General features: G+C 43.2%; 3 protein-coding genes across 4 annotated transcripts; all 3 read left to right on the top strand.

The window, feature by feature from the left end:
- Positions 1-15,922: 15,922 nt before the first annotated feature.
- SMG1 (SMG1 nonsense mediated mRNA decay associated PI3K related kinase) lies at positions 15,923-75,305 on the top strand. Its single transcript, XM_082291931.1, has 63 exons — positions 15,923-16,211; positions 24,974-25,137; positions 28,092-28,247; positions 30,801-30,937; positions 33,190-33,248; positions 33,951-34,164; positions 34,921-35,046; positions 35,141-35,213; positions 35,897-35,994; positions 37,476-37,649; positions 38,610-38,834; positions 38,946-39,047; positions 39,485-39,754; positions 40,292-40,422; positions 41,137-41,298; positions 41,773-41,891; positions 42,363-42,450; positions 42,532-42,633; positions 43,236-43,376; positions 43,671-43,870; positions 44,107-44,303; positions 45,006-45,173; positions 45,948-46,102; positions 47,170-47,315; positions 47,981-48,182; positions 49,104-49,213; positions 49,599-49,746; positions 50,121-50,280; positions 50,927-51,047; positions 51,688-51,936; positions 52,229-52,513; positions 53,490-53,634; positions 53,908-54,046; positions 54,338-54,568; positions 54,662-54,839; positions 55,447-55,608; positions 55,901-56,118; positions 56,310-56,464; positions 57,380-57,602; positions 58,600-58,846; positions 59,405-59,634; positions 60,189-60,437; positions 60,820-60,958; positions 61,046-61,155; positions 61,767-61,985; positions 62,415-62,605; positions 63,253-63,425; positions 63,805-64,084; positions 64,803-65,075; positions 65,204-65,438; positions 65,755-65,981; positions 67,133-67,283; positions 67,376-67,565; positions 67,791-68,260; positions 69,240-69,377; positions 70,204-70,356; positions 70,690-70,869; positions 71,087-71,314; positions 71,739-71,950; positions 72,154-72,260; positions 72,969-73,148; positions 73,286-73,392; positions 74,054-75,305. The coding sequence occupies exons 1-63, from the start codon at positions 16,123-16,125 to the stop codon at positions 74,129-74,131; spliced, it is 10,989 nt and encodes a 3,662-aa protein (XP_082148057.1). The 5' UTR covers positions 15,923-16,122; the 3' UTR covers positions 74,132-75,305.
- Positions 75,306-80,504: 5,199 nt separating this feature from the next.
- On the top strand, positions 80,505-86,930 carry ARL6IP1 (ARL6 interacting reticulophagy regulator 1). Of its 2 annotated transcripts, none has more exons than XM_082292049.1 (6): positions 80,505-80,570; positions 82,071-82,204; positions 83,844-83,960; positions 84,810-84,927; positions 85,573-85,657; positions 85,883-86,930. In XM_082292049.1, the coding sequence occupies exons 1-6, from the start codon at positions 80,535-80,537 to the stop codon at positions 85,999-86,001; spliced, it is 609 nt and encodes a 202-aa protein (XP_082148175.1). In that variant the 5' UTR covers positions 80,505-80,534; the 3' UTR covers positions 86,002-86,930. The 2 variants fall into 2 exon arrangements, with proteins under 2 accessions (XP_082148175.1, XP_082148174.1); XM_082292048.1 differs by having other exon boundaries at positions 83,844-83,963.
- Positions 86,931-87,600: 670 nt separating this feature from the next.
- On the top strand, positions 87,601-91,967 carry RPS15A (ribosomal protein S15a). Its single transcript, XM_082292163.1, has 5 exons — positions 87,601-87,661; positions 88,757-88,894; positions 89,049-89,128; positions 90,567-90,652; positions 91,832-91,967. Exons 2-5 carry the CDS (start codon positions 88,762-88,764, stop codon positions 91,923-91,925), a joined length of 393 nt encoding a protein of 130 aa, XP_082148289.1. The 5' UTR covers positions 87,601-87,661; positions 88,757-88,761; the 3' UTR covers positions 91,926-91,967.
- The last annotated feature ends 39,618 nt before the right edge of the window (positions 91,968-131,585 follow it).

Raw genomic sequence — 131,585 nt, 5'->3', positions numbered from 1 at the left:
CTTTAAGATTAAATGGCAATTTCTGAGCTACTGGAAGCAAAGCATTTCAGGAAAACCATTCCCTTAAAGCATGCTCAAGTGATGGAGCTTTCCCCTCTCACTTTGTCCTCTTTACCTGATGTACAGTAAAGGACGTGGAGCCAGTTGCTGAGCTGTTTTCCCAAACAGCCCTGGGAAAGATGATGTAGCAGACAGCAGCACCAATGACTGGAGAGTCCTGTCCAAAGCAGCGGAACGCAGGTGCATGTTTCTGCCATGGTCCCCAAAAGATGATGGAGAATGCAGTGCTGTGATGTCTGTGCCCCCAATCCTCGGCAATTCCAGCCTTGTTTTCAGTGTCTGGCACGTGTCCTGGCTGAATCAACCCAGCATGCACCCGACTGCCTGCACAGGCATGCCCCGAGGTGATGCTGGAAAGGTAATTCCTTGCCTTTTTGCTCCTGCTTGTCACATTAGCACTTGTGCCCGATTCCATTCTTTTCAGACATGGATTGTGCAGTGCTAAATCGTGCAGGTGAAGCCCTCCCTCCACCCTTGTGAGACAGTGAGAGAACAGCTTTGTGTGCTCTCCTTCAATACTGCTCAAACCGTGAACCTGCACATTTCCAACCCAACCCTTGCTGGGCCTTTTGATGTGTTTAACGAAAGACTTTCAAATTCCAGATGCCTCTTGCTCTGCCAGCTGCCGCCAGCTGCTGCTGACCTGGGCTTTGCTGCAGCTGGGTCCAGGCCTTGGGGGCTTCTCCTATATTGTAAAAGCAATTTGAAATAAGGTTTACATTATTTAGGACATGGCTTTATCCTATTACTTGTTTGCTTAAGGCTCTTTACTTTGGCAAGCATGTCAGGAGTGGGAAAGGAAATGAGTGTCACCATTTGTCACACATTTAGTAATGTTGCATATAGAAAGGTAAATGCCAAGTGTACATATGCCATTTTATAAATAAATGCTGGCAAGGAAAGGCGATTTCTACCCAATTATGTGCCCTTTTGGATGTAAATGTTATGTATGTGTGGTAATATTTGGCCATCTGCTGCTGACAGTAAAAATTGCACAGGCATGGCAGGAGGGAGCCCCTTCACACTGGCTCCTGCAGAAGCTGTAGCCAGGAGGGGGACCCGGGGGATCCCAACACCCAGAGAGGTTCTGGGATCTGCTCCACATGGTGGGAGGGGCCTGACAGCCTCATCTGGACTTCCTGACATCTAAAGAAACCTAAATCCAGGTTGGAGCTCACCATCTTGGTCTGTAATAGTATCTGTGGGTGGCAACCTGCAGCTGATCCTGCTGGCCCGTGGCAAGCTCTCCCAGGCTGCTGGGAAAGTTTGTGTCTTTCAGTGGCTGGAGGTGTTTGTAGGAATGCATTTGCCTGATGTGTGTGACCTGCAGGGTCATGGACCGCACCCGGGAACAAAGCCAGGGTACAATATCTGGGTGAGAGAAGAAAAGGAGAGGTGTGAGGAGAAAGAAGGGGAGATGAACAAAACCACAGTGTGGAAAAGGTCTAAATTAAAAGGAGGTGGTAAAGCTGGTATTGTGCTTTACAAAAACAGTTCTGTAAGGGGATGTGATTTTGCAGCCTGCCCAAAGGAAGGCACTCAGGTGAGCTCTGACAATATCTGAGTGTCTGATGCTCCTCCCATCACAGGGAGCTCTCAGAAGCTCATCCCTGGAACCCCGCAGCAGGTACTGAGGTGGTGTTTTAGGTGATGAAAATAGAGGACATGGCTTTTAAACCCACACAAACATAGTGAGTCAGGGAAGGTTTCTAGAAGAGAGATAAAAAAATAGCACAGCCATTTTCTTTCAATCTTTCCTAAACATGTTCATTACATCTCTTCCTGCTCAATTCACCCTGAATTTTCTCAGCACAGCCAGAGTTCTGCCCAGCAAGCCCATCCTCAGCAGAAGCAGCAGAGTTGTTGATCAGTATCCACCTGTATCAACCCTGAGTCTCCAGTGTGGGCTGTGAGCTGGGAGGACACGTCCCACAGTTAGAGTTAGAATTGGGTAGGAGGTGACAAATGCATTGCAGGGATGCTGAATCAGTGTAGTTCAATAGCAGTGGGGTGCCCAGGCTGGCCAGTGCTGAGAGCCTCCAGCATGCAGAGCAGTCCTCAGGGTGTGCTTGCTGCTGCTCTGGTCTTCCTGGGGGAGAAGGGGAAATTCTCATGTGTCAAAAGTCATCACCTGAACCCCTCAGTCCCTGCTTCAGCCCTGGGTCATTCTACTGCTGCAATGGATTTGTGTCAGGTGGGGACTCCGACTGCATCAGTAAAAAACATGTATATTTTTTATCTTCACCTGTCATCACTTTGAAAATCACTTCTATATGTGACAGGCAATGTATTGCTTCACTTCTGCTCATTCGCTTTCCAGCTCAGTTTTTAATTTCACATTTCTCAATGTCTCACCAGAAACCATTCAAGTTTGTGCTCTCTCTGTGACAGGGAGCATCCTCACACTCGACAGTTTTGGATACATTTTGGACAAGAGATATCTGCCACAAAGCTTACAGCTCGGCATTTTATAAAGACCTAAACAATTTGCAAAATCTGGGTCCAACTGTTGTTTCAAACAAATGCAGCCCAGACTGTATTGTAGAGCTCGAGCACAGTGTTGTCGCTGTTTTGTTGCAGCACTATGTTTTTGTTTCAGTTTAGAGTGAAAAATAAACCTGCCATATACTGCAGGAATTGGTGGAGATGTCCTAGAGAAGAGCAAGGTACTTATGTTAGAGGTATGGGGGCAAACTCCTTGTTACAGGGCCCTACAGGGGAGAGCCCTCCTTTGACCAAAAATCCTGTGCAATTCCTTCACCCTGCTAAGTGAAAAGCTTTGTGCTCTCTCTCTCTTACCGCAGTCCTTAATTGTAAGTGAAAATCTTTCCACACATGGCTGAGATCTGTCTGTGGCCTACAATAGCAATTGTATTCCAATTTCCGCTCTTGTTTGATAGTTTAATAATATCCTGAATAGCACTTAATGCTACTGTTACTCTTGCCACATCTGGTACAGAATGAATATAGATCCCGTACAAAGCTGGATATTCATGAACAGTTTCTTATATGCTGAGTTTGTTGTTGATATGTTTAGGGTTCCTCTTTCAGATCTGTTTTCACTAAAGATAAAAAAAAGCTCTGAGAAGCAAAGGCAGGAGAAAAGGCAGTTTCACATTAGTGTTCTTGATGTACACCCTCTTGCCCTGCTTACCTGTAGCTCAGCTGAAGCCAATTGAGATATAGAGCCCCTGCCCCTGTGTCAGGCTGGGCCATTTTTCCCTTTATGCATGGAATCCCCTAACTTCAAGGAGAATATTTGACCTCTAAGGGGCCTGAGGATGGTAGAGGTGCACTCCGTGTGTTTGTCTTGGGGAATTGCTGAGCTGTATTTCGGGCTGTTATTCCCTGCTCCAGAACTGGCTGTGTTGCAGCAACAGCAAAAGATACCCCAGGACAGTGAGCTGCAAGGCTGCACCAAAGCAGACACAGAGTCATTTCTTGCTGCAAGACACAAGTGGAATATCTCTGTGGTATTACTCACACAATGTGAGCAAGATCTATGCCTGGACTTCTGAAGACTGTCAGCATTGCCCACATGGATAAAAGGCATTAAGGAAATCTCCCTTGTTTTTCTGATGTGTTGTCTTTTCTTGGCCTGACCCGTGTGCAGGGCTGTGCTCTCACACCAAATGTGCTCTGAGCCCTCCTCAGGCACTGTGGATTTAATTGGCTTCCCAGGCAGACACCTCGCACCATGGTCTGTCTTGTTGGCAGCCTTGAAGATATTTTGCCATTGTTCTTTTTCACTTGGCACTCAAGTGTCTGCACACAGTGTCCAGAGTAGCCAGGTCCAAGTCACTGATGACATCATGGTCTCTGGAAGAAAAACTTCCTCAGGGAGCAGGGGCAGTGTGTGCAGCTTTGGGCTAAGTACAATAAAACCCCACTGTTTTGTGTAGAAAACAAAAAATATGTTCAGAAAGATCACGGGGAGTAATAACACTGGCTGCTAGCAGAGAATGTGCTGGGTGAGCCCAAAGTCAGCGTGGCCGTACTTCATTCTGTCCCAGCAATTACATGTGTAGGATGAGCCCAGCTCTCAGCAAATTCATCCTTGTGCCTTGGTGGCCCTTTCCCTCTCACAAGGGCAAACTGTGGTCCAGAAGGACCTGCCAGGATTGAGAGGCAGCTGACCCAAAGGAAGGGAGGGCTCCTCAGCAACCCTCCTGTCTGGAGAACCTGTCACTTCAGGACTAGAGCCTGCCGAACCCCAGGAACTGACTGTAGTTTCCCTTTTCCTTCTTTTTCTTTCTTTACTTTTTTTTAAGCTGACTGCTGGCAGCAAACTGTGAAGACCTCTGTGCTGACATTGCTGCAGGAGAATTCACAGGCTTTTCCTGGTTTCCAGGGAATATTGCAAACTCCAAGGCAGGGAAGTGTCAGCAAGGAGGGAGGGAGGAGGAACACGGCCAGAGCTATTCGATGGTCCTGGGAGATTTGCAACCATCAGCTAATAAATGCAGTAGGATAACAATGGAATTAATTTTAAATCACCTAAACAATCAAAGAGCAATTACTTCATTTAATTATAAGCAAGATGAGGAAAACAATAGGATTTCATTTCAATAATACTTCTACCAACTCAGCTATGATTTTAATTTAATTTAAAGTGACAGAACTTCCTGCATTGCAATACTATGCCTGAAAATACCATGCTTTACCTTCAGCACTGAGTCAATAAACCATGGTATGGACTTTGCTTAATATTCAGCACCTGACTGAAAAAGAAAACAGGGCCCTACACTTTCTTTTAAAATTACAGTCCCAAGTCTGTGCAGCAGTATCTGTTATGAGTGCCAAAGTTCACTGGGAGAAGCTGGCACTAAACTGAATGATGACCTGCTTGTTTGGGTATTACTTGTTAAGAATATTTTTTTAGATGCCCCCAAGTACTGTAGTTCCTCTACAGAGCACACAGGTATCTCAGGCTCTCAGCCCTGAAGGGGCTGAGCACTCAGCAAGATGTGAGGGGAATCTTCCAGTAGTCCCAGGCTGGAGTAACATAAAATCTGGGCAAAGAGAAAGAGACATGAGAGCAAAAGTAACAGCTGGATTTGATGACTGCTGGTGAGCAGCACATCTGGAGAAGTTTTGGCTTGCTGTCTCCTGGTTTTTGGCCTTTTTAGTTGCAGTTTTTTTGATTTTGGGTTTTTCTGCTGGTATTTTTAGCATTTTTCCAGTTTGGTAGCATTTAATTTTGTTGCTATAATAACTGCTGCAGAAATCGTCATGAGAGAATTTATTCTGTCTTTGTGAGTATGTTGCACTGCATGAAATAAAGAAGGCCTGAGGCAAGCTATTGAAGAACAAGGAAAAGACAAAATATTGACTCAACAATTCAGTGAGCATCATCTGCCCACTGTGCTGAGCAAGGCATGGGTTCTATAAGAAAAATCTCCTTGATCAAGTTATTAAAGAATATCCTGAAAGGCAAAGAGACAGGAGGACTGGAGACAGCTGCATGGCCTAGAGTAAGACAGATAATTTTTGAATACCTGACTTCACAGCATACGAATATATAAAATTCATACGTGATTCATATAGGCAGGTAAAGGAACTGATACACCTAGACATATATTTCTAACTCATGTAAATCAGTGTTAGTGGTTTAATTTTTTCTTGTCTTGGTGCTTGTTGCTTTTATTAAGAGCAGCCCCTTCTGATGTCCCGAGTCACTTCAGAGAGAAGGACATGAGCATCCAGCTTTAGCTCCTCCAGGCAGCTCTCAGTCCCATGCCTGGGTTGTTGTCAAGGAGACATATCTCTGGCACACATCTTCTCTGTGGTTTCTCCTCTTAGTATGCTTTTCCATTGCTATGGAGACTATCACAAACTCATTTAGCAACTCCCAGTGCCCCACGAGGAATATGTATTTCATAACTCACTCCTCAGAACAGGGAGTGCTGTTTAATTTTTGGTGTCCCACCTTCAAGTCCAGCCTGGGAATGCCAGGGACTGTCTGTGCTGAGCCCTCATGAGCTGACTCAGCACGGCTCTAAGGGCAGGGCTACACAAAGGTGTCTCCAATGGGGATGGTTTGGCAGCTGAGACAAGCATTGTGTGTGGGTGGTAGCCAAGCGCATGCCCTGGCTACTTGACATGGCTCTCCACGTCCAAACCTCTCTTATTCTCTGGGTCTTCAGCTGGCATTCTGCTGAGTTCTTAACCCAGGTAAAACCAAGAAAAAAATGCCTAACTCCAGTTGTGCATAGGAGAGGGAAACAGAACCACTCTGCTGGCCTCTGTTGCAGGGCAGGAGAGAGGGAACAGTGCAGCAGGGCTAGCAGGGTGCAGGGAAGCAGTGACAGGGAGGATCCGCAGCTTGGTTTCATCAGCTGCAAGGGCTGTCAGCCTCCTGAAGCTGCAGATGGGCTGCACCCCCAGGGCAGCACCCGAGTTTGTGTCAGTGAAGCCGTGGCACTCTGGCTCCCAGAGAGCTGTGGGGAAGCTGCACTGGAGACAGCAGCAGCCCAGCAGGAGAAGTGGCAGCAGCAGCCTGGAGGAACCCAGGTGTGTGCACTCAAACCACTTTGGCCAGCACAGAAGAGCAGGCTTTACTGAGAAAACCAAGACATAAGAGCAGTTATCTCTTGGGATTTACAACAGCTGCTGCACAGGAAAGCAGGCACTGCTGGGCTGAAGGGCCTGCAGCAGTGGGTTTGAGCACACCAGAGCATCTTCCTTCTGAGACACAAGGGAGAAGAATCCTTGCAAAATGGTCCAACAGGGGCTTAATAGCATGGGAAGACCCTTTCTAAAGTAGATGCAAGTAAGAAGGCAAAAATAAATAGGGCAGCCTATAAAATAATCAAGTCCCATGTTCAAGGTGGGAATTATAGCTCTGTGGGTCATGCTGAGATGGCAGCTGAGGCTGCAGTTCCCAGCTCCCTGCCCCGTTTCCCCACTCCAGTGCACAATCTGACATATTAGCATAATCCTCAATTCCAGTTTGCATTAATATGTCAGCCTATGCCCTGCAGTACCTCAGGAGCACATGTACTGTCATTTGGCTACTGGGGCAGAAGGCCACAGCAGGGCTCTGAGACGGTGACAGTGACTCTGTTACCTTCCCTGTGTAAGGCAGAGTCCATCTGTACCCAGAAATCTGTAAGTAGGCAGACACTCTCCAAATCTCCCTGTTAGTGCTACACAGAGCCATAAATATTCAACAGGTACTAGGAACAGGTGAACCCAGCTAATAGAATGTAAATATATAAATAAAATGAAGTAATTAATCAATTCAGTCACTTTACAAAAATGTACGAATTTACATATTTTACTAAGGCTCGTGATTTCTAATGAAGTAGGGTTTGGGAAACCCAAAAGATTCACACATACCCTGTCACTTATGCAAATCACTCTCTATTCACTGATTTATAAAATCAATTGGCTGCACGTGAAATTGCTTTAAAGTGCTGATGTGCATCTCCCTGACATGTATTGGGCTGTTTCCATGTGCTGCACTGTGGCTGGCTCAGCACAGCCCAGAGCTGGGCTGGTGTAGGATGTGCAGCCCGAAATCCCCCTCTGCATTACGGAGCCAGCACGCTGCAGCCAACACACTCACAGGCAGCGGAGAAGGGAAAGAGGAGGGAAATGCATTAGAAATCTACCCTGAGCAGTTCATTTCAGTGTCTCAGCAGTGATGGGCTGCTTTGGAATTTGCTTCAGTGCCATTTTTAATCTTGTGAAGTTCAAAAGGTATAGGATACATTTCACTCAGACTTTTGTTTTCAACTTGGATCCCAGATTTGAAGGAAGTTGATTATGTTGATCCAGGTAGTATCCATAGAAATGCATGTATGTACACACCACACATGGGATTGCATTCCACAGGGGTAGCTATGCCCAAACAGTTCCATGTGCAGCTCTGGTTCATGTGGCTACATTTCTCAGAGTCACTTTTTTGTCCCATCATGGGTTTTCTTCTGGGTGTTTAAAGGCTTGGCTTGTTCTTCAGCTGTGTGTTGGTGCAAGCTTACGGCCAGGATTTATGGATTTTGCAAACATGTCATTAAGGGGTTGGTGGACTGGGTCTGCATGCTTGGAGCTAAATTCCATTTATCTGGAGAGTAGGTGTTTAACTAATGGCACATCAGACATGGAATAAATGCAGGGCAGCTTCTAGTGTCAGTGTTTTACAAAAACATCTGAATGAATGAGCTGAGAGAACAAAACATCGACTGTTTTTATATTCAGTGAACAGAAATAACAAGAAAAAGCACCATGATGAAGCACTATCTTTGTGCATTAGTGATTATTGCAAGGTTAATTTTATTCATTCTGAATGATCGCCATATCTCTAAGACTGCAGAACAGTTAAGTTCAAGGAACTGAAAGAACCAAATAATTGCAAACCATATGTTGAAAACAACCTAATTAATATCTCAAATAAGAATTTAAAGGAACTTATGTGAAAGAAAACAGCAAGTTTATGTAACATTTCTAGCTGAAGGAAAGGCTGATCATGTTTGTTAACAGGGCTGTAATGCTCTGTGTGCGCTGGCTGCACAAGCTGTGGGTAAGGAGGGCGGTGGTGCTACAGGGAACTGGGAAAAAGCGTAGCATAAATGTGGTCTAGGAAAATAATGAGAAAGAGAAGGAGAGAGATGTGCTCTGTTTAAAGCCTGATTGTGCTTCAGATGATGAAGCTCTCTTCTATAGCAGAATTATTAGACAACATTATGCTATGTTATGCTTCAGGATGCCAACCTGATCAAGGTCTGACTATTCTAAACATAAGGAAAAATGTAATTTCTGCCTAGAAAGCTTTAAGATATACAGCAGTTTATACAATAACATGTTTTTGTGTGAGAAATCACAAGTACTGGGGACTATGGAGTATGACAAAAATTGAAAGAACATGTCAATAGGGCTTGATGAGATCTGCTGTCTTTCTTTTGTTTATTTCTCAGTAAAGCTTTGGAGTTTTCTCTGTAAGCATGCAAAAATTGAATTAAGAGAACTTTATGAGGGCTGAAAGAAGCAAAACTTGAAGATTGGAGAAAAAGTCAGAAATGAGGTTGACTGGGAGTAATGTGGGCTCTTCATGCACAAAGCCATATGCTATTTTTTCACCCTGGCCTGGAGATGACTCAAAGCTGCTTTTGAAGGAAGCTGTGGTTTGTAAGGCTGTCGTTAGAGAAGCTGTAAATTGTAGTGCTTTATACAGGGCACTACGGGAAGATGATTTGGTGGTTACAATGCATGTGTGTTATTTGGGAAATCAGATTCTCTTTTACATGATGCTAGACAGATCTCCCACACCAAGCTTTTCATAGGCTCAAATGAATACTGAGTCCTTGCACTCAATGTATCTGGCAGTAAAAGGCAATCTATCCTCCTTTGATTCAGACTGAATAGTGTCATTATTCAGACATGGACACGGCCTTTCTCACAAAAATAACATGCAATAACAACTATGCAGGTGAGATTTCAACCAAGTAGTGCCTGGGGCCTCGATCCCCCCTGTGGAGACTTTGAAGCCTCCTGGGTTTGCTCTAGATAGTGCCAGTGACCGCTGTCACAGGGATGCCCATCCTCTGCAGCGTCCTGGTTGCAGAAGAACCAGAGAAACTGCTGTTTCTCCCTGTGTTTACTCCAGCTTTATCCACATGTCACAAGTCTATCCAACTCGATTTATTTTCTGCTGATGAGTGTTTTCCCCTCCTGTTAGCACATTATCACACGAACATCCAGAGATGCGAAAGATTTTGTGTTTTTAGCGGGTCTCTTATGAAAGCAGAGATGACATGGTCCCTTGGTCAGCAGATGAGTCATGAGTCCTCTAGGAATTACTTTTGGTCCCATTGCCAGCTTTGTGGTTGGACACCCCAACTTGTGAGTTTCCACAAAAATGACCTTCAGAAGGGCTGTGAGAAAACCTGAGTGGCACTTGAGAAATGTGTGCAGAACCGACAGATAATCTGGTTGTACATCACACTTAATATTAGTCCCATGGAACACTGTCTGGGGCAGAGCACTAAACTCTCAGAGATATGGACCTGCTGCTTAAATCATTCTTTCTGGACTCATGGCTCCTCTCTTTCGTGCTCTGATACTATGTTTTTTCTCATAAAGGGTGGTTATTGAGCTATCTCACGAAGTATGACTCAAGTGACATCTCTACTGATCTCATCAAAGTCTTTTCCAGAGGCTTCAAGGAAAGATGGAGAGATAAGGACTTGGTAATGTTGAGATCTGGAACACATTAAAAAACAGGTAGGAAAATAAGCCTAGAAAAAGCAATTAAAATTAGAGAAGATTAAAGGATAAATACCTTGGGGGAGTTTACTGTATGTTTCACTTGTATTTGTACCGTACCTCTTAGACCAATTTTTCTTTTCATTTTCATAGCACTCCACTATCAGCATAAGCACCAAACTGAGCTAAATTAACAAGTTGGATTCATTACACCATTCAAACAAATTTCCCTGGGCTTATTATGCCTTAAAGGCTTGATAGTTTCCTGGAAGCCTCTTTCAAATTACCCTTTCATCAAACATGACATAAACTTGGGTCTGCAGAGCATGAAAATTTATGTGTGAGAGCAGTTATTTTAACAGGTGGAAATTCTCAGATTCACCAGAAAGATGAAGCATCAAATACATCATTAATTTTTTAAAAGGGCTTCAGAGTATAATAGTCTTGTACTGTCGGCATCCACAGTGAGAGATAACTGCTTCTTGCTGCAACTCTGCCTTTCTCTGCAGTGCAGTACAGCGCACGCCAGCTCTGCTCCAGCTCTGTGCAGCATTTCATAATGTGCAATTGCTCCTGAGTCCCGATTCAGCTTTTTCCTCTTGCAGGATGCAGTGCTTCTCAGGCTTCTGCCCAGGCTCTCAGGAATAATGCAAGCAGCACAAATCTCCTCACAGCTGCCTGAACAGCCAGCTCTTGCAGCAACATGAACTGATGTGCAGCCACGCTGCCCGGCTTGCAGGTGACAGAACATCTCGGGCAGGACGTGGGGCACGGCACTGTCTCACTGGGCAGAGGAGAGGGAGCTGCTGCTCATGGAGCACCTTTCAGTCAGCGTGAGTAAAAGCACACTTGATTCTCAGCCAGCACTGTCTACACATCAGACATTCAGCTGTTCCATGAAGTTTGATTTTTGGAGACGATTTTTTTGTAACTGAGTTGTTACCATGCTGTCAATTTAACTACGTAACACACTGCAGGCAGACTATGACTTTCCTCTAAGGAGTTCTGTGTGGATTCCAAAACTCAGAAAAGGATTGCTGCAGTTCCCACTCTCCTGAAACCAGCGTGGAAACTACTGCTTTGGGCTATCTCACCATTTTTACCTTGGCTGAAATTTAACAGATATAATATGACTGCTTGTCATAAAAAAAAAATACTCTCCTACTATTTTGCCTTGGACTTTCAGGGCCAAAATATTTAAAGGCCTGAAACTTTGGTTTGGGTTATGTATTTGTCAGGTCGAAGTTACTGCAACAACTACTTGTTTAGAAACTTGTCACTTAAATGGAAGTGCTTGGTTTGTACGTTATGTATGACTGTTGCTGGTAATATGTAAATGATGTCTAGGACATTTAAGGAAGCATGCTCTTAATAAACAGAAAAACATACTGTTAATAAACAGAATGTGAAGAAACAGCTTGTACACACAAACAAGGACTAATGTATCCCACGATGCAATAAATCTATGACAGGATGATGTCTGTGACAGGAACTCAGATATTTACTCAAATACTGTACATAATGCTACTTACCTAGGAGATGTAAAATGCCTGAAAAGATGTAATAATCATAAGGAAATGCAGGAGAGCAAAGATGCAAGTTCTAAGAAATTTAATGTCTTTTATTTGTTGCACTGTTGTAGAGGAATACTGTTCAGGAAAAGATATCCTCTAAAAGACCTTGAGGAAATGGAGCAGATGGTGGCATGTGCTATCCCACTTAAATTCAAAGTGGCTATATAAATACCCAGAAAAAATAAATAATGTTTTCCTTAGTCTTTTATGCAAAGAAAAGAAGGTAAAAGATGATTTCTGGTAACATTCAAATTGGAATTCCAAAACCTTTTTACGCTAAAATCATTTTCAACACAAAACTGGTGGTGAACTAATGATTCAATATGCAGTTATCATGATTATTTGTACGTTGGATTTCTGTATTAATACTCCTCATAGGATAAGGAAAAATTCCAGTTTGGGATGAGACAAGGTAGGCATCAACAGGGGCTGCAGCATTTGATAGACAGTATCAGAGAGATGATGGACAGGTATGGTAGAGTAGGATAGACTGCTGGGCAGTCTGGCCTCCCCAGCTCCTTGTAGCTGCCCACGTTTTTCATGAAGAGCAGGGTGGGAGTCCCGGGGATCTCCTGCGCGCGCCGGCGGCTGTGCCTGCGCCGCCAGCACAGCGTGTTCCGGACACCCCGCGCTCCCCACGCCCGCACAGATGGGCCACACGTCACACGTGCTTTGAGGCTGCTATGCCCAGAAATTAGTCTGTGGGGCCATTCGACTGAAAATTTGGTTGGTTATTGATAGAAACTGGATTCTGCCATCAAAACAGTAGAATTGGCAGATACAAGGAGTAACTCTTCTAAGAATCCTTTATGATTTTTAAGAGGCATCCATGTGAAATAGACTACAGGATCTTGGTGACTGGTACTTCTCTGCTCTAGTTAAATAATGTTTTGCTCCTTGGCTTCTGTCCTATTTCCACAAGAGGAAATAGCATCTCTTTCCCTCTCATGGTTGGTGATTGTTTTTCTCTCAATCTGTAGCTTTGTTATGGATCAGAGGGAGCCAAGGGCCAGGAGTGACTTGCAGTCCTCAGCACATGCTGGTTTCCCCAGACATACTGCGTAGTAAGGAAATAAATTAGCGAGGGGTAAAAGACACAATATGGTGCTTACCACCCTATTTCAGCACATTAAATATATACAATCCACACTCCATTCCACTAAAAATAACATTCAGATTAATGCAGCTTTCTTTGATATATTAAATTGAGGAATCATTAGCATGAATTACAAAGCAGGAAAAGTATGGTTCATAGTGTCTGTCACTCCAGAGTTGTGTATTAGGATGGATGTGGGAAGTTTGATGGAGTGGACTGAGCATACACCCAGGAGTGAGACAGGGCACGTATCTCCACAAGTGTCATTGACTCTTTCTGAAATTTAAGGCAGATCTTTTAAGTACATATATTTCTATTTTGAGAGGGTCCAGATTTAAACGCTTTATTTTTTAGCAAGACTTAAGAATGTACAGCTCCAACTGATGTCTGTGCTGGCTACCCAGTACCCAAGTTCCAAACTTGAGGACTGAAATTTAGAAGGCAGTTTTGAAAATCCTGGCCTCAGCTTCCCTGGGCTTCTTAATGGCTAGTGTGATATCTGAATAGCCTTATCCATCTTTGGCTGATTGAAATCTGCTACTGAGAAAATGCTATAGGAATAATTAATACTCTATCTCACAAATCTTGATGAGCTTTAACTCATATCTTTAATACCATTCAAATTTCACAGTATAATTGTCCTTGTAGAAACAAATCTAGAATATCTTTTATTTTGGCAGCTATATAAGATTTTACAGTTTTAAGGCTGTGCACAACAACAGTTTAGAAAGCTGAGCATCACTGATCCACTTTACAAATGGAGACAACTGCACTCTGAAGAGGGATCTGCAGTAGACCACACAGACTGCAGCAAATTCACCACTAGAATACAGGATTTCTGATACAAAATTTACTCCACTGAATCAGTGGCTCTTAAACTCTTGGTGTATGCAGGCAGCTGTTGGTCGTAGTATCCAGGTTGCTTTCCTGCCTCCCCTTGCTAAATTAATCTGAAGTGTAGTTAAAAATACATTGCTACTATTGCCTTGTGCTTGGAGTGATTCATGCTGTTACCACTGGCATGCTACTCAGTAATGAAACAAAGAGAATCACCTGCTGCATCTGCCCCACCACTGGGGCACAGGATCTGCTTGGCTTAATTGGGAAGGGTCAGCAAATTTGCAGCAGGTATTGTTGCTATACTTACAGAAAATAATTTTGTGGCATATTGTATAATTCTGGATGTCCATCTCAATTATAAAGGATGGAAAAAAAAATCTGTCATGGCTCATGGAATTGATTGGTTTTGCAAAACTAATTCACTTAAGATACACAAATGTACGTCAGTTGAAACTCAAGACTGATGGGCACGGGGTCATTCCATGAAAGTGGCATTTTATTGTGATGAAACCTTGTGATATATTTTTTTTTTTCTTTTTGTCCTGAAATTGATTTTAAAATCTCCATGTCTTGCAGGCATTGCTTACTGACTGCAAGCCAATAGGACTGTATCAGCAGGATGAGGGCTGCCCAGCGGAGTCCAAGGGAGGCGGCAGTATGCCATCTGTCTGAGTGAAGTCTCCAACAGAACCGTGGCATATTAGGAGGATTTCTAATATGGAAATAGGCACAGGAGAATTTCAGAAGACTCCTCAGGTCTTGCAGTGGTCTCAAGAGTCGCACATCGCAGTTAAAAAAAGATTTTGACCTCCTCACTTCTCTTTGCTGAATATCTGACCAAAGTGTTATGGTTTTTCATAACTAAGGAATATTCTGCTGTCAGGAATTGGACTTATCAAATCAGATAATGTAAGTTTTGAGGTCTTGCAGGAGAAACAAAAATATGCCAGAGACAGTGTACACACCTGTTTTGGGGAAATGTCCTTAGAATATCTACCAAATGGAGGAAACTTTTTTTCTCTGAGATTTGTCTGCCTTCCTGGTAACAGACAGGCTTTACCCACACTGGGCACCAAATGCCCTTCCAGCAGCTGCAGAGACAGCTTTACATGGAAACGTATCCAGGCTTAGAAAGACACTATTTTGTTTTTGAAATGCATTTTAGAAGCTTCCTGTGAAGAAGACAGAGAAGCCTTAGGGGTTCAGTTAGTGTTTAATGTGAGCCTGGTCAGCTTTCTGCTGATGGCTGCTGAACATCAGACCCCCCGTCGCTCATACACGGGCGACGTGTCCTAGTGGGGAGAAGCGTGGGGATGGGGTCTGATCCATTCGGAGGAACACAGCTCCCTGCAAGCTCCAGCGAGGCGTGGGGCAGCACAGACCCGTGCAGAGGGACCTGGCAGCAGGGCAGAGCTCCCCCCTCCAGCCCCGCTCAGGTCCTGTCAGCCCCGGCTCCTCCCGGGGCTCAAGGGCCTCAGGCTCCCCTCAGGCCGCGGGGTCTGGGATCCTCTGCTCCCCTCACCGCTGGGGACTGGGAGCCGCCGCCTCCCGCCACGTCCCGGGCACGCCGGGGCTCCTCGGGGTGCCCTCGGGGCCCGAGACACCCTTATCCTCAGGATGGGGCGACACAGTCTTAAGCTCTGCCCAGGGAGTGTTTAGGTTGGGTGTTGGGTAGACGTTCACAGGAAGGATTAGCCATTGAAATGGGCAGCTCAGGGAGGTGGTGGAGTCACCGTCCCCGGAGATGTTTAAGGACAGACTGGACGTGGCACTCGGTGCCATGGTACAGTTGACGTGGTGATGTTCGCACAGAGGTTGGACTCGATGATCTCAGAGGTCTTTTCCAACCTCAGTGATTCCGTGATCCCTTCACGCTGGCGGCGTTGGGATGCCCCGGCTGCCCTCCCTCGCAGCTGAGAGGCTGTCACCGACGCACCGCAGGGCCTGAGACCCCTCTCACCGCCCAGGGCAGTGCCGGCGCCAGCCACCCGCTCCCGGGGCAGGCGTGAGTGCGGAGCAGCGGGGACCCCCGGGCAGGGATCCCGTCCGGCGGCCCCGAGGGCGGAGCTGCCGCCCCCGCGCCCCGTGCCCGCCCTCCCGGCGTGCCCCGCGGAGGGGCGGGCGGCTCATGTCCGCCATCCCGGCGTGCTGCGCGCCCGGGCAGCAGCCGGAGCAGCCGCGGCCGCCGCGTCCCCTCCCTGCGCTGTGAGACAGCAGCACCGCCTGCGGAGCGCGAGTGAGGAGCCGCCGCCCGCGCCTCTTCCCCCGCGTCCTCCTGCTCCTCCGCTGCTCCTCCGCCCTGTCCCGCGCCGCTGCCCGGCCGGCCATGCCGTCTCGGGCAAGGTAATGAGCCGCAGAGCCCCGGGGTCTCGGCTGAGCGGCACCGGCAGCAGGCAGCACTACCACCCGCGGGGCTGGAATGACTGGCAACCCAGGTGGGCAGGGCTGGGGCCGGGGGCGCGGGGTCGGGGCTGCGAGAGCGGGGCTGGGCGGCTCGGCCGGGCCCCACCGCCGGGCCTGGGGGAGCGGGGCGGCGGCGGAGCCACTTCCTGGCGGCCGGGCCTAGCGCGGGAGGGCGGGCGGGCCCAGCGGCGGGACGGGGCCGCGGCTGCCGGCGGCGGGAGGCGGGACGGGGACGGGTCTGCCAGCGCTCGGCGGGGTGGGAGCGCGCCGTCCTCCCCCGGAGCCCCCGCTCCGTGGCCTGTAACGTGTGCGGCCGGTGGCCGGTGTGTGGCTGCGGGCAGCGCGTCCCTCCCTGGCGGCCGTAGGGTGGGCCGGGGGCTGCGGTGGCGGGGGAGCGGGGGTGGGCTCGGGTCCCGTATTTTCAGCCTGTTTTTGGGCTGGAACGCAGCCAGGAAAGCACTGAGGCTGCAGGAGTACTCGTAGTCTTTTGGCTACTTTTTTTTTTGAGGGTTGGCAACGTACTACATGGGTTTATTTTGTTTTGTTTTTTAATCTGGGGAGAATAGTTGATCTGTATAAGCTCTCGCCCCAGCCTACTTAAAATGTGTTGTAAGGCTTTAGGTGTGTTTACACCTGGCACTTTTAAGTAAAATTCAAAGCCTGTTTGCTTCTTTAGTTAGATATAGAGTGTATTTCAGGGCTTAATTATTTCTAATGTATGTCGTGCCAATGTATTTGCTCTACTGCTCAGCCTTGCTGTTTTAAGAGTCAAAATTGTAATGTAGAAATACTGAGTAAATTTGGTGTTTCTTATTTTTTTTAAACATGTGGATTTGAGGGTTTTTTTAGTGTTTTTGGAAGTTTAACACAACATGGGATTCTACTTACAGAGTTTCCAGTAGAGAACAGAGTGGCATGTGACAGATGATGGTTCTAGTCTCATGCAGTTTGGACTAGAAAAATTGGGTGGATGTGAAGGTAGATCCTAAGAAACACAAATGTCTCTTCAGCATTTACTGTGAAAGAAGTTTTCCTTTTGCTTGAACAGCTAGCAACACAGCCTCTAGGGCCAGTGCTAGAGGCTGTTCAATTCTTAATGGTGTGTGGGGCATGGTTATTTAAATTCTAATTTCTTCTGCAGTTGAAATACTTGGTCAATTTACTATCTTTTCCTCACTTAAGAGCTTATGAACCTCATTGGTGACATTTTCTTAGAGCATCTAGATTTCTTTGGGAGAGCATTAAGAAGACTGGTCTCTTACTCCTTACTGACTACTTCGCTTCAGATTTCTGGCCTGCAGTCTGTAGTTCTGGGCCTCAACTCTTGACCTTTTCACCTGGAAGAAATTGGATTTGTCTTTGCAGTGAATGATTTCTATAAATGCATTCTGGTTGAATATATGAATTTTTCCTTAGTTCTGTACAGTATAAATATATCTTATGAGGGTTAGGAAGCTGATTTTATCCCATGTAGTATTGCCTGCAATAGTCTCTGTAGTGTTAGGGGTGACAGTAAGAGTGTAGCTGCAGAAATGCTTTCCCTGGTGATGAGGCTGGTTTAAGAAGTTACCTCCACATGTGTTCCCTGTGCTGTAGTCTGGTGCCTCCTTAGCTCTCAAGTGCAGCTGCTGTAATCTGGGCTGCTAAAATAATTATCCATAAAGCCCCAGAAGAACCAAAGCTCTGAGAGCATCAGAGAAAGTGTGGCAGCCTAACGGAGCCTCAGCATGCACAGGGACTTGTTCTGTTTCCATCACACTGTGTGATCAAGAGCTTCTGCTAAAAGATAGCCAACACCTCTACACCTATTCTGTCACTTTTCAGAATTTAACTTTATCCTTTCCTTTAAATATTACTTTTTTTAATGACTGGGGGGGGGGATACCAGGAATCAGAAGTGTTCACACAGTCCCAAACACAGCACATTTTCATCTATGTGCAATACTCAATTTTTTTACATCTCAAAAAGATTGGTGATGCGAAACCTGAGTCTACACAACAAATTTAAGGACAGTGCAGAGATGAAATCAGTCTTCGTTGATTTGGTGTTAACTAATTTTTAAAAGTGATTCACATGCATGGTTGAAAGATCTGTTATGTAAAACTGACAGTCTGTGTTTCTTTCATAATTTGAAATATGATCTTGGACAAACCCCACAACACAAACATACCCACGTATTCTTTCCTTTCCTTTTCTGCTGACTGTTTGTTTCATTTACTTCAGGTGATATTGCTGGTAAATGCTGTCTTGCAGGGCGTGGAAGAGGTGAAGGACGTGACCAAAGTAGTGAAAGCTGTAGTAATTGTAGTTGTTTCAAGTTCCTAAAGGCAAAAAAAGGAACTGCTCATACATGGGTGTATCATCAGATGGATTGTGTTTTTAAATGCACATTTTTGTGTGTGTAAAAATGACTAGATTCATTTGCATTAGTAGGTCCAGATTCCTCTCAGTTTTTAGTAATGCTAATCAGCATTGGGGCCTGTGGTAAAAACGGTGTGAAACTGAAAGTTGGAGCACAGATTGTTTTGTTTTTTTTTTTTTTTTAGGGAAAAGTAGTTTTTAATTGAAATTAGAAATTTTTTGTGTGTGTGTGAATGCAGTCATACATCAGGTGCACGTGGACTGGTTTTCCAACAATGTATGTACAGATAGAGCTGTCTGTGTGTTACAGAGGAAGTAGTTGTCCTGATGTATAGGGGCGTATTAGTTTGTGCTCTGCTGTGTACCAGACTCAATAGCAACACAAAAACTTTGTAGATAGATGTTGGATGTGTGTGACAGAGAACAGTGAAGGGTTTTTTGAGAAGGCTTGATAAGATCTTGTTCCCCCTCCTAACCTTTGCATCTGTCTAAACCTTTGCTTCTTTCTTTTCTTTTCTTGTTGTTTAACAGATCTCACTGCATTTTCCCTGTTGCAGCTTTTGGGGCAAAAAATAAAATCATTTCAGTGTGCAGGCCTTGTGTGTGAGCAGAGTTAATTTGTTAGAGTCCTAAGGGCTAATTGTGTACTGAAACAAGCAGTACTGCCCTTTGGGAGGAAATGCAGGAGTGTGAGTGCAGGGTAGCAGGTTAGCAAGTGCAGGGTGCACCATGACATTCTTAGGTGAAAGCGTGAAAAGGAAGATAAGATTTTAATTAACAGGGCCTCTCTGTCTCTCCTACCGTAAATGTAGGTTAGCAGGGGAGGATGTGAAAAAGTGTAAAACAAGATCTTTCACATCTGAGCAAATTTCCAGAAGTGTCCTATTAGGTTTTAGAACTGAAATCATGAAAATGGTGTGTGTGCTTCTACAATGTAAATCAGTGTTACGAGTTCCTAATTTCTGTTAGCATGGTGCTTGCCAAACCAAGTTACTGCCTGGTCCTCGTGGGTCTAGACTTGATGAGAAAAGACAGTAAAATATGGTCTCCTTCCGGGTAGCTTGCAGCCTAAGCAGGAGAGCATACTGGCTGGAAGTTTGTAACTGAGGACAAGTATCCTGTCTTTAATTACAGACAGGTTCGGAGATATTGGCAGGGAGAAAAGAATCCCATAGACCAAATGGCCCAGGAAAGTGCTGTTCAGAACAGTGTTTTCACGTGGCTGTGAAGGGCAGAGGCATGTCTTTTACAAAAAGCAAGCACTCACAGTGGAAATTGTCTGATCGTAATTCTGGGTCCACGCAGTGAGTGACAAACAGGTGATAGTAGTGGCTGCTGTGTAGGAGGAAAGTTGAGCCAGAGACTCTGTTTCTTCTGTGCTTGCATGTACAACAAGGTACCTGTAAAACGTTTGTTAGAAATAGGCTGAAACCTTAGTTTGCACAGGTGAGGGATCAGAAAGTTGGGAACACAGAGGTGTTTGAGGATGTTGCTGTGATTATCTAAGAATGGGTGTAGAGTCATGTAGAATGAAAGGGGGTAAGACTCGGTCTCTTCAGGGGTAGTTGAGAGAGGAGAGAGCAAAGACTGAGATAGGGAGGGAGAGAGAAAGGTAGTGATGTTGAAGGCAGCTTGAAGAATGAGATGCAGGATCAGTTGTGAGGTGCCATTGTGAAAACATCAATGGAAACCTTGAGAAGAGATTCAATGGAGATTCAGCATGTGGGAGATGCTGAACAGGAATGGGTTCAGTTCTGGACTTGCAGCCATAATTCCTTTCACATCTGTGTTAAATATGCTGATACAGTTGGGAAGGTGTGAGATCAAAGAGGTTTTCTGGTTTTTGGTAAAATGGAGGAGCTGAAATTTGTAATGTAAAAACCTTTGTTTTTAATGTGAAGACAGGAGAATGAGATGTGAGAAAGATGAAAGAAGATGAAAGTATGTCAGTGGGAAGGAGAAGAAACTTGGAGTGCAGATAGTTTTCCATGCAAGAACAGCCATACTAAATCAGACCAAGGATTTAACTAGCATAATATCCTGTACCCCAAAATGTCTATTGGAATATACCTATGGAAAAGGAAGAGGATGTGTATATGGGGCACCTTTCCCTGACATTCCTCTGATGCCCATTGTGTAACAGAATGAAGTTGGTGAGCTACTGTCTAAGAAGGGAGTGATGCAGAATCAAGAGGTGATTTGAAATGCGACTGTGATGGCAGGTTGATGTCCAGCAGTGGAAATTGCAGAATTGCAGTAGGAAAATGGTTAATTAGTTATTTCATGAGTAGAAAATATGGCCAGTTGTATCCTCTCAACACAGGAGTAGAAGCAGAAGTAGGCTTTGGGGTGGGCTCAGCCAGGCTCTGGCTTGGCAGGGTGGACCAAAGTGATGAAAAGTCCATGGCAAAAGGAGGCTCTGCATGCCAGTGGCAGAGCAGTCAGAAACTTTGTGGGAAGCTGTTGAGTGGATACAGTGACTCTTCTAAGTTTTAAATATTTTACTGATAAAGAATTTAAGTAATGAAGTATTTATCTGCATTACAGCAAATAAACTTGTCAAATAGAGCAAATAAGCAAGTAAAATCAACTGACTTGAACAATAATAGAGTTCACACAGTAGAGTTGTCTCAGACGAAATCTTTCACGTAGGTCCCCTACTTGGAAATAAAATCAAATAGAACAATTAAGTCATTTTTGTCTCCAAATAATGTCCATATGTCAGGGTTGTTCTGAAAAAGCTACACATAACAGTGTATACCAGATTGTAGCAAGTTTCTTGGATAAAAATTCTTAAGGTTTCTGTATAACTGTAGGAACAATATATTTTTGATTGATCTGTTTTCCTTTTTTTCCTTGGTGAAGATTTTCTTTTTTCAACTAGTTGCTCTCAGCCATGCTCTCTTCAGTGAGACAAATTGGCAAGTCAAATCATACTGCTACTTTTGATGGAACGAGATAATAGACTTATTTTTGAAAAGTCTTAAGTTTCCTTTTCTGTGCCAATGGAAAAAAAATAAGCAGCTTTTTTGCAGAGGGAGGGCACACTAGTGGCCATTTCTACTTATTTAGGTGGGTGAACTATTTTCTTTTTCTGATGGACAAAGGCAGGTTTAAAATCACCCTGCAGAAAACTGAATGCAGTCTCTTCTGTTTAAATGATATTGCTAAAATAGTGTCTGCAGCCAGCTGGTGGTGATGGGTGATCTTCCACCAGAACCAGACACAGATGAAAACACTCACGTGAGCTCTTGAAGTACTTTGCTTAGTCTCCATCAGTGAACTTTTCAGGTGGAAGTAAAACAGTATAGTCTCTCATGAAGTGCCAGATAAGCTTTGGAAGCTACAGTATAAGGTAATCACAGTCATGTTCATCCTTGCGATTTTCCATTTCAACTTTGTTTAATATAACATTTGTATTTTTATTTTTGCTTATCTGTTGCTAACAGTGTACACTGAGACTCTATTAATATATGATGTTTGTTAGGTCTGTGGCAATGTCAGTGTATGTAACTTAGATTTGTTGTTACATAGGATAATGCTGAGGTCTGTTGTGTAACTTGCATCTGCTTGGTGCAGTGCAATTTAAGTGGAAATACCCATATGTGAGCAGGAACAGTGCCCTCCTGAAATGCAGGCGTGAGCTGAGGTAGCCAGCAGTACTGTTCTGCCCATTGCCTGGTGGAATGGCTGGAGTGAGGTGGGAAAAGTAACTACTTTGGCAAGTATCTGAACACGGAGTGCCTGCCTTTGAGACCTGAGGGGCTGTCTTTCAAAATCATAACCGCATTCCCGACATGAAAAATGGCATCTTTCAGAAATGGATTTGGAAATTCATTGTCTCTGCCTGTGCATGCAGTGTGCACAGCAGTGCCCTGTGTCACCCTGGTGTCTGGGTTCCTGGGTCAGGGAGCACAGGGGCAGGTGACAGGTACTGGGGTCACAGCCTCAGGAGGAGCTTGAGGAGCCCATGCCACAAGTTCCCAGGGCAGTGTTGCAGGAGCCTACAATACAGCTCTGGAGTTCCCTTCTCACCTGAGAGGTGCTGTGTGTCACTGGGCAGCTGGGAATGCACAGGTCCATCAGGTCCTGGGCTCTTCCTCTGCTGTGAATCTCCTTGCAAGCTCCTTCCTGTTTGAAATGCTCTTTCCAAGCAATAAGGATCATAGCAGTCAGTTGGGTCACAGAATATCAGCATCTTTCTGGGATGTTTTTTTTCTCTGCCTCATAAAGATAGCCAGGAGTTTCTATCCTATCTAAGCTACATGTTTATTATAGCGGGAACAATGTTTTCAGTGGACATCATTGTCTCCTAAATTGATATACAGGAGAACAATTACGTATTTTTTACTAAAATTGGACTCACCTTTTATTTGGCGATAAAGTGTAGCCCTTCAGTTGATTGGGATGTGCAGAGCAGTGTTAAAAATTGTACATTTAATCAGCTTTTCTTCAGACGTAGGAATTTCAGCCTTAATGGTTGACAGTTGGAAATGATTCAGTTTACAGTGCATTGCCATAAAAAAAGCAATGCCCTTTGGGAAGGTAAACGTAAGAAGCCATCAGTACTTAAATTTGCCAACTGAAAATTTGTCAGCCTGTTTCATTGAAAGGCTAAAGTAACTGCTCAAAGTGAACTGGGAGGTTTTAGGGCAGAGAGAAGATCTGGGGTCTCTGTATCTGTCTGGAAATTTGCACATGGTTTGGGCACATTTAAATTTCATATTGTGTGAAGATACAGTGCAGAACTTCTTGTTCAGCATAGCTTAGGTGAATGATGATGGCCCAATTGTATAAAGACTTTTACAATCCTAGTTAACTGTCATTAATAAGACTTTTACTAAGGCTTTGCCTCTAGAGTAGCATAGCCTATTTTATAAATAGTCCAGGCAAGTGCCCAACAAAGCAGTAGATGTGGTGGCACAGTGAGTACTGAATGAGGAAAAGTGTCTTACTGTGTATGTCTAAAAATGAACTTGCTTACAGTGCAAAAGGGAATAATACCTGCCAAGCAAATCTGATATCAACTTGCACTGTGAGAACAGGGCAAAAGTACAATTTTCTTCTTGTTCCAAATTGATAATATAATGTCTTTTTAACATTCTCAGGAGAACAAAATGCATGTCTTTTAATTCCAGTTGGTTTTGCAAGTATCAGTGCTCATGGTATTCCTCTTCCAGTTGTACTGAGGCCAAGCTGTGTTGGACAGTAGCAAGCCTTTAGAACTGCTTAAGTAACAACTGCTTATCAAAAAGTTTACCTGTGTTTTTCCCTTTTGGCCTTGAGATGTATCTGACTCCCTTTTCCCTGAATTTGTCTACCATTTCTAATCGCAGTGTTCTCTTGAAAAGGAAGAATGAAAGACTTTTTCTCAAGAACATGTGGTGTTTATCCTTACACAAATTGTAGTTAATTTACAGGAATGATCTGTCCTGCTTTTTTGTTAAAGAATCAAATGAGCTACCCAAAGCTTTAAGTAAAAATAGTTGATCTTTAGAGTTTGCTTAGGGAAAGCTTGCTGTAAATAATGTGAATAGTCTAATTCCAAATACACTTGAGCAAAATTCTGCTGATTCTCCCTTTGGATATTTTTGGATATTTGGGTATTGCTTTGTTTTAATATCAACCCCCCATCATTGCTTGTAAGAATGCATTTAAAGTGATTGGTTGAGTTTACATTCTGAAGTCCTGTGTTTTAAAAAATTGTACCACTTAGTATGTCCAGGGAGAAGAGCTGGTTTCATACTTTTAATCTTTTTCCTTAAGATTTTATTCTGGGCTATATCAGTTTTCTGATATGAGAGTGGTTTAAACCTAATGCAGATTTTTTTTTTTTTTAACTTGTGTTTTATATGCAGACATTTATTCTAAAGGATCACAGCTCTTAATTTACCTTCAGTTTTTTCATGGTCAAACCTGTTTCCTTGCTTTGCAGTTTTTATTTTGTAAAAACGTAATATGTGATTTTTGTGCTGATGATCAGTTACATGCTTCCATCTAAGAGGGTTTATGTTGCTCAGTAAGACCTGTGGCATATTATGTAAATGTGGATTAGTGATGACTTTCACAAATGGCAGGCACTGTATCATACAGCTGTGGTGCATACCTAGACCTAGTTGTATTTTATTTGTTACCCTGGGAAATAATTTTTTCCTGGTATAGACATCCAACTGAAAAGAGGCTTGAGAGCATCCTAAGAAAAGGTGCTGGCATATCAGAATGCGTTTCCTTTGCACGTTGCTCTGGTAATTAGTCAGTTCCAATCCCAGTGTGAATTTAAGGTCACTTTTTAAGCAGCAGGTTAGACATACAACTTTTTTGACACAGGGAAATACATTTGGGATTGTCATTTAAATATGTTGTATTTGTAAGTGAATGTGAATCCCACTCCTGTTATATCCCTACATAAAAAAAAATATTTTTCTCTTTGTAGAACTGACAGTGCATCAGCTGACCAGGACAATTTAAAATACTCTTCATCCAGAGATCGGGGCAGTTCTGCCTCCTATGGATTACAACCCTCAAATTCAGCTGTGGTGTCTCGGCAAAGACACGATGATATCAGAGTCCACACTGACATACAGAATGAAGAAAAAGGTACACAGATTGCTGTTTCATGTATGAATTGTGAGGGGACATTCAGGGAAAGGCAGTAAACTGCAAATGGTGGAGAAATTTTTGTTGTGGTTTTTCTCTTCTTTCCCCCAAAACAAGGCAGCGAACTGTCTCATTGCCACAGTATCACTGTTTTGGGAGATTTGTCAGGGCGCAGAGAAATGTTGTGGTTGATGTGAATACTGAGAAAAATATGCAGTTGCATTAGGAGAAGAATGCAAGAGAAGACTTGGTGGGTTAACAGAATAAGCACGCTTTTCTGAAGAACGACATTCTGGATGTGTCTGGTCTTCAGGCTGCAGTTTCTTCCAGAATAGTCTCCAGTACTTCTGGTATTGGATGAAACAGGCTACTATGCTGATCTATTGCCTATTGTAGCTTTACTGCACCAAACTGGAATCTTTGTTTAGTAATCAGATCCATATTTGTATCATTAATGACAGTTTCTACTTTCATGTACCTCAGTCTTACTTCATATAAATCATGTGATGTGTGTTTCATACATTTTTACTGGTTTTGGTTTTTTTTAATTTTTAGGATGGAAATACTATCTCTAGAAAATAGCTAAACATTCAGAATCATGTCTTTTTTGTATTTGACAAAGAAATCTATATTCTGACTTCTTTCTTTCTTTAATTGCCAAATACAGATGTCAAACACAAGGATTTCTTACTTGCGGAGTCACTTTTTAGACTCTGTAAATCTTCAGGCAGGCCAGACTCAAAAAAAAATCACACAGGAATAGTAGTGTGGGAGTTTTTGTTCAGGAACCTAAAAAGTATTTGAACTCCCCCTACTTCTCTGCCCTGTAACTGACTGTAAATAATTGCTGTATCTTGGGGGAAGTTACAGCTGCGTGCAAATTAATTTTCTTATAAGTAGAAGGTAGTGTTAGTAGGTGGCAGAAGCATGAAGCGTGTTTATCTGCATAGTCTGAGAACCTTAAGATTTGTTTAACTTCAGTAGAGAAACTGCTTAGGAAGTTGAGTGTATTTGTATGCCAACATGGAATGTGTACTGTGTTTAACACAGACTGGCACAGTAGGTTGTTCTTAAAACTTGAAGCATGCTAGTATTTAATATACTGGCAGCCTAGTGAAATAGTAAGTTTTGGACAAATTCAGAAAGGTAGTTTGTGAAGTCGCTTCCATTTGAGAAGAAAAATGTACCTGGCTCTCCCTCCAGTACTGTATCTTGCAGGGCATGTCTCTGCTAGCTCAGCACTTGGTGCTACTTTGTTCAGGTGTGACTTGAAAAGAGGTGATTAGTATATTCTGACTATAAAACCAAGTTCCAGGTATCTCTAGTTCATTTTTATTACTGGAGAAATTTGTAAGCTTACGGATGCAGAATAGTTTCTTTGTTTACTAAGATTTTTCAATTCATCTGTTGGAGTCTGCCAGCAGGGAATTTTCATTTGAGGTTTTCTGTCCTGGCTCCCATACACCCCCTACTCACCTCCCCCCAGTTTCTGGTGCTGATAATAAAAATTACTTCCAAATTGATAATTTCTGGAAGTTTTTCAGGTTTGAAAACCTCCAAGGATGTGACTCTTATGTTCAGGTTCAAATGCACTAATTGCTATTAGAAGTTGCTTCCTTCATAGGATAATGTTGGTTTGTTCTGACAAAGTAATGTCAAGGTGGCATGCCTGCTAGTTTGTTTAAAAACTGAGCTGTAAAAAATAATGTTGTAAATCTAAATGGACACAAACTATATTTACTGTAATTGTTGTTAACTAATTACAAGTGAGACTTTGCACAGAGTTTTCTGCAATGGTGGGGTAGCCCCATCTGTATAGAAATGCACAGATGTATACCAGTAGTTCACATCTGCTTTTGATCAAAAGTTTCACCTTAAAGAAACATTCCTCACATCTACTAAGGTCCAGGTTCACCTCAAGGTTTGAACTTAATTTTTTATCAATCCTTTAGTCTCAGTAGGCAGCCTCTTATGGGGAGCCACCTCTCCTTTTCCCCAGACTTTGTTATACATTGCAGCAGGTGGAGTTGTGGAAGTATCTTTTCTGAAAGAAATCTTGCATATTTTTTGTTGTTCTGGGTTTAATTTTATTAGTTGATTCTTCCCTGTCTTGGTTAGGGAAGGCACTTCAGAAATCTGCCTTGGAAGTGAGCTCTAATACATTGAGTGAAGTATTGGGCAGGCTCAGGGGACAGTTTCACTTCTCTACAGTATTGAGGGGAACAACCTGCCTCTCAAAGTGGTGTGTCAGACTGGAAAAATTTCTAGTCTCAGAATTTGAGTATGCTTGTTCTTGTGCATCTAGGAGTAAGATCAATTTAATTACTCAAAATGATGGTTTTATTTTCATTTTATATTGTTACCAAAGATGTATCTCAAGTGGAAGAATGTAGGATTGAGTTTAATTAAGGATGATACCAGTATTAGTGCATGGAAATATTGACCTTTGTATATTTAGGGAGGGCTGTTCAATCTGTGCATAACGGATATTTATTTTTTCAAAAATTTTCCCTTTTTCTTTTTTGCCATTTTACTCAGTCTGTGGTGGATTTATAGCAAAAACAGAATGGAGATTTCATGTGCATAAAGGAGCAAGTAAGTGAATGTATCTAGCCACGTGTACTAGCAGTTTGACCTTGTATTTTGCAAAGCCTTTCATGTCAAAGTAATAATAAGAAAACATTAAATGCAACAAAATTGACATTAAACTTCATGGCAGTAGTGTTTTCTTCATGTCCTTCAAAAGTAAGATGGATGAAATTCTAAATCTGTGACCTGGAAACTTACAGGGTGTAACAAAACATTGATGCATGTGGAAGTGAAACAGGAAGCTAAAGGAGCTGGTAGAGTATAGGGCTGCTAATTTGCATATGAATGGAATAACTCACAGCTCACCACCCTGCTGAATGTATGGTCTGAGAGCCTGTTTTAATGTCACGTTGGTTTGTCCACAGGTGGCTACAGTGTCAATGGAGGATCTGGGGAAAATACTTATGGTCGGAAGTCGTTGGGGCAAGAGCTGAGAGTTAACAATGTGACCAATCCTGATTTTACCAGTGTTCCGCATGGGAATCGTGCTTTAGCCACAAAAGACATGAGGAAATCACAGGGTAAGGACACTGCCCATTTTCAGGAAGAGGGTATCTCTTTTGGCAACCTTTCTTGTGTTCAGAATATGAAAAGAAGTTCACTATGATTAGGCAATCTATATGGATTTTATTTTCTGTGATATGTAATTAGACGGTGTTGATGGAAACTGTCACCTTATTTTACTGTTCCTTGTGTTGAGGCTTCCTCCATAGTTTGGCAGATCTCTCAACTATCTGGCTTAGGCTGTCAGTCTTTTCAATTTCCTTTAAATGGATTTTGAACCCTTACTTAGGTTAGCCAGATTTGACAAAGACATCTCTAAGAAAGAGAATTTGCTTTAGATTTGTTGCAAATTGATGCCTGAGTAAAAAGTTGTTCATTAACGAGCCCCAGTGTGGGAAGAGCAGCTCAGCCGTTACCTGTTCTCCCTGGGCTGCAGGTCAGGCAGTGTCACATCCTGCCAGCTGATTACTCAGTCACTGCTGTCCTCCTGAGCCTGCCACTACTCGTGCTCCCTCTTGCTCAGCTGAGAGGTAGAGGCCAGGGAGGAACTGGAAGCATCCTAAGAATTTGGGTGAGGTCTTGGGAGATGAAGCAAGAACAAATTTGGAACTTCAAGAGGGTGCAGGAATGCTGGACTTGTGTTTTTGAGGAAGAAGGCTTCACTCTTCCCACTAGTTCAGGTTGAGTCATAGTTTAAAAAAAACAAAAAAGAGTAATTCCAAGCATTTTTGAATGAAAATAGAAACTTCATGACTAAGCACTGTCACTTATTGCATCACTTAGGATAAGTAGTAGTTGAGCCACTGGTAAAAACTGCCTGCTTTATGGCAGGCACATTATAAACATGAGGACATGCTGTTTCTTCTCAAGGATTAATATTTCGAAGGAGACTTGAGAGTGTTCAGTGTGCTTTGCCGGTGGAAGAATTGAGGTGTAAGTGGTGACATGACTGTTTTGAAAATGTGGTTTTAGGAATGGATTAAACACAGACTTTATAACCCCATTCTGGTGTCTTGATATAAAAACTATGTAGTCCTTTTAGTGTCTTTTTATGTCTGTGTAGAGGAAATAGAAAACTCTTTAAATAAAAAAAACTTTCTGCCAGTACTAAATGACAGTAAATTCAGACTGTTCTCCTGGGTATGTGAGCATCTCTTTAATCCTTAAAAGGTTGGGATATATAATTTTGGATGACTGAAGTTACTGCCTATGGCTTGTATGTTCTCTCTCCTTGAGATACCAGATTTCAAGGGTTTCTCCTTTTGAACTTGGCTGTCTTTGATTGTTGTAGGTTTCAGCAAGTCATTTTGGTTTTTCATATCTTCTTTAAAATACAGTGGGATTGTGTTGCAACAAGATTTTGGTTCTAAATTCTTTGATTTTGTTTGTTAGTATATTCATTAAACAATTTCAAAGATTGTCTTCTGTGAGTGCGTTAGCACGTGGCTGAGACCTTGCTGAATTTTCACAAAGTGGATGTCACAGATATTTGTTAACTAGTGCTTTGGTTAGTGTAGCTTCAGTCGTGTTCTTGGTTAGTGTTTTTCGGTTCTGTTTTTTTTTTTTAAGGTTGTGATTGTGACTTGACAACTAGCTGACACTCTTGGGGAGTAATGCCAGTGCAGATTAGCTATTAACTGAATAAAGACAAAGCTGCTTTAGTCACATCAGATGACTGATGTTGAGCAGAGCAAAAAGCTGTCTGTAGCTGTCTCAGATTTTCTCATTAAAGTCATGTTGACTAAGAAAACCTCATCATGTTCCGTGAATCCTCTAATTTGAACCACCATGAAGCATCTAATGTTAAATTTATTGAAAGAAATTTTGTTTCCTTTTTCGAAATGAGGGAAATTAATTATTTGTATGAATGAGTAGGTAACTGGTCCCTAAATCAGGTAAACTGCATTGTGACCTTCTCTGGTACCGAGTGCTGTTGGCCAAGTTTAATGAGGTGTTTTCTTAGGAAGATGTTGATTCTCCCCCATTATGGTCTGCTTAAGTGAACAGCCAAGTCCATCTTCACGCTGGGGGCTTATGTTCCTCAATAAAGGAAGAGCAGATCTACTTTCCTTTTCAAAGTACAGCCCTACTACCTATCAGAGAGAAAATCTTGTTTCTTTGTAGTTGCTTGAACTTAAATCTGGCTCTTTGCTTCAGGAAGCAGCTTGTTTTTTCCACAAGGTTTTCTTGAAATATTATTTGTTGAATTATTTTTGTTTATTCAATCAGAAGTCTGATTTAACCTTACCTCACACCCTTTTTTTTAGTTCCATTTATGTGGAAGAGAACTAAGTCCAGGGTTTTGTGTAGAGGTAGAACAGTTCTGCTTAGTTCTGAATGAGTTCTACATAGGAACTGGGCTGTCCATGGGAAGAAATGAAATATTTTGGTAGCTAAATTAGATTTTTGCATAAAACTTTCTTTTAATGAAAGTTTAAAACCAATCAGGATTTATCTTTATTTTTTTTCTCAAGTTACTGTTATGACTTACTGATTTCACACGTACACATATTGGACAATACAGGTACTGTTGATCAATGCTGTAGGAAAAAAATAATTACATTTTTCAGAGCGACCGTTGTCTTATTCTGACGAGTCTCGACTGTCAAATCTTCTTCGGAGGATTACTCGGGAAGACGACAGAGACCGAAGACTGGCTACTGTAAAGCAACTGAAAGAATTCATTCAACAACCAGAAAACAAACTGGTCAGTAATTCTTCCTTTTCCATAGCATTGGGGTATTTCTTGTTTTATAAAACTGTCTTTTTCAAATCTGAGTGTTGGGATATGTCTGCAAGGATTATCTTGTGTTCGAGGAATTTCATTCCACAAGAAAGGAGAGTGTATTCCTGGGTTGTCTGTCTTGTTTCTGTACTTCAGGAAATATTTTATTATGGTGTATTGCCTTAGACCAAGCTACGGAATGCCTGAACTGTAGGAATTAACATGGCATGTGTGTGGCTTTCTTTGACTGGTCTTAGGAATAGCCTTTGGATCCCTCAGCAAGGAAACAGAGGGAAAAGGAAGTAAAGTGGTGTTGTCTTGTTCAGGAACTGTTTCTGTATTTTAAATTAAAAATATGCAGGTATTTAGTCTTGTGAACAGCTCACCTTAGAGCTACTCAGCTTTCTAACTAAACATCTCTGTATGTGGATTTCCTTTCATGGGAAGGGAACTAAGTAAGACTTTGTTTTCATGACATCTTTAGGATTTTTGATGATTTGTTGAAGTCTCTAATGTCCTCAAGTGTTTTTTAAGGATTTGGGGATGGGAAGTATCCCACTGTGGGTATGCGTTTTTAATATTACATATTTTGAAATGAAATATTGTAGAGCATTTTCTCTGACACATCTCCCCCACTGTTTTGGAGAGCTTCAGAGTTCTCCAAGTACTAAAAAGCAGGAAGTGATGGTTTAATATCCTGCCACTCATTTGCAAGCAGTGCTCTGATACTTTAGCTTTGGAATCGGTGTCAGTCCTTATTTATAAAAAATTGGTCCATTTTCTCATTGTATTTTAATTAACCAGGGATAATTGTGCTGTTTTGCAAAGGACATGAGACTTGAATATGGGGGGTATTCCAGTCTGTGCACCCAGGTGTAAGCAGCCCCTGTGCAAGCCTACTTAATTCTTCAGCTTTCCTCTTGTTACTGTGAGGGTTTAGGAAGTAAATGCTTCCCACAGTTATGCTGTGGTTATTTTTTTCAGTTACTTCCATTATTCTCCATGAGGTTTTCCCCATTTTTAAATTTTATTTTGTAACTGCATTTTATTTAAGTTTATTGGCATCTCAGAACATACTGAAATTTCCATTCTAATGTCTAACTCAGTGGTGACAAGCTTTGTGAGTGGTCAGAATATTAAGTCTGTCACTGAGAAACTTTTGGTTAAGCTTCTCTGAGCTCACTAATGAGAATAAGATCAGATGTCAAGTGATACCAAGGCCAAAACTTTATAGTGGACAGTGTTTTACCTAGCAGTAGTTCCTGCAGTTGTTGACACTACTAAGTGTAGTTTAACTGAGTTCTTTTCAACTTCAGGGTTGAAATACGAGTTCAAAGTAAAGTAGTAGAAGTTAGTAGTCATTTGTCATCTAGTGGTGTCCTGCTTTAGCTTGTAAAATATATAGATGCCTTTTCCTTTTTAGCCTCTTTCACCGATACCAGACACATTTTTAAAATGCCCTTCTGAGTTCTGAGGGGTCAAGCCTGTGGATCTCTGTCCCCTCACCCTCAAAAGCATCACATTGCTCAAAACTTACAACAAAAACTGAGTACCATCCACTGTAAAGATGAATGTCTTTCTGAAGAAAAGAGAACAAACCTTTTTATTAACTTGTCAAGAAAACTTCCTGTTAATGTATTATACAGTTGCAGCTAATGTATGATTTTTCAAACAACTCACTAACGTGGTGGGGGTTGGTGCATATTAGGAAAACAAGTCTTTCTGGTTATGTTTACTGAGAAGCACTGCTTCATCAGTAATGCTTCATCCCCAAAATTGTATTCCATTTCACTGAGAAATGCAGGCTTGCCTAGGTAGAAGCTTTAATTCTTCAGATTATGTGTTCCATTAAATTTTCTGGTGATACAATTAATTTTTTAGTATTAAGATTTGGCCTTCAGTAGATGCTACTCATGAACTGTATGATGAGTCTTCCATCCTGATGTAATGTTATCAGCAAGAGCTAAACTTAGAACAGACCTTGATAGCAGGCTGCCAGTATTTTCATGGCTGTAAATAAATAAAATATAAATAAACTGTAAATAAATATCAAATATAACATCTAGGATAATATTGCAGTATTGCTTAATATAGTTCATGCTAGTCTTCAGTGGCCATGGAAAGGCAAGGGGAACTGGCAGTGTTGTGTTTATTGTGGGTGTAAACAGGACCTATTGTGGAAACAGTATTGGGCAATTATTATGCTTGTGCCTTTTATGTATCATGTATTACAGGTACTAGTTAAACAACTGGATAATATCCTGACTGCCATTCATGATGTACTCAATGAAAGGTAAGCAGGAAGAATGCTGTAAAGGGGAAAAATATTGGCAGCATTAGGTTTGAAACAGAGGGGGGGAAAGGTTGAAAGAAGTTAATTTACTAATTTTGCATGGGTGTCCCATTTCAGGAACAGAATGAAATTAGGGGACAATAAAGATTTTTAGGCATATCAACAATACTGTTGGACTGTCCAGAGTACAGTTCCCTTGGAGAGAATGTGAAGGCACCAGTGTGGCTTTGATGTAGGTGGTGTGGAGTCTGTCTGTGGTGCATTCAGTCAGCTGGTGTAGCTGTGCACTGCTGTGTGGTGGTAGCTTCCAAAATGAAGGTTTTTTACATGCTGATTCATTTACATCCAATTGGGAGTGTATGTAGAGGATGCTCAGGTTTGTCTGGGCTTTTAGGTGCTTAAGTCAGTGTTATTACCCAGAGTCAGCTGCATATTAAGAACCATTCCTATTGGATAGTGTGTTGCAAGTAGAGCAGCACATTTGTTCCGTACTTTTATTCAAGCTGACTTACTCCATAGAAATAATATTTCTTAGAACTTTATTTTAGCTTCGCCACTGCTGCCATTAAGTAGGAGAGAAGCAGCTTCATTTCTGCATATATTTTCTTTTGCTTTAGAAAATGCAGTATTTTGTTCATGCTTCTGTTCTGCTGTCATGGCTTGAGATACCAAGTTGGTTTTTTTTCTCTCCGAAAATTGCAGTAGCAAATTGCTTCAAGAATTGAGACAGGAAGGAGCTTGCTGTCTTGGCCTTCTTTGTGCTTCTCTGAGCTACGAGGCTGAGAAGATCTTTAAATGGATTTTCAGCAAATTCAGTTCATCCACAAAAGATGAAGTTAAACTACTTTATTTGTGTGCAACCTACAAAGCACTGGAGACTGTAGGAGAAAAGAAAGCATTTTCATCTTTAATGCAGGTAAGACTACAAGTTAAAACAGGATTATTAATGATTTTCTCAGTGCAATGCTTGAATGAACTTTTTAAAATGGAATGATCAAAAAGTGATGCTATATTGACATAATAAGTAAATACCATTAAAACTGGATTATGACTTTCTGACTGAATGAGGTTCTTTGATTGTGGTTACACTAGAAAAGAATGACAAGTCTTTGGAGGCTAATACATGTTTTGATGCAACTTTCTAGTATTTATAGCAGATCCAAGAAGAATCTTGTTGAGACCAAAAAGAGAACTGAAGTGGAATGGTACACAAAACCCAACCTTTTTGTTGTTTTGTGCTGCCTCCTATTTACGGTCTTGAACGTGAATTGTGGGTAGATCTGAGAAGGGAGTAGGATGTGTGCAGACAAGATGTCCCCGTGTTCAAGTTCTAGGGTCTCTTATTTTGGGTGTAGAACAGCAATGCCAGGTCTGTGCTTCAATTTAATAGTTACTTTGCAGAGCCAGAAAGCTTCAGCAGGAGAAATAGGACTTAAAACAACAGTTGTTCTGTGGCTAAAGAACTAAAGAAGAGTGTTCCCTGGCTCTGCCATGTTTCAAGCAAATGCCCCCTTGAAGTGATTCTTTTTGTACAGTATATGTGATGCTTTTTACATTTTGTTTCTGAAGGAAGAGCAGAGTTTTGTTGTTTGAATCAAACTAGTTTGTTACGATGAGTCCTCTCACGTGTTTAATGAAGTGAAATGTCTGGTGGCTTTGCTTTACTTTTCAGCTTGTAATGACCAGCCTGCAGTCCATCCTAGAAAATGTTGATACCCCAGAGTTACTGTGCAAGTGTGTCAAGTGCATCCTTTTGGTGTCTCGATGCTACCCACACATTTTCAGCACCAATTTTAGGGTAAGCTTTCTTTGTCCTCTGTGTTTTCTTTCTTGAGTAGAAGTGTTGGTGCAGCAAATTGGGTAATTACTCTGTTTTCACATTTGCTTTCCAGGACACAGTGGACATACTGGTTGGGTGGCACATAGATCACACTCAGAAACCTTCTTTGACGCAACAGGTCTCTGGTAAGTTTGGCCAGAGGAGCTCATGGAGAGTCTCAGAGTCTGCTCTGGCTTGCAGATGTTGTGGGTTTACTTACACAAGTTTGGTTCCACTGATGTGGAAGTTGACATAAAACCAAATTGAGTTTCTGGCTATGTAGCAAGAGACTTTGTTGCTAACTTTTTAGTAAATTTGCATTTGCCATTTTGTGATAATTCTGGGAAAATGGGATGCTTTATTCAGGGTACATTTAAGCACCAATTGTTCTGTGCAATTTTATAACACTTAAATAAATTTATAGGTCTTAGTATATCCTCTGTGAAAGGATACATTTTTTCCTGAGTACTTTAAGAAAATCTTTGTGGTAAAGATACTGTACTGGCATTTAAAAAATGGGGAAAGTTTTTCCTATAGCTTTATCAGTTTCCTTGGGAGTTATTCACAGCAAGTCTATTATGTTTCTTGTGTCATAGTCGTAGATTCTATCATTAGTGTTTAACTGCTGAGGGGCAGAACTGAACCTTAAAAGGATTTTTGCAGAAGGACAGAAGAGGGAGTTACAATTTATATTTATTTTAAAAACATCTAGTGTTAGTATTTCCATGTGGATGACCTCCTCTTAGCAACTTTTCCTTCAGCAATATGCAACTAAAATGTAATGATTTTTATGTTACCCTGTATTAATTGGCTTGGTATTTTTATACAGGATGGCTGCAGAGCTTGGAGCCCTTTTGGGTGGCTGATCTTACTTTTTCTACCACGCTCTTGGGTCAGTTTTTGGAAGATATGGAAGCTTATGCTGAGGTAAACAAGACTTTATGGTGTATACCAGAGTTATGGTTTTCTTAATAAATCCACAGCTGTTATTTTTATGGCTCTATTACATTTGTAGAAAGTAAAATTATATGGCTTTCCTGGGGAAAAGAGGACCAAATTATGGAGTATACTTCAGTCATGTATAATGACCAACTGCACAAATACCAACTATTTAATTAGTATCACAACCAGGCCTTCAGCTGTTATTGATGGAGAATATCATGTTGTAATAAAATTATAAACAATTGACCAAACAGGAATGAGTGCCTTCATTTTTAAAGAGCTGATGTGAAGACAATTCATGGTCTTTCCTTGGTGTTTTCTTTAATTGTTCAGCCTCAGGGTGTTTCAGAACTAGTAACTGTTGGGGGTAGAGAAGAAATCCTAATGCTTCACAAGACTAATGATAAATCTGTCTTTTTTAAAATAAAGCAGCAGATTATATTGTGCAGGAGATAATGCAGCAGGATCTGATGGAAAACTAGATTATATTCATTTAACATACCTCATTTTGACTTTATAACCTTTGTTTTAATTAACAGGGCATAGAGCTTGTCTGGTGCTCTTATTAAAGGAAGAGCTTTGGGATGGGGGGGGGGAGTGCTGTCTTTTAAGGTCTATGTGCTCATATGAATACATACTTATAGGGAGATTATACTATGTTGTGTATGTTAATGTGCACGTCCTGTAGGTAAAATTGCACTTGGAGCATAATTTGTGTCACTCAAGGCAGAATCAATAATTTGGTCAGTGTCCTTCTCCGTGCACCAGAGCTTCTGCTGGGGCAGCTTTAGGATTCACAGTGCAGTCAATCACTGCTTATCAGGTTGCTGCTGCTCTGGTCAATGTGTGTATTCTTAGTCACAGAAGAGTTTTAAGATAACGTGTGCTAACATGGAGGAGGTGCTTCCAGTCAGTGTTTCTTATCTCACAGTGGGCTAGACCAAGGCTACAGCTAAACTAATGAGATCAGCACTTCTGGGAATGTTCCCAGGCACTGGTGCCAGCTGGCATGGAGCACTCTGTTAGTAAACTCTGTCTCCAGATCAACACAGTTTGCACGAGTGGTGGGAGTGGCCAGTCAAACATCTCAACTCCAGTTGGGGAATGGGAAATTTTTGGAAGAGTGGTACAAGTGTGCAGACAGCCGTTGTAACAGTGAACAATACAGATGGTCATGTTCCAGAGGCCAGGAGCTTCATAAGCCTCTGGTTTAATTTACAAGCTATAGTCTGAGTACGTTGTTTCGGTGGCTAAACTCATTGCTACCCTGTGACTTCTCGTTGTCACTGTGTGCCTGTATCCCACCTTGGTGTGCGTGTAGTTGAGGTACTGGGTAAATGTCTGTAATTGGATTGTACAGTTTCATGTCTGGAAAAGAGGTGAAGTATTTTCAGTCCCATATTTTGATGTTTTACCCTTGTGTAAGTTAATGATGTGTGCTGATACATTAACCTCATGTGCTGCAGGACCTCAGCCATGTGGCTTCTGGGGAATCTGTAGATGAGGATATTCCTCCTCCCTCGGTGTCGCTGCCTAAACTGGCTGCACTTCTTCGGGTGTTCAGTACTGTGGTGAGGAGCATTGGGGAGCGCTTCAGCCCCATCAGAGGACCACCAATTACAGAAGCTTATGTAACTGATGTAAGAACTCAATTTTCTCTGTTGCTCACCTGATTTATCACCATACAGCAATGCCATTCACTGAGTTTATTTAGGTTTTATGAATGTGACATGAATATATGTATTCTCAACTTTGATTAAATCTATTTTTTTTGAAGAAATGTGCTGCAATAATTTTATTAAAGTATAGATTGTGATAGTGACACTTGGGAATTGTATCAGAAACTAACTTTTTTAGGCATTTTAAGTTCATGTGGCTAAGTTTGCTTGTTATCTTTGAAACCATGTTACTGTTTATTCAGATAACTATGCTGCTATAGAAACCTGAATTCTAGTTAGGAGTTTGGTTTTATAAAATGGGATGGTTTTTATTCCTGTTGAAATTGTATCTATTAAATCTTAGCAAATTTCCCTAGCTCTGTAGGATGGTGTAAACTCAGAATAAATACTATATGATATGCTAAGTAGCTGCTATAGTTCTGTACCTGGTGAGGATATAAGATAAAAATATCTACAGTCAAAGTCTTGTGGTTGCTGGATGACCTGCACAACTGGAATTGATGTCCTTGCAGAATTTTGTGAGGGACACAACTTCTTGGATAAGTAAGTGTGTGGATTTCCCAGTTGAAGACAAGACAATTATGTAACTTCTGCCTTAATCTGTGGAGGATTCTTGTGAGGAAAGCTGAAGAAAACTAGTCTGTCTTTTGCAGGGGGAGTTCTGTTGACATTAGTTGGAACTGAACAGAAATTGTGAGCAATGAACTTAGGTTTTGTAGGTCTCGACCTGAACTGGAAGCCAAGCAGTTGAAAGTTTGTTTTTTTGTTTTTTCTTACACTTCTGAAATGTAATGCCAGGATTATTCAGAATTTGATCGAGCTGCAGTGGGTGATGGGACAGGATATCAAATGGATGTGAATACAATTAAATAGCATTTCTTTTTAATGGAGTTTAACTCAGTTGTGTTTTTAATTTTGCAGGTTCTGTACAGAGTAATGAGATGTGTGACTGCAGCAAACCAAGTGTTCTTTTCTGAAGCTGTGCTTACAGCTGCCAATGAGTGTGTTGGGGTTTTACTTGGCAGCCTGGATCCCAGTATGACCATACACTGCGACATGGTCATCACCTATGGATTAGATCAAATGGAAAATTGTCAGACTTGTGGCACTGACTATGTCATTTCGGTCCTCAATCTGTTGACACTGGTTTGTACATGTCTTTATTATTGTGGGGGACTAGAAAAACAGTATTTTGATTAGTCTTTAAGAATTAGTAAAAGTTCAGGTAAAGATACTTATTTTGGTTTTTATCCCCAGATTGTTGAACAAATAAATACAAAACTACCATCATCATTTGTAGAGAAATTATTTATACCAGAGTCTAAACTACTTGTTCTTCGTTATCATAAGGAGAAAGAGGTAAGAGTAAGTAACTGCTACAGGTGTATTCCAACAGCCTTCATGCACTTCCTAGAATAGATTAAGCTGTAAAACTTAGCTCATCTTAAATATGTTTTTTTAGTCTAACTGAATATCTGAAACTTCTGAAAAGGCAGATATACCTACTTCTTCGTTTTAGTATTTAGATTTGATAAGAAATTGGTAAGTTTGCCATCATTTCACGTAGAGAAGTCCTTATTTCATCTGGCTCTGATACTCAGTGTGTTAGGTGGATGATCTAGAAAATAAAATAATTAGTAGATTCTCTAAGTAAGAGGTACAGAAAACTGAGGATAGGTATGTGTATCAGACTGAGTTTTTCATAGATAAAGAAGAGTAATTTTAAATTCTTTGTTGCTGATTAGTATATTTTATGATTTGTTCTAATCAATTATTGCTGTAATTATGCTCTCAAGGTTGTTGCAGCAGCCCTTGCTGTATACCAAGCTGTATTGAGCCTGAAGAACATTCCTGTTCTGGAGACTGCTTACAGGTTGATTCTAGGAGAAATGACCTGTGCTTTAAATAGTCTTCTCCATAGTTTACATCTTCCTGAGGCCTGTTCTGAAATCCAGCATGACTCTTTCAAGAAGCTTATATCCAATGTGGATAATGCCAAGTTTGTTGTTATATTTGACCTCAGTGCTCTAAGTACTATTGGAAATGCTAAAAACTCATTAATTGGGGTGAGTAAAAACTCTACAGACAGTTCCTTCAATAAGTGTAACAAATACTTTATTATTAAAATTAATGTATTACTCCAGTAGGGCACAGATGTATGACTAAAATGATCATATTTGTCTCTGAACTTCCTAAGTTTTAGAAAAACTTCCAGTATTAAAACTTAGGGGAAACAATGGGTGGATTGTATCTCTGTTTGGTGCAGAATGAAAAGCAGTTTCTAGGGAAGAGCATCTCATCAGGGTTATTAATGGTTTAATGCTAAGATCATCATAGTAATTGCTTTTGAAAATCAAGGCAGGTGAAAGCTGTAGTGTATCCTTTGGTGGTTTATTTGCCATATGAGAACATTTTCCAGATCCTTCCATATAAAAACATGAACTGCTTTTAACAGACTTCTAAAAAATAGCAAAGAAAATAATAGAGTTCAATTATTTCCTGTGGGGAAAAAGCAAAATACATTAGTTAATGGTATGACAATTACAGTTAAAAGTAGATCCTCCTTTTTATGTTTCTGTGCTTGTGTTGCAATTGTTTTATAGATGTGGGCCCTTTCACCGACTGTGTTTGCACTGCTGAGTAAAAACCTGATGATTGTTCATGGTGACATAGCAGTTCACTTTCCTGCTGTCCAGTACGCAGTGCTCTATACATTGTACTCACACTGCTCCAGGTATGAGGTTTAATAATTCACCAGGATTTTAAGAGCACTGGGATGGACTGATCTGAGTAGAATATATTGTTGGAGGGATGAATTAAAATAGGTTGATACAATCAAGCTTTTGCCCAAACTTCCCTGATCACTTTTTACTTTTGTTAATTACAGGGAAACTGTATCTCAGCCAGGAAAGCATATCCTGGCTTAAGTTGGCCTTTTATTCAAAGGCAGGTTAGAAATCCTGTGTTTGAATAGAGGTAACTGAGGGAGAACTCCATTGAAAGTAAATGAGGAAAGATTATTTACTATTTTGCTTACTGAGAGATCTAGGAGAGGTAATGAGATGTAAACAACAGATGTAAATGCATTTCAGACCTTATTAATAGAAACTGTTGTCAAAGTAAGGGAATATACCAGTTTAACTGTTACTCTTTCACTCTTAGTTGTGGTGATTTCTCACTAAGCATTGGATACCAGACACAGCTGAGAACAGGTTCCTGGCCTGCATGGACTGATGGCAGATTGTAGCTTTGTTCTTTTAGGCTAGGGATCAAAATATTTGGATTTCGACATGGTGTGGTTTGTGTGTGTATGTGTTCGTTTAACTTTTGCTGCTGATTGCTGTTGTTTTCTCTCCTCATGTGAGCTGTAGGGGAGTATCCCTAATCTTAGGGATTAGGGATACTGTAAAACTGTAGTTTTACAGTTTGTTTTTCCTTGCCTTTTCAGGCATGACCATTTCATATCCAGTAGCCTCAGTTCTTCCTCTCCCTCTCTATTTGATGGAGCAGTTATAAGTACTGTAACCACAGCAACAAAAAAACATTTCTCAATCATACTGAACCTTTTGGGGCTACTGCTTAAGAAGGATAACCTTACTCAAGATACCAGGTAAGGAAAATTTTCTTAGAAATTGGGATTTTTTTTTTTTTTGTTCAGTAGAATACATTAATTCAGAAGCCAGGGTAATTTGAATATGTGAAACCTGGGGTAAATTTAACCAGTCAAATATTTTGGGTTTTTTTAAACATTATTAATGAAATTGTGGAAAAAAAGTAGCTGCTCATTTTTATACATGAAAACTAGAAAAGTTTAAACCATCCTAAGATCTATCCAGCAGAAGCAGAGCTATCAGACTTTACTGAAAGAAAGGGTTTGCTCACTGAAAGTACCCTTTTGCAATAGTTGCCATCCTGTATTACCAAAATGCTGTGAAAGGCGGGGACATTTTTAAAGTTAAGAAATACCTTGTTTAAAAAGTATGAGCTGTGGTATAATACTGATGTGCAGCGTGAAGTAGGCTAAGGTCTATTAGAAAGTACCTTTCTGTAACTGTGGAGAGTGACTAACTCTTGGTTTTTGAAGGAAACTGCTTACAACGTGGGCTCTGGAAGTGGCTCTTCTGATGAAGAAGTCAGAAACATATGCACCGTTATTTTCTCTCCCGTCTTTTCATAAGTTTTGCAAAGGACTTTTAGCAAACAGTAAGATATTGTGTATTTTTGCTTAACTGTCTTTTACATTTCAAAATTAAATACATAAATGGCCTTGTCCCACTGGTAGTAGCAACTGTACTTGTTGCATTTACTTTAAGGATGTTTCAAGGTTGTATTGTGCAAGAACTTACGCTCTTTTTATGTTTGGGGTTTTTTGTTTGTTTGTTTTTGTTTTTGTTTTTTTTTTTAAGTGGACCCCTGCGTCTTACTTAAACAATTAATTTTCTTAAAATAAAATGCAATCTTAAGAGATTTGACACATCAGTGACATTTTTGGTAGATCAATGTCCCAGTCACAAATCATTACTTTATGAAAACCACTGGACAGTTCCATGATGTGATGTGATGTTTCAATTTCAAAACCTGTAAATAATACGGGGGCAAATGCAGAGTAGTGCAGAAGTTACCCAATTCCACCAAGAATAACTTTTTTTTTCTCCTTCCAACACCTTAATTCAGCACTTCTGGAAGATGTGAACATTTGTCTTCAAGCATGTAGTAGCCTCCATGCCCTGTCTTCCTCCCTTCCAGATGACCTTTTACAAAGGTACTTGAACAGAGTTGTGTGTAATATTTGAATTTTGCTGATAATGGAGATGGTAACACCTCCTTCCTTTTGGTGTTGCAGGTGTGTTGATGTGTGTCGTGTTCAACTAGTCCATAGTGGTGCTCGTGTGAGACAAGCTTTTGGAAAACTTCTGAAGTCAATTCCTTTAGATGTTGTGTTGAGGTAAGTCACTCAGATCAACTTCAGTGTAAATAATGTTTCAGTTTCTTCAGTGACACTTAACCTGAAAAGTAATGCCATTGGAAAGTCATCATACTGTCTTAGTTCAAAATCAAAAAGTGTGAGCTTACAGTGGTAGTTCTGGGTTGATGGTTGGGCTTGATGATCTTAAAGGTCTCATCCAGCCCTGGTGATTCTGTGATTCTAAGTGTCTTGTTATCTCTCCTGTGCTTTCACAGGTCTAAGAACAGTATGTAGAACACAAAGTAATTAACAAATTTGATAAGCTATGCATGACTTCTTGAAGCAAATACTGAATACCTGTGAAGGTCCGTGTTATCCAGAGCTTCAGCAATATCATGTGCTACAACTTGAGCAATATTATGTCCTATAATTTGTCTTGAAGACCTGAATTCTGAAAGCACTTGGTATTAATACCAAAGTGTATATTTAGTTCTAGTCACTACATATATATATATATATATATATATATATATATATATATATATATAGTGTGTGTGTGTAACTCTCTTACACAACTTTTTTTTGATTTATTTAAGTACATTGTAGCATGGGTTGTTTTCCCTCTCCCCTTCTTCCTGCAGTAACCGTACCCACACTGAAATACAGGAAATTTCTTTGGCTATAAGAAGTCACATGAGCAAAGCTCCAAGTAATACATTCCACCCCCAGGATTTCTCTGATGTCATTAGTTTTATTTTGTATGGGAATCTCCACCGAACTGGGTAAGAACTTCTTGTAGAACTGAAATCTGTGAAAGTTTGACTGTCTAGTAAACAAGTCCGAGTTACATTTAGTTTAAAATACCTTATTATCATTACAAACTACATTGCTTTATTTTAAATATTTTTTTGTATTTATAAATATTTATAAATGTCTTAAAGACATACCTTTTGGCATATTTTCCTGTGCACATTGCTGCTTGGAAATTAATTTTGTGAGAGATTTGTTTGTGAGCAATCAGGAGGTGAAGTGTGTACAGTATAAACTTGTGTTAATGCGCTGATGTTTTCTTGCAGGAAGGATAATTGGTTAGAAAGGTTATTCTATAGCTGTCAGAGACTAGATAAGAGAGATCAGCCAACCATCCCTCGGAACCTGTTGAAGACTGATGCTGTCCTGTGGCAATGGGCTGTCTGGGAAGCAGCTCAGTTCACTGTTCTCTCAAAGCTACGAACTCCTCTGGGGAGAGCCCAAGATACATTTCAAACAATTGAAGGTAAAGTAAAAAATACACTTTATTTTAATGAGATTTTTTGGTAAGGTTGTGAAGCCAAGGTCTTCATGGCCAAGGCAAGGAGCACTATGGCTTTATTTTTCAGTGCTTATAAATTCTAAGTATAATTACTGTTAGCTTGTGGTAGATTTTGAGAGATAGCATTGCTATCCCTCAACCCATTTCAGTACAATACCATCTGGTAACTTTTTTCCCCTGTGTTTTGGTAAAATGTGTAGGTATTATTAGGAGCCTTGCAGCGCACACGTTAAACCCTGATCAAGATGTTAGCCAGTGGACTACTGCAGACAACGATGAAGGACACAGTAGCAACCAGCTTAGGCTTGTTCTCCTTCTGCAGTATTTGGAGAACTTGGAAAAACTGATGTACAATGCATATGAAGGATGTGCCAACGCCCTTACCTCTCCACCCAAGGTTCGTCTGCCTTACAGTGCTGATGTTGCTTGGAGCAGTCTGTTGAATGAACAGTGTTTTCAGGGTTGTGCAGTTCTTAGCCAGAGTTTCAGAAAAACTTCTCAAACTAAGTTTGAGACTGTTAAAAAAAACTTGGACTTTGGCTTATTCCTAAGAACATTGTGTGTTCCTACAGAACATGTTAAACCAGGCTTTGTTTCTGGAGTACCAGCTTGTATACTGGTACAAACCCAGCAAGCCTGTAGTATCTCTGATTTGTAGCAGTCATTTATTTGTAGATTGTCAGCAATCCTGTTAAAAAGTAACACAGTTATTTGAGGGTTTAAATTGCTTTTTGAGGAATGTAGTAATTATTTATAAGCAACATACCCTTTTGTGTAGTTCCAAGTGCAAAACATTCTTTGCTCTTGAAATAAGCTGTATAATTACCAGACTTTAATGTGACACTGGTACATAATTTATAGACAGTTCCTATTAAGACTTCTTGCTTGCCAGTGTACCTGGCCAGTTGCATGCTTTGTGTGATTTCAGACCATTTACATTGAATAAAATTAAAGATGCAGAATTTTATCTGTTTCTTCATCTCTCAGTTGAAAATTGGAGAAAAGAAACCTTCCTGCCTATGATAAAAGTATCAGTCAGTTAACTATTTTGGTTTGTACAGAAGAATGTTGTTGTGAAATTTCTTTTCTGTCCCTGAAGGTTATCAGGACGTTCTTTTACACCAATCGTCAGACATGCCAGGATTGGCTGACACGGATTAGACTTTCCATCATGAGGGTTGGGTTGCTGGCTGGCCAGCCTGCTGTGACAGTCAGGCATGGATTTGATTTGCTCACAGAAATGAAAACTAATAATAGCATCTCTCAGGTACTCTTTTCAAACTCTGTAGACTATTGCAAAAATATTTACCATGATATTCTAGAATAACTAAGCTAAGACAATCAGTAGTTATTAAACCAACTGGTTGTAAAAGAATGAGTTATTTAAAGCCACATTTTTAATTTGTATGATTTTGTTGTGGTTGTAGGATGCACTGTAGATGTGTGGTCAAATACTACACAGGAATGAGTGCTATAGTTCATTCACAGTTTCAATTGAGCAGTTTCTGATTTAGTGGAAACCTTGTGAAACTGGTGTTGCATTAGTATGAGGCCATCCCAAGCTCGTGGCAGTGTGATGTCTTTGCTTACCTGTGGGTATGAGGAGAAGCAGGGTTGTGTCATGGGGGGATCCTTCCTCTAACTAGCAGATAAATACGGGGGTGGGATGGGTGGATAAAGTAGTTAAAGCCTTCTAGAAAAGGATGAATATTTCTTCAGTACAAACTTGATTTGCTTAAATGTTTTGCCAAAGGAGGTTTGATAGATATTTGTTGCTTCATGATCCTCAATGAATGTCCATGTAGGTGTAAACCACCACAAAGTGATTGCTAACCATTCATGTTCAGGCTGTGGATTCACAGCACATACTCTTCCCTTGGCACCTCTGCTTTTCCAAAAGCAGCGCAGTGGATGGATGTGAGGAGCACTTGTGGATGCATATAATGAAATACTGCTGCACCATTTCTGAGTATTTACCCACAGATGTGTGGCTCCTGCAATGGATGAGTTTTGCTAAATAACACTTTTGGTTTGCATTTAGGGAAATGAATTGGAAGTGACAATTATGATGCTGGTAGAAGCATTATGTGAGCTTCACTGTCCTGAAGCTATTCAGGGTATTGCTGTCTGGTCTTCTGCTGTGGTTGGGAAGTCTCTCTCCTGGATCAATTCCGTAGCTCAGCAAGCAGAAGGGCGGTGAGTTTTTGTGAATTATTGGATGCTACAAACTTGGGACATTTTTTCTTTCTGTGGAAAATTCTGAGTCTTTCAAATTGTGGCACAAGTCAAGGCTGCTGATGTAATTTGTGTCAATTATAGTCCGTGTATCTTTTCAGAGATACCTGATGCATCTAGCACTTTCAGGTGTTTTAGCTGTTAGTTTTAATTAAACTACCAGGATTTGAATATAAATTGTGTTCTTAAATTGCTTTTGTTAGTTTATCCTACACAGTAATGTTGGGTTTTTTGTATTGTATTTAATTTTCCATTGCAAAATGTTACTAATTTAAATATTTTCTAGTGAAGTTTGTGATCACTGTGTGGTCTGATTACCTGACTCAGTTTGCCAAGAGAGGAATATGCTTTGCAGTTTTCGTTCACATTTGAAAAAGTGGCTTCTCTGTCTATTGCAGTAGAATCTTTGCATACAGATACAAATAAGTGGGTCATCATTACAGATGGGGTGTGCCTTGACTGTGTGGTCTCCTTAAAGGAATGCATCCTTTCTTCTGTATGGAATGAAGAAGGGCACCTTTCATTAATTACCTTCCATGTGAAAATCCCCAAACAAACAAAAAAGATGTTTTAAATTTATAACTTTTTCTCATTTTTGTAAAGTTCCTTAAAATCACATGCAGTTTTGTAGTAGGTGAGAAGTTTCTCAGCAATGTCAAGGTTCAAGTGTGAATTATTGCCCTAGATGGAGTTTTGCAATTCTCTAATCAATGATATATATTTAATCACTATTCAGCTCTACTCATTCAGGTTAAAGTTGTGACAGTCAAGTATAAAACTCATTTATTTCCTTGTGTCTCTACTTGATTTGAAGTTGACATTAAAACTTGTATGGACAAGCTTTTATCCTATGCTATAACCTGGAAATTCAGCCAGTAAACTCGTATCCTGTCTTAACCCCTTTCTTTTGCTGAAGGTGATATGAGCTTTTTGAGTATGGGGGTAAAATAATGCTCAGAATCTAGTCTATTTACAAAAACCCCAGCCTGGTTCTTTAAGACTCTGACTGGAATATGAAACTGTTCTAGGTTTGAAAAAGCGACTGCGGAATACCAGGAGCACCTCTGCTCCATGACTGGAGTGGATTGCTGTATAACAGGCTTTGACAAGACTGTTCTGAAGTTGGCCAATTCAAGCAGTGTGAATAATGCCAGCCCAAAGCATTCCTTGAATGGTCAGTGTTTGTTTTCTTTTTAAGAGAAATGCAATCTTGTAAATGTGTGTGCATAAAATGAGAACATTGAATGATGCACAGGCGGTAATGGCTAACTCTGAAATCTGGAAACCTGTTTCTGTCTGCTGTTAAACTGAACACTTAGTGCTCTTGAAACCAATATTATGTGTACATAGGAGGGTTTGCAGTACTGAGGTCTAGCTGAATGACACTAAAGGTAATAGGTAAAATATTCTGTAACTTAGTAATTTAAATCTAGTTTATTTTAGATCATCATAACGTAAACCTTCGTGTTTGTGACATAATTGTATCATAAGTGCACTAGTTACTCAGAGGTTTTTAACTGCTAAGACTTGGTTGCAGCATTCTGTTTCATCTTTGAAAATGAACCTTCTTTGTTCCTAATTTAGTTGTTCTGTTTTTCTGTTTTGATGCTACTTTACAGATATGAACCAAATTTTTTCAAAACCTCTTTTGAAAAGGTTCTTTTTTCCCGTAGAAAGTGTGTCAGTGGAAGAATACTGTAAAAGTTGTGTAACTATTTGATTTTTTTAAAATTAAGAGTTTTTCTTGCAAAAGACATAGAAGTAATGTTTGAGTAATAGAACTGCTTTTTAAAATATATATTTATGTGTGTGTTTATATAAATTTTTTTCATTTCACAGGAGAAACTAGAAAAACTGTTCTGACTAAGCCAAGTGACTCTTCTCCTGAAGTGATAAACTACCTGGGTAACAAGGCATGTGAATGTTACATTTCCATTGCGGACTGGGCTGCTGTTCAGGAGTGGCAAAACATGGTCCATGAACTGAAGAAAAGCAATAGTAATACCTCAATCAACCTGAAAGCAGATTTTAACTACATAAAGTAAGGGTACAATTAATTTATTCAACAGCACCTTAGAGTTCATTATTTTGCAACTGAAATATTAAAGTTTTAGTGGATTTTAAAAATTGGGTGTTGGTTTCTAAATAGAGGCATGCAAAGAAAGAAGGGTGTGTTCTTGGGAGGGTGAAAACTTGGCCATGACACTTAGAGATGAGTGAAGAGGCAACATCCTTCTAAATAGCTGCTGTACCTTGAGGCTGCTTAGTATTCAAGAAAAAAATCCTTCATTGAAGAAAAAAGATCCCAAATTTATTCTGCTGCACTCAGCAGAAGATACATCCTTTTGCACAACTTAAATAAAATGTATTTCAGTGGTACAGGTCTTAAACATATCTTATTTTATTAATTTAATGTAAAAAGTATAGGAAAGAAGTGGTCTTGGCTGCTTAATTTTTTATTTTTATTTCTTTTTAGAAAGGAATTTAGAATTGTAGCTTGTGCATTTATTTCCTGACCTTTGATATTTTTCTGGTTCATGAAAATATACTTGTGACATTGAAAGCCCTTCAAAGTTTAAGGATCCTTTGTTTGACAACCTGATTGCTTTCCATTCCTGCATGATTGTAGCAAACATAGTAAAATCCTTTTGGCTGAAATTTCTTGATTTGAAAATAAAAGCACAGAAGGTAGCAGTGGAGTAAAATCTTGCAGGTCTGAGAAGGTGACTGTTTCTGTCAGAGAAAGGGGCTTTTCTTTCACTCTGATGCTGGATTCTTTCATTTGGTGCAGAACTAGTGCCTTCTATTGTACGTATAATGGAGATTTCTGCTTAGAATTTATCATAAGTGCTCTGTAGGACTTGGAGTTAGTCTTGAGTCTTTTCTTTTTGCTGTATAATACACTTAGCAACTGGAGTGAAGTAAGAAATGTGAAAGTAAAACTGTAAACATTGAATTGCAGATCTTTGAGCAGCTTTGAGTCTGGACAACTTACTGAGTGCACTGAACAACTAGAATTATTACCAGGAGAAAATATCAACCTGCTTGCAGGGGGATCCAAAGAAAAAATAGGTATAAATGCATAAATTAACATTTACTTCAGATGCAAAAGTAAATATTTCTTCATGTATCTGTCTCTGTAAATGACAGACTGAAACTTCTGAATGCAGTTTGCTGTGTTCAGTGGACTGACCATAAACTTTATGAATCAAGCTTCAAAATGATTGGCAGTGGTCATCCTAAATGTTGATGCAAGTGTGTTTTCTGGAGTTAATGTAACTGTTTATAAATAATCTGTGATGAATTTCTGATATGAATACATACATAAATATAATGCATATTTCTTTAAAAGGGTTTTATTCCAAACTTCCTTACTGTCAAAAATGAATTCTCAGATGGTGAAACTTGATAAAATTTGGCAGTTCTAGTTGATTTAAATTGTTTAATCTCCATGTAGACATGAAGAAGCTCCTTCCTAATATGCTAAGTCCTGATCCCAGAGAACTTCAAAAAGCAGTTGAAGTACAGCTTTTGAGAAGTTCAGTATGTCTGGCAACAGCTGTAAACCACATAGAACAGGAGCAAAAGTGGCAGTCAATATCTGAGTAAGTTGAAATGTGCTATGAATTAATGTAATACACTGTGAAAACCTCTTCTAGTTTGTTAAACATAACTGTGTAAAGCTTCAGCATCCATGGTAGTTTGCTGCCAGTTCTAGCTGTTGTGAGTTATAAGCTTACTCAAGAAAAATGAGACGATGTTTGACTTGGAGTTTATATAGTTTATAAAGTACATGAGTTGATAAAGTACTTCTGCGTGTCAGTTCAATAATAAAGTACTGTAATGTAACTTGTATGATGTTGCAACACCTCATCTTTTTCAAGATACTGAATTTGGTTTTTCTTCAGTAACTTTGATATGACTATTTACTCTTAAAGTCTAGCTAAGAAAAATTACTGTCCTGATCCTTTTATTTCAGAAATCTTATTAAGTACTTAAAGCAGACATCCCGCATCGCTATTGGGCCTTTGCGACTGTCCACGCTCACCGTGTCTCAGTCTTTACCAGTGTTGAGCACTCTGCAGTTGTATTGTTCTTCTGCTCTGGAAAACACTGTGTGCAACAGGCTCACATCAGAGGTAATTCTGTGTGTTTAAAACCTAAATTGGGATCATGTCTTTTTCCATGTCATGTCATGGAATATTGAATATTAAACATACATTAATTGTTTTGATTCTTAATCATACTGTGAAAAGACCTCATTTAGTTTTCTAATGTGCCTTGACCCAAGTTGTTACAAGTTTACATCTCAGTTGGACTCTTTCTGTAGTTATAAAGCATCTCTTTCAATTACACTTGGAATATTTTTGAAGTGTTATTGGTAGTTGCCTTTTAGAGTGTGGGTAATTCTTCTCTGAATACGTTGTAACACTTATTCCTACAACGCATGCAATTTACTTTCCAGGCAACTTAAAAATATTCTAATTTAAAAATCACTTCAGCAATTAAAAACCAAGTGTCAACTTCAACCACTAGAACAGGAATGTTCTAGATCTAATTTCTAGTCACATTGTTCAGAAAACAATTCTGCTTGATTCTGAGCAATTCTTAGTGTTATCGTCTCAAAATCAAGCATAAAACGTATTTCTCTTAGTTAATGATAAAGTGTTGCTACTAATGCAAATAAGAATGTTTGCTCTAAAATGGTCTTTGGTTTTAATTAATGAAAATGCATTGTAGTAAAGTTCTCTTATCACAACCCTGCAATTTCTGTGCCTCTTCCAGGACTGTCTTGTACCTCTCTTCAATGAAGCTTTGAGGTCATGCAAGCAGCACGATGTAAGGCCATGGATGCATGCACTGAGGTACACGGTGTACCAGAATCAGCTGATGGAAAAGCTTAAAGGTGTGTAAGCCCTCATTATGGTGTTATGAAAAGTAAATACAGAATTTGAACTTCAGTCTTCTGCTGAAAGCAGCAGTTGTCTTTTTCTATTTTTTAGATGGGAGTACTTTTTAAAAGCCAAGTTTTTTCCTTCAGGTGTCTTGCTTTACTACTCATTGTCTTGATTACTGCTGTGATGTAGACAGTGTCAAAAAGAAAAACAACATTCTGAAGTGTTTAATAGTTGTATACTTCTCTCCTAATAACCCCTTACTTGCTCATCACTTCATATTTAACTGCTTTCACTTTTGAACGCTTCAACATTATGAATAATGGGTCTTCAAAAACAGTCATGAAAGCCATTTAAATGTGCAGGATGGTAAGAAGTAGTGGGACAAAAAAGTTCTGTCAGGGGACAAGTAGGTTTATTAGCTAAGAGGAATGGTATAGTGCAAAAAAATCTTTTGCCCAGCAGATAATCTATGGATATAATTTTTGTTTGAGATGGGGTATATAAATATTCCAGACAGAAATGGAGCAATCTAAATTTCTGAACAACTTTTTACTGGTGGCCATGTGCAGAATACCTTGGGCAGAAATTCTGTGTGTGTCAGATAATGGTTTAATACTTTTGTTTATAATGTCTTGCTCCCTTCCTTAGAACCAACAGTCCCAATTAAAAGCCATCTTATGGAACTGGGCTTAACAGCAGCTAAGTTTGCACGGAAGCGAGGAAACATCGCCCTGGCTACACGACTGCTCGCCCAGTGCAGTGAAGTTCAGCTGGGGAAAACCACCACTGCACAGGACTTAGTCCAGCACTTTAAAAAATTGTCTGCACCAGGTCAGATAGATGAAAAATGGGGTCCTGAACTGGATATTGAGAAAACAAAGTTATTATACACAGCAGGTGGGTGTTATGTTGTAGTGTCTTGAGCTTTTTTTCCTCATAACCAGGCTAATTCCCCTCACCTTGGAGAAGTCACAACAGGGCAGTATCATTAGGAACTGATTTCATCCCATTAGCTGTTGTCTGTCTGAAAGTGTTTTCACAAGTTTTTTCATGCTTGTCCTTTTTAACTTCAAAAGAGAATTTTCTGTGTAAAAATATATTGCTACAAACTCTTGAGTGTGCTGAATTTCAGAATTGTTTTTAAATAATGTTAACAGTGTACTGAAGATCTGCTTTTCATGATGTGCAGGTCAGTCAACACATGCCATGGAAATGCTGAGTTCTTGTGCCATATCTTTCTGCAAGTCTGCCAAAGCCGAATATGCAGTTGCTAAATCTATTCTCACACTGGCTAAATGGATTCAAGCAGAATGGAAAGAGATCTCAGGACAGTTGAAACAAGTATACAGAGCTCGACAGCAGCAGAATCACACTGGTCTGTCTACCTTGTCTAAAAACATATATAATTTGATTGATCTGCCAGCTGTTAACGCACTAGAAGATGAATACCCTAGGATTGAAAGTGAATCTACAGGTAGATTTGTTCTCATTCTTTCTTAAAATTAGCTACTGATAATTACACTGAGGGATAACACCAGCTGTACTGATAAAGACTAAACGCTCCATCACTCATATATTTGTTTTCCTAATACATGTGTCAAGGGTATTTTGTACAATGGGTAACTATACACAGTTAAAAAACCCAAAGACCTTAATAATATTTCATGTTTCTGTCACATTTTTCTTGTTCAAGTAATGGTGGCCTGATGAAACTGGGATGTGTTTATTTTGTATTGAGGATATCAGCTATTGTTCTGTGTGTTTGCTTTCAGCTTGTGTGTTTGCTGAAGTTTGAATTGGATCTTTCAGGTTTAAGCATGGACAGGATTTGTGTTACTAAGGTCCCCATAAGCGTGAAAAGTACTTTAGATTTTTTCTTTAAACTATGCTTAATCTGAACACTTCTGTTGTTGCTGCAGAATGTGTTCAGTCCTAATTGCCAGCAGACTTTTCTTTAAATGTTAAGATAAATTGTGTCTTTAAACATGGATTTCATAAATAACTTAGTTCCTGTCATGCAGAGTCAGAATTATTTTAGAGCTGTTGGTGAATGTTGAACAGTAGGTGCTTTCTGACTAGATGGCAAAGAAAAGAAATACATACACAAATAAACACAGTCACAGTGCCCTGGGTACTTCATAGAATTCTGCTCTGTGGAGCATTGAGCTCCTTTGGAGATCATGAATTCCTTGCCTCAGTTCCACCTTTCTGTGAAAGAGGAAAGAATTGTAGAGTATCAGCAGTGGTTGTTGGCAAATGGAAACTGGGCTTTATTTTGAAGCAGTGTCAGAACTCAAAAATAATGGCATTTTGGAAAATTTTGCACTGTTAGGTACTAATTTTACTAAAAAAATACTATATACCCATTATTTTTGGTGTTATTTTCTGTGTTAAGAAGTCAGAAGTGGTTTTATGTTGTAACACGTGTTACTCTGTTTCTCCCATCACAGTAAACATTGGAGTTGGAGAACCAGACTTCATCTTGGGCCAGCTGTATCACTTGTCTTCAGTACAGGCACCTGAAGTAGCCAAGTCTTGGGCAGCCCTGGCTAGCTGGGCTTATAGATGGGGCCGCAAAGTAGTTGATAATGCCAGGTAAATTCAGCTTGGTGCTTGAATTTATACAGCACAGTTGGTTTTCTTAAGATAAACCTTAGCTATGTACTTAGGATTACTGTTGTTTGTAGTCTGAAGTTGCATGTGAGCAGAGAAATGAATATTTTCTTGATTACTTGCCCTCTGTAAAACAAAGCTAGTTTAATTCTGAGATAAAGATGATTTCTTCCTTCAGAAAGTTTAATATATAGACTTTCAGTAGCTCTACAAATACTGATGTAATGGGGATCAATAATTCCTTAAATGTTACAGTCAGGGAGAAGGTGTTCGGCTGCTTCCCCGGGAGAAATCTGAGGTTCAGAGCTTGCTTCCAGACAACATTGCAGAGGAGGATAAAGAGAAAATCTATGGGATTCTTGGGCAGGCAGTGTGTCGGCCCGCTGGGATTCAAGTAAGTGTAGATTTGCTCGCTTAAAAAAAGTGTTGAGCTTCAGCATGAAGCTTATTTTCCTCTTCTTGCAATTCATGTTAACTCTTGCAAGTGTCTTAAAGTTAAATTCAGACAGTGCAAGAAACCATCTTTTACCCAAGGGGTCACACACCTGTTGGGTGAACTATGGTAATGTGATCAAGTAATGCAGTTGCATGAGTTGCTAGACAAAAACTGACTTAGGAACTAAGATTGCTTATAGAAATTGTTGGAGGACTTAATCAAATCTGCTTTCCCTTTATTTGCATTTAGGATGAAGATATAACTCTACAAATCACTGAAAATGAGGACAATGAAGAAGATGATATGGTGGATGTGATATGGCGCCAGTTATTAACAAGTTGTCCCTGGCTTTCAGATCTTGATGAAAATGCAACAGAAGGATTAATTAAAGTCTGGAGGAAAGTTGTAGACAGAATCTTCAGTCTCTATAAACTGTCCTGCAGTGCATACTTCACTTTCCTCAAACTCAATGCTGGTCAGGTTAGTGTTCATGTTGATGTGGAAACCATTCAACAAACTTTTCTAAATGATTATATGAACTGTATACTTAGGGGAGTATTTCTTGGTTTCAAGGTTCCACTTGATGAAGAAGATCCCAGACTGCACTTAAGAAACACCTCTGAGCAAAGCACTGATGATGTAATTGTGATGGCAACCCTGAGACTGTTACGATTGCTTGTGAAACATGCTGGAGAACTTAGACAGTATCTAGAGCATGGGCTAGAAACTACACCTACTGCTCCTTGGAGAGGTAAATACATGTTATCTACTTGTTAAAATTGATTTTGAGGCATTTTCTCTAAATGCAGAAAGCTGTTAATTGCACTTTGATAAAATTTCTATTTAATCATGGTGGAACAAGACTGTCTTTTACTAAATGATGTCGTTAAAGTCTGCCATACACTCTGATTGTGAAGTAGGTAAGTAGCACAGATTTTGATCCCCTCCTTCCCCCACTTGAAGACATGGGAGGGAGAAAGGAGATGTGGTTTATGAAGTATTGCATCGTATGACCACTTTAAAAAACAAACAGGGAGGGTTTTTTCTAGCTATAGTTGAGAAAGATGTGTAACTAAAGCCACAAGTTTCAGAAGTACTTGTTAGTCACTACCCTGCAGGTTCTGGTTGTTCAGGGACTTTCCCTAAAAGGTTATGGAGCTAGTGTGGGAGGGAAAGAAGAGGAGGCCACCTATTGTAAAATCGCACTTTCTTTTGGACTTTTTTGTAAATTAGTAAATTTGTACTTCTTTGGTTGATGTTCTCCCTATGCACAAAAAGCCATGCTTTTAAATATAAAATTCTACCTCATTTGAAGTGGAATGAAGTGAATCAGCACATTCCTTTTCCTCTTTGTGCAGGTATCATACCCCAGCTTTTCTCCCGCCTCAATCACCCAGAAGTGTACGTTCGTCAGAGCATCTGCAACTTACTGTGTCGGGTTGCTCAGGATTCTCCTCATCTCATCCTCTATCCTGCCATAGTGGGGACCATTTCACTTAGCAGTGAGTCCCAGACCTCAGGTGCGGAGAAAAGAAAAAGTGTTCAAATAAACTTAAGCTAATATATTGTTATATACTGGATAAAATGTCACTGAGGTGGTTTTTTGTTTTCTCAGTAACTCTGATACTTTGTGTCTTAAGAATATTTTTATTATGGCACCTCACTGATACCCTTAATCTGACTTACCAGACTTTGCAATTTTGCATATTTTTTGTATATTTCACTAGTACTTAATGGGGACCTCATTCTAAGTAAACCATGAAGTGATACATCTTCCTATACCTACTATTTTATCATCTATTTTTAATTTAGGAAACAAGCTGCCTTCTGCCATCCCTACTTTGCTAGGTAATATTCAAGGAGAAGAACTGTTGGGTGGTGAATGTGATGGAGGGAGCACCCCAGCTTCCCAGGAAAGTAGTAAAGATGATACCAAAGCTGGATTAAATGAAGATCAAGCAATGATGCAAGACTGCTACAGCAAAATTGTGGAGAAGCTCTCTGCTGCAAATCCAACAATGGTATTGCAGGTAAATAATCCAAATGTGTGGGACTTGGGTACTTGAACTACAAATACGTAATTTGTCTATCTTGGGTGTTGGCCTACTGAAAGTTTGGTGTGTCCTTGCTGTTAGGCTGTCATCTGTTTTCAACCTGTTCATCTGCAAAAAAAAGTCTGAATACTAGTTCCTGTAAAAGAAGTGCATCTTACTTTACACAGGTTCAGATGCTCGTGGCTGAGCTGCGCCGAGTTACAGTTCTCTGGGATGAGCTTTGGCTGGGAGTTTTACTGCAGCAGCACATGTACGTCCTCAGACGGATTCAACAACTGGAAGATGAGGTCAAGAGGGTCCAAAACAACAACACTTTACGGAAGTATGTCTTTGTTATGATGGTCACTTGTATTACTCAAAAATGTTTGTTCTTGGGGAAGCGCGCAGTCAAACGGATCAATGGTGCTGTTGCTCCTGAATTCAAACTGTCCCAGCTGCTGCTTTTTAAGCCTGGGGCCTTATTTCAGGAACATTTTGCATGTAGTACTGCAATCAAATGAGAGAGACAGTCTACCTGCGAGTCCATGGTGTGATTTCTTTAGTAATAACGTGTTAGAACCCAATGTATATTAAGTTGTGGATGATGAAATCCTATAGTTCTTGATTTGCAAGTCAGATGAAATGAGTATAAGCATGTTGAAGGGTGTAATCTATTTAAAGATAACTGTAAATGCAGGTATTTGGAGCAAACAGAATGTCTTTGTCTGCTTTTAGTTTTCAGTGTTGATCAAGTCTGTCTTTTTGCCTCACCTGGGTTCTCCTGTGAATGGAACAGTGGAAAAGCAGATCCATTCACTGGGCACCTGGCTAAACTTAAGAATGTCTCTTGTATTCTGTAGTCAGGGCTGACATGGAATGGGAGAACAGAATGATCTGAATCTCTCTCCCCCTTCTTTATAGTGTGGTGCATCCTCAAGAAGTAGTAGTAAAAAGGTCCTTAATTAAAGGAAATCAGTTGCTTGAAGTAATTTCTTCTCAGAGCTTCTAATCAGGGTTTCTGGTGGTGAGCAATGCATTTCAAATGGTTTTTTTTTTAAAAAAAAGTATGGTTCAGAGGAGCATGTATTCAATGTGGAACAAAATACTCTTCATTTTAATATGATCATAACTGAAGACCTCATTTTAGAGAAGTAATAATTTTTGTGAGTTCTTCAATGTCTCATTTGTTGTTTAATGCTCTGATTATGAGAACTTGGTTTTATGGCATTAAGAGGAACTTGTGTGTTTTTTGTAACAGAGAGGAGAAAATAGCAATCATGCGTGAAAAGCACACAGCTCTGATGAAGCCCATTGTGTTTGCTTTGGAACATGTGAGGAGCATCACTGCAGCTCCTGCAGAAACTCCTCATGAGAAATGGTTTCAGGATAACTATGGAGATGCAATTGAAAATGCACTAGAGAAACTTAAGAATCCTTTGAATCCTGCTAAACCTGGAAGCAGCTGGCTCCCATTTAAAGAGGTATTACATGCAAGATGAAGAGTACAATGTAGAGACACTGGCTGTTCTTGCTGCACCATGTACTTGACCCTCTCCTTTTCTTGCTGTTCTCTTGCCGTATCAAAATTGCAGCCTGAAACTTTGTCTGCTCAGCAGTCAGCACAGGCACCCTGGGCACTAAAGCACTGTAATTTTTGACTCTAGCCAGTCTTATTGATTGTCTGTTATTGCATTTCTATCCTTCAAAATTATTTTAGGTTTTTCAAATCTTGCATCTTCTGCTGTCTGGGATGCTGTCAGCTTTGGGAGCAGAGGGCTTTATTTCTTTCAAATACTGTCTTTCTGAAACTCTTGAGTTCAGTGGATTTAAATTTTAACAAGATGATTCTCTGTTTATCTAAGTGTAGTTCTTGGCCTGTGCAGCAACCTTCAGATGATCAACCCTTCCCAGGGGTATTTTGTCAATTATGTCATCTTCTCTTAGTTTTTTGTGAGTCTGTAGAGAAACAAAACACTCACTCGACTATCCAGAGCCACCCTGGTGTTTTTAAAAGTCTTGCTAGACAGAACCAAGGCTTTACATGCAAATAGACCTTTTTTCCTTGTACTTCCTCTTCTGCTTTGCAGAACAAACAAGTGTTCAGATACATAAACAGGAGGTTGCTGAATGCTGCTGCCTTTAACCACAGCTCAAATATTCATAAATACAGGAGCAAACTTCTTGAGGAGCATGATTTGTTGTGACTTTGGTGCTTATCAGTGCACAGGGTATATTTGCTGCATAAAGGATGTTGTTTAGTTTTTGTAATCTTCATCCTAAACTGTATCTGGATTAGCAGCATGGCGAGGGTGAGAGGGAGTTTAGGAAAAATCTTTGTTTTCTGGAAAATGACCACCATTAAGTCCAGCTTGATGGTGTTTTTGTTTCTTAATGCTAACTTAATGCTTAATGCTAACTTAATGCTAACTGACGTTAAGGTGAACGTCAGCCTAAAAGAAAAAAATCTCTTTGGCATAGGTAATGCTAAGTTTGCAGCAAAGAGCACAGAAACGGGCCAGTTACATCCTACGCCTTGAAGAAATCAGTCCTTGGTTGGCTGCCATGATGAACACTGAAATTGCACTTCCTGGAGAGGTGTCCACCAGGGACACAGTCACCATCCACAGTGTGGGCAGCACCATCACCATCCTGCCCACCAAAACCAAACCTAAAAAGCTGCTTTTCCTGGGTTCAGATGGGAAGAACTATCCCTACCTGTTCAAAGGTAAGTAACTGCGTTTTTCTCATATCAGGTACTGTCTCTTGTTAAAAATTAGTGTATTAAAGCTAGGAAGGTTGCACAGTGCAACTTTAGTTTTACTTGTGTGACTGATAAGAGAGAGGAGTTTGAAGCATTTGCTCTCTTCCCTACCTCCCACTTCACCATACGTTTTTCAGGAATTTTGCCTTGTGAAAGTGTAAGTCAAATCCCTTCTTTGCAAGGCTTTCATCAGAAGCAATGCTCTGCTTGCATATTGATAAGATTAGTTGGATGCAATTTTCTGGAAGCTTAAGGTAGCCCCTAAAAGAGAATTTTAGAGACTTCTTGCTTTCCCTGAAAGGGAAAGAAACTATTCTGTGTACTGCTCACACAGCAAGCTGGCATAAACTTGTAGGTAAATGCCATGTCAACACTTTGGTTTAGGCTGAACAACTCATCCTTAATCTACATATTATAAAGATATTCATAGTCTGAAATGTAGGTTTTAAAAAATGCCGAATTTTGGGCTTTAAGAGAATTTTTTTTCATCTAGAAGCTAAATTTTAAACAAATTTACCGCAGGTTTGGAGGACTTGCATCTGGATGAAAGAATCATGCAGTTCTTGTCCATTGTGAACACCATGTTTGCTACGATTAACCGGCAAGAGACGCCGCGGTTCCACGCCAGGCACTACTCGGTGACACCCCTGGGAACGAGGTCAGGCCTCATCCAGTGGGTGGATGGAGCCACGCCTTTGTTTGGGCTTTACAAGCGCTGGCAGCAGCGGGAGGCTGCCTTACAGGCACAAAAGGTACCGCCTCTGTTCTGGGCTAAGCACAGCAAGTCACAACAGAAATACTTACTTTGATTTGCTTTGTAATTCGAAGTCGCGTAGTCTTACAAGGATTGTGTTTTGTTCGTAGTGATGCAGGAAGGTTCTGTGTTTTCATGTGTCTTGGGACTTCACCAGAAGTCAGTGAAATTGTATATTTGTTATTTATATATAATTACAGCATGTAACATAAAAATGCTGTTCTGGCATGATAATTGAAGAGAACTGCTTTTTACAATAGAATCAACCTTGGTTGAAATTACTTTAGTTCCATATCTTGTTTACTTGTTCTCATTTCATTCTACATACAGTTTTTGCAGTTATATTTGAGATCTACTTTGAGAGTAAAATTAGGCCAAAACAATGTGTTTTCAGTTTATTTAGACCTTAACTACTGAATTTTGAAGCATTCTCTGAGCTGCAGAAGTCATGCTCAGTAGAGGTGTTGATTTCATATTTTGTTCTCACCAACACTGAATATGGAATATGTTTCTGTGGTAATACATCCACGCTAACATTTTTATCTCTTCTAGGCTCAGGACTCTTACCAGACCCCTCAGAATCCTGGAATAGTTCCTAGACCCAGTGAACTTTACTACAGTAAAATTGGACCTGCTTTAAAGGCAGTCGGGCTTAGTCTTGACGTGTCACGTCGTGACTGGCCCTTGAATGTCATGAGGGCTGTTCTGGAAGAACTGATGGAAGCAACTCCCCCGAATCTCCTCGCTAAGGAGCTCTGGTCATCCTGTACCACACCAGATGAGTGGTGGAGAGTTACACAGGTGAGTTGTAACTACTGTATTTTACATATTAGAGGCTGTGGTTTTAATGGGATGAGGGGCAACAAATGCCTGAGGTGTGATACTTGTGAGTTTGGAGAGCTAGTGCTGCTGTGAGTTTGATGAAATGTTGGCAGTTGTGCCATCTGGAATTAAAACATGGGTATAGACCAGATAAGTGTACATTATTATACTAGAATTATCAGCCTGAAAAATGAGAACTCTTGTAAGATGCCATCGAACAACAAATAGAAAACTGCTTGGAATAAGTTGGGCTTGATTTGTTTTACACTTACACTTAAAATAATGTTTTAAGATGGTAGTCAGTCCAATGTGTTGGCAGAGGATTCCCACAAATAATTTTTTCCTGAAACTCTCTTTTAAGTCGTATGCAAGATCCACTGCAGTTATGTCCATGGTTGGCTACATCATTGGTCTTGGAGACAGACATCTGGATAATGTTCTTATAGATATGACTACAGGAGAAGTTGTCCACATAGATTATAATGTTTGCTTTGAAAAAGGTAATTTAAAAAATGCTCTATGTTATTCAAATAAAAGGTTTCCTTAATTGGTAATTAAAAGAAACAACTTAATTTTTTATCTTAAAGGAAAGAGCCTCAGGGTCCCAGAGAAGGTTCCGTTCCGGATGACGCACAACATCGAAACGGCGCTGGGAGTGACAGGAGTGGAAGGAGTGTTCAGGCTCTCTTGTGAACAGGTATGGTAGGAGATGTGAAAACTGAGGGCCTCCACTGGCCAAATACTGTCTTAGAACTTTTCTGTTCTACATTCTGCTGCTGGTTTATAGAGCTGTCACCTTTCTGCTGTGATTTTAATTGGACTTACTTTAGCTATATCCTATGGTATGTGTTCAAGAAACCTGAGGTTGTCTGATAAATGCACGTGCAAGTAGGGTTACGACTAAAATTTAGGATGGAAGGGGGACTTTCAGTTCTAGATTAAAATGTTATGTTTTTCCTGAATTTTTTCTGACATTTTGCTTGCCCTCTTCCTTTATCATCCTGTATAAACACAACAGATATGTCTTTAAAAAGAAAAATGCTCTGAAGAAGGGAGATTTTTCCTCCTCAAGTGTGTGTGACTCATGCATAGAGTTTATGTGGAAGGCTAGAATGCAGTCTTGACTTTGATGTTCCTACAGGCTTAGCTACATTTGTACCCACTGTGGTGTTCTTCCTGTCGCTGTAGTGGTTAGGGACACATTATGGATTTCTGTACCTACTCAAGTACAGTATTTTGCATCTAAGTTCCCACTATTCTACAAGGATAATGCAGAATCAGAATGAGTCTGTTTAAAATACGATGCAGGTCCTTCACATTATGCGGCGTGGGAGAGAGACTTTGCTTACCCTGCTGGAAGCTTTTGTTTATGATCCACTGGTGGACTGGACAGCTGGAGGCGAGGCAGGATTTGCTGGAGCTGTCTATGGTGGTGGTGGCCAGCAGGCTGAAAACAAACAGAGCAAAAGGGAAATGGAAAGGGATATTACACGGAGTCTCTTTTCCTCGAGGGTGGCTGAGATAAAGGTGAGTTTACTACAGTAATTTTCATTTTTTTAACCAAAGTAGGCTCTGTGCTTTCATTTCGTTTATTTGCATTTTGGGGATGGGAGAAGATATGGTCATTATATTAGCAATAGTTCACGAATTCTATTGTGATAAATTGAGTTTGTATGAAGGGAAGTGTTTATATTGAACTTGCAAGTATTTTGTTTCCAGTTTCTGCATGCTTAATTCTAAAACATGTTTTAGTGCCTTGCTTGAATTTGGGCTAGGAGAATAAAAATAGATGTTTAGAGAGCAGTCTAAATAAAGAATGTTAAAATTTGGCACTTGTAGCACTGGAAGCAGTGCTAGATGAATGGCATTGTAGAAGGGTTAAGTTCTGCCATATGTTACTTTGTATTACCAGTTTGAATAAAGTCCAGTTTGTTAACATCTGTGCCTTGATTGCAGGTTAACTGGTTTAAGAACAGAGATGAAATGCTTGCTGTGCTGCCAAAACTGGACAGTAGTTTGGAGGAGTATCTGAACCTGCAGGAGCAGTTAACAGATGTAGAAAAGTTGCAAGGAAAACTACTGGAAGAGATAGAATTTCTGGAAGGTGCAGAAGGAGTGGATCATCCCTCCCACACGCTTCAGCACAGGTACAGAGGAGCCAGGAATTCTGTCAGGAGTCCCACAGTAGAATACAGATGGTGTTTTAGTAATGTACTTTTGGGATAAATGTTAGAAATCTGTATATGAGTGAATAGCTGGGTAGAAGCTATTCTTGCAGTAAGCAGGTCATTCCTTGTACAGAAGAACTACTAAAACCTTTTCCTACTGAATGATCCTGTTTATGTCCTGCATCTCATACTCCATCAATATAACCTGTGCTAGTCCCAGTTCCACACTTGACCCTCAAGGCAAGAGAGGGAATGTTCTGAATGTGATGTCCCATCGTAATAATCCACATAAGGGAACTATTGATAAATAGCACAAAGATCTTTTCATATCAATTTCTAATTCTTCAAGTCATTTTTGAAGGCTATATGAAATTGATCAAGTATTTCAGAATTGCTTGAATGTGCACAGGCATTAATTTTATTGTAGGAAAACAGAATTAATTAATAATGCAACATTGTTAGTTTTGTGTAATTGGTGAGAACATGTTCATTTCCTGGCTAACACAGTTGTATTGTTCAGTATGGTTCTGCAGTCTATAGCATGAAGTATTAATATATTAAGTCTATAGTATTAAGTATTTCTTTTCTTGTAGTACTTACTTGATTCTGTGGCTTCAATAATTCAGGTATTCTGAGCACACACAGTTGCAGTCTCAACAAAGAGCTGTCCAGGAAGCCATCCAGGTGAAGCTGAATGAGTTTGAGCAGTGGATAACACATTACCAAACTGCCTTCAGTAATTTAGAGGCAACGCAACTTGCAAGTCTGCTCCAAGAAATTAGCACACAAATGGACCTAGGTACAAAATAGTATTTCTGGGGGTGGTTTTAATGGTTTGAAAATAACTTGAGTTTAATATCAGGAGGCATTATGAGTATCCTCTAATTTAAGTTTCTGATCTGTATGTAATAAATTAAAAGAAAGGGGCTTCTTTGAAGGGTGATTTAGAGCATTTGAAGGTTTCAGTGCCAAGCTGTCTGAAGGAACTTGTCTGTCTTATCCTATCTGGGCATGATATTCTCTTACCTTGCTCTCAAAATTCCCAGTATGAATTCTCTATGCTTTCTTTATCACAAGTAAAAGTATATTTTTGAAAAGGTGTTAATGCTCAGTTTTTGTATGATATAAAATGTGTCTGCTTCAGAGATGTCTTTATTTTTAACCTTCTTTCTTGAAAGGTCCTCCAAGTTATGTCCCAGCAACAGCATTTCTGCAAAATGCAGGCCAGGCCCATCTAATCAGTCAGTGTGAACAACTGGAAGGAGAAGTTGGTGCTCTTCTGCAGCAGAGAAGATCCGTGTTACGTGGCTGCCTGGAACAATTGCACAACTATGCAACAGTAGCTCTGCAGTATCCAAAAGCTGTGTTTCAGAAGCACCGAATAGAGCAGTGGAAAACCTGGATGGAAGAACTCATTTGTAACATGACAATAGAGCGTTGTCAGGATGTCTTTAGGAAGTAAGTTGACAGAACAACGAATTGTTCAAAGAATGTAATTTTCGAGCTACTACCCTGATTTTATCATTAAAATACATACTTTTGCAAGGACTTATCAAATTATAAAGCAAATCAAGATTAAGTTGTAATTCTGTAAATTTGGAGTAATTATAAGAAACTCCTTTAAGAATACCGTTCCAGAGTTTCATCTGTGTACTTCTACATGAAAATCAAGTAACACTGCCCTGAAATGAACAAATGAAGAATTCCTGTTTGTGACTTCAGGGTAATGATATTTCAGGTTTTAGAAACTTCTAGTATTTAAAAATCAATTAAGGAAAGATTTTATTTTTTAATCTAGATTTTCAAGCAGTTTCTGATTCTTTTTTTCTTCTAAAGTCAGGCTGTTTCAGCATTATTATGGCTTGTCTTAGATTATATTTAAGATGATCTACATTGTATTCAAACATTTACTCTGAAACCTGTTTTCTTCCTTTTTGTCTTGTATTCATTCTTTGCCTCAAGGACAACTGTCGAAGTCCTTGCAAATAGGTGTGAAATACGGTGCATTCCAGGACTTTATAAAAGCAACTTTAGGGTAGTCATCAACTGCTTGTTTATAAGAATTAGGTGATACAGGAATGGCTCAAACACTGGTATTTTTCCTACCTACAGAGCAGAATGCAATCTTTTACCACCTGAGAAGGGAACATTTAGTCAGTGTACTTTTTCTTTCCAGGTATGAAATGCAGTACGCTCCTCAGCCGCCTCCGAGCATGTGTCAGTTCATAACGGCCACGGAGATGACCCTGCAGCGCTATGCAGCCGATATCAACAGCAGGCTCATCAGGCAGGTGGAGAGGCTGAAGCAGGAGGCAGTCACTGTGCCCGTGTGCGAGGAGCAGCTCAAGGAGATCGAGCGCTGCATCAAAGTGTTCCTGCACGAGAATGGCGAGGAGGGCTCGCTGAGCTTGGCCAGCGTCATCATCTCCGCTCTGTGCGCGCTGACGAGGTGAGTTCCCTCCTGGGAGATTCCACCTGAGCTCCTGCTGGAGACCACGTCACAGGAATAGTCAAGGGAGGGAATTGTGTCGAGAGTGCAACAGCAGGCATGTTGTCTAAGTGTCTCAATTCATCTAGGCGAAACCTGATGATGGAAGGCGCAGCGTCGAGCGCTGGAGAGCAGCTGGTTGATTTGACTTCCAGAGATGGAGCCTGGTTCCTGGAGGAGCTTTGCAGCATGAGTGGGAATGTCACGTGCCTTGTGCAGCTGCTGAAGCAGTGTCATCTTGTACCGCAGGACTTAGATATTCCAAACCCCATGGAAGCATCAGAAGCTGTCCACTTAGCCAATGGAGTATATATCTCACTTCAGGTGATTCTTCTATGTTACTTTTTGCCCCCATCCATCAAGGCTTCAGCTAAGTCATTCTTAATAGATTCTTCCTTAGCAGGCTAAATGTTTGTTTATGATGCTGCTGAGATTTTTTCGTAAGTCTTGCTCCTTGACTGCTGATTTCTTCAAAGTTAATTAAACAGTAGACTCTGGACTCTTGGCTGACCACCACGATGTTATATTTTAGATAATGTGTGCTGCATGGTGGTGTAGTACTAAAATGACAAAAGATGTTGCATGTGATATTTTTTGAGAGGGAGAAATTTCTTATTTTTTCATGCTTACTTCCCAACAGGAATTGAACTCAAACTTCCGACAGATCATTTTCCCTGAAGCACTTAGGTGCTTAATGAAAGGAGAGTATACTTTAGAGAGTATGCTCCATGAACTGGATAATCTTATAGAGCAAACAACTGATGGAGTGCCTTTGCAAACGTTGGTTGAATCTCTCCAAGCCTACTTAAGAAATGCTGCTATGGGTATAGAGGAGGAGACACATACTCATTACATTGATGTTGCAAGGTAAATCACCTATTTTTTTCAGTTCTGGTGTGAGAGAGTGAAGACTGAAGAACATTAGTTTGTCTAAAATTATTTTTTGTTTGATATATAGGCTTTTCTTGCCCAAGAACACCCTTAAGCAGAGTGCAGGGTCTAAAGTGTACACTTTTTTCCTGTCTGCGTGTTTGTGTGTTTATCCACACGCATACACAGAAATATGGAGCTGTGGCAACTTACATCTGCCTAAAGCTGACTTTTGGTAGTCAACTTTTTCCAAAATACGCAGTTGTGATTTTATATTTGAAGTTAAAGGATGCTAAAAATAGGAACTAGTTCATTAGTTTGTGGGAGGAACCTGTGAAAGGGAGAGCTTGTAACCATGGCACTCTTCATCAGGAGGTTTAATGAGCAGCTTTTGCTTAATGAGTCAGTGACTTGATTAAAAAACCAAAATGAAACAAAACCCTAACCAAACAGACAGACTTGTGCATCTTGTAGTGTGGGACTATCTTTCTGGATAAGTGCTTGGTACACAATTAAGCCAATTCAAAATCTTCAGGTGACGTTTCCCTTGGGCCAGTTGTGGTGGCTAAATGAGTGGTACAGGGAAGGCTGCTGTACCTGTTGAAAACAATTTACTTTTTTTCTCTTAGTTTAGTTTTCCTCCTGGTTTGCCCATTGGCAAGCCTGCTCAGCTGGTTAGTTGAAGGTCAAAAGTCACATATGGGAAGGAGGGGATAAAAGCACCCTTCAGGAGCAACCAGCTCTTAAGACCTCATCCTCCACCTTTTCACTCCTGCTCCTGTCATTTGTAAATGTGCATGTTATAAAACCAGTGCTTGCTTTTCAAGGATGAAAGTTGATATTTACATCACTAACTATTCATAACTTTATCATGCTCATAGAAAGTACAGTCTTTGTCTTCTACCTGTATTTTAAGTTAGCTTTGTAGCTGGTCATGTAGTACAGTCCTGTTGTATTTGATATCCTTCACTGTTGGAAGACCAGCATTGGGACTCATGTGAAAATGGGGCAGAGAGGGTGGGAAAAGCCTTGTCCAGATGCAACTTAATTCCAATCTGTTCTATCTGTGGGATCAGTCAGCTTAAGAAAATTCTATTTATTGTGGACTCACAAAACCATGTAATTTTATTTCTTCTTTTCCTTTTAAGAGTACTTCATGCTCAGTATGGTGAACTGATTCAGCCAAGAAATGGTTCAGTTGATGAAACTCCCAAAATGTCAGCTGGTCAGATGCTTTTGGTAGCTTTTGACGGAATGTTTGCTCAAGTGGAAACTGCATTTGGTTTATTGATTGAAAAGGTATGGATTTGTTCTTTTTGGAGTGCTGTTTGAGTCAGAATTAGGAAACTTTTAAAAAAACCAAACTAATTAATTTCCTTTACATTGCTCAGCTAAACAAGATGGAGATACCTCTTGCTTGGCGTAAGATTGACATAATTAGGGAAGCCCGCAGCACCCAAGTTAACTTCTTTGATGATGACAATAATCGGCAAGTTCTGGAGGAAATTTTCTTTCTGAAGAGACTGCAAACAATTAAAGAATTTTTCAGGCTCTGTGGTACCTTTTCTAAAACACTGTCAGGTAAAAAAGTTATCAAATATTCAGTATGCCTTTATCCACTTCCCATTCCAATCAGAAGAATGTGAAACGGTCACTTTTGTTGTAACTTACCCTTGATATATGGTAAAGAAGCAGGAATTAAAAATGAATTCCTGTGCTTTCACTCTGTTTGTAAGTCAGATATTATTTTTTTGGATGCATCAAATGCTTTGTTTATAACAAAAATATTATCTTTCACTTTAAAAGGAATCAGTTCACTTGAAGACCAGAATGCAGTAAATGGACCTGTTCAAATTGTCAATGTGAAAGCCCTTTACAGGAACTCTTGTTTTAGTGAAGATCAAATGGCCAAGCCAATTAAGGCTTTTACAGCAGACTTTGTGAGGCAGCTTTTAATTGGCCTTCCAAATCAAGCTTTGGGACTGACCTTGTGCAGTTTCATCAGCGCCCTGGGTGTCGATATCATTGCTCAGGTAGAGGCTAAAGACTTTGGAGCAGAAAGCAAAGTTTCTGTGGATGACCTGTGCAAGAAAGCTGTGGAGCACAATATCCAGATTGGCAAGTTCTCGCAGCTGGTGATGAACAGGGCCACAGTCCTGGCCAGCTCCTACGACACCGCCTGGAAGAAGCACGACCTGGTGCGGCGGCTGGAAACCAGCATTTCCTCGTGCAAGACCAGCCTGCAGAGAGTGCAGCTGCACATTGCCATGTTCCAGGTGAGAGCCTGGCACAGGCTGGCCATTCCCAGATGGGGAAAGTGAGCATGAGTTACAGTGTCTGAGCACAGCAAACACGGTATTTGGTTGAATAAATTCTGAGGTATTTTAATGGACTCGATGAAGTATTTTGGTTTTTATTGTGCTGTAAATATATAAGCAAACAGTGTTACTGCTAGGTTTGTTTTTAAGGCTGGCTGCTTTACAAGAAGCAAATTTGGCAACTTATAAATTCTTTTGAATCAATACACGTAATTTTTTTCAATAGCAATTAAGTCATTTTTTGGAAAATAGTTTGTTCACTGACTCTTACCAGCAATGCTGTCCCATTCTCCCCCTTTTTTTCAAACAGATTGACTTCAAGGGAGGAGATGGCTTAGAACAGAGGGTTATGAGTTGCTGAATCTTGTATCTTCTCTTCAAAGTTTTAGTGCATTAATTGTCTCCTTGCTCCACTCTTTGCTTCATTAAAAAATACAAAGAGTAGCAGTAGCAGTCCTGAAAAATGCTCTTCTGAGACTTTAGATAAATGCCATTGTGTACCTTTTACACTGGTATCCATTGTGTTGTACTACCAGTGATCTTCATTTTATAGTGATTTGTAGGTTTAGGGACAAGGCTTTCTCCATGTCTGCTAATGAACCATTTCATAGACTGGTAAGCAAAATTGTCTTGGTTTTAATGCATCACAAGTGAATTGTTTCTGAATATTGATGGCTTTTCCTTTAGACCAAAAAAATGTGTGTAAATCACTTCTAGTAAATTAATGGACTGATTAATGGTATAAACATCCAAGCTAGCAAAACACAGTTTGCACCTGCTTGTATCATGTAATGCTCTCAAATTATGTAGAACTTTGAGCTGTGCTGGTATTGTCTGATTACAAAGTGTGCCAGAGCACTGCAATTGCTGCTTGTGATGCAAAGTATTTTGTGCTGAGCAATATTGATAATCGAGTGTTGCTGTTGCTTTCTTAAAGTGGCAGCATGAAGATCTCCTCATCAGTCGCCCCCAGGCTATTTCTGTCACTCCTCCACCTCGGTCTGCAATTTTAGCCAGCATGAAAAAGAAACTTCACACGCTCAGTCAGATTGAAGCTTCCATTGCAACGGTCCAGGTATGACTGTTTTGGGGAGGGTTGTTTGGGGAGCAGCATGCTGAACTGACTAACACAAACTGCAGAATCATCCACCACCTTCACATTCTGTTGCCTGGCTTGCTGTTGCACACAAATGTGGAGGTGTTGTCATTGATCTCTTTCAGTCTGTCTGATGGATGCTGTTAGGTTGATGGATTTCGCTGTCTCATGCAAAATGTTCTCTTTGGAATAGCAGTAAATCTCTTCGAAGAAAAATACAAATCTGTGAAAATACCTTTCTTTCTGAAGGCTGGTAATGGTCCTTTAAGTTTGTCTGCCTTAGATCATCCTTACTATTGCTTTTGCTGCTAAATGTCAGAAGTTTCCTTTGTAGGTCTGGGCAAATGAAGTATTCTGTGTGTTACTTTAGATTTCTTTGGTGCCAGTAATATGGAATGTTTAATTGTTTATTAAATACTGCTTAGCTTCCTGAATTTTAATTCCCTTTTTTAGTTGTGAAGGTACTGTCTATAATAATTTCTTGAATTATTTGCGAAACAGTGGAGGACTCCTATGATGTTATATAATTCTTAGTCTAGAAATCTGATTACTTTTGCTTTTTTTTGGTGAGTTAAAATTTAGGCAGTAGACTTTCTATAACAATCAAATCCAGTTGTGATGTGTACTGGAAATAAACTTCTAAACAGCATAAACTAACCTTTGCCAATCATGAGTACCACTGTATTTTACATATATGGGTGTAAGAATGTGTCTGCGTGTGTTACATGTGCATAATTTATTTAAAGTCAGAATGGTGTATAGCAGTATGAATTATCTGTATGGGTTTTTTTCTTCCCCAATGCAGGAGAAACTAGCAGCACTTGAAGCAAGTATTGAGCAGCGTTTAAAATGGGCAGGAGGTGCTAATCCTGCACTGGCCCCAGTCTTGCAAGATTTTGATGCCACTATAGCTGAAAGAAGAAACCTTGTACTGAAAGAAAGTCAAAGAGCAAGTCAGGTACTGCAGATAAGTACAGTACTCTTGACTCCATAAGTGTGTTCACTCTTCATTTCCTGCTCGAGGTTTATGTAGAAGATATTTTTCTGCTCTGCATCTACAGAACAAATATAGATAACCAAACACTTCTGGGAATCCCACTGGAAAGCAATAGGAATAATCTTTGTGAGAATTGCTGCAGGGTTGGATGACCCTGGGATGATACTGCTCCTGTAACTGAGCAGTAGCTGTGTGTTTAAAATTCTCACTTCAAAGGACATGAAAATAAATGCTGTTTGTCTAATAGACAGTTGAAATGGAATAATTTTTCTCACTCTTGCTTTGGTTTTTCAGGTCACTTTCCTTTGCAGTAATATCATTCATTTTGAAAGCTTACGTACGAGAACAGCAGAAGCCTTAAATCTTGATGCTGCATTGTTTGAACTCCTCAAACGCTGCCAACAAATGTGCTCCTTTGCATCCCAGTTCAACAGCTCCGTGTCTGACCTGGAGCTTCGCCTGCTGCAGAGAGTGGTAAGCAAAGGGCACAGCAAAACACGAAACGGTCCAGAATCGCTGCAGGGAGTTCTCAGTTCTGTCTTCCATTCCCAGTTGGTGTTATGTACACCTTCAGATGGAGTGTGGCTACAGAGTTTATGCTGTCAGCTGCTAAGCACTTGGCAGTGCTGTCTATACAGTAAGTGAATTTTATCTCAGGGTACAGATAAAGAAATGTTTCTGTTATTTTTAGGGCACTGGTCTTGAACATCCTATTGGCAGCTCTGAATGGCTTCACTCAGCTCACAAGCAGTTGACCCAGGAGATATCTACACAGAGAACAGTACAAACAGAAAGAGAACAGCAAATAGAAACAGTTTGTGAAACAATTCAGAATCTGGTGGATAGTATTAAAACTGTGCTCACGGGTCATAACAGACAACTTGGAGATGTCAAACATCTACTGAAAGCTATGGCAAAGGTACGCCTGAAACATCCTTAAATTTATTCTTCAAGCCCATGTCAATACAGTTAAAGAAAAATAACAGTTGTAGCTTTGTGCTTTGTAAAGTATCTAGAAACAGTAAAATGTGCTTATGTGTATGGAGTTCAAGGCATAATGTTCATGTTTAGGAATTCATAGAGCTTTCTAGCATTAGTCTTAGCAGGCTTTGGTTGAACTGAACTTTTTATCTCTCTTGACAGTTTATTATAAACACTGTGTTTATAAGTCCTCTAGGTTCTTAATCAGTAAAAAAATTTATCATTTTAAAATTTATTTGCTTGATATGTAACTTCTGAAAATTCAAATGAGAAACTGAGGGGCTGAAAGGGCTCAGAAATGCTCAACTTTATTCTCTTAGCCAAAATATAGCAGTTGACCTTTTTGCCCATCTTGGTTCCAGGATGAAGAAGCGGCTTTGGCAGATGGTGAAGATGTTCCCTATGACAATAGTGTTAGGCAGTTCCTGGGCGAATATAAATCGTGGCAAGATAATATTCAGACAGTTCTGTTTACATTAGTTCAGGTTATGGGTCAAGTCCGCAGTCAGGAACATGTTGAAATGCTGCAGGAAATAACTCCCACCTTGAAAGAACTAAAAACACAGAGCCAAAGGTAAGAAAGTTACCTTGTCTCAGGTGAGAAAAGGCATTTTGCATAACTCCTTTCATGTAGCAGGAACACATCACGGGCCACATACTTGATGATTGTCTTAGAACTCAGAAATATCTTTGCAAAATTTGAATTAATTTAATTTTTGAGTTTTCAGTAAGTCACGTAGTTGTATGAATATTTATCAACTCCATTATGTTTCCCAGTGTCTACAATAATCTGGTGGGGTTTGCATCACCCTTAGTCACGGATACAGCAAATGAATGCTCCAGCCCAACTTCAGCTGCTACATATCAGCCAACCTTTGCTGCAGGTAATACTTGCAAAAGTGCAAACATGAAACCACCGGGAAATTATGTTGGAGAGGGGACCATAGCTCTTAATGAATTTTGAAATGCAGACAATTTCTGTAAGATTATAAAAGCCTATAAAATTCAAGTAATTCATCATACAATGACTGCTTGAGCATAGCCTTTGAGGTCTGTGTTCACCCCACAACACCCAAAATACACAGAAAGCATTGTCACATGTATCAACTGAACTGTGATTTCTGTTGAAATTAGTATTAAAATTTATGGTGACTTAGGAATTAATCTGGAAACCCTACAAAAGCATTCATGTCTGCAAAGTTTTCATTACTTTAAAAGCATGAATAACATTTCTCAGGAGAAATCCTTTCCATTTAAAGGATTACTCTGCTGTCAATATTTGGACTAGGGTGCAGGTTTATAATTTCTAGCAAGAACAAGAATTGCCTTTCATAACTGTCCTATGAATGATAGAGGTTGAGAGGCAATAAAAATTTGCTTAATATAAATAAATTCTTAGTGGTGGAATAACACTTCTTGTTTATGAAGTGAAAGAAATTAGAAAATAGATTGAAAATCGGTGCAGAATTTAAAATGCATTTGTTCTGAAAAACTGATAGGTCTATTTGATATGCATTTAATTGTGCTTTTTCTTGCCTCTATAATATGCTATTATTTTGGAGACTTTAAGCACTTTTAAACTTTCTTTACAGCTGTGCGTAGCAATACAGGGCAGAAAACTCAGCCAGAGGTGATGTCACAGAATGCAAGAAAGCTAATTCAGAAAAATCTTGCAACATCAGCAGATACTCCTCCAAACACAGTCCCAGGAACTGGCAAAAGTGTTGCTTGTAGTCCCAAAAAGACAGCCAGGGACCCTAAAACAGGAAAAGGTAAATACAAACCTTAAAAAAAAACAAAAAAAAAACCAAAAAACAAACTAGAAAAAAACAACAGCCCAAAAAAAAACACCTCAGTGGGTTTCTGTGTGGGAATGTCAAGTTGAATTAACTTCATTTTGTACCTGTAGCCGTGCAGGAGAGGAATTCCTACGCAGTTAGCGTGTGGAAGCGGGTCAAAGCCAAGTTAGAGGGCCGAGATGTGGATCCCAACAGGAGAATGTCTGTGGCTGAACAGGTGAGTTCAAAGTAAAGTGCCAGTACTGGTCCTTGCATTGAATACATGGTAATTAGCAGGTGTGTATGCTGAAGTGGGCCTTCAGGACTAAAACCCTGTTGTGAATGGGGCTTCCTTTGGAGGTGTGAGCTATTCCAGTGCAAATCAGGGCTGCTGCTGCCTTGTATTGCTGCATTCTTTTTTTATTTTTTGCTAGCATAATCTTTTGTTTTTCACATGGGAGGTTTATGTAAAACCACGAATTAGATAAAACTGCCTTTTGTCTGTCAGTAAGCTAACATTTGTTCCACAGCTGCTGATAGCCAGGGAGAACACAAGATCTGTACAGCTGCCCAAGGGCCAGAACTTGCCTGTGTTCACTAACGTAACACAACCGCTCCTGTCTCTGGGCAACAGAGTCAGGGGACACACTCGTCCCCATCTATTTGAGAATGTTGTGGCTGCTTTCAAGATAGGGGCTGTGAATGAGATGATGTGTGATCTTTTTTTGCAGTACAGCTTCCTGTTTCTTGTGTGGACTGCACAAAGTTATGTCTACAGTTATCTTAGATTTTTTCAGTGAAATATTTGCAGGTGCCATTCAACAGTAAATTCTAAGATCACTTAAAACACTTTTAAAATTCTAGCTTATTTTTAATTCCTTGTTTGACCTTTTTAATAGGTTGACTTTGTGATTAAGGAAGCAACTAATCTAGATAACTTGGCTCAGCTGTATGAAGGTTGGACTGCCTGGGTATGAGTAGGGAGACAGCAGATCAGTCTGGTTCAGCGAGGTCAGACATCCACCAGAATCAACTCGGCCTCAGGCATCCGTAGCCGCACCACAGTCGGTGGTGATGCATACTGGGGCTTAATCTGAGGAAACCTAGGAAATCTCGGTGCACTGGGAAGTGAATCCTGCAGGATGATAGCTGCACTCAGGGATAAGCTAAACACAATGGTCTGCAACCCCCACGGTCAAGGGTGAACGCTCACCGCTTGAGCAACACGGTTTGTCTTTCTGCTGCGGAAGAACTGCAAACGTGTCTGGGGGTCAGCTGCAGAAAGAAATCAGGATGCTACAAACCGCAGAGTGATTTGGAACTCAATTCCACCTGACCCTGTGAACAATTCAGGAAACACCGAACCCTGTTCAAAGAAAAACAGAAAAATGGGGCCATGAAGAAATCACAGCAAGGGCAGATTTGATGCATTCAGATTCTTGTTCCTCTTGTTACGTGGCAGCAGTGCTGGTTGAGTTGACCAGTTAGTACGGGAAAAGGCTACAAAATGTAAACTTCAGAAATGGACTGAAAGCAAAGAGCTGTACATCAGATACATGCTGCATTGGAAGAACTTCTGAGATAGAAGAAAAAGCCTTTGTTCTCTTCTCCCTTTCCTCTTTCCTTTCACTCCTCCCTCCCAGCCTCTCCTTGCATACACCCCTCTTGGCTTATTCTTGTAGGTTAGGCGTACTTCCAATATACTTTTTATTTCAATCCTTCTGCTTCACAGTTTAGTCAAATTAACGACTTAAATTCTGTTTGGTAAACAATTTTTCCAAAAACACTGAAAATATAGAACATCAATGATAACTTATGAGTTGGATGGTCAAATGCAAAATGTAATTTTGGTTATTTTAAAGTCATTTTTGTGATTCTATTATGTACAGTTTCTCAAAATTGTCACTGTGCATTTAAAAGTAATGATTCCTACAGGCATTTGATTTAATGTGCACTTCCCTCTGCTTGCAGTGTACACTTTTTTGTAGTTCAAATTGTCCCTCCAATCTCATTCTACTGTGATTGCTGTAGTTTCTTTCGTACGACGTAGCTAATCCAATGTAATCTTTACCTTTTTAAAAACCAGGATAGAGTATCTAGTAGAGTTTTACATTGTTGATGACAGATAAACAATAAAGTGATGTTCTGGTGGAGGTAGAGTGATATGCTTTTTACTTCATTTTCCTAATCCTTTTAGTTCACACTTGTAAATTCTAGTGCTTCACTTCACAGGGGTATACGTATAATCCAAGAAATGAAGGACTCTCAAATTTTTGTTCAACTCGATCTGTAAAGATTTCTGCAAAGTAGTTTTCCTTTGCCATATTTCTTCTATAGATGGTTGTTCAGTAATGCATCCATAGGGAATCTTCCAAGGTTTTTTTAAATCAGTTCTCAAAGTGTGATTATGGTCAGAAAAGTCTCTCTAAAAATGGCATCATCTTACTTAGATCAAGGTCCTGCTTGTCTGCTAGTTTCCTAAAAGACTTCTTGCTTCATTTTTTAAGTGGGACACCTTTAGGAAAAGGCAACCTCTTTTCTCAGAGCAAATAAACCCCACAGAACTCAGTTACAGCTGCAGAATTGTAAAGGTGCTGATAGCTGAAGCAGAAATGCACCCCAGTGGTCTGAACCCAGATGAATTTGTGCAGCTCTGTATAAAAAGTTTCTCTTTTGTAAACTTGGTGAATTCATTATGCACAGTTGCTGAAAAATGTGGGAAGATCCTTAATGCCATTTTAGTCACTTTTCAGAGTAAAACCACACTTTCAATACAGCATTTTTTTCTGTCAAAATCCAAGTATTGAAAGATTGGAACCAAGCCCACTACTGGCATAAAATTAATTTAATTGAAAGGGTTTGCAGCAGTTCATCTGAGTAGGAAGCTTGGCTGGTGGTTTTTGGATAATGCCAGGCAAACTTCTGTTCCTTTCAGTATTTGCACTATGCTGACTGCTCTGCCTCCGCAGTAGGTCTTAGAATTCACTTTCTCCTCTGTTGCCAATTTTTTGTGGACATGCACTTTGAAGTGTAAGAGTTTTCAACAGTCATATGGCCTTCCTTGCACTCTGATTGCCTGATTACCTCTAGGGAAGTCACAGGCTTTGCATCTAACAGTACCCGTGCAAACGCATTCCGCTGCCCCTGCTTCTGGCCCTCTGCCACGCGCGGCGCAGGAAGAGCTGTTGGAATGTTGCAGTGAAGAACATTCATATGCAGAACAAGACACTTGACACTGTTGGTCCTTTTCATTTTTCTCCAGTTAAAATAACCTTATGAACAATCTGTTGGAGAAGTGTAGTGACAGGAGTGTGTTGTACCTGCTGTTTTGTTTCTTGGAAGCTGGGGGGAAGGGAGGGGTAATGCACTCACCTGTGGCTCATGTATTATACCTCTGCCATCCAGAAATGAAACACTTGTGTGGAGATGGGTTCTTACTGCGTTATTTAATAAAGTTTTGAAAAATAAAAATGAATATGTATTTTTAATTTCCTTGCACGCAAAACTGTGTGGTTGTGAATATTACAGGGAAGAATAAAGTGCCTGATACAAACAAATACAAACCAAACCCCAAATTAGAGACTTCAATTTGCACAGCTAATGCAGAGGAGACAGCTCAGATGTGCAGCAGTTAGTGGGACTCTCACTGTCGACTTGTGTGCTGACACATTTTTCTTGGAAATGGTGACAGCATGGGAGGTTGGTACAGTCTTGGTGAAACCTGAAATTCAGATTCTGCGTACACACCCTGCATACTAAATAAGAATGCATTAGTTACATTCTCTTAAAAGATGTTTCTTACAAAGACATAAGGATATTTCCTTTATTTTCAGTGAAACTGGTGTTTACTTTTCTCTGCAGTGAGGCACACCTCAAATAATGCAAGTCTAGAGTCACCTCTCTAAATACATACAAACCAGCTGAAGCTACAGCATTCAAACACTTCAACTGATGGCAACTTTTTGTTGGCTGCTTACCTGCAGTAAATGTTAACCAAGTAATTTTTCAGAGCCGAATTCACATATGTTCAGCAGTTTTGTTACCCCCTCACAATTCTGTAGGCTCGTGGTTGAGATGCTCTTGACCCTTTGAAAATGGAGCTTCGAGTCTGCCTCTCTGCCTTCTCCCCTTGTGTAAAGGCAGGATGTGAACACGGCTCTGCCAAATGGGTTGCTGGGATGTGCTAAACTGGGGTCATTAGTGGTGTCCTAGATTATTTTGGTAGGATAATGGTACTGTCAATACAACAGATTGAAAATGTAGCAGATCTATAAAGTTAACAGAAATTAGTTTTGTACTTTGTAGGGACTTCATGGTCTGGTTTTGCTTTGCAACAATTAGTTTTGCCCTCAAGGATTAGCCTGTTTAAATAGTAATGATTTGTCTAATTTTTCAAGTGTCTGTAAAAGACTCAAGTCCCTTTTATAAATTGGGCATAAATCAGAGAGAAGGAGCTAGTTTTCTGAGAAAAGATGAGTGCAGTCTCTATAAAAGCATTGGTGACAGTCAGTGCTGTCTACTCTCTGGTAAACTGATCAAATGGTATTTTCCCTGTTAACGGCTTTGGGGTATCTGTAGAAGAAACACCATATAAACATATTCCTTCAGAAATAGCAGAGAGAGTTGGAGAAGTTAAAGCTCTGTTTTTCTAAGTGCTGTAGTCTTTAAGGTTAATTTATTTCAATTACTCATCAGTATGTTCTGTGCCTGGTACATTAGCTATTCTGTTTTAGTACACTCAAGTACTTCAAAGGCCTTTTTTTTTCTTTTGAGTTTATGCATTAAAGAATTTGACTAGGAAAAAAGTTTGAGATGACACCTGCCATCTGTGTGTTTGTTAACATGGCCCCAAATTATAAAATGCATTTTTTCCTTTAGTGGAAAAGTTATGAGTATACTGTTAATATTTTAGTGAAAAAATTTCATTGAAATTACAGATATTCCCTACAACTACTGCTGTGTACATAAATGCATAGCTGATTAGAGCAATTCTGCCATTCATCAGGCTAATTTTTTATTAATAGCATAACAAATGTGTGTTAGGTATGCTGAAAGGGTGGAGGCTCGACATGTAGACTTTGTGTGTCTGTTCTAAGTACACAGAGCAATTACATTGCCCCTTTTAAAAGTGCTTTGAAGCCAGCTTGGGCATCTAATTTTCTGTGTATCTGCTAAGAGAGAATCTTGGTGCAGGTAGAATCGATGCCATTGCAGCATGGTCTGTGCCATGCACTGAGGCAAGCAAAGCAGTTGGGTGCAGGTGAGGCACAGGAGGGGACCTGAGCTACTGCTCATCCTCTGCCTCCTACAGCAGGGCTGAGATTTTAACAGTGGGATTTCTAAAGACACGTACATGTAGGCACAGAGTTTTTAATTTTTTGTGGTGCCTCACAGGGCCTGGCTGCTCAGCGAGGGAGGAGTGGGCGGGTGGCAGGGCCCTGCCCCGTCCTGTGCTCCGCAGTGCAATGGTCCCTCTGGCAGTGCTCACCTGTCCCTCTGCCCCTCTGAGTTATGGAGCAGCACCTAACAGGAGGGAAAGGCACCTCTGCGGGAGAAAAGCTGCAAGGGTGCCTGATTTGGGAGCTAGTGTTTGAAAAACCGGCTGGAGGATGGTGAATGGGACAGGCTGGAGATACTTTTTTCCATTGGTAAGTGCTTGGGGTTTTTGTGGTGAGAATCATATAAATGGATGAAACCAGGAGCTGGCTGATGGTATGAGATAGACAGAGCAGTGCTGCTGCAGGGCACTGTAAATATCCCTAGGCACTGTAATGCATCATCATAGGATCACAGAATGCTGAGGGGTTGGAATGGACCTTAAACACCATCTAGTCCCAACCCTCCTGCTAAGGGCAGGGACATTTCCCAGGGTTAAACCTCCCTGGGCAAACCTGTTCTCACCACCCTCAGTAAAGAATTTCCTCCTAATATTATCCCAAATTTCTCCTCTTTCAGTTTGTACCCATTACTCCTTGTCCTGTCACTACAGTCCCTCTCCTTGTAGGTCCCTTTCAGACACTGGAAGGTTGCTATGAGGTCATGCTTCTGTATGGCTGCATACTCTTAAAAGACTAATAAAATTACTGCTGGCATCACTTCCTTATGAAATCACCTTTTGTGTGAGCTTTGCTGTGGTAAAATTACAGATACTGAGTGAACTCCACAAAATATTACCCGAAAATACTGTTAGCTTTTACCAGCATGTGGATGAATTTGAAAGTTACTTCAGTATAGAATCTGTTCTTTACATACATTCTAGAGTAGTGAGAAGCACCCTGTGAAAGACAAAACCAGGACGGACATATGTTTGCTTTTACAGTGTCCTTCTCAGTACTTCTCTCGTTTTTTTGTCTCCATCAAGCTGGTGCCAGAGCAGTTTTGGTGCACGAGATGTTTTCTTTGCTCTCATTTATAGCCTTGTGTTGCATCCTGGGCACAGTGATTAAGCTCATTAGCACACGTGCCTGAAACATTTAGAAAGCTGAGTCAGAAACAATATTTATATCCCAGTGCCTTTCACCTGTGTTTATTCCCATGCTGCCACAAGTTCTGAAGGAAATAAAACACGTTGGTGGGCTTTGATGTTAGCGACAGAATTTGCCCTGTGCTGGGCCCTGACGAGGCCACACCTCGGGTGTTGTGTCCAGCTCCGGGCCCCTCATTCCGAACGGGCACTGAGGGGCTGGAGCAAGTGCAGGGCAGGGCAGGGGAGCCGGGCAGGGCCGGAGCCCCGGTGTGGGGAGCAGCAGCTGCGGGACCGGGGCTTTGTCGGGAGGAGAGGGAGCTCGGGGGGACCCCAGCAGCGACAGGAGGCCGGAGCCGGGTGCGGGTCGGGCTCTGCTCCCGGGCAACGAGTGACAGGACAAGGGGACATAGTCTCACACTGCACCAGGGGAGGTTTAGGTTGGACATTAGGAAGAATTTCTGCAGAGAAAGAGTGATTAGACATTGGAACGAGCGGCCCAGGGGGGTGGTACAGTCACCGTCCCTGGAGGTGTTTTAAGGAAAGATTCGACATGTGTCCCTCAGTGCCACGGCGCAGTTGACAAAGCGCTGTTCGGTCGCAGGCTGGACTCGGAGCTCTTTTCCAACCCAGCTCACGGTGTGACGTTCTGGCCGGGCCGCCCTCCGCGCCCCGGTGCCGGGTGCCGCCCCTCCCTCACGGCGCGGGCCCGGCCCCGCCTCAGCCGCACTGCGGCGCGCCAGGGGGCGCGCGCACGCCGCGCGCCGTTCGAACCGCAGCAGCCAACCGGCGGCCGGCGCGGCGCCGGGGCTGGCCAATCACAGTGCCCGGGCGGCCCGCGGAGGCTATAAAAGGAGGCGGCGCGGCGTGGCGAGGGAGGGCGTGGCCGGCGGGCGGCGGTGCGGGAGCGGCGCAAGATGGCGGAGGGGGACAACAACAGCGCCTACCAGCTGGTGAGGGCGGGCGGGGGCCGGGCGAGGGCTGGCGGCCGCTCGGGCCTGCCGGGGGAGCCGGGCCTGCCCCGCCGTGCCCGCAGCGGTGGCTGGCGAGGGCCGCCTCGGCCCCGCGCTGTGTGACGCGGTTTGGCTCCCGCGGGGCTCGCTGTGGGCTCGGCGGGGCCCCGCGCGGGGCGGCCGCTGCGGGCCCGGGGCGCGGGGTCGGCGGCTGCGCTGCTGCTCGCGGGCCGGAGCCCCCAGGAGCGCTTGGCGTTACCCCGAATGCGTCTGTCTGTCTGTGTCAGTCTGTGTCTGTGTGTGAAGCCGCAGCGATACGGGACAGCGGCAGGCTCTGGGTGATCAGCTTAACTAAATGTGCCAAAATAGGCTTGAATAGTTAACTAAACACAAGGAGATATATATATATATATATAGTTATGCCTGAACTGGTAAGCGGCTGCCGTGGGAAATGGGAAAATCGCTTTAAAAGCTTGTGTAGGGGCAGAGGCTGGTTGAGCGCTGCGGTGCTGAACACCCAGGCTGAGCACGGGGAGCAGCCCCGGGAGCTCAGAGCTTGGAGCGAAGCTCCAGAGTTCGCGGAAAGTCCACGGAACGGTATTGTCCTTGTTATTGTGGTGGTGTCGGAGTTCTAATTGGAATTAAGTGTAGCACATAGCTGAGAGTGAAACGTGTCTTCAAGACATACGTGTCTTCAAGACATGCGTGTCTTCATGACTTTTCACCTCTTACTGCTTGGGCAGCAGTCGGTTCTGTTCACGGTTACCTGAGTTTTGTAATCTCTGAGATGCCATATCCCACTGCGGGGGGAGACTGTTAAGCTCTGTTAAATGTGGAACACCTCAGGTGAACTGCTTAACAAGCTGATGGCAGCACAGGTGGGGCCTCCTTACAGGAGAGTGTAGGGAGGAATGTAGGAATCACATAGCAAGTGGAATTTAAAGGCTGTCTTGGGCAGCTTGTGGGAAAACTTGCTTTGCAGGCCAAATGTGATCAGTTGGCTAACTTTACTGTGGATTCTGAGTCTTTATCCATCTTCCTCATAATAAGAAATTGGCATTGGACAGCAGCTAGAAAGCTTCAGTTTACTGTGGTAGAGTTGTCTTGGAAAATACATTTATTTTAAAATAGTTCTCATGTTACAGTTTTCCAGATGTTGACACTGAAAACTTGAGAGGCTTTAGCTAGGCTTTAGAACCTAACTTGCTACTAATATGGGAGGATGGGGTACGGTAAATGGGAGATTGGGGAAAACACCTTGGCACAATCTGGGAGGAGGTGTTGTTTGGCCTATACATGCTGCTAGGATCTTGACTGTTCTAAAGTATCACTGCTACAATGTCACAACTTAGTACAAAACTCACAATATTATTACTAATTTAATTACTCAGGTTGGTGACTGAGATCTTTAATTATTGCACTGGGTTTTTTTTAGCAACTTCAGTGTGAATTAATTTGATACTCTGGTTGGTAAAGGAGTTTTCTTCTCTCTTTGTGTAGGCTGGTGAAACTGCAAGCTTGGAAGAGCAGTTGCAAGGATGGGGAGAAGTGATCTTGATGACCGATAAAGTTCTTCGCTGGGAGCGAGCCTGGTTTCCTCTGGCACTGATGAGTGTTGTTTCCTTCTCTTTCCTGTAAGTACGTTCTGGAGGGAGCCTGGAACATCATTGCATCTTCGTGGCTGGTACCAAACCTGTTAAGAAAGTCAGTAGGATATCTAGAGAAGTCTCATAGAAAGGCTTTTACTCCAGGTTCTGTTTCTTAAAGCATGTGAACTTTGTTGGAAATTGAAAACAGAAGTATTGAAAACAGGAAGTAACACGAGTCACATCCTGCTCAGAGTGCTTTCTGCAAAAGCTGTATGCCAGCAGTAGTTGCTGGGATTTTTACTGCCCTCAGCTGAATGTTCTTCTGTGGTGCATTCATGTTCTGCCCTCATTCTTTGTACCCTGCTTCTTAGTCAGGTCTCATGATCTCCCTTGGTTTTCCCCCTCCACACCAGTGGCAGTATCATTATGGAAAGCCTGTTTCCATAGGGCAAAACACCCTATTCTGCATCGTTGCTGTGGTGTTTAGGATAGGTTCAGGTTTTTTTGCACAACTCAGGTTTTTTTTTACATTCTCTATTATGTCTTTTGAGGAAGGGGAAAAAGGAAGACTGCAGGTAACTTCCAGTCAGCAGGGTGAGAGGATGTTGTCTGTCTGATTGGAGGTGCTGGGGGCACGTGGACATGCCTTTATGTAACATGGTAGTCAAGATGACCTGACCTGCCTTGCACAGACAGCAGTTCATGCCAGCTCTGCAGTTTTGCAGTTGTATCTGTTCCTGCAGTAAGGAGAAGAGTTACAAAAATAAATGTTGAACCAGGTGAGGCAGGGATGATTGGTATTTTGGCTAATATAAATGTTATGGTCTTCAGGGGAAGTGATGAGAATGGAGGTCAAATGAGACTGAAAGGTAACTTTTAACATAAGTAATTGTTTGAAGTTGAGGGTATTCTGTTGTAAATTCCGTGATTATAGCAGGAAATATTTTGTGATGAATAATACTTTGTGAAAATGCAGAACTACTTCAGGTTCTGAATTCATCAGGATGACCTCAAACATCCAGCACAGTAGCACTGTGCAGATGTACAGAACACCTGGCCCTGCTGTGGACTGGGTCCTTTCTTTGCTTTTACTGTTTCAGTGTTCAGGAAGTTCTGTGAAGTACAGTTGAGTAGCAGAGGGCCCAGCTGGGTGTCATCAGACACTTAGGAGATGAGCTGGTTCTTATCCAGTTGTCCTTCTGTGTTTGAGTGATGGCAAACTGAATATGGAAAATGCAGCACTGTCCTAAGTGGAGATTGAAGGCCTCTTGTCCAGAACAGGTTTGGCTGGCTCTCCCAGGAGAGACAGAGCAAATGACAGCCTCTAGTGGATCTGAGTTCTGTGACTTGAACAACAAAATTAGGGCTTTTACTTTGCCTGGTTATTTCATGTGTTCCCTCACTCATCCTCATCCCTCAATCAGTGTTAAGTTCACTGTGTGCCAATTTCTGACAGAATAATAACGATGAATTTTTACTTCTACTGAACTTTGTACCAGATTTGCTTGTAGCATATTCTTATCTGGTATATTAAGAGAAAAATATATTTTTTGTAATTTTGTGTGATGTTAGGCAAGAGAGTAGGTCTACTATTGGAAGTTCTGCGCCAGTCTGAAGAAGTGACCAAGCATGTCTAGTGTTTAGTGGTTTGAGCATTCAGAAATAATTCCTCTTCTTTCTGCAGGATGATCTACTATTTGGACCCATCAGTTCTCTCAGGCGTCTCCTGTTTCGTTATGTTCCTCTGTCTGGCTGATTACCTGGTTCCTGCTCTTGCTCCTCGAATCTTTGGCTCTAATAAGTGGTGAGGAAAGCTTCAATTAAAACAGTTTCTTGAGTGTAAATATGATCTTTATCAAAATAGATACCTGATTTGCAGATATCAAATGGTTACTTCGTAGAGTTATTGTAGTGGGAAATCAGCAATCTCTTTAATACAGGAAGTGAGGACAGTGGCAAGGTGTTCTTCATTCTTTTTCTGGAAGATGCTACAACATACCTTTAGTGTTCCTTTTCTTCTGGAAAAGTAAGATTTTTTGAAGAAGTAGGCACATCCTGTACTCTCCATTAAGCATGCTAGTTAGTTCTGCTAAACTAGATTTTAGTAATTAATGGGTAATAGATACTAGGAAGTAAGATTATGTAGAAGAGTATTGATTGTATGTTTGGAAAGAGGCAGCAATAAATGTGATGAAGGGAGAGAGTAATGCTAAGAGTATGAATGTGATTGTGATTAAAACAGGTCTGAAAAAGGGCAAGACTTGTATAAGAGCAGTAACTTGAAGAAGAACCTAATTTGAACTAAATTTTGAGTTAAAGGTGAAGTTTTAAGATGACTAGTGGACAAATGTTCTTATGTAGATATGATTATGTGTGTGTATCACACTGGTATCAGATTAAGATCAGTAGTCTTTGGTTTGAATGTGGTTGCTCTTTGGGAGTCAGTTTAATGGAGTCAGCACACAGGAAGATTACCTGGGCACTTCCCTTGCAGTGCTCAGTTGGAGGTATCAAACCAAGCAAAGTAAATGCCAGGATAAGCACTGGATACATTTTTACCGCTAGAAAAATGCCATAAGAGATTTTTTAAGATTTTAAATTAAACCTTGAATTCTTATTTCTGTATTTTTTTCCCTCCTTCTGATAAAAGGACCACGGAACAGCAGCAAAGGTTTCATGAGATCTGCAGCAACCTGGTGAAATCTCGTCGCCGGATTGTTGGCTGGTGGAAGCGTCTCTTCACTCTGAAGGAAGAAAAGCCTAAAATGGTATTGAGTTCTAGGAATTAATCTCTTTTGTCTTAAGATTTTGTTTGATTTAGCTTTGTCTGAAGTGTTTTAGCACTGAATGAACTGGTATTCCAAACCAAGACCTGGCAGTTCTGGCTGTGACTTGGTACTGGTCACACGTTTATTCAGACCTGGAGTGGCAAGGTACAAGACTTAAAAACTTGCAGTCCTATGCAGTTTAGGAGCATACCTGTGATAATAAGATAAAGGAACACTGAGTGTCTCTGGATAGGTAAATTTTTGGAAACAGGCTGTTTCCAGTGTGCATAAACTGTCCAAAGCAGTGTATCTCTAGTAGTGTGTCAGCTGGTACATGAGCTACTGAGCCACTGTCCCCAAGCCAGCTTTGGGTGCAGTGTGTGGGGATGGCACGGTCTGGCACTAAGGGATATCTGGGCAAAAAAGAGTGAGCACCCTGTTCAGCTGATGGTCTGAAAATAAGTGAGAACGTACAACTACAGGTAATCCTGTAATCTCAATTTTAACACACGTGTGCATAGGTATCAGGTGTGGAAGAGCCAGAAAGCTTCGAGTTAGTTTTAAATGTTGAAGTAGTGCCAAATACTGAAGGGAAGGGAGAATCCCCAACAGGTTTGTGGTAACTCTTCCCTTTTCACTTTTTAGTACTTCATGACCATGCTCTTTACTCTTGCTGTGGTTGCCTGGATTGGACAGCAAGTTCACAATCTCTTTCTGACCTACCTTATTGGTAAGTGTGAGCATGCAAAAAACAAGGAACTTTTTTGTTAGCTGCCTGAAATGGATTGAGACTGGTAACAGCCATTTCTGATTAAGTGTGGTGGGGTGTTTTTGTTGCAGGGTTATGTTTTTCTCTTTTCAACCAGTTGATGGGTTTTAAGAGAAGCAAAGAACTGCAGAGTGATAGAAGCTTGTTAATGGAGTATTAATTCTTTTTTTTCTTTCTCCTCTCTAGTGAGTTTCTTGTTGCTGTTTCCTGGACTAAACCAACATGGGATCATCACAAAGTACATTGGAATGGCGAAAAGGGAGATCAACAAACTTCTCAAGCACAAGGAAAAGAAAAATGAATGAAGACTTAACTGCTGTTCACTCTAGTAAAAGGTTTTCTTGGGAACAGTTTTGAGAATTAATGTATAATTAAGACAATAGAAGTTGTATTGCTCACTGATTTTTTTTTTTTTTAATTGGCTCCCTGATGAAGTGAAAAAGTCACTCCAGCAACTGCTGTGGGTTTGTCTCTTGCTGTGCTGAGTAGGGTTCTGCAGCCTGGAGCTGGTCCTGTCTGAAAGATCCTCTCCTTTGGTGTACGGAGCTTGTTCAGTGTCTCATCAAACTGAGAGACCCTGTGTATAACTATCCCAACAGCAGAGCTGTAATGCCTGGTGGTATTTCTGTTACTGTTAGTTTTGCTGATCACTGATTGCAGCTGCAGCAAGTGTGAAAGGCATTTCTGAAGGTTGATGCTTTTTGGAGGCTTGTTACTACTGATCCTGGTGGCAGGAGGACAATTAGCTGAGTGAGAATGGCCATAGCTGAGGGTCCACATCCAAAATGGGGGCAGAAGTGGTTCCATTGTCTCACTGAATCTGTTTGCTTCTGTTGGCTGCATGTACCTGAGAATGTGTTGAGTAGGGGTCCAGAATATATAAATTTGTAGTTCAGTTATTTAGCTGTAGTGTAAACTTATTGCACTGAGACTGTAGAAAATGAGTGGAGGTGTGTGTAACCTTAACAGCTGATTGTTCTGGAAACTGCTGTTGTCGTGGAGCCCTGTAGCACATCTGGTTTTATGAATGTTTGTCTGCCTGTATACAAAATCACTCTGAATATGCTGAGTTTGACTCTGTAAATAAGCCTGAATTGTTTGTGCTTTTCTATGACCTCTCCCTTCTTTTTTAAAACTGAACTTTTTTTCTTTAAAAAGCTAAAACCTGTGTTGATGTTTTAAAAGATTACTGTTTTAAAGTGAACTCTCTTCAGTGTCCATTGTAACTGTTGAATAGGTAAATACAGACTAAAGAGAAACTACTTGAAGCCTTGCTCTTTGTGAAAGTACAGAAAAAGGCATCAATGCATTTCTCAGTCAAGAAGGAGATCAGGGAAGGGTTGGGGAGGTGCTGAGCTGAGCTGGCACTGCCGGGAGGTGGGAGAGATCCTGGATGTGTGAACCAAGCGGTGACAGGGCTCGGTGTCCTGGAGCTGTATTACACACGGACACAGGGTTCGGTGCCGCACACCGGCCGTGTTCTGCCCCGGGGCTGGCTCTGGGGCCGGACACAGCCCCGGAGCTGTATTACACACGGACACAGGGTTCGGTGCCGCACACCGGCCGTGTTCTGCCCCGGGGCTGGCTCTGGGGCCGGACACAGCCCCGGAGCTGTATTACACACGGACACAGGGTTCGGTGCCGCACACCGGCCGTGTTCTGCCCCGGGGCTGGCTCTGGGGCCGGACACAGCCCGTCCGTCAGCCGGCCTTTGCTCGCCGCAGCCCCGCTCCCGGCCCAGTGCCGCTTTTTGTCCCTCGCGTGCCGCCATACCCGCCCGCGCGGAGCGTCCCCGTTCCTATGGAAACCGGGAGGCGCTGTCGCTCCGGAAGTGCGGCGCGCGGCTTCGGCCAATGGGGAGAGCCAGGCTTGAGCCGCGAGGTCTCGCGATATCTCTCGCCGGCCGCTGGCCCTCCCATCGCCCCGCGCGGCCCGAGCTCTTCCTTTTCCGCCATCGCGCTCTCGGTGAGTGGCGCTGGGGCCGCGGCCGCGCCGCATCCGCCCCGTCCCGGCGCCATCCGCCCTCCGCGCCCGTCCCGCCCGCGCCGCCGGGGACGGCGGGCACCGCCCCACCCGCCTGGCCCGGTTTGAGCCGCCGGCACCGGCCGTGGCGCCGTCCGGAGCCCCCGGAATGCGGGGTGGGGGGCGGCACCTCCCGCCCGTGGCCCCGCGATGCGCGGCGGGAAGCCGGGGCGGCGGCCGGGCCCGGCCCGGAGCTCTGGGCAGCTGGGCTGAGCAGGGCGCGGGGGAACCGCCGGGCTTGGCGACTGTAGGGCGTGCGGATCGTGCGGCGGGGCCGCGGAGGAGGTGGCGGAGCGCGGGCAGCGGGCGCGGTCAGGGCCCGGAGAGGGGCGGCCCCGGCGCGGGGCGCTGGCGGCTTTGCCCGGGGCGGGAGTTGGCTCGCGGGGGGTGGTACCGCAGTGGTGAAGGTCCGCGTGGGCCGCAGGACCTGCCTCAGTGACCGGGGCACGGACACCTTTGTGGACGGTTCTGGCAGCGCCCGGGCTGTGTCAGAGAGCGGCGGCAGTGCCGGGGCGTCCCTGCCGTGCCGGGGGGCGCCGAGGCTCCTTTCCCGAGCATGTGAGAGCTGCTGCCGGGTTTCCTTTCCGAAGTGCTGTGTTTGTGCATCCTGCAGGTTTTTTGCAGATCAGTGAGCCGAGCAGCATTTGTTGATTTAATATCACATAGGATCTAGTTATTGCACACGGTTGATACTATGGAGTTGTGTTTTAGTTGGGTTATAAGGCCAAACTGATTGACCTGGAGAGGTGTCACGCTGCTGACATGGTGTCTGGACGGTGGTTTTGAAATTGTGTGTGTGCTTTGATAAAGCAAAGTTTAGCTGTGTCAGATTTCCTGACGTGTTGTGGTAGTGGTGATGCTTGATCACAGCTGAGCGTGTGACTTGGCTCACTTATTTAGCTTGGGAGTGCTTTTTAAGGTTTAATGCAACTTTCTGTCAGCCTTGGATCATTTAGATCTAAAATTAGCGGTAAGAGAAGCTCTGCTCAGTATTTGCGTGCCGGAGAGCCGGCGCACTCACTGCTGCCCGTCCTGCAGGCACCATGGTGCGGATGAACGTTCTGGCCGATGCTCTCAAAAGCATCAACAATGCAGAGAAACGTGGGAAACGCCAGGTGCTCATCCGGCCGTGCTCCAAAGTGATCGTCCGCTTCCTGACCGTGATGATGAAGCACGGTAAGTCCTGGCCGTGCTCCCCCTGTGGCCGGGGGTGCTGCTGTGGTAAAAGAAGTAAATCGAGGGGTTTGAAGGAGTTTGGTGCAACATAGTTAATTAGTTGTGTTATTGTAGCTAAGTGTTAGCTGTTTCTCTGTGTGCTGGTCTCCTGCAGGTTACATCGGTGAATTCGAGATAATTGATGATCACAGAGCTGGGAAGATTGTTGTCAACCTCACAGGCAGACTCAACAAGGTAGGATTTGTCTTCCTGAATTCAGTTCTCTAAGGAGGTGTTCAAAGGAGAACTGTTTTTTTATTCTATGTTTGTCTGCCCCATTTCTGAAAGAACTGCTTGTGAAGAAGGCGGTATTTGTTGAATCTGTGTCAATAAGAGTAGCATGAATGTTGTCAGTTAAAAGGCTGGTTAATTTTCTAGGTTCATAACGATCTGGGTCACTAATTACGTTTCTTTTAAACTCTGAATATGTAAGATATGATTTCAGGGAAGTCTGCTTGCAAGTGCTGTGTGTTTCTCTCTCTTCAAAGGCTTTCTGGCTACCTAGTGCTTTCTCAGTTTCTTTGATGTTTAAGCTATCTGGAAGACTTGTCTTAAGAGATAGGAGCTGAGTTGGTTTCCAGTTGATGTTTGATACCTGCAGATGTGGAGAAGACAAACCTTTCTCCTGCTGCCAGGTGGGCTTTGCTTGCAGTGAGGGAAAGTTGAATGTTACATTAATGGTGCTTGTTAAGTTCCTGGGGCATATGAGGCATTTCATGTGTGTTTAGGAAATTTTTAAATGTTCATGTCTCAAACTACTGAGCTGTGTAGTTCTGTAGTAGCTTGCTGTGCATCATTGTTTACAGTTAAGCTCTTCAAGTGAGAGTTGGCTCTTCAGTAAAGAAATAAAAAAATTACTTGATCAGAATATGTAGGGGGCTGTCTCCATGATGAATAAATAATTGCATCTGAAAATTGTGTGAGTGTATAAGGCAGATAATCCTGACACTCCCAAATTCCTGTAGCAATTACAGTGTTATGTGTCTGTAATAAGAGTAATGCAGGTCAGATTTGAGGGTAGTGTTCCTTGAACTCTTCCAGGATGATTTTGCAATGGATCTTCCAGGCTGCAGCTGGGTGTAATGTTTCTCTCGGTCATTGCAATAAGGGAACAGTTGTTTAGGTCACAAAGGTGTGCATAGTGCAGGAAGGTGTGCTGCTGGTTTGGTGTTGGATAGTTGTTAGGATAATTGGAGCCAGTGAGGTAATGAGGTGGTGGTCTCAGTCAGTAACTGATTACCTTGAAAATCCCAGTAACTTCTATGCATGTTAGTTTCTTCCTGGTTAAAATCCACATGGTTTTTTGTTTTCTAACTATGTATGATGGTTAGAGGTGGAATATCCCTGAGCAATCCCAGGAATTCTGCTGATGTTACAGCGTGCTTTTGTGCTCCCCCAGGTGTGGGTATTACTTGGGTGGTGTAGCTTCAGCAGCAGCTTAAGGCTGTTGAGGTGAGGAGGAGGGGGCGAGGCTGAGGAAGTAACGGGTGAGGAGCTGCTTGGGGTGGGGGCCCCGGGTGGGAATGCAGGGAGTGTGTAACAGCATTGGTAAAGTCCTTCAGGCAGGGAGCTGGGATCACAAATGTGCAACTCCATAAAGTTGTTCAGTTTGTAATGGAATCCTCTTTTACAGTGTGGTGTAATCAGTCCCAGATTTGATGTGCAGCTGAAGGATTTGGAAAAGTGGCAGAACAACCTGCTGCCTTCCCGTCAGTTTGGGTGAGTATGGGGAAGGGTCGAGTGTGTGTTGTGTGTAAAAATGTTACACTCACAGACTGCCTGAGTTAGACTCACCTTGCACCTTTCCTCTGATCAGCCTGGAGTTAAATTCCAGTCTTAAAATTCCATCCTCCATATAATGTCCCTTTTAACCAGTTTTAAAGGGGCACTGCTAAGCAAGGATCTGTTTCTGCTTGGCTTTGGTAAAATCCTTGTTTTACCATTTCACAGTTTAACGGAAAATTGGACTTTTCTCACACTTGTTTTGGTTTTATGAATGGCCATTTTTAAATGGAGGAGGAGTTATGTAAGTTACCCAGTCAGTGGAAGCAGATTGTACAACTTGAATTCAAATGTCATGATTGTGTGCAGATTAATCAGATGTGAAGTGATGAGGGACTTGGAGCCTTTGTTGAACAAACCTCCCCAACACAGGAAATCTTACTGTTATGCAGTGTATCCTCACAAAGTGTATGGAATCAAGCGCAGTAAATCCCAGTGCAGCAGGATGGCAGAGCTAGAAGAGTCTCCAGAGCCTCAGCCAGTCTGTCCCATCAAAGGAAGGATTAACAGTTTTGTGCTGTTTCTGTTCTTAAAGCTCCAGCAGTAACCCCTGCTTCAGCTGTCCCTGTGTAGCTACTCGGTGTGTTGTCAGAGGGAGTTTTAGAGTATTTATAGAGTGGTGGGACAGGAGGTTCTCAGACATGAAGCTGTGTGGGTGAGGTGTGTTGGTAATGCAGATGTTGGCATTAGCAGTGGCAGCTGCTGCCCATGCAGCTCCTCCCCTGCACCAGGCAGTGTTCAGCACTGAGGAGCTGTCTGGCACCGTGGCACCTCTGCCTGCACTGGGGAGCAGCATCTGTGGAGCATAGAAGTGGACTTGGTGTAGAAACCTTAGAGTTCCTGCTGCTGCAGCAGCTGGACAGGGACTGCCCAGCAGGAATATGCGAGGAAAGAGGCAAATAGTTGGAGAGCAGAAGGCTGTCACTGCTCTGTGTGTGCTGCAGAGCTGTCCCCCTGAGAGGAGCTGCTTTTGCACTGTTGATAATCCAATCTCACTGCCTGGGGCCCGTTCTTACAGGAACAGGCCTTGCTGTTGTAACACAGATGAAGTTGGTGCTGTCAGCTCTGCGCTGGCCTGGAACAGAAATGAACTGAACATTTGCTCTCTCTTGGCAGGTACATTGTACTGACAACCTCAGCTGGCATCATGGACCATGAGGAGGCGAGACGAAAACACACAGGAGGCAAAATCCTGGGATTCTTTTTCTAAAACTTGTAAAAAAAGAGGATACTAATAAATTGTTCAAATGGACTCTGGTGTTTCCAGTCGGTATTTTAATGACTTTGAGCACTGCCTGTGATAGTGCTTGTAACAGCTCTTCAATAGTGCTGAAGTTCCAGCTTCTCTTCAGATGATGTTTGGGTTCCACACCATCCCTGGTCACAGTTCTGTGTCTGTTAATGATACGAGGTACTTCTGATAGTTACCCCTGGAGTGGCAGTTTGGGATCACTGTACAAGAGAGCCTCAGCAGGGGAGCTCTAATGCTAAACTATTGCTAATCCCAGCTGTCCTGCTTGGGCTCACCTCGCAGGTGTTCTGCATATGTGTCTCCACAGTTATCTGTGTGTGATTCTGGAGTTTCACCTTTTAGCTCAATAACAGAAGATGCCTTGCCAGAAGGTATTTCCTGTTTATGGTTAAAAAAGTTGTGGGATGTGGGATTCTGGAATAATTAAGATGGTTGAAGTTTGATTTCAGATCATGAACTTGTTCCACATCATACAGTGTAAGGAGTAACTGAGGTTGGGAGGTGAGTAATTCTTTTCCTCCAAATTTCTACTTCAAAAGTGTTTTGAAGCACCAGAATTTTGGGTAGAGTAGTTGCCATATAGCTGTTTTGTATGTTGGCACAAAGAAACAACTGTTTGGGGTTTTGTTTTTAGAGTGAGGATGTGAAGTGGTCAGAACCTACAGATAGGGAGTATTTAGTATTGAATGAGCTGGTGTTTGCTTCAGGCACATGACAGCACAGTGTACTTGATGCAGAGAAATCAAATGTATTTCAAGGCACTACCTGGAGCAGTCCAGTGTGAGTTGGTAGAGGATCAGGGATTGCTGACTGCACTGTCCTCCAGGAGCAGCTGGAGATGCCCTGCCTTACTTCACTGTGTTTGGAGTCCTATCCAGAAGGGGCCTACGGAAATGTAGCAAGCCTGTTTTGGCACACTCTAAACCAGCTGGTGAATTTGTGGTTCTGATACAACAGTTGGAAACCAAGCTTTCCTTCTCAGTGATGCATCCCCATGCCCACTGTGTACAGTTGCTTGAGCTGGAAGTGCCTTGAAGGTGATACTTGATCACAAACCTTTTCCCAGAGCCTTGGCATGGAAGCGACTCCTGAGGCACCAGCTGTGAACTCTGTAACCTCTCTCGGTTCAGTCTGTTACTCCTTATGGAGCAAAGGAGAAGGTGATGCTGGTGAGCAAACGGCTTTGCACTGGACAGACAATGCAGTGTCGCCTGATGCGGTGGAGGGCCAGCAGAGCTCTGAAAGTGCTGGCAGGAAATGTGCTGGCACCAGCGTCCTGGCTTGAGCCTGGCTGAGAGGAGCAGGGGCACAGTCTAAAGCTGGTTTACGTGCTCTGTCACAGCTGGGACGGCTAAGGTCACAAAGGGTGTGTGGATGGGAGACAGCATCAAAACATTCACACCACTGCTCAGTGCGACTGGAAACAAATCTGCTTAGCTGAAGGTCGTGTACCCTGAATTAGAGTAGTTACAGAGTCAAGGGGCTGTTTTAACCCCCAATTTGTTGCCAAATCAAGCTAGCTAATGTCAGGTGGGGTTTTTCCTATCCTTAATGCATATCATTCTGCAGTACCACCTGACACCTGAGGTTTTGTACTTCTTGCTCGGAGTAACCCCGTAGATAGTATCAAGATTGCACTATTCTTTTTTTATAAAGTCTTGATTTTATCAAGTCTGCAATAGACACGTTTCTTACACCTAATGGCAGAAGGTCAGGGACACTTTTAAGGCTTCCTTTAGGTTAATTTACAATGGCAAGTTTCCTGCTAGTTTGGCAGTTGTGTTTCAACTCAGTTTTACACAGGACATACATGGTAATTTTTCTGACCCAGCTTAGCTGTGTGTGTCCTTTACAGAGACTCCTGAGGTAACAATTTCCGATGTTCTCAGTTGACAGATCAGTTAGAAATCAGCTGTGAATTATTTCACAAGCCAGACCAGCAACTTTTATAGAATTATTAAATGGAAATTAGAGCTCTGATGTAACAAGAGCGACTTGGAAAGGAAGCAGCAGCAGAAGCACCTTTTCCACAGTATATCTACAAATGTAACTGCACCCAGGCTTACCACACGTGGAAGCTGATGGGACTGATTTGAGTTCATGAGATCATCTCTGAGCTTGCACCTCACTGGTGAGAGCTTTACTCCTCAGCTGCTGGCTGAGAGCCAAGAACTTTGGAAGGTGGGCTTGGGAGCTGACAGGAGAGATTATGATGTGCCCTGCACCACAACAGCTTTAAATGGGTTTGCAGGAGTTCTGACTCAGACAAGTTTAAAACCTGAAAGTGGTATTTTTTTTAACCTCAGTGATTTTTAGTGGGCTGAGGGCAGGTATATGCCTTGGGCAAGCAGTTTGTAGGTAAAAGCATTTTGGGTAAGAAAAGGATTGATAGGAAGCGAGAGGGAAAATGGCACAAAGCTGAAAGTGCAGCGTGGATTACAGCAGGTGATAAGGGTCAAGTGTTAGTTCAGAGAAGGGGTTTGGTACCTGTGGGGCAGAGGGAACATCCGTGGTGGAAGAGTCCCCTGTGGGACAGAGGCAGCTGACCTTCATGTGGGGAGAATGGCAGGGTGTGTGACCCCTGAGGAAGCCCCTGGCTTTGCCCCTGGTGCTGTCCTGGGTCCCCTGTGGTCCAACACCGGACTGGAAGCGATGGTGTCACCTCCGTGTCCTTTACAGCCCCCCTGTAAAGCCCTCCTGACCCCCTCGCTCGGTGCCTGGCGCCGTGGGGCAGCCGCTCACGGGGAGCCCGTGCTGGAGCTGCCCTCCCCGCAGCCCCTCCCTACTGCTCAGCTGGTCACGGGCAGGGGTCAGCAACAGCAGTCCAGCCCCAGGCGCTAGAATGGGCTCAGAACTTAATTTAGTTGTGAAAAGGAGCGAATTGGAAGTAGTTGGGAGAGGGTTGGTGACGCCCTTGCGAGGTACAGCCAGATCTCACCTGTGCGCTCAGATCAGCATTTCGCGGTGCCGCTGCTCCTGCTGCCACGGCTTAGGAAGAGGATGAAGGATGCTTGAACCAACTGCGTGCCGCGAATCCGGGGAAACTCCTGCTTGCTAGAGCAGGAGAAGGTGGCAACAGAGGGCAGCATCCGACCGGCAATCGCTGGAGACTGCGGGGGACTGGTGTGAGCGGAGGGATGTCCTGGCTCCTGTGCCCTGCTCCGCAATGAGGGCTTTTTCTGTCTTTGACGTTTGGAGCCTGGTTTAAGGTAATACGGGAGGTGAGAATAAGTGTGGATCTTCAAAATACTGCAGCAGGCTAAGAAGCCTGGGGTGTGACAGTGGCTTTGCTGGAAATGCACCTTTTCCTCCTCATCCTTTTGTCTGATGTTATTTAGCTAATTTAGGTTCAAGACAAGGCTATGTCTCACTGCCAATTAATGTAAATATCCATCTCTCAGTAAATATCTGGATGGATTCAACCACAGTTTAGTCTGGAGAACTATTCTAGTGGAGTCATGGGGTTTCAGAGGCTGGTGCCCTCCATTCTTGCTCATGCCTCTGATGTTTTCTCTGCTCAGGTGCTGCTCATGTGTTAATGCAGTAATGGGCTGTAATTTTCCTGATCCTCAGGACAGCCCAGCTCATCAGCCATGTGATGGAGGTGGGAACAGTGATGCTGTTGGTACATTTGTGTTGGGGCAGGATTCAAGTTCCTAGTCTAGTTTAGTTACATTTTATTGAGGGTTTTATCTGCTGGTGCTGCACTTAATCATTGTGTGTGCATTTGTGTGGCATTGTCTGCTTTTGGACAAGGTGCTCTGGCAGGGTATGTGACTCCCCTCAAACTTTCAGACTGCCTAGGAGGTGCTTTTTCCACAGTTTGGGGGTAGTGCTGTGTGAGAGCCATGGAAATGGAGAGCATTGCTGTTACTCTGTTATCCATTGCTAGTCCCTCTTGGCCCTTTGTAATTTATGACTAGGAGTTGGTTTTTTTGTATTTAATTCACTTGATGTATTGTTCCCACTCTGTGAACAAACCATGCTACACATTGTGCAGAAAACTCTTTTTCTAGGAGCTTGCAGTCCCCTGCCCGTCATCTAGATGTCTCTCTTGCCTTAATATAAGAAAATATGAAAAAGGCAAAAGTACCAAAATACTTGGTACGTGATCTTGCATAGAAATGTCTATGTGCAACACTCCTCCATCTTCACCTCTCCAGCTAGATTAGAGTGGGATTGGCCCCTTTATTTGTGGGGAAGAAATGTGGCACAACCATTCCTGTTGTCTTCCAGTGATGCAAGTTATCTGTGCTTTCATCTGGACTAGGCTGTAAGCAGGAAGAGGCAAGAATTATGTCGGGGAGTAGGGGAAAAGTAGCTGATGGGTGAAGTTAAAAGCTGCTGCTGAAGCCCACCTCTGGGCACTTTCCCACTCTCATTAGCTCCATGGATGGAGCCCAGTTGGTGTTCAGTCCACTGTTCTGTCCCATTTTAAAAAGCAAAGTCCAGGAGCATCAATGACAAATTTAGGTTTTTAGTATCTTTACAAATTGGGCCTTTAACCATGAGGATGAAAAAAAAAGGGAGAAATTAAAGGTTATTTTTTCCATTTCTCCCTACACCTCTGCAATTCACATGGATGCTTGTCTCCTCACTTGCAGTAACATGCCCAGCTGTATTCTTGCATAACAGGATCCTCGACACGTAATCCACATGTCTGTGTGGGCTGGTAATTAGTGCTGGCCCTCCTTCAGTCCTTGGGATTCATTCCTTAGGGCAGCAACATTAGCCCCTCCGTTCAGCATCTGCACTCCTCAAGTTTGAAACTATTTTTGCCTCAGTGGGGCAGGCTGTGGGTGTCAGAGCTGGCTGCACACCTGGCTGTGTTCGTGCTGGGACCCCTGTTTGTTCTGTTCAGGATGGGCTCACGGATCTGTCCCTCTTGGGCAGAAGCCAAAGCCTTGCTTGTTTTCCATGACTGGTGGTGCATCTCTGTCTCGGTTCTATTTTCAGTTCAACATTCTAGTCCAGCCCAGGTAGCAGGAGCTGGGGTTTTATGTGAAGCCTTGTGCAGAGTGTGTTACATCAGCTGGAAGATGAGATGTGTGTCGTAGGACCACTGAATTCATCTGCCAGGCAGGTGTTTGCTCTGGGAGGGAAGCAAAAATCAGGAGACTATTTTTAGCTCTGAAATACTTTTCTTGAATGACATTCAGTCCTTGCCAGCCTTTGATGAGCAGAGAAATAATCCCTGAAGGGAGCAGCCGGAGGTGCCTGGATCTGCGCTGGGCTGCCGGCAGCTCCCGCTGTGGCTGTGGGAGTGCTGGGGTAGCTCCTGGCACTGCAGCCACCTGCAGCCACCACCCAACGCAGGCACTGGGTGAGAGTGAAGTGCTGGAGTGCAGGGATGGATCTGAGCTTGAACGAAAATGATTCTGAGTCCATTTTCCTGCAAGAGTGGAGTGTCCTGTGGAGTGGGACATGGGCAGGGAGCCATAAGTCCACTGCACATCAGGAGTCAGCCTTGTTCCCGTGCCCAGGCCAGAGGACAAATCTTGCAAATTGCTGAATTACTAACCCAGTGCTGGTAGGTGGTGGCTCCAGAAATAGATACAGGGATAGCACATAACGCTCCCTGATAGCTGAAATAAAAAGAATTAAACTGTACAAAAGTGTGCTTTAATTGCTAACTCTCTCCTGTCTGCTTAAATCACTAGAAATAAAGGTCTCCTCTTTAGTGATGAGCAGTTCCAGGCAGAACAGACGTGATGGGGGAAACATGTTTGGAATAAATACTGATGTGAATGACACTTATTAGCTACAGTGTGGCATATTTATTTCTCTGTACTTAGCATAATAGCACAGCTTGAAACGAGAAGGGTTCTTTGCTTGTGTCTGTGTGTGCGTGCGTAAAAATAACAATGGCTCGTTGTGGGCAGAGTGCAGACGGCTCTGCAGTAGCGCCGGTGCCTGGGCGCGGTCAGCGCTGGGCAGTGAGCGAGTGGCTTGGGGCGAGCACAGCCCTTGTGTCTCCCTCGTGTCAAAGGGACGCCAACGAGAGCAGCCCGAGCGGCCGCCTGGCTCTTCCCCCGTCTCAGCTGCCTGCCCGCAGTGGCTCTGCTCCGCTTTTGGGGGTGGCAGAGCTCCCACAAGGGCAGAACACCCCTTGCCAGCCTCCCTGGGACTCCTGGCAGGGTGACCACAGCCCGCAGCCTTAACTGGAGCTGCGGCTGGAGTGAGAGGGGAGTGGAAACATTCTGATTATCTCACAGGAATTCAGCCCCAGATGTGAAGGTGACTGGGTGAAAGCTTTAATGCCTCCTGAGGAGCCGGGTGGGGATAAGGCTGGCTGCTGGAATGTGCAGGTTACCTTCCCTTCTGCTCATGGCACCCTGCTCATCTCAGCCTTGTCCTGCTCTTCTGTGGTTCCTGGTGCCGGGGGCTGGCAGCCCTGCCCCTTCTCCTGCTCTGGGGTTTGGGACTCCTCAGGGAGTGAGGGCCTGCAGTAACTGTAGAAGCATTGACCAGTTCAGTGAGGGCATCACACACTCCTGTTGCCATTTTCTCCCCAAGATCCTGGAGCAGGGTGGGAGGGAAAGCTTTTCTGAGGGTCTGTGTTGGGCAGACACTGCCAACCAGCACAGGGAGAAGGGTCCCCTTGCAAGAGCTTCCAGGCAAATCTCCTGGCACTTGAGTGGTACAGTGGGCGTCATCTCTGAGTTGTTGCTTTGAAACAGCAGTTTCTCGTCTCTTCTGCATACATTTTAATGTAGGAATGTGTGGACATGGACCATCTTGGACCTCTACTGTCCTGCTTAAACTTTGAGTGAAGGTGTCTGGTGGATTGCACAGCTGCTTGGGGAAGGGAAGACAACAGGGACAGACAAAGGGGCTGTCAGAGCCTTCTTTCCTTAAGAAAAGTCATGAGGCATTTCAGACGAGCAGCCAAGAGGTTCTCAGGTGGGCTGTGGATGCTGAGTGCTGTCTCAGGAGTCATCTCACAAGCCTCTTTGTTGAGGGGAATAATTATACTGTGGTAAAAGTATTTACTTGTGAGGTATTTGCCTGCCTTGTTGTACTGTATTCTTCCTTTGCTGAAATGTAAGATGAAAAACCTGGGAGTAACAAACTTTCTGTTCTAAGTCCACTTGATTGAGTGCTTGGTTCAGAAATACCATAAAAGTGCCAGACCAGAGCTTGAAATATCTCATTACCAGGTATCAGGCTGCTTGTAACTTCTGCTCTGGGATTGTTGAGGATTATTTTTCCTATTGGTCTTTTAACAAAAATGCCAAAGGGGGAAAAACTATTACAAAAAATAAAAAAATGCTGCTTTGATTGAAAATAAAAATGCTGAGGCAGCAGCAACTTTCAGTAGTGCTTGCTCTGTTGCATTGCCCTGACATAGATTATTTCCAGGCCTGTGGGATGTTGTGAGGGTCTGTATGGGCACAGTCCTGCTGGCTTTTGGTGTGCTGGGAGGTGCTGCAGAGCTGAGAGATGGGCAGGGAGTTAGGCTGACACAAGCTGGCAGCGAGGCAAACACTCTGATGCTGAGGGTACAGCACTGGATGGCTGCAGCCAGACAAGTGTCCCCTGCAGAGCATGGGCAGCCTGAGCAGTGGAGGGACCTTGCTGGATCCTTTGTGGCTGCTGGTGACCTGTGACAGTGTGGGGACACTGCTTCCCTGCTCGTGCCCTCTCTTGCAGGGCTGTCTGCTCTCCCAGCTCTGGGTGCCAGCACAGTGAGAGAGGTGAGGGAGCTTGTGGCACTGCCAGGCTCTGTGTGACGGGTGTTGGAGCAGTGGGGCTGCTGTGGGCCGGTGAGAGGTGGCTGAGAAAGCAGCTGAGGACTGGTGGAAGCACGAACACACAGCTGCAGTGCTGGGAAGGAAGCGTGGGCAAGGCTAACACAGAGCGCTGCTGGAGAGGTGGGGAGGGCATCTCTGCCTGAGAGGAGGAGGAAGGTGCTTAGTCAGAGTTGGAGATTCATGTGGCACCTTCATAAACCTCCTGGAGTGGAGAAAATGATGCTCCAGAAGGATAGGCTTGGCCAGGTCCAGCTCATACCGACTTTGGGTGGCATCAGTGTCTTTAGCCCTGGACTTCAGCAGTGCTTCCCTGCTGCCTGGGCAATCTTCCAGTGGGGTGGAGGATCTCCATTTCCTGCTGGAGAATGTGCTGTCATGGATGGAGGTCCCACAGCTTGTTCACCAGCACTGGAGCCCGCTGGCATCCTGCCATTCCCTGCTGTCTGTCAGGAGCTGTGCCCTGGAATGTCCCTCCTGCCTGGGGCACACAAACAGAGGTGCTTGAAGGCACTGGGGAGCCGGTGCTCCAGGGCAGCTTGCCCTTGTGGGGTTCCTGTGGTCCTGCCCGGGGCTGAGCGATGGCTCCTTTGGCCTGCCAGGGGCTGCAGTCCCCTCCTTGCAGCAGCGCTGGCATTTTCCACAGCAGGGAAAGGGAAACTTGGAGACGTGGCAAACAATTTGCAACAGTTAAAGCTACACAAAAAGCATCTTGCATGGAAAATCAGACAGAGCAGGAAAAACAGCACTTACCATCAATATAACGCAGCTGAAATCTCTTTCTTGGAGATAATCATCTCTGACTCCAGCAGTAAAAATAAAGGGCACAAACTGGAAGAAGCCAGAAAACACGGTCGTGGGAGTGAATCTCGGTGAAATGAAAATTAAAAACACAATGAAAAGCACAGAATTGCCTTAAGTAAAAACAGCCGCCTGCCCAGAGCAGCAGCCGGGATGATGTGGGGAGCGCGGGGCTGTGCGGAGCAGCCGAGCTGGGCCCAAGCCAGGGCTCAGCTGGGGAGGGCACGGGGAAAGCGAGGGGCCCTTGCCCAGGCTGGAGAAAGATCGGGATTTCAGCTTTCCCTTGCAGTCTAGGAGACGTTCATCTCCTTGCCTTTAGCACCCAGCCTGAGGGATAAAGCAATTTACGGTCGGAAGGACGAGGGCTGCTCCTGGCTCCCACAGATTTAAGAAAAGCCCCTCAGATTTCAGAACAGTTCTGGCTCTCAAAACAGCTGCCTTAGAAAGGTGATTTTAGTGGGGACTTAAAAGCAGAGCAAACTTCAATTGTCCCACAGCCAGCACAGCCGATTGAGTTCGAGAAGCTGTGCCCGGCTGCTGCCCTTTGCTGAGCCGGCCTTCCCCAGCCCCTCTGCCCGCGCCCCAGGGCTGGCACAGCCCGTCCCCATCCCCGGCTCGGACCATGGCAGGGAAGGTTTCTGCTGGCACGGTTCGAGAGCAGCCCATGGGCGCCGTTCTTGTCCCTGCTGTGTGGGAGCACGGACTGGTGCAAATCAGAGCCACGAACCTGGGCTCCCCGTGCTGTTCCCTACTTCATTTAAAAATAGGTATCACTTTTTAAGTGCTACGGGAGATGCTCAGCCTTTTATCAAAGGATGTCGGTGTGTGGTGTGAATATGGATGCATTTTGACTATTTCAGGCTGACCTTGATGTGTTTGTTATGCTAAGTGCCATAAAAATCAAACTGCTAAATTAACTAGCTGCTATTTCCACAACGCCAGGGAAGCACCTGGGGCCCTTTTGCTCCCTGTAGACAATGGCTGAGGGAGGCTTATGCAACTCCTGCTCTGCTGGTGGCTGCTCTCTTCCAGAGCTGGCATGGTATTTTTAGATGCAAAGGAGAAGTGTCTCCTAACTATATGCTAATCACATTTTCAAAGCTTCAGCTGATATTAAAATGATTCAGCCGTGTCCTGAATTCACATACTTTTGTTTGTTGCCTTTTGTATGCTCTGTGTAGCTTTTCATGTGACTGTGCCTATTTTCAACCAAAATCATGGTTTGGGAGCTGCTGTATGACAAAGGATGTTTTTATCCTTTTTTGAAGATCTTTTGAGTTATCCTTAGCCCCAGCTATCTGAAATACAGACTCATGCATATATATTCTCTCTGCAGGCAAAGAACAGAGGCAGGAATAGACTTTACAGCTGTGATTCTCAAATTTTATTAAAGGGCTGCCTGACCTTCAGGGGAAAGGAAAGTATTTGAGAACCATCATATCTGATGCTGCCACCCTGATGTTCATTTATGGCCAAATAACTTCTTGATAGGATTTTTTTATTAGTTTTGCTGGCCTTTCTGTTTACTCTCTCGCCTGATGGGAATGTGCTCAATAAATGTCCTTGTCTGTGTCTCCCATGGCACCCTCGGGCCCATGCTGAACACGAGTCTGCAGCCCTCGTGGCCTCTGCCCCATCAGTCTGATGTGGTGTCTGCCAAGCTGAGGAAAAAAGTCACTTTACTGCAGATAGTCTGGTGAAATTAGTCCTTTTCTTTGCAAAAAGGTGCTGCATGCTGAGCCCAGGACATGGTCTGGTGCTTGAGAAGTGTCCTCAAACCCAGGGCAGCGCACAGTCAGGTCCCTGTGTGCTGGTACCAACAGGGAACACAACGAGAGAGTGCCACAGCTTTTCCTGGTGAGGACTGCAGCTCAGAGCAGGGTCCTTGCTGGTGGGGTCATTGGGAATGAAGGGGAGGTGATGGGAAGACCCAGCTGGGCTTTGCTGGTGCTTCCAGGCTGGGCTGCTGGGGCAGAGGAGAGCCGTGAGCTGGGGGCAGCTCTCCACAGAGGGAGGTGATGCTTCCAGAACCAGGCCTTTCCATGGGTTTGCTGCTCCCTCCTGGGCCACCTCTGCCCATGGCTGGGGGGACGCTGGGCCCCTCTCCCAGGGATTTAGGGATCTTTGCCCTGTCCACCTCTCCTGGTGCTGTGTCCAGCCTGTGGGCTCAGATGGGCCAGGCGTGTCTGGAGGACCCCATGGCTGCTGAGGGGAATGGGCTGGTGGCCCAGCACAGCTGGTGGCCCGCTCGAGCTTTGAGGGGCTGCAGGCAGGACCCCCTGGCCCTGCCCAGCTGGAGCTGCTGCCTCGCCAGTGTCCCAGCTCCACGTTGCTGCTGTCCGTGTAACTGAGAGCTGCCACAGGATCTCTGCCGTGTCCCCTCTCTTCCCAGCACTGCTCTTCTTCCCCTCCTCCTCTTTTAATCCCTGTCTTGCTTGGATTCAACTTTTTTATCCTGATCTTCAAGGACCAACGCAAAATGCTTCCAACAGCTCAGGAAGCTGCCCAGATTTGCGTTTAGCATGTTTAAATATTTAACATATTTAGGGTTGAATTAAAGCAAAGGGAGACAAAATTAGGAACAGACTGAAGAATGAGCGTGTGTGTGCATGTATTGAGGAGTAAAGGCGATGTGTGCAGATACACAGGGAAAATAAAACATGGGAAAGGACACAGAGAGAGCCTGGTCCTTCTTTGTTGTTGTATCAAGCACACTGTGACTAATGGCGATGATTTCCCATACCCCCCCAGTACCATAACAGAAGAAAAAACCTAATTGTCGTCTGCCACCCACTGTTTGTAAAGCAGCTTCTCTTAAATAGTTCTTATGTATTGAGTTCAGCTGTCAAAAGGAGCAGCCTTTTCCATGGTCTGCAGAATGCATTTCAGAATGAACACAGCTCGATGCAAAGGTCACCCCATCAAAAATGTTTCCCTCAGTAGTGAGCATAATGGCAAAACCCAGCATTTCGCAGTCTATTCTCACCATTTTACTTGATATTTCTTAAATGTTAGACAGCTGGAGATTAAATTCCCTTTGATGGGCAGAATTTGAGGGAGAATATTTTGTACCATATTTTGGGTTTCCCCCTCCTCTCTGCCATGCTGCAGTATGGGCACTTTAATAGCTCCTTCTGACAGGTAGTATGAGCCATAAAAAGAGCAGGAGACAGAGGAAAATTGCCTATTGTTTTTCAGATTGGCTATCGTTCCTTAGGATATTAGTATGTGTTCCCGTGTGTGCCAGCGTTTTAATGGTAGTTTGGGTTCCAGATGCTTAAATTACTCTACCTGTCAGTGTTTCCATTTACTTGACACCTTCCAAAATGAAAAGACTTTGGGAGACAGCCTACAGTGGGAGGGAGACCACAGCAGCAAATATCACTGGAGACAGTAGGCAGGGGTCACACAGCAGTGAGAGCGAGGGTTTCTGCTTACATTTCCCAGGAGCTGGGGTAAGGCAGATGAAAGTTATAATTACAGGAGTGCCTGCTCTCTGTGTGTGCTCTCCCACATAACCTGGCAGGGAAAAATAGGACATGGCCAGGCTGTCATCTGCTGGACATCTGAAAGTGGGTGTGACGTCTTCAAGGATATAACTTGCATGTTTCACCCACATTCTTACAAAAGCTTTGCTGTTATTGAGTTGTGGAGGGGAAGATTGGAAAAGGTTTTATTTGCCCCCAGAGGAAATGTTTTCTGCTGTTGTTCTGCCTAGATTAACCTGTGGTGGCTCTGGCCCAAAGGACTGTGTGTAGACCATGGAAACAGTGCTCTACATCAGCTCCTACCAAATATGTGTTGAGTGATCCTCCTGTAATGGCAAAAGGAAGCTCAGGATAGTTGAAAATGTAATCCCAGCTGTTCCCTTTCCCGTAGAAGAAGGAATCTGGCTTTCAAACGACATTTCTTATATTTTCATCTGTAGCTGGATTGCGTGCACTGATTGAAGCTTCACTCTGCTTAAGGGTAGAGAGACCTTAAAGAAAAAAAATAAAAATAATAAAAGGCAAGTACAAACGGTGCTACACTTGAGATTTAAGACCTGCCATTAAAGGCAGTCCTCAGGAGAAGTTCACATTGTGACAGTGGTTGTTGATCAGGTGGCCCCGGAACCGTCACCAGTGGTGGTAGGTCACTGTCAGCAGACAGGAGGTTGTACTGCCTCGAGGAGAGATGAGTGGGCCAGTCTGCAGGAGGAACCAGGGTTTGCCTCACGGAAGGTAATGTAGTGTCACAGTAGTGTCCTGGTATGGTGATACACCAGGGCACAACAACAGTCTGGAGATCTTGAACGTCAGCCTTCAGCAGGGCCTGGATGCAGATTGACCCTGGAGCATCTGAATCATTAAGACCAGGCTTTACTGTTTGATCTGCTAATGAGTAGTACTAACGAATTGCAATCTCGTTGGAACAGCTTCTGAGATAGCAGGGACAGCTGGGATAGTGCCAACAACACCTTATCTGCAGGAGATACTGCCCAGTACACCCCGAACAAATTCTCTGGTGGTACAGGTGTTGCTTTGTCTCAGCCAGGCATCAGGACTGAAAACTTCACATCTCTCCAGGCCTCATTCTTCTTGTGAATGTTAGATTTCCCCTTTTTAAAGGGCAACTGTGCCACATGTAAAAAAATCTTAGTTACGAGTGTGCTTTGAATGAGCAGAACCTGCTTTGCTCTGTTGTACTGGCAAAAATGTCTTGACAGGGGCAGGTATCGAAGTCCTGGGCTGAACAAACTGGCCTGGAATTAGGCAGAGGATGTTTTGCAAGAGTGTTCCAGCTGGGGAAAACTACACAGTCTGGTCTTCTCCTGCTTCTACGCCACTGTGCATTCCAGAGAGCTCCTTTGTTTTAAGTTGTGTTTTCATGGCTGAGTGCCAGGGTGAAGGGTCCTCACTGGGTCTCTGGGCCCCTATGCAGGTGACAGTGCCACGAGGTGGCAGTGGCCACCAAACAATGTCTGGCCAGAAGCAGGATGTCCAGGCAGTGCATTTGTTGAGCTCTTTCTCTCTGATTTAAGGGTGGGAGCACAATCCAGCCCCTAAACACCAGCTGAAGCACTGCCCTACCTTGTATTTGTCCTTTGACTTTCAAGTAGACCCAAATCCCAGTTTCTCCATTCCCGTGTTTTTTGAGCACCTCAATAAAGTCAGGGTGAGAGAAGACCAAGTTGTTTATGACCTGTGCATTGCCCTACTGTGTGCACCCCTCAGAGCCTTGCTGCCCCTGGAGGGCTCGCTCCTCTTCGGGCTGCATGTTCCCTGCAGGATTATCTCGGGTGTTTAATGTGATGGTGCTGCTCTCCTTTTTCCAAGATATTCCATTTCTGGCTGACATTTTGCTCTCCTGTGCCTGGGCTGCCTGGGATGGCCAGTGGGAATTGCAATGCAAATAAAAGCTAAATCACTTGGGTGATGGTGGCTCCACTGCCCTCTGACAGGTCTCTGTGTCTGAAGGGGCAGAGAAGTTTTCCTGCAGTTTGCTGGGACAGACTTTCAGAATAATAGAATAATTTAGGCTGGAAAGAATCTTTAAGATAATTGAGTCCAACCATTAACCCAGGACTGCCAAGTCCACCACTAAACCATATCTCCTGCACATCTTTTAAACAACTCCAGGGATGGTGACTCCACCATTCTTGTGGGCATCCTGTTCCAACGCTTGACAGCCCTCTCAGTGAAGAGATTTTTCCTGATGTCCAACCTAAACCTCCCTTGGTGCAGCCTAACAGATAGAGATGTTTTTACCATGCAATTGATATTTTTTGCTGCCTTTGGGGTAACCAGGGTAAAACAAGAACCAGTCCCTCTAAGGAGAATGGCTGGGAAAGACAGAATGGCTTTTGCATTCTGCAGTCAAGTTACTGAATAATCTGAAGGCAGGCCAGGAGCATGGAAAGAAGGCAGGAATCACCCCTGCTCTGTTTCTCTGCTGACAAATCAAGCACAACAACACAAAGCTTAATAAAGCACTGTGACATTTTAGGTAGAAGGTTGCACATGCGTTAAATGAGCTGTCTACCTGTGATGGGAGGCCTCCCTTTCCAACAAGGGACTCTGTTACTGTGACACCATAGGGGCTGGTAGATTCTGTGTGCTGTGGATTTCTGTAGGCAAGCGCCTTATTTCAGGTTCTCTCTGTAAAAAGGATTTTGCTTCACCCAGCAGGGGTGATGTGAGGATATGTTTGTTGATGTTCTTGGGGTCCTCATCTATTTTTGGGAGAGCTCCATGAAAGGCTTGAATGCCAAATTCTTCCTGTCAGAGCATACCCATAATTAAACCAGTCTGTTTATCCGTGACAGACAGGCTTATTATTGTTTTTTCTAACCTTGATCTAACAAATTGTGCAATGTGGTCTGCCACACATCTGCTGCTCTGTGCCTGCTGGGGAGGGTGGACACCTGGTGTCAGTGGAGGAAGAGTAACGGAGTGGAAACAGTGGCCTCACTGGGAATTTCCTTGGAAGGTGAAAGCCCTGCGTGGCTATTTGTGAAACGCTGCAGCATGGGCAGGTTTGTTGTCAAGCAAGAGACACTGGAAAAGCAAACAACTGCAAACTGGCCAAGTGCTGGGTGAGGACCTGTGAGTTGTGACAGGTGAGCTCATCTGGCAGCAGCCCTGGCTGTGTCACACGCTGGTGGCTGCCCGTCAGAGGCACATTTGTGCAGGGTACCTGGTGCACGTGTCGCTGCTCCTCGGTGCAAGACATGGGCTGCTTCCGTCACGTTGTCTTGGGGCCAGACAGGAAAATGACACGTGTCATCATGTCACCGTGACTGGTTCTGCTCTCCTGAAGTTGAGGGGAGAAGGGGGAATGTCCCCTTGTGGTCAGAGCTGGGTAGGAAGGGGAAGCAACTGGTTGGAAGGAGGGTGGGTGCTGGAGCGCTGCATCTGCCGGCGTGGACACTTGAGCCTTTGCAATACATAAATCATGGAAAGTCTGTGTGCTTTTCTCATTGTGTCAGAGTCAGAAAGCCCTGACCCAGCTGGAGGAAAATAACAATTTGAACAGAGATGTCATCAAGCAAGATGTTCCAGCTCGTTAGAAAACAACTTACAGGATGCTTGAAAGGCGCCTGCAATGCATAAAAAGAAACAGCTCACTCTTGTACTGGAGACCTAAAGCAGAATAGGCAGATATGACCCAATCTCTTCATGCTGGAAAATTACTGCCTCTTAACTTGATGGTCTTGCCTCCTTAAATTGGTTACTGGGAAGTGATTTAGGAGCAAGTGTAAGTGTGGCTCAGTTGCTTACCTGGTGGGAGCAGTGTCTTGGTTGTGAGCATGTGTAATGAATAGAAAGACAATTGAACAAGCAATATTGTCTCCCTTTTTTGCTGGCTCTTCCAGGTGTCTAGGAAGTTTAAATAGGAAGAATTTGAAGTGAACTGTGTTGCCTGACCCTTGCATTGTAGGCAACTATGGTCTTGCTATTCGGAGTACAAACCTCTGCTCGGGTGCCCCAGCAGCCCACTTGGGAAGCACAGTCCCAGTGACAGACACTGCCACAGGGTTCAGGAAATGAGCCAGTTCCAGGGCACAGCTGACGTGGGCACAGTGCACATTTTGGGGATGATCTAAGTGGTCTAGCAACAGATGGCACAGATGGTTGTATCTGTCTGTCCTCCCCTCGTGTCAGTGCAGAGTACCAGGCTGTTGCTTTGACTGCAGAGCTGGGGCAGACTTGCAGGTGTGCTCTGCTCACAGGCTGTGTGCTGCTGGCAGGGGACATCACCTCTCTGTGGTGGGCTGTCATGTTGGAGGGCTTTTGGCTGGAATATGGCCTTTGGGAGATGACTCTTTTATGAGGAAAGACAGCAAAGCCCAGCATCTCTGGGACCACAGCCATTTCCAGAGAGTGCACCTACCAAGAGAGAAAGTCCTAAGGAAAGGAGAAGGTGGTGGCATGGCTGGAGGGACCTGCAGTCTGTCATGTGCTTCACTCATTAGTGCTTGAATGTACCTTTTTATTCACCATATTCCATGGTTCTAAAAAAATCAAACAGGATCTGTCTCTGAGTATAAAAGCTCAGGAGCTCTGAGCCTGGAGGGCCCCAGGTTCCCACTGTCTCTGCCAGGGGAGTGAGAGCCAAGCCCCAGCTAGGGAAGGTGCTCCTTGGCTTGAGACTGTTGTTTCACAGCAGGAGACATGTAAGCCAAAGGCTCTCAGCCCTGAGTCAGGCCATGTGGTATGGGACCACTCCAATGTGTCTGTTTGGCATGCCAGGATGTGCAGGGATAGGGGAAGCAGACCAAAGTTTATCACCCAGCAGGGATACACCTCCCAGTCTGCCACTTCCCCAGGGAAGCTATGGTTTAATTACTCTCAGTGCTGGGAAACAAGCTTTTATTTCAAAAATTGATTTCTTTGACTTCGGTTTCTGCCCATCAGGCCCTATTTGCTGAGGCTGACTCTTGGCTCTTCCCTGTGCAAGTGCTGGTGAGTATCAGTTGAGCTGTGCCTTTGTTTTATTCAGACACATTAAATTCCTTATGTCTGTCTCTGCAGGAATTGTTCTCCAGGCCCTGGTTTCCTTTCAGATCTCTTTTAAACTCATTTCCATGTCTTCCTACTCTCTGAAAGCTGACTCTCTGTCCTGGACACAGTTCTCGGTATTTAGGTCTATGTACAAAGTTAAGGTCTCTTTCATGCTGCCTGGCTCTTCAGTCATGCAAGAATGGCAGCAGCATTGCAGAGACCATTACTTTCTTGTCTGAATCCTTGTTTTCTGTCTTGTAAACAAAACATTGTCTTTTTGGATCCCAAATCTACAGCCTTGCATCGTATTCTGCAGAGGTAATCCATCGACACCTGTGCTCACCCCTGCAGACAGCACAAGCAGGTCTGGGTGGGAGCTGGGCTTTTGTGGGTCTTTGTGGGTGTTGGCACAACCTGCCAGATTGCTGTTTTCTACCAGGTCTGTTGTCTGTGTGCTCCTGGCACTCATGGAAATGGGGAGGTTCTCCCTATGGCCTCCATTTCACAACAATTTGCTTTGCAACTTAGTTGGTGTTTGTCAACGTTAGAAAACTTCAGCTAGAAAATGCCTTCAAGGTTTCAGCAAAGTGGGGAAACAGGAGCTGCTCTCTCCCCTTTGGCTGGGGTTTTGCTGCCTGTCGAGGGAAAGGTGGGGATGGGGTTGTGGAGGGGGAGCTGTGTCTGATACCCACCACGGGGGCATGGGGGTACTGCTGGGATGGTTTGGTTTGGGTGTATGAGGTTTTGTAGGCAGAAAAGAGCTACAGAATGTGGTTCAAAGCAAACATCTGCTGTGGGCAGGCTGTGCTATGGTCCAGGGGAGCCACCTCTGGTTTTGATGAATAATTTTCCTTTGCTATGAACTCTCTTTTATTTGGCAACTTACAGCAAGAATTGGTGAGCCTCTTGAAAACGCTCAGCAGGTGGGTAGCACGGCCAGGAATTGATTTTAAGTAAAGGTTAAATTTATGTGTCTGCCCCCTGTGCAGTGTAATCCACAAGATCTAGGGGGACTGGAGAGGGCTGGGTACCTCTTGCAAGACCCAGTTTGCAGATAAGGATAGTAAATGTCTGAAGTAATCAAACAGAGCTGGAACGAAATGTAGGTCTTATTCTTCCCACCTGTTCTACATCTCTGCAGTGCCTGAGTCTCACTAAAGCTGCTGGGATTTCAGCACTGTTCTAGGCCATATGCATAGCTTCTAATTTCTCAGATTTAGGAGGGCCTTGTGAGATATAGGAGGGAATGTGAGATCTTTTGGCAGAAAAAAAAGGTACAGAAATCCAAACCAGGAGGCAGGGTATCTTTTTTTTACATAGCTTATCTTTTCCTGTTTAAATGCAAATATTTGTCCTTGACACCCTGCTTGAGGACAAATAAAGGGGTTGCTCCTCGTGGCTATACTGATTTTTCTCATTTGAGTCTGCTGCTATAATGGCAGTCAGTTAAAAAAAAATAATTAAAAAAAAGGGCAGATGATTGGGCGGAAATGGGATGCTAAACGTTGAGGAGAGCATGGAAACCCTGTGTCAGCCCAGAACTTGTAAAGGGAAAACCATCACTTGGCAGAGACAGCTTAATAGGCTTGTAAAGTCTGGCACCAACAAAACCACGATTTGGGTTTTATCAAAGCATCCAGTGGAGCCCTGAGAAATGACAGCTGTATTATCTGTCTTCAGATCATTCTGAGAGCAACATCAGGAACAGGCTGGAAACAGTTCAGGAAATAATTTTATACTGAGGGTTTGCTGGGGGCAGAAATGTGTAGGGGAAATTGAAATGAAAGAATTAATAACAGTATCAATAACCTTCCTGCCACAGCTATCAGACATGACATGAAAATGACTTGAAAGTTGTCATCTACTGTGTATTTTATTCCCATCAGGAAGACTTGAGGGATGAGAGGAGAATCCAAACAAGGCAATTAGAAGACTGGAGCATGTTGAGGAAGGAAGAAATGACTAGTGTGGAGAACCTTCCAATGCAATTTTCCTGCCAGCCACAGAGGCTGGGCCAGATTCTGATACAGTGGAGCAAGCACTGGAGTGAGAAGATTTACGGGGCAGCAGCAGGGACTGCAGGGTCAGCTGGTGTGCACAAGGGTGCTCTGTGCAGGATGCTGATGGTTGCAGCAGAAGATACAATGCAGCTCGTCTTAGAAGTGGATCCTAGGGGCTGAAGATTCTAGTTAGGGTTTCTCACTCAACACCAAAATGATTTAAAATCACTGGAGTCATTGCCAAGATCTCCAGTACTTTTTCTGGGCTGTGGACCAATCCCACTTAGTGCAGTCCAGTTTGTATGAGTGTAGGGGATGGTAAAATGTCCTACTTTTCTTCTATCACTGTGTGTTGACTCTGAGCCATTTGTACTCGTTCTTTTGCTCCAGGATGTCTCGACTCTCAGCCAGGAGTTCAGTGTACTTGTCTCGAGCTTTGGGACTCTGGACCCAAACTAGAATTGTCCATAGCTACTGGAAAAGAGAGCCCAGCACGTAGGTTAAACCACTTATAAATGATGGCATAAGGGAGGCAGCCAAGCTCTATTTCTGCAAGTGACATAGTCACCTAAGAAATGAAACCGCACTGGAAACGCTCCCCTTCCTGTGGTCCAAATGCTTTTCAGACATTACCTAAGCCATGAGGCTGTGAGGGACAGACTACTGTGATCCCATTTGCCAGTTCCAGGTCATTAATGTGCAGAGGAGAAGGGATTCAGTTTTTAGACTTTTCCAGAGACAGCAAGTTTCTACTGTAGTTCATGTTCAAACTTAACCTGTAAATTGTCCAGAATTGATGTTGTTTTGGACCTACATTTAGGTACATTTTTGCCATATAGCTGGCCAAAGCCCGTGGTGTTTCAAAGGAAGAGGGAAGAAGTGAAGCTTGCAGCCTCCATTTTCTGAATTAGCAATTGCATGTCTGAGAGGAGCTAGTGAAGAAGAGAAGCCACTTGCAGGAATGATGGTGAATGCTGAGGTGCAGGCTCAGTTGCACAGTGCTGAGAATGCAACAGTCTTTATATACAGAGGAGAAAAATTATAGCTTGCTTGTCACTTTAGGAAGCTGGTCATTACTTTCTTTTTTGTTCCCAGAGCAGTCTCTCCAAAATTAATTGGTTATTCCTTAGTAATGGAGACAGAGAAGGGGTTTATGCTATCAGACAGGGCACGGGCACTGAGCTGCAGAGCAAGTCCCGTCTCTGCTGCAGGAGATGGGCTGAGGGCTGCCAAGCAGCTGGAAGTCCCTGGGGAAGCAGGGAAGCAGCTTGACAGCTGGAGGGAGGTTGGACACCTGTCTGCAGCTCAGTCCCTGCTGCACTGGGGCAGCACCTTGGGCTGTTCAGCCCCAGCCCTGGTGCAGCTGTGGGAGCCTCTGACGCGCTGGTGCCCAGAGCTCTGACCTGCACAGGCATCCCTGAAGGTAAAGGATGTGGGGATGGAGCTGCTCATAGGGAGAATGTGCTGTCCTAAAGCAGAACAGGGCTTCTTCCATGTCTATTCCTGTTCCTGTAAGCCTGGCACAGGAGAGGAAATGCCTTTGCAAGGGAAAGTACTCAGGGTATTCACTGGTCACACTGTTTGGTGGGCTTATTTGCCAATAATCCATGCATGCCCAGAGTAAGAAAAGACTGCTGTGGCACTGAGTCTGTGATTCTAGCTCTTTTCTCCCTTTGAGCATTTGCTTTTCTTCTGCAATCTGTAGTTGGTTGGGACTCATTCAAAGGTGGCTTCAAAAGATCAAAGACAGATGCAGTCTATACAGCATTCATGCCTCTGCCATTCAGTTCATGCAGATATTAATGAGGTGTGTTTTATATGGCCTGACATTCATGTCTTTCTGTTCACCCTAACGAGATTGTTCTGCTGTCCTTCTTGTTTTAATAAGCAACGGAGTCTCCAAGATCAAGTTCTAAAAAGATATTTTTCCACTTAAGGATCATCAGGAGAAAAACTGGGAATGATAATTTTAAAAGGCATAAAGCACCAGGATCTTCTGTCTGATGCCTTCAAAGCAGTGCATTCTCCTCTGCTTCGCCTACTCTGAATTATCACAGGTTTCAGGCTAACACATACATTTCTTGCCCTTTTATCTCTCTAATTGTTTTCACAAGTTCATTAATGATTTTGCAAAAGCTGTAGTGAAACTAAATGACATGCTCATAAACCTTTAAAGGAGAATATACCCGTCTGGTGATGGGAAAAGTCTCATTAGTCTTTTCAAATTGCTCCCAGCAGGTTTTCCTGCAGATTCAAACTTGTTAGGTGCATAAATATGCTTCTCTAATTCAATCGGCTGTGCTGATTGTGTGACAATTGAAGTTTGCTCTGCTTTTAAGTAGCCACTAAAATCACTTTTCTAAGGCAGCTGTTTTGAGAGCCAGAACTGTTCTGAAATCTGAGGGACTTTTCTTAAATCTGTGGAAGTTTTTGGGCTACTGATGTCACCTCTGCCTTGCTTCCAAGAAAATCCTGTGCTAGCTTTTGGGCAGAACACTGGGTTTCTCACTGAGCTGGGAATATTGAGGTGATGGTGATAAAGGACCTGCAATATATCTTCAGTCCAGGGCTGGAGATGGTGTGGGATTTCTGCTGGAACAAAGACTAAACTATGTGGTATTAATCACAAAGACTAAACTACTGTGGTATTAAAAAGTGAGATCCTTTGTGGTCTCTGCAGGTGATGTGTTCTGACACGTGTGGCAGGGCAGGGAGAAGAGCTGGGTGTGAATGAAGGTAGCTGCAGCATCTGTGGGGAAACAGGCAGGGTGTCCCAGGGGAGACAGCCCAAACCTCGGTGAGCAGGGCCATGGTCACCCCTGACCCCACCAAGGAGCTTAAAGAAAGGAAAGGTGTTTCTCAGAGGTGTTTTTCTGCAGTGCTTTGGGCGTGCTCAGTGGTGGGAGGCAGAGCCTGATGCAGCACAACAGGACATGGGTAGGGGTGGAAGGCTGGCCTCAGCCCAGAAGCAGGAGGAGGAGGAGGAGGAGGAGGAGGAGGAGGAGGAGGAGGAGAGGAGCAGGGGTCTGGGTGCAGCTGAACCGAGGGGGACTGAGACCAGAGAGCTCAGTGCTTCTGCAGAGCACTGGAGACACCCTGAACTGCTGGAGCAGCACATTTCCAACCTCCCTCAACTCAAATATCTTCTTTCTGTGCTGAGATAAAGAATGAAAATGATTTTCAAGTCTTGAGAGTGCTTTCCTTTGAGCTCATTTAGATGAGGATATTTCTACTACACAAACCTTAATTGAAGTATTTGATTTCACTTTTGTATGTGGAGTTAATTTATGTGACACGATTAAAATACATGTTATTCATACAATAGGAACTTAGAACTGGAGTAGATGATTAAAACAACTGAACAGCCTCTTCTGAAATTTTAACTTTGCTAAAAGCATAATGATCCTTTGACAGGATATTCTAGTTGAGCGTTTTTGAGAGTTAAGTTAAAGATAAGGATGCATTTTAGATAAGTACATTACCATGCAAGCTCTGTTTTTTGCCTGACACTAGAGGTCTCAAAAAAAATTTTGGTTGGTGTAAGCAGAGGATACTGATACAAATTTTGGGCCTTATTTCTCACAGTTGCCTGACTGAAGTTGAACTGTCTGGTAGTGTTACTTCAAAGGGGTGAAACCCCCTCTGGCTGTGTTCCTTGCGTGTTTTGTTGTCACCTCTCCGTGTAAAGCTGCTCAGCACCACACTGGCATTCTCACATTAGAAGGTGAGTAGACCTTGGTGACACAGAGGAAAACAAACCTCTTTCCCCAAGGGATCAAAATAGACACATCCAAACTCAAAACTAGAAACCAAAATGCATTGAGTCAGGTTTGCATCACTACCACTGAAAGAGTGCCCAGCATGTGGCTGAGAAATCCCTTTTCAGTAACAGGGAGAACAGATATTATTGAACCTGTGTCATACAGGACTCTCCTGGAAAGGGGATTCAGCTGTAGCTCTATTTTTAAGGCCTCTCTTTGTGTGAGACTTTGCTGGAGTTGTAAAGGCTATTTTTGGTGTCTATAAATGACAGCTGCTGTCACCTGCACTCCTGCACCGCACTCTGTGGATCACAGGAAAGCACAGCCGTCAGCCCGGGCTAGCCCACAACAACAGACACATCTACTCATGTTTAACCTCACTGCTGCAAAAAGCCAAGCCTTTCCTGGGGTTGATTGCTTGGCTGAAGTGTTTTGGGCTGGATGCTGCCTGTGCAGGGCTGTCCTGGCCATGGTGAGCTGGGCTGGAGGGGCTGGAGGTGACCTGCAAGCTGACCGTGTCTCAGTGTCTTCTGCAGGGTGGTGGCCAGGAGGGCTGGGCTGGCTGCTCTCTGATGGCAGCTGGGCTTCTCCTGCTCTCCAGGGCCCTCTGTGCTGCTGTCACTGCCTGTGCTGCTGTCACTGCCTGTGCTGCTCCCCACAGCTGCCCTGGGATGTCAGAGAGCTGTGGCCGTGCTCTTGCTCACGCATCCCGGCTCAGTTTTATCAGCTGGGTGGTTTCTGATCATGCTCTAATTCTCTGGAATTAGAGTAGGAGCTCAGAGTTTTTCAGAAAGGGAGGTCACAGGGAAGTACTGGTTTCTGCAAGTCTCCCAAACTGGATTTTGCTGGGGACTGTCTGAAACTGCAGAAACAGGATTCAAAGTTTTCATTTTAAAATATGTTTGGCAAATCTGCTTGATTCTGCAATAGAGCATTCAGGATAGTCGATGTCACTCTCCAAGCTTGTCGGTGTTGTTTGTTTGTTTGTCAAAATGTTGAAATCTTGACCTGACTTCTTGGGATTAACTAGGGAAGGAGAAATGTCTTTTTTTGTCTTTTTTTTCTTCCCCCCACCCCAGACAAGAAACTTTTTCCCCACAAATCTTTTGAGCTCTCATTATCTGAAAGTCATGATTTCCAGTCATTCTTTACCCTGGGTATTTCAGTTACTTCTGAGTGCCTAGCTTTGGTTCATTGTTTTCAGTTTCTATAACAGAGCAAGTTTCTCCTTTCTGACAGTGTAGTTGTGCTGCTGCATTGTTGTGTGCAAAGTGTTCTGAAACCTTTGCATAGGAGGTACAGCTCAGTGGAAAGTCCTTCTATTATACATGAGAAATTAATTTGCAATTAATTAAGTTGTTGGAGGAAGTCCTCCTTTGTTCTGTCTGAAAATAGCCTGTGAGCAGATTGCTAAATTATCAAAAAATTAATTGCAACAAATTGTGAGTTTCTTCCCTAAATAATTCCAGGTCTGACCAGAACAAACAGTTCACAATGTGCACATGGGATTCATAATTTCTTAGTTTCTTGAACGGCTGATATACGGACCGAGGTTCCCAGCCAGTGTGAACTGCAGGTAGCCCAAGACAGGACTCAAAACTTGCTTTTAATCTGTGCTTTAATACTGAGATGTTGGGCTGTGACCTGATTTTTCGTTATCTTGAGGGACTGAGCCCAAAGAACAGAGGGGTGTGCGGTTTAAAACCTGCCTTCAGGTGGGTATTTGCAGAGTGGCTGCCTGCGAAGAGGGTCCATGTCCTGGGACTTTAGGAGGATGGGATTAGTCCCTGGCAACAGATAAGTTTAAAACTCCCAAATATCACCAGGGGAAAGAAAAAAAAATATGGACAGTTCTTTGGTGGAGGAGGGGAAAAGAGCAAATGGGAAGTGCTGTGTGTCTGGGAGCTGGGGTACGAGGCAGCCTCGGGACGAGGAGCTGAACAGGAAGCCAGGACAGACTGGCCACATGGCTTGTGTCTGGTAGTGCTGGTAGAGGTTGTGTGGCAGAGCACTCGAATGCCAAGTCATCACCCAGCCTGCCCAGCTAGTAAATATTAGAGGAGCTGAAGAAATGGATGGGAGCGTAACAGCAAATGTCACCAACTGTGCCAGCGGCTGAAAAGGGCTGGACTCAGCGGTGTGATGCTGGCAGCCCTTTCTGTCCCTGCTGCAGCCACAGCTCCTCCGTGCTCCTTGCAGGCAGCTGTCAGATAGCTCCATCTGCATTCCTTCACTGCTGCTATTTGGAAACACCACAGGATGTTAAAAAAGAGACGCCACTTTTTGCTTTACTGCACTGTGTTTCTTTCTGCCCGTGGAGGTTTTGTTGCCTGACTTGGTATAAAAGCTGGCGGGACCATTTTCTCTGCTGTGCTCTACATTTTGTTTTCACAGCACTTCTCTTCTTCTTACAAAGAGTTGCATGTGGCCCCGCAGCAGCCTGCCTGCGCTGGCTCACATGGGCCGTGCACACAAAAGCGAGCGCTGCTAATGAAGATGGAAGTGCTGGCATTCACACTGCTGCCGCTTTACTCCTCTCTGCTCTCCTTACCTCTGCCCCCATCAAAACCAGCTCGGTAGCATATGTCACAGGGTTCACTCTGTCAAAGCGTTGGCTGTCCTTCTAGATTAGTGCAGCTCCCAGACGGCTGCACTGGCATCAGCAATTAGTTCATTCTGCCTCTGTTAATTAAAATAAGCTAAGACTATTGCATGTTATTGTGGCTTTCAAAAGCATAGGGACATACTTGTGTCTATCAGCCTGTTCCCAGCGCTGATCCTTGTTGACTGATTTGTGTCGCATCCGTGTAATGGTCGCTAAATCTGGAGCGAAACAGGAGCAACAATTAGTGAAACCCAAAAGATTTCCTGCTTCTCAGCTGCCTTTGGCTCCGTGGCAGCTTGTGTGTCTGCCGTGCGTCCTGCGGAGCCCTGGCACGGGGAATGGTCCCGGCTGCCGGGGCGGCGGGCGAGCGGGGACAGCAGATGGCACTGTCAGACCTGCGGGCGAGCGGGCGGGCGAGCCCCGGGGGCGGCTCCGTGCCTGCGCTCGGCTTCTCTCCCGGGCACATTTGCTGGAAGTGACAGGCGGACCTTTTGTCCCCTTAATCTCTGCTGCCGGAGGCCGGCGGCCGGGCTGGGGCAGGCTCGTGTTTGAGGGATCCCGCGGAGGGGCGGTCCCGGAGCGTTTTGCCGGCCCCGGGTCAGAGCCGGCGGCTCCGCGGGGATCTCGCTCCGTGCGCCGGGGGTGCCCGCTGGGCTCTGAGAGAGAGGGATGAGGTTTCAGGTCTGATTTCTGCGAAGGTCACGGGGCGTTTCCAAGGGGCAGGGGACCGGCATGGAGGCTGTGCAGAGCAGCACCAGGCTCTTCTGTGTCAGCCTGGCGTGTTCTGAGTGACAGTAGCTCCTCAGTACTTCAAAACTGCAGTGTGGCTCTACAGAGTAGCCAGTTCTGCACTGCTGATGAGATAGCCTCATATCCTAGGGGATGATTCCTAGAAAACTAGCTGGCATTGCTGTAAAATGAGGATTTGTGGTTTAATAGTTATCATGGGAGCAGCTCCAGGAATCCCTCTACTGCACGGTCACCATCCTGCACAGGCTTCTGTTCTCCACGCAGTGCTTTTCTTCCAGCTTCTGGAGCAGACGTGGAGGTTGACATCATGTTCATCTGTCCATGTACTGTGATATTGCCAGTGACATTCAGTACTTTGGGGATTTTTGGCTGCTGACTTTCAATGACATTAGGAGCAATCTCCATAGCCAGTGTGAGATCCTCCTTTGTGCTGAAGAATATAAAAGAGACTATTGCATTTAATATATTGGGGTACATGAGACACAGCAGCAGTTTGTGTGATTTATTGGGTAGACAAAAATGCACTATAGCATGTTCTGTAAATATAAGCACAAACATATCATGCTGCATCCCACTGTAAATTTCATTTACTGCTAAAGTGTCTAAATTAATGAATGCAGGAATAATGGAATAATTATTTCCAACAGTAGGTTCTATCACAAACTACTTGGTCATTAACATGGGAGCATACTTGACTGTCCTGACAAGGACTTCAGATGATGGTGACATGGAACAAAGCAACACACCCCTTAGGGTATGGCCTGATGCCCTTGAGTCTGCCAAGGTTGATCCTGGGGAGACTGGAGAAAGGGGCTGCCTTGGTTTCTGTGCTGTAGACTGCCCTCTCTCAACCACTTTTGCATCTTTCAGAAAAGACTAACTTGCATCTCTCACTGGATACCACCCCTTCACCTCACTTTTTTAATGTGTATCAGACACAAGACAGGTGATTCCTATGTTGTAGTGTCTGAATCCCTCTCATACTGGATTTTTAAGTGCTTCTGATCTCTTTTAATCTGGAGCTTGGGAACAGGCAGAATTGCTCTCAGCTTCTTTGGACAGATTCCCAAAAAGGAAGAAACAAATAGGTAAATACATAAATTTTTAAAAACAGCATTAATTTTTACTTGTGATGGGGCTGACAGAAGCTGGCTGATGGGAGGCAGTGTGGCATGTCTGTTATCACATCTCGTACGAAGTTTGATGTAGCCAGCTGGCAAATACCAGCGCCTCCCCTGAGCTCATAGCTCACCCTGTTTGTGTTGACATTTCTGGCAAGGAAAGGTAAAGAGTTATCCCAGCTGCAATAACCTGTGAGCTCTCCCTCTGCGTTTCTCTTAATTTGGCTGGAATGAAAGTCTCGCTCAGCAGGAGGGAATCAAGTGCCAGCCTTTGCCATCGTGGCTGCTTGGCTGGGGGACTGCAGCAGGGGATGCCGTGGGAGGTGGCACCTGGGGTGATCCAATCCCAGATCCATAACTGTGCACCAGCAGCCTCACAGCTCTCACCTTCCTTTCCTCCCTCTTAAAACCCGACTTTGTGGTAACCTGGCTTGCTCCAAGCACAGCACAGAGCTGGTGTGAGGGGCTGCAGCCCCAAGGAGCAGCGGGCTGAGCCCTGCCCTGCTGCTGGAGAGGCAGATGCACACACACACTGCTGTGCTGGGCTACCCCAGTGCGAGAGGGACAGACACGTGTGACCAACTGATGGACCATGCAGGGAGTTGTGCGACCACTGCTGGACAAACGCCTTGTGAAGCCTTTGTTCTCTGATAAGCAAACAAAAATACTTTCTCATCCTTAAGGATGATAGTTCGCTTTCACAGAGAGGAGAGGAAATTAAAAAATTAAAAGAAGCCCAAATGATTTGACTCTCGTGCCAGCATCCTATGTTTCCTTAGGCTTTGCTCCAGTGCTTGCTTTGTCTGTACTCTTAATAACACTGTGTTTCCCTGGAAATTGGCTAATTTTTTATTCTTGCCTCTTTTTAAAAATTTGACCTTTAGCATTTGAGCTTTCATAGTTGCTGTTAATCTGTTCAATAAGGAAAGATAATAGAAAAAGCAAAAATCACAATCTGGTCTGTCTTCAGTCTTGGACCACTACTTTAAGACATTCCCCACACCCTGGGGAATGCTAACCCCTGTCTGGAGGACTGCTGGGAGCACATGGCTCCTCCTGTCTGCATCCACTGCAGCCTTGTGTAGAGGCAAACAGGCTGCCTCTTGTTTCTCATTAGTCCTTCATGTCCTGCCCTTCCCACTGCCTTTTTGACCTGCTACTTGTATTCAGTAGCCGCAGACGTTGTCCTGATCAACTTCCCGCACCCAAGAGGCCACTGGGTCACACATTCCCCGGAGCTGTGCCTGGGGTGCAGCTTTCTCATTCAAAACCTCATGTGCAAGATGATATTCCTGTGATCAAAGCTGGCCCTTAACTACCTTGTATTTTGTTATATCCCTTACAACTTCACAGTTTTAAAGCTCCAGATATTTGAGTGGTGGGAAGTTGTTTTTTCAACCCTTTACAAGTAATTTCACTCTGTCATTGTGCTTTTCCCAAGCTGGATCCAGACCAGTCCCTACCCACTGAGTGTCTTCTTCAGAAACACCTCATAGGGTACAAAGCAAGGAAATGCTGAGAAGAAATCTGGAGGCCAGAAGATAATTCCTTTCCTCTCATTTTAGCCATGTAGAAGATGAAAGAAACTTTCCAGCACCTGATGCCTGAATAATTCTCCTCTTTAATGCCTGAAAGCTCTGCTCACCTCCGCCTTGCTGGCTGACTGAACTCACGCTGCCTGCGTCTCCTTCCAGGATGACAGCCAGGAAATTATTACAGTGCAGCTTAAAGACTGTAAAATACAGGATGAGCAGATGGCAGGTCACGTCTCCTTCCCATGAACAGCCCATGTCACCGTGGCACTGCCTCAGCCCATGCTGAGCTGCACTCACTGAGTCCAAACAAGAAGCATCACCAGTGGAGATGATGTCTGTTCAGGCAACATCCCAGCAGCACAGACCTTACGACTGTGGCAAAGAATCTGGGCATTGGCAAGAAGCTTTAGAGACAATGAGCTTCAAATACCTGCTGTTAAGATAATCACAATAATCTGTCTGCCAGCTTTTTCCTAATGTGCATTTTCTAATTCATTGTGGGAGGCAAAATCCTTTGACTGGTGGAATGAAGACGTGGCACAGTGACTATAATTTACATTGTTAAATAAGTGGAAGGAGCAGCTATCAAAAGCTGAAATCCTACCCAAAGCAGGGTAGCTGCCTTCACAGACTAATATTTTTTAAAAGACAAGAAATTAGTGTTTTCATAGAAAGGAATTCCTGATGGGAGGAATCCTCAGTTCTGTGAAAGGGATTAAAAAAGTGAATATCCCAGTTGCAGGATTTGCTGTGGTCCTGATCTTCTAGAGTCTGCCCTTGGAGTAGGGTATCTTAGCCTCTGCTTCTCATTTACTGCTCTGTGGATTGCTGTGCTGCATTGGACAAGAGGCTGAAACAGCCACTATGGTCATTCCTGTCACCCCAAAGACAGTGTTCTTGAGAAAATGAATTTCTCTTCTATCTAACTGGGAAACTCAAACAAAGCTCTGTCATGTATTGGCCCTTGGTGCAGCAGTAGGGTTGATCCCCCTTATCCTTTCAGCATCAATTACCAAACACCTCTGCTCCTGTGAGCAGCTCCTTGCTAACGAAGCCCGTGTGTTACCTATTAATCAGCAGCACAGCTGGGTGTATTTGATGCACAGGGACACCCCACAGTGTCAAAGGCATCCTTCCTTTACCACTCATGGTGCTAGAACAAAAGACAGATCTGGGATTCACAGAGAATGGAGCAGAATGGAGTTAGAAGTTTGATAGGAAAGTATCTTCTCAAAAAAAAAATTGAGGAAAACACTACATCTGAATGAAGCACTGAGCCCTCACAGCAGGGCCAGCAGGTAAGTAATCTGTACTGAGAGAAGCACAGCTATCCAGAAATCATTCCTTACACAGTTTATTTGCAATTAATGAAGACGATTGTTTTTCTGCCTTTCACACTCAAAGCCCCTTCTTTTTTCCTCCCCCCCTGAGGTGAGTGAGGGTGGCAGGGAGCAAGGAACAGCTTGTCACACTGCTGCCCAGGTGGCAGCTCAGATCCTTGGTCCACCAGCAGCACCTGACTTGCACGAGACCTTCTCATGCAGGTTTGGATAGTGAAAAACACCTTTTCTTTGTTTCCCTTTAGGTGAAATCTGTTGTGTCCTCACCCCGCTCCCTGGCGAGCACATCTGTGCCCTGCAAAGGCTGTGTCTGACACTCTCGTGGGCAAAACCCTGTGAGAGGCAGATGTTTGTGGAGCTGGGATTTGCAGCTCCCTGGTCACCTCTGGAGAAGGCTCTTTGAAGGACGTTTTCAAGGCATGTTTGCAGAGGCTTGCATTGCTGCTACTCTGCTCATGCTGAGGAATAAATTGGATTTGACTATCTGCAGCTGCTTTTGGCACCTTTCACTATTGCAGAAATTCCTGTTGTGATCTGTGAAAAAATAACCACCAAAAATCCTTAGTTTTATAAAAGGTATTCCTGGGAAAAATGTCACTTTTCCTACAGGCTGGCTAAACGTAGCCAGTTGTGCCATTTATTCAACAGGGAGCATTATAGTTTGCATCTTGCATTTCTAAGAATTGAATTTGCTAAATGGAGCACTTCCCACTGACAGAGCTGGAGTTGGGCTGTGCTCTTTTTTTTCTTTTCCTTGCAGCTGGAAACCATTTTTACTTGTATCACAGAGCTTCTTAGCCCTGTTGAATCTGGCTTAGTGTTTCTCAAGGGACAGAGGCAGGATTACTAACAGCTTTCCAACCCACTGAAGTCTCTCCCTTCATAACACAAACTCTCAGCAAAACAGACTCGAGCAAGGTCTTTGTCCTGGATGACTTTTTGCTAAATAAGTTAGCAATGCTCTAGTTAGCAAAATCTCTCATCCCCTGTGGATGGGTTCAGATTTACTGGTAGGCTGCAGCAGGGCTGGGACAGAGGTAATGTGAGCAACGCTGAGAGAAAAGCTGGGGCACATTTAAACCTTCAAGCAGCCAATACCCAACGTGTGGCCTCAGACCTGCCTGGCAGATAAAGAAATCTTTTGATCTGAATCCAAATCAAAAATCTGTCATTTTCTCACAGAGAATCTCTCTCTTTCAAAGATGAACAGACAGAATAAGCTGTCCACCTTCAGACTATGAGCTGACTTTGCCTTTCAAGATGAACATTTGTTTCTTCTACATTAAATTTATTAATAAATGTGTTTTTCACAGCAATCTTAGTTCCTAAGAATAGGTATCCTGGGGTTTGTTAGATTTTTCTAAAGACTTCTATGGAAGTTGTGTGCTGCAGGATCATGCAAAAAGGAGCAGATACATGTGAAAACTTACTGCAAATTCTTCCAGATTCGACTCTTTTTTTAAGATAAGAAAAAAAGAAAGAAAAAGCTTTTTCTTATTCCCATCATACAGTGCAATGGATCTTTAGATGACAGATTCTGGACTCTGACAGGCATCTCATCCTGTGTTGAGGCTAGTGACAGTCTGAAAGAAATTGCTCATCTGAGTCAACAGCCAGCTGCTCTGACTGTTTGTCCTCAGTGCTAATTTCATGTCTTTGCTCAGTTTTCCTGGAATCTGGGCACGCACACTGACCTGATAAATAACTGAAGCCAGCAATAAAGATAAAGGAAAGTTCTACACCTCAGAGGTCAAGCTAGCCTCCAAATCATATTTGCCCTAATGGAGAACAAATTCAACACTACCAAAAGTCAAATGAATGTTTAGTCACCTGAGAAAATACCATTATAAGCTGAAATGAGCTCTCATTACTTTTTCCATTTTATTTCTTTAATTTCTCCTTGGCTTCTGCTACAAAACTAAAAATAGGGGCATTAGTCACAGGGTACTTCAGAGGCACCCTCAAGGCAGAAGCAAGGTTCTAAGGTAAATCACAGCTGGTGACTCTTAAAATGGATGAAACTGCTTGCATTAGGCCTTCAGGATGCATATTTTCATTTACTTGATTTATTCCTTTTGTTTAAGCTGTGATGTGAAGTGGCACAGGCACGATGGAGCCAGGCTGATGAGGAACTTTACAGTGAGCTGTCAGGGCAGAAAATCCCATTGTAAAGAGATCTTTTCCTCAGGGCTGTTAGTGAGGATGGTGCAGCAGAAAGCTGAGAGAATGATTTAAAAGGGAAAGAGCAGAAGATGGGGAAATAGGCAGGTAAATTGCCTGACATGCTGCTGGCACCGAGGCACTGGGCCACCTTGGTGCAAACAGCTGCAGAGCTGGGCAGAATCAGACCCAGGTGATCCCTTTCTGGAGGTGAGTAGGATGTCTCAGCCCCTCATCCTGCTCTTCACAGGAGCTGATTTGTCTCCAGGGGCTTCCCTATCCCACATGAGCTGGCCCCTTCCTTCTCTGCCCAGCCTGGGAGATGCTGGTGACTTGTTTCCCAGTTACATCCGCAAGCCTCCCTCTGCCTTCTCGTGTCCTTTGAGTGTGTGAATGCAAAGGCTGGGAGCTGTCTAATGCGATACTTCTGACAGCCAGACCTGTGTTTTGGAGCCCAAAAGGTAATGAGTAAATCCCTTATTCCTGTCGTTGTTGGTGTCACCAGGTTGCATTCATGTCATGGTATCAGGAGCACCCTAGGAAGGACCTCCTGGGTGAGGTGCCTTGGCAATGCCAAGGCCTTTCATTGATAGAGATGCTTCCTCCTGCAGAAAGGAAGGAACCAGCAGGGCCAAACAGTACTTTAATGGCATGTCCAAGACTTCCTCTTGTGATTTGTATCTTGGAAATTCCTCACACCACATTTATTTTGCAAAACATTGAAAGAGAGCGAGGAGTTACCGTGGAAGTAGACATTAGCAGGGACTGGGAGAAAGCAGAGAACCTTTTATGTGTCCCACTGTGCCCCTGTAAAATCTCAGCACTGTCTTGCCTCACTTGATATATGTTTTGTTACTTATGTGGGCATATGAGTCTTAATTGGCTGTGGGAACTTTTCTACTCAGTTTAAGTGCAGCTGTGGAGTTCATCAAGGCAGCTGCAGCCTTAGGTCTGCACACAAAGGATGGAATATTTTGTGTTCTGTGTGAGTCAATTATTTATTATAGAAATATCTTTGTGATGAAACTTCCTTTCAAAAAGTGATTCTGGATGGTTGACTTGCATGTTAATGGGGTACATGAACAGTGTGGACACATCAGCAGTGTCTGAGTTTCTGTGCTATGGAACACACGGACACCCTAACAGAGCTGTCAGCAAGCTGCAGTGAAGCTGACATTACTTAAACTGATCTTTTTCACCTGTGCAGGATAGTGTGTGGGTTTTATAGTAAGTTACATTGGATCAGCTAAGTGAGGGCTGTCTCACTGTATTTTGTGGCTTTTGGTTATTCGCTTGTGCTGCCTTTGTAATGGGAATTCATTTGGTAGAACTTTCCTGTAAAGTGCAAATGCAAAATCCCCAAAATAAATCCCCAAACAACTCTGTTCTCCTGTTTCCACAAAATAAAAATATATTCAGAAGAAAAATTTTATTTTAGTTAAAATTATTTTCTCTTCAGGAAGAAAAATCCAGATGATGTCATGGTTTGTTCCAACATTAACAGATACTGATTTATCAGACACCTTGGTTTTTGGCCAGCTGTATGCAGAGGTCAGCAGGAGTTGTGGTTTTTTCCTATTTTCCCCATGAAGGGGTCAAAGACAGCTCCATGAAAGCACGTGGCTTTCTAACAAAATGTATCCTTAAGGACAAAAGGACAAATTCTTTTCTGGACAGGCAGGTTTGATGATTTTCAGTTGCAATGACATGTTTATTTCAGGGCTAAACTTGGCCAGGTGTTTATAAGTGCGCACAAGATCACAGAAGTAAATGCAGTGTAAATTGTTTGGCTGGGGGAGAAGGAGTGCTGCTCCTGGCACAAAAACAACCCAGTGGATGGCTCTGGGAGTTAATGTGCTATCCTGGGCACTTCTCCATGTGTCAGTAGAAGGAATAGTACTAAAAAGGCTGCTTCTCAGATTTTAATAAGAAGGCCTGTGAAGAATTGCATTTTGGCTTATAGTACAATATTTCATTTTCCTCAGTTCTTTAGAATCTTTTCTAATAATGCATCTGTGTGTACATTTTGTGGTCGAAACATATTTTAGGTCATTCAGTCAAGTGACATTAAAAAGAGAAGTGCTAACAACAAATTTAAATTGCTGCTGGTAGATGGGTGCAATAGCTCATTTGGTAAACAAGCTGTTACTGAAAAAATGCTGCTGGTACTGTGGATGACAATTATGGCAACTGAAAATGTTAGTTCAGCTCCATGTCACCAGTGCCATCAGGAGGCAGATGGCTTCGAGGTAATCCCAGTCTGACTGGCCATGACTGTTCCAACAGCAAAGACAAAGTTGTTTGTCCCTGTGTTCAGCATAGCCCACACCAGCCCAATGGCCTGTTGATAAGTGGTAATAAATCTCAAAAACTCAACCATTCAAAGCAAATCCTTAGTTCTCACCCAGGACTCAGTCTTAGAATTTTCTTGATCTTAGACTGGAGCTGTGTTAAGTGCTGGGCTCTTACTCCAGCCACGCATTAGAACAGATTTCCTGGAAGCTGAAGGCAAGAAAAATTCTTAAGTGGTGCTGATTTTAATTTTCTTCCCAATATTCTGATCCTGGCTGATCACGTATTCACGGCACCAGTGTGGTGCTCCATTTGCAGTGGAGGGAAAATATTCTATCAATACCTGAACTCAGCAGCAACACCTGTGTCACCACTCCCACCTGGGTGAGAATGGTGTGTTCTCTACTAGCAGGCAGCACGATATGCAACCCAGCAAGTGCAAACTGCATCCCTGAAGATTTCTGTCACTCTGTCTGGGGTGGCAAACAGTGACTTTAGTCTTTTGAGCTGAAAGCTCAGAGCTGGCCATTGCTGGTTTAACTCAGAGTGTGCAGAATTGAGTAGAAAATGTCCTTACTTTCATGTTAAGTGAGTGGAAAAGTGCAAATAATGGAATATGCAGCAGTTTTTTATCTCTCTTGAGGACAAAATAGATCTGTATAAGCTCTGCTGTAACTTATTTGCTGGTGAGGCCAAACTTCATGAAAAGAGAGCTCACAGAAATGATTTGTTGGTGTTTAAACTTCTCTAAAGGATCTAACTGTCCAAAGGTTTTGTGCTGACACATTTGCTATAAACAGTTCCATGGATGGGTGGCTCAAAGTAAAACTTGGTGGGTGGAATTATGGATTTAATATGTTCAACACCACGAATTGTATCTGCTGTTTACTTAGTGTTTTACAGGGTCATATCACCATCCTAACTGATTTATGCAACAGTTAAGATCTTTTATACTTTCTAACCTTGAAGCAGGACACTAAAAGGATGCACCTCATGTTACGCAGAAAGTCAGGGGCAGTGAGGTTGGTCCCATAGTCACCAGAGGCACCTGGGGGTTTGTTCCTTCTCTGTTTTACTGTTCATGGACACCTCTATGGCCAAAGTTTAATTTAGGTAATTTTTCAAGAAAAGGCAAACTCTTTCTGTGGGTCTGGTGAAACAGAATATGTATAAAGAACAACCAAAAATTATTTTAGGATTAATCAGGAATGTTCAATTCAGCTGGGAGAATTGACACCCAACAGCCACTGACACACAGAGGTAAACTCAGAGCAGCAAGCAGCCACCAACAGTTTAGGTTCTCTTTATATCCACCTTGGGATCTGTCTGGGGTTCTTGGATGTATTAAGCAGCTGTGAGTAATGAACAAACTTGTGAAAATTAATATGCTTTTTTGGATGGACAGTTAATGAGCTTAAGAAGGGCTAAATTTATTGAATAGGTTATTTATTTCATGAACAGTTTGACTCAAAAGTATGATGACTCCATTGTAGCTTGTAGCTGGACCTAAGGGGTTTTTTGTATTTTACTGTGGTATAAACTGCCCCCTGTGTATTTTAGGGCTGCAGCAGATTTCTGGCCTCCTCAGCAGGATGTGAACAGTTAGAGAATGACAGCAAGCAGAGTGGAAACAGTGGGGTTAAGTTTTGGAGCAGCACCACTGCAGCCAAGATACAGCAAGAATAAAAAGGGGATTGGACTCGTAATTGCAGTAGAAAAACATCCTGAAGGCTGGTGGAAGGCACCTCATATGCCATCCTTCAGGCTGTAATTTAAACTTTATTAGTGGCTCAGGTGAAGCTTTTTTGGAATGAGAACGTGAGCTCCTGTGTCCTGCTGCAGCCTGGCCTGGATGGATCTGAAGCTCTCTGCTGTCCTGTGGCAGGGCCTGTGCCAGCTGGAGGCTCTGTCTGTTTTGGCAGTTCTCACACACCTTTTACTCCTTGTGGACACTTCCAGGGCAGCCATGGTGCAGACATGGACAGCAGAGTGTGATGGAGAGGCAGCCTGCCTGCTCTCCTGACAGGGTGTCAATAATCAGCTTTTCCCCAGGGGTCTGGGACTGGTCAGCAGAATCTTGACGTGGCTGGTGAATCTCATACAGTAATTCCTCTGCAGTTTTCAGCCTTCCTGTGCTTAAAGATAGATTTTTTTTTTTTTTTTTTTTTTGGGGGGGGGTGGGTAGAATTTAGATTTCTGTTGATTTGCTGATGCCTGCAGTGGTGTTTCAAAGGAAATGGCTGCCCATAACTTGCACACACAGAGCAGGCAGAGCAAATCCACAAGCAAGCTGTGTGATACGGTGCCAAGGGTAGATACACACCTCCTCCCACCTGCAGCGTGTGCAAGGGGCTGTGGCACTGCTATTGCACAGCCACAGGAGTACTTGCTCCAAGTTAGTAAACAGGACTAATGAATGATTGTTTTGTTGATTAAAAACACGCAGCATTTGTGGACTGTTGAGAGAATCAGGTGCCAAGAAAAGAAAATGTACTAAGGGGCTTTTTTCCCTGAGTGGAGGGGCAGCCTTTGGAACTGGGAAAGGATATGTTAAAGAGTAGAAAACAGATCGATAAGGGGCTCTTGGAGAGGAATGTTTGGTGCTGGTTAAATGGTCAACCTGCAGGGAGCTAGAGAAGGAAAAGATGTATGCAGAAGGATGAGGGCAGCTGTTACAAGAAAAAAGGATTTAGTTGTTAAAAGCAGGACCATGACCAAATAAAATTTTTTTCATATTATAAAAAAAAAAACCAGAAAAGAAAACCCAGAGTGAATAAAGCATCAATTTCCCTACATTTTAAATTAGATCTAAAAAAGGACTCAGTAATGGCATTGGTTGCCATGGTGTTTAAAGGTGCAGCTCCACAGACACTTCAAATAACAGGAGATGCTTTTATCTGCCTATGTGGCTGAGTTAATTTTCATCTGCTGGAATTATTCATTTAGTTTGCTTTAATTATTCTATATTGGCAGTATCATAAAAGGGCCTGATCCTGCCATCTTAATACAGACAGAGCTCTTTCTGACTCCAGAGGAAGAAAGAAGTATTAGATGCAAGCTGAACCAGTCAGGAGATGGAAAAGGGAGTGCTGTGGCCCTGGGCTTGCAGAGATGGCCCAGAGCTCTGTTTATACAGCAGCTAGGGCAGAGCTGGGCAGGGAAACATTCTGCAGGCTCTGGGGTGTGAAGGTGCATGGCAAACCCACAGATGAGGTGCTGTGTCCTGTTAGCCACAGGCGCTGATGCGCTCCCAGGTCTGTTCAGGGGGACTGCTGAGGTTGGAAGATTCTCTCTTGTGTCCTGTCAGGGTTTGCCCCTGTTTTGCTAAAGCAGTAACGTCCCCAGCTGGGCCAGGGGACAGTCTGGTGAAGCTCATGAACCCTGTCCCTTGCTTTACTCGCCTCCAACCCTGCCCCAAACAGGCTTTTGGGCTCACTCTTTTTGCATGGCTTCTGTGGCACTGGCAGGGGTTATTGACCAAATAAAAAGGCTACCAGTTAGATTGCCAAATCCCTGAACCTTGGACTGAGTTTTGAAGTGCCAAGCACTTGACTTCTCCCTTGGCCTTCAGTGGTACCTGCTGGGAGGCTGCTGACAGCAACACCACCTGGGTGAAGGCTAAAATCCCTGCTCCTGCACTCCAGATTGCAGCAGCATCCCTATGCCCACAGAGCCTGCAACTTGTTTCAGATCCTGGCTCATACACTCAGTGCCTTGATCCTGTGCCTTGCTACCTTTGTGTCTCAGCAGCTTAGCTCGCTCTGTGCCCTGCTCTTCTGGCTAAGAACAGCCATCAGTACTGGCACTGCATCTCTAAACAAACACCTCCTTCCTGTGCTTGGCTTCACTTAAAACACAGGAATGACCCGAAAGAGGAAAAATTAGAAGCTGATGATGTGAGACGCTGCAGCCCTGTGTAACTATAATATGGCTGTCATTTGAAATAGAGTATCAATAAATACATTTGCAGTGTTCTCTCACAATAATGGTTGTCACATAATCTGCAATGAAATGGCATTCAGAGTCTCAAGATCTTTTCCAGCACCCGGTCTATGCTTTATTTTATTGATGTTTTTCCTTGTTCCCCTTAGAAACATGAGTCAGGAACCCTCTGTTATTAAAAGCAGTCCCAGTTGCACAAACCTTTCATTTCCTTTGGATTACATTAATTGCCTGACAGCTAAAAGTGATCTGGGTTTTTCAGTCTTCAGCTCTGGACCGCAAGAAATATTTACCAGCTACAGCAGATTTATAAAGATGCCACTGAGATGCCTTGAGACTAACAATCAGAAAACACAGCAGCAAAACAACACCATTTTTCAAGGTTAAATGCTCAGAATGCTAAAAAAGGAATTGCACATAATAAAGCCAAACAAAGGCTTGGATTCAGCCCGTATTTTCCTCTATTTGTCTCACATAAAAAGAAAGGTGCCAGTGGTTTAAAAATGATTGCATAGCATCACACAACAATTAGAAATTTAATAAGGGAGCTTTAATTTTAATTTAGTTTTGTTTCTGTAGTTCAAATGTCTGCTAGAGTCAACCCCCTGTTGCACAGTCATCTCCTTGCCACGCATGCCCGGCTCCCTGGCTTTGTAAGAGCCGTTTAGCTGACAATGGCTGGCTGATGCTATATAAAGACCAGCTAACATGAAGGAGGGATTGACCAGGCTGATGTTAGCAATCTGGAACTCAAACCTGTCCTGCATGACTTTGAGCAAGTCATTTAGTCTCCCTGCACCCCGTTTCCCAGGTGTAAAGTGCAGGTAGTAGCACTCCTCACTCACGGGAGGATAAATGCTGTGGGTGGTGCTTAGGCACTATGGCAACAGCACCAGGAAAGGGGTTTGGACAGAGGAAATACCCAGTAGATGTGTGCTGGGAAGGCAGTGATACCAAATTTGCAGGCTGAAATTCATCATCAACCTTGCAGCTTTGTTTCAGTGACAAAAATAATAGGCCTGATTCTCATTCAGCCACAGCCACCACTTCTTGTGTATAAAATGACCCATCTTA

The sequence above is a fragment of the Coloeus monedula genome, assembly GCF_965178545.1.
Source record: "Coloeus monedula genome assembly, chromosome: 16".
Taxonomy (NCBI): Eukaryota; Metazoa; Chordata; class Aves; order Passeriformes; family Corvidae; genus Coloeus; species Coloeus monedula.
The sequence above is the reverse complement of the archived record's forward strand: the minus strand, read 5'-3'. Positions and strand labels throughout refer to the sequence as shown.

Bases quoted from the DNA above. Each gene is read 5' to 3' on its own strand.
- SMG1 (XM_082291931.1), top strand. From the start codon at position 16,123: ATGAGCCGCAGAGCCCCGGGGTCTCGGCTGAGCGGCACCGGCAGCAGG. The intron at 43,871-44,106 runs GTAAAGTAAAAA...TAAAATGTGTAG, and splicing joins TACATTTCAAACAATTGAAG to GTATTATTAGGAGCCTTGCA. The intron at 62,606-63,252 runs GTACAGAGGAGC...TCAATAATTCAG, and splicing joins TCCCACACGCTTCAGCACAG to GTATTCTGAGCACACACAGT.
- RPS15A (XM_082292163.1), top strand. From the start codon at position 88,762: ATGGTGCGGATGAACGTTCTGGCCGATGCTCTCAAAAGCATCAACAAT. The intron at 88,895-89,048 runs GTAAGTCCTGGC...GGTCTCCTGCAG, and splicing joins GACCGTGATGATGAAGCACG to GTTACATCGGTGAATTCGAG. The intron at 90,653-91,831 runs GTGAGTATGGGG...CTCTCTTGGCAG, and splicing joins CTGCCTTCCCGTCAGTTTGG to GTACATTGTACTGACAACCT.
- ARL6IP1 (XM_082292048.1), top strand. From the start codon at position 80,535: ATGGCGGAGGGGGACAACAACAGCGCCTACCAGCTG. The intron at 82,205-83,843 runs GTAAGTACGTTC...TTCTTTCTGCAG, and splicing joins GTTGTTTCCTTCTCTTTCCT to GATGATCTACTATTTGGACC. The intron at 85,658-85,882 runs GTAAGTGTGAGC...TCTCCTCTCTAG, and splicing joins CTTTCTGACCTACCTTATTG to TGAGTTTCTTGTTGCTGTTT.